Genomic DNA, 112,442 nt, shown 5'->3' with positions numbered 1-112,442 from the left:
CTGGAGGAAATGATTCTGAAATCGTTCCCTGGGATCTCAGAGAAAGCAACTCATAACAAGAGAAGACTTCAATTCCTTCTCCTTCCTTCTGGAGGAAATGATTCTGAAATCGTTCCCTGGGATCTCAGAGAAAGCAACTCATAACAAGAGAAGACTTCAATTCCTTCTCCTTCCTGAAGACAAGGGGGTCATCCCCCTGTGGAGTAACAACAAAGATTTAAGATTTAAGATGGGAAGCAGCATTCCCCCCTACAATCAAGGAAGGGCTAAGATCTTTCATCTGTAATGTAGTAAGTCAGAAGATAACTGACATTTAATTGCAGTCGACTCTACTGAGTCTGTTGGTGTTGCAGTAGAGGGAAGCCTACCCATCAAATTGTTATCCCTTTCATGTAGCTTTGGCTTCTTACATGACCTTCCGGAAGATGAGCAGACATGAGGCAATCATGGTAACATTTCATGATACCATGGTAACAATCAGGTAACATTTCCTGAACACTTTCCTTGGGAGGATTGTTCTTCTGGTGTCTTGTTGTCCTTCACAGCCTTCTTGAGAGCCACACAGGCTCTTTGTAGATGCAGATTCTGAAAAACTCAAATAAATTACTTAAGTTATCCTTTATAAGCAAGTTGGAACAAAGGGTAAAGACCAAGACTTTTGAATCCAGACTCTGTGGTCTCTATGCTAAAATTCTTAGGTTGCTAAAATTCTCCCTCATGGTCCCAGCAAAATTAGGTAGTGGGTTCTTTGCTTTTGGTGACTGTTATAGTCATCTATGCTGTGTAACAAGCCACCCCAAAATTTAGTGGCTTAAAATAATAGTATCTTTTATAGTATTTCATTTTTTTAATGGTATAGCGATTTAAGAAGGGCTCAGCTGGGTAGCTCTGGCTCAGAATTTCTCATCTGATTGTAGTCAGACAGTGGCTGGAGCTGGAATCGTAGATGGCTAGAAATCTGAGAGCTGGCCAGTCATCTCTCTTTTTATGTAGTATCCCAGGCCTCTCCCTGTGGACTCTCCCTATAGGTTTAGTTTGTGCTTCCTCACAGCATGGCAGCCCCAGGATAAGACTTCTTAATGTGGGGACGCCTGGGTGGCTCAGTTGGTTGGACGACTGCCTTTGCTCAGGTCATGGTCCCGGAGTCCCGGGATCAAGTCCCACATCGGGCTCCCAGCTCCATGGGGAGTCTGCTTCGCTCTCTGACTCGCTCATGCTCTCTCTCACTGTCTCTCTCTCAAATAAATAAATAAAATCTTTAAAAAAAAAAAAGACTTCTTAATGTGGTATCGTAGGGCTTCAGTATAAGTGTTTCAGCAAATTAGGTAGAAGTTGTATTTTGTATTTTGTATTTTGAGAGTTAAGAGGTATGCAGCTTCTGGCTTCTCTGATTGGAGCCCTCCTTCTAGGACCCCAGTTTTTAGACCTAATGTGTTCCTGGAAAATATACTGTATGGTAGAGTTCTTCCTTGGACTACTAGGGCATTGTTGAAAAACTGCAAATGCATGCACTTATGTAACAAAAAGTGACACTTAAGTCTGCATTTGGCAAAAGAAAGACAAAATGAGAAAAGGCCAAAATTCGATGGCCACCTCCTAGAGAAACCACAGTCTGTAACTCAAATAAAACAATAGTTGGTGAAGGAGATGTGCCATGTGTGTATTGTTATTACATTCTTTTTTTTTTTTTTAAGATTTTATTTATTTATTTGACAGACAGAGATCACAAGTAGGCAGAGGCAGGCAGAGAGAGGGGAAGCAGAGTCCCCGCTGAGCAGAGAGCCCGATGTGGGGCTTGATCCCAGGACCCTGAGACCATGACCTGAGCCGAAGGCAGAGGCTTAACCCACTGAGCCACCCAGGTGCCCTTTGTTATTACATTCTTAGATAGATTTGTATATTGAGATCAATCCAGCCAGAAGCCAGATCCTGTGCATAAGCTTCTGGAAAGTAAAGTATGTGGTATAATCAAGGAACAGAAGTTGGTCTTAACAAGTCTATATTAATTAGGGTAAATGATAAATGACTCTCACAAAAAGATTTGAAAATACTATGGTGCAAATGAGAAAGAATGTTATATTTCCTTTAAGTTGTATTTATTTATTTATTTTTATTTATTTATTTTTTTATAGTTTTTTATTTTTTATAAACATATATTTTTATCCCCAGGGGTACAGGTCTGTGAATCACCAGGTTTACACACTTCACAGCACTCACCAAAGCACATACCCTCCCCAATGTCCATAATCCCACCCTCTTCTCCCAAACCCCCTCCCCCCAGCAACCCTCAGTTTGTTTTGTGAGATTAAGAGTCACTTATGGTTTGTCTCCCTCCCAATCCCATCTTGTTTCATTGATTCTTCTCCTACCCACTTAAGCTCCCATGTTGCATCACCACTTCCTCATATCAGGGAGATCATATGATAGTTGTCTTTCTCTGCTTGACTTATTTCGCTAAGCATGATATGCTCTAGTTCCATCCATGTTGTCGCAAATGGCAAGATTTCATTTCTTTTGATGGCTGCACAGTATTCCATTGTGTATATATACCACATCTTCTTGATCCATTCATCTGTTGATGGACATCTAGGTTCTTTCCATAGTTTGGCTATTGTGGACATTGCTGCTATAAACATTCGGGTCACGTGCCCCTTTGGATCACTACGTTTGTATGTTTAGGGTAAATACCCAATAGTGCAATTGCTGGGTCATAGGGCAGTTCTATTTTCAATGTACATTGGTCCAGAATTAATTGGCAATTTAGAGTATGTGGGTTGTTAAGCTTCATGATGTAACTTAGGGACTCAGGATGCCTTCGGTCTTGTTAAGTCACCCTCTCATGTGCTGGTATGTTCAAAATTGGTTCATTAGTTGTTTTTTTTTTTTTAAGATTTTATTTATTTGTTTATTTGTCAGAGAAAGAGAGAGAGAGAGAGAACATAAGTAGGCAGAGAGGCAGGCAGAGGCAGAAAGAGAAGCAGGCTCCCCACTGACAAAGGAGCCTGATGTGGGACTCAATCCCAGGACCCTGGGATCATGACCTGAGCTGAAGGCAGTGGCTTAACCAACTGAGCCACCCCGGCGTCCTTCCTGGTTCATTAGTTTTATGCTCTGCATTTGAGCCTGGGTGCCGGAAGGGGAAATAACTTCGATAGAAAAGAATTTCAGTTCTTTTTTGGTGGATCTGACTCAGAATGTGCACACATCACTTTTGTTTGCACCCACTGGTTAGGATTGAGTCATATGCCTCTGCCTAGATATAAGGAAGACTGGACGAGGTGATGTCGGCTTGGCAGCTGCACGTTCAGTTAAAATGTGAGATTTCTGTCTCTAAGAGGAAGAAGGGAGAATAGTATTAGGGGACCATGAACAATCTCTGCCATAAAATTATCCTGGAGTTACAGAGTCTCATGGAAGTGCTAGGTCGGGAGGTAATTATGCTGAAGACATGATGTTCTCCTCATTCTCACTTTTGTCATCTGAACCACTGCAAACATATGTAGTTAGAATATTGTTGGAGAATACACAGGGTTCTGGCTGAGGGTCCAAAAGGAGTGGAGCCAGATAGCTCATCAGCTCCAGATTACAAGGCAAGTTTTTTCTTGTGGTATTTCTATGGGACCACTTTGCCATTGATAGTGTTGCATGAGAAATCAAGAAACACATACCTGTTGAGCACTTAACATACGCCAAGTATTGTTTTGGGAGCTCTGTTAGATAAAAGGAGTGTGAGGTAATCCTTGCCTCCACAGAGCATAACATCTACTTGGGTAGGGTCAATCTTGTAAAGTTGAAGAGAATGAGATCATAAATAATGATTTAACATCTTTGATGACTCATTGTGTGCTCTGTAACCCAAAAGGACCCTATGGCCTGTTGAAGATCCATTCTAAGGGCTCAGCTGGGTGGGCTGCCTTATGCAGGCGGAAGATAAGCAAAGACAGAACAACAACATTACTGAATGAGAAGGAGCTAGAGAGAGAAGGTACCCCAAGAGTGGTGGATGGGGGATTGACAGTGCCGTTCGATCCAAATCATCTACCTGATTATCCCGACTCCTGGTCTAGTGAGTTCTACAGAGAGTAGCACAATGGAGTCCACGGATGAAAGGCATTCTCTGGGTTGAAGTTCTCTTAGGAAATTTCCTGGGGAAGTATATGTCACCTATCTTGGAGAATGGATAAAATGGAGAAAAGAAAGGGGATCTTTGAGGATAAAGAGACAAAAATGGGAAAGGGAGAGGCGTATTCTAGAACCCATCAGTTTTGCCAGTTGCCTGGACTGAAAGGTTACACAGAAACAGACTGGGAGGAACAAGGGCTGGCATCAGTTTATGAAGGACTATAAAGGCCTCGTCAAGAAATCTTTTTAATGTGCTGTCTATTGTGGAAAGCAACAGGGTGGGCTTGGCAGCAGATGTTTTTAAATAACATGCTACACCTAGACAGTGAAGGCACATGACTTAGCTACATTAGTATTTAAATGTTAGCTGGGAGTTGCTAATCACAGTGGTTTCTTGTGGAACCTGGGGCACACACAAAAGTTCCATTTTGGAGATCTATATTTAACTAGCTAAGCATCTTTTACTGACTTTGGTCTTTGAGTGTTTGATCAGTTTCTGTTTATTGTGTTTAATGAGCCTGGTCTCACACAGCCTCCTTCGGGGCTTCCAAATATGAGTGTCTTCAGCAGGGGTTCACTGAGGCCTCCCCAGGCCTATCTCTCCCACAGAGGAGTGTGGGGGCTGCGGTAGCATTACTGGTTGTTGGCACAAAGCCATGAAAAGATAGACCCGGGGCCTATACATGTGTGCTTTCATGGCCAAAGTCAAGTACTCCTGTAACATCTGGGGACATCACCTTAAAGATCTGAACAAAGTGATAAAAAAAAAAAAAAACTTGCTTGAAGTCATTCTACTCTACCAATATTACAGAAAGGCAGAAAATAAGGAGAAATTAAGTAGAGGAGCAAGTGTAACCTGGTGCCTGCATTTCTTGCACCTTTCCACAGGCCAATGAAAAGCATTTGGCTAGACATTTGTTTGATAAAAACATGTAATGTGTGTATATTGGCACATTCCCAATGCCAAGCACAATGTCTGGGTAAGGGGATCCGCAGGTCTTTCATCTGGCACATAGGAGATTCTTAATAGATTGTGTTGGATGATTGAATTAGTGATCATGTAAAATAGTTGCGGGACAAAAATCAACAAGAAAAATCATTAATTATGTGCCTGCTTGTGGAATAGCTTTTTTGTTTGTTTTATTTTAAAAAGGTTAAAGGGGGGAGAAAGAAGTAAGGCATAAAGAAAAAAATGAAAAATCACTTCTAATTTCACTTTTCCAAGATAATCACTATTAACATTTAGGTGTATTTCTTCCATTCTTTTTTCTTTGTATGTCTTGGTCATATATACATTTTAGCTAATTTAAGCCTAGTGCATAACCTGCAAAACAGAGACATAGATTACAGAATACTGCAGGGACTTATTAAGCTTTTTTATAAGACATAAAAAAGATATGCAAATTGATAACTATATCTTATATGAGTCACCATAGCTTTTTTGTGAAATGAAGTTTATTTATCAAAAAATCACTTAAACATTAATATTAAAACAATGATTGATATTTTTACAACCTTTTTACATTTTATTGTGTTAGGTCTGAGATATCTGATGTGTGCCGTTGTTCCTTGAGCAACATGGGTTTGAACGACATGGGTCTACGTATATGCAGATCCTTTTTGATAAACACGGTATGGGATTATAAATGTATTTTCTCTTCCTTATAATTTTCTTCTTAACATTTTCTTTTCTCTAGCTTTATTTTAAGAATGCAGGTATACACTAAATATAACGTACAATATATGCGTTCAAATCAACTATGTTATTGGTCTGAGATAATGGTAAGTGGACGTTAAGTTTGGGGGAAAGTCAAAAGTTATACATGAATTTTTGACAGTGCAGGGGTTTGGCACCCCAACCCCTGTGTTGTTCAAGGCTCAACTGTGTTTGATTTTACATTTAATTCAGACCCGCCGTATCCACATTTCAAGTGCTCCAAAGCCAGGCGTTCGTCCCACATGTCTGGAGCCTACTGTATCGAAACACATACCTCATGTTGTGCATATGCTCCTTTTTCCTGTAGATTTTTAGCAGCATTCAATTAAGGTCTACTTGATATTAAACTAGAAGAGAGCAAGATTAAAAAAAAAAAGCAGATAAAAATTCGAAAGATTTTGAAACCACTCAGTAGTGTGTGTGCGTTAGTCAAACTTGACCTTCTCTGCTGAGGCTTTAACAAAAGCAAGAGGGAAGTAAGAGGCGTGTATCCTGATTGCCCCCGTACTGGTTATTTTGCTAGGACATGATTGCAGCCTCTAAGAATTGGCTTCTCAGAGGAGCCTTCAGTCCAGAGATCTAGGGTGAAGATAGCACTCAGGCCAGCAAAATATTTTAATACATTGGCATTATGTAAATTGGATGCTATCCTTGTTTTCCATGAGCCCTGGAAGGCTGTCCACATACTTGAAGTTCAATGTTTGAGCCTCCTCTGCTCTATCAGTACGCCAGGAAAATAATGGGCTTTTCTTAAATACGATATAAGGCAGCTTCTGTGAAATGCATTTATTGTGCAGTCGGGATGTTTTCCCCTCCCTTTTCTTCTGCTTTCCTATCTAGCTGCACAGGAGGTACGATCAGGCGCCTGGGAGGGGCTCCAGGGGGGCTGCTATGTGTTCTCCCAAACCTTCACCACAAACCCAGGCTGCCTAAGCTGAAGCAGCCACACAGAGAGCTAAGGAAACTTTAAAAACTTAATTAAGGGAAAAAAAGCAAACAAAATAATACTATAGTGGATTTACTTCGTGCTGTAGCCTCGCCAGGGAAACCGCAGAGCCTGCGTTTATATGTTTCTTCTGTAAGACGTATCTAATTAAAACAGGAGACCAGACAACAAGCTTTCTTCTAAATTCATTTAAATACATGTTTATGTTTGTGTTTAAATTCCCTGTGGGGTAATGTAATGCTGATCCAAAGGCATAAAAGCAATTTGGTTAGGCAAGTGTAGGCCTTCATGAATACTTTTAGCCTTAAGTACTTAAGATTTAATCCCTCCCTTACCTCATACAAAAGCTGTCTACTGAGGCTGGGCAAGCCCCATGACCTGAAGAGAAAACTTCCCTGTTGGGCTGATTCATCTCCGTAGTATCTTTTCTCTATTGCCTTGGCCTTATTAACTCAAAGATTTTTCTACCTGAGCCTTATTTTTTTGTTCTTTTTTTTTTTTTTTTTTTGCTCTTGATTATTTGTTATTCTTTCAGATAATGTTTTTCTTTAAAAAAATTATTATTTCTCTTTTCTTTTTCTTCTTTCTTTCTTTTCTTTTCTTTTTTTAAAGATTTTTTTTATTTCTGAGAGCAAGCAAGCACAAGCAGGGGGAGCAGTGCGCAGAGGGAGAGGGAGAAGCAGGCTCCCTGCTGAGCAGGGAACCCTGGGATTATGCCCGGAGCCGAAGGCAGAGACTTACCCAACTGAGCCAACCAAGCGCCCCTTCTTTTTCTTCTCATACCACTTTTTTTTTTTTTTTTTTTTTTTTGAGAGCGATGAAAATATTTTACACTGGACTTCAATTTGGAAAAATTTTAGATAATGGCAAGTTATCAAAAATATCCACATTATACATATCTGAATAAGAAGATGCAATTTGGGTAGGTGAGATGTCATTCTCTGTTAGCTGAAGATATGGATTATGTTTTAGGACCTCACTTCTTCATGTGTGGTCCGTGGTCCGGCAACATCAGCATCACCTGGGCGCTTGTTAGAGATGCAGAATTTCAGGCCCCCCCCCCCCCCCCAGTCAGCTGGATCGAAATCTGCATCTCATTAAGATACCCAGATGATTCGTGGGCACGTTACAGTTTGAGAAGCAACAACGCAGAGTAAATGCTCTTTCCAGACAAATCATTCTTTCCTCAGGCTCATCTTCTGGCAACATTATATAGGTTCTTCAGTAAGAAGACAATGGAAAACATGGTGTGTGCTGGTATTAGGCTTCTCAAGTGGCCTTTTATGGACCGATTAGGAGCCTTTTCAATAGAGTAAAAGTGAAACATTACTGGATAATTTTTTAAGCCTTCCTTTAATTATGTCTGAACTGAATTTATAATGGTGCTGGACTCTAATTAGGTATTTTTTAAAAAAATTTTATTTATTTATTTGACAGAGATCACACGTAGGCAGAGAGGCTGGCAGGGTCGGGGAGGGCGTGGAAGCAGGGTCCCTGATGAGCAGACAGCCCGATGTGGGGCTCCATCCCAGGACCCTGAGATCATGACCTGAGCCGAAGACAGGGGCTTTAACCCACTGAGCCACCCAGGCACCCCTCTAGTTAGGTATCTTATAAAGTGATTTGTTTTAATTTGTGAACGTGTTTAAATTGGGTACCTGTGAACAAATAAATTTCTTTCTTTCTTTTTATTTAAAAAAAATTTTAAGTAATCTCTATAACCCATGTGTAGAAGCTCAAACTTACAACCCCGAGATCAAGAGTGTCATGCTCTACTAACTGAGCCAGGCAAGTGTCCCCCCAAACTTTTCTTTAATATCATGCACGTATACACAGCATAATAGACTCTCTCTGTTTCTTCTGCCATGGTACTCAAGAGAGGCTGAAATTCCAACATATTTTCATAAAGGAAGATTGGGCTTATATTCTTTTTCTTTTAAAAAAATTTTGTTCTTGGGGCACCTGGGTGGCTCAGTGGCTTAAAGCCTCCACCTTCGGCTCAGGTCATGATCCCAGGGTCCTGGGATCGAGCTCCTCATTGGGCTCTCTGCTCGGTGGGGAGCCTGCTCCCCCCCCCCCCACCTCTGCCTGCCTCTCTGCCTACTTGTGATCTCTCTCTCTCTGTCAAATAACTAAATAAAACCTTTTAAAAAAAATAAAAAATATTTGTTCATTTGATCCTATTTGAACTTAGAAATGTATATTTCATTACCAGTTGCATATGTTGTGACATACTTGAGAAAGGCTATAATTCCATCATATCTCCATTTAAAATAATCTCAGGCTTCCTACTGGGAAGGGAGCCCGATGTGGGGCTTGATCACAGGACCCTGGGATCATGACTTGAGCTGAGGGCAGATGTTTAACCACTGAGCCATCCAGGCGCCCCAAGAACAGTTGTTCTTCAAGAGATAATCTCTTGGAAATCTGCACCACGTTTACTGATTCAAGATACATACTGCAAGATCCGACAGACTCTCAGCATCAATGATAGGAACAGAACGTTTTAGTCTTGGACTTGTGTCCAATTCACTCGAATTGCTACTACTCATGCCACCTGAGAATGACAAATTAAGTGAAAATTAGTGGTTAGTCTCTGTCTACCATTCTATAGTCATGATGATGAAGAAGGATCATTTATCTGGGGAACGAAGCCCGGAGGCTGGGATAATTCCAGGGACCACATTATTCTGAACCAGTAATGTCTTAGACATTGTTTTCAAGGTTCCATTAAGAGTGTTAAAGCAAAGTAACATTTGTTCTTTCTTTATAAAATAAGACTTTGGCAGTGAATGTTCACAGGATATTTTAAAAAATATGACAGCAAATATCACAGATGTCTTAGAATTAGGCTCAATTTTAGAACGAATCATAAATTTTTAAATTACTTTATCTAATTGGATCTCAAAAGGCCTTTTGGATAGTATGATTTCAGTTAATTTAAGTTTCATACATCTGAGATTGATGTTATGTCTAAAGTGAGGTAAGTTTAGGGGCACCTGGGTGACTCAGTCGGTTAAGGGTTCGCCTACAGCTCAGGTCATGATCTTGGGGTCCGAGGAGACTGCTTCTCTCTCTCCCTCTGCCCCTCCCGCCTGGGCTTGTGTGCATTCTCTCTCTCTGTCTCTCTCTCTCACTCACTCTCTCCCAAATGAATAAATAAAATCATGAATAAAAAATAAAGCGAGATAAGATTAAAGAGACCCACTTCTTAAAATAAGAAGCGCACTTTCTACTGGCTATCAGTTTATATCATCATCATCGCTAACACTAATCAGCACCTTTTTTTTTCCTAAAGATTTTACTCATCTCTGACAGAGAGAAGGAGAGAGCACAAGCAGGGGAAGTGGCAGGCACTTCAGACGAGGGGCTCAATCCCAGGACTCTGGGATCATGACCTGAGCCCAGGCAGCTTAACCAAGGAGCCTGGGTCCCACCCAGGCGTCCCTAATCTCCAGTTTTCTTTTTCTTTTCTTTTTTTCTTTCTTTCCTTTTTAAAAGATTTTATTTATTTATTTGACAGAGAGAGAGACGCAAAGAGAGAGGGAACACAGGCAAGGGGAGTGGGAGAGGGAGAAGCAGGCTTCCCGAGGGCAGGGAGCCGGGTGTGGAGTTGGATTCCAGGATCCTGGGATCATGACCTGAGCTGAAGGCAGACGCTTAAGGACTGAGCCACCCAGGTGCCCCTAATCAGCACTCTCTATATGCGCTGTAGACTAGCTAGTCTAAATCCTTTTTGCATATTAAATTGTTAAAACACAGAAGAGGCTTTTGAGGTACAAAATATCATTCTCATTTTAAGAGATGGAAACATACCCAGAGAGCTTCAACATTAGTCCAAGATCACGTAATTTAAAAATGGCAGAGCTGGAGTCTAACTGAATATAAATATGATTTAGTCACTTTAAATTTGTGAGTATAAACAACACATATTGTGAACTTACTTCAATTTGGGGGTTGGGGAAGAGGAATGACTTCTCTTGTCAGATAATTTTTTTTTTTGTATTTGTTTATACATATGCTTACCTTTGCTTTCTGCAGCTTAAAACCATAATGGCACTATGAAGTTGAAATCTTTGTCTGAGTTTATCATTTAGAATTTTCTTCTTCATTTAAAAAAAAAAAGATTTTATTTATTTATTTAATTGACAGACAAAGATCACAAGTAGGCAAAGAGGCAGGCAGGGAGAGAGGGGGAAGCAGGCTTCCTACTGAGCAGAGAGCCCGATGTGGAGCTCGATCCCAGGACCCTGGGACCATGACCTGAGCCTAAGGCAGAGGCTTTAACCCACTGAGCCACCCAGATGCCCCTTCTTCTTCAGTTTTAAAGAAAATTATATAATATACAATTTTATATTATAATGTATATATAATAAAATTATATTGTATATTATAAAAATTCTTTTATACACATATAATATAATGAGAAAGTAGATTAATAACTGCTCAGCTGAAAGTCTTGCCTTTGGTTTCAATGTGATGTTTTAATCCAGTTTTATATTCTGTGGGCATAGACTTTACCCTCAAGACAATGGGAAAGCTTTGAAGACTGAAGACATTAGCTGACTGTGTGATCATTTAAATGAGGGAAAGAGTTTCGGCAGGTAGATCAATGACACCGGAAAAAAGAAGTTTCAACAAGAATTCCTCAATAACAAGATAGAGGAAGAGCGTGAAAAGTGTTATAGGTGTCTCTCCAGTCTTGAGTCTAGGTATACTGAAGAATGGTAGAGAAAGAGGTCTTTGGAGGAAAATGGTGAGTTTAAATGGGACCTAGACTCTAAAGAGATGATGCGCTGTCCAATTTGAACTTATCCTATGTTTAGATAGAAGGGAAGGCTGAAATTGTAGAGAGGTCAGTGGTGTGTGTGATTTGATAAGGTGTCTTGGCACTTTTCTAGGCAAGGGTACATTGAGAACCTCCAAAGTGGTTAGAATGGGCTTGGCCAGGTGGGGGCAGCAGAGCATCACCAATCGCTGGGGACCGCTGGACAAGACGGGGGCACTGACTGAAAGCTGATATTTGGACTGAGCCTTTTATATGAACATTTAGGGATGGGAAGAAGAACTGCAGCTCGCTAAGGACACAGAGGAAATGGGGCCCTAGAGCTGGGGTCACTTGCACAGTACAGACGTATGGAAGCCAAAAGATTTGATTTCTAGAAAGATTTCCAAAGGTCAGGAGATAGTAGGTATATAAACCGAAACCAAATGTCAAGTGACTTTGAAGTAAGTGATTTTAGAAGAGTAGTGGGGCCAGTAATATATTAAAAGGGATTAAGTGGGGGAATAATAATGGAGATAGAGAAATATGTAATTTTTTTTCAAGTTTGCCAGTGAAGGAAGCAGAGTGATAGGATGGTAGTTTGAGGGGGAGGCAGACTAGATGGAGGCTTTTTTTTTTTTTTTTTTAAAGTATTCTCTTAAGTGTTTCTGAGCTGCATAGAATAATCTCATAAAGAGAATAATTGAAGATACCAGTGAGAGAAAGAATGAGTGGATAATTATGAAGCCACTTCGCAGAAGGATTGGGATATAATCAAGAATGGAAGTTTTGGGTTAGAGGAGAGTGGGAAGGAAGATCAGGATAATGGAGATTTTGTGGATCTTTATCGAGACGGCCCACTTTTTATAGGTAAGCTGTGTTCTGAGTGCTGATCAGTTACTTGGACAGCTTGCACCATGTTTGGAGAGAAACACTCCGGCATATGGGGGATGTGGCATGTGGGAAGCGGGGTCAGTTCTGGACTGAGCTCTTCACCTCCTGCTCTGTCATTGTGGATACAACCCAGAGTTCTCTTCATCTCTTTTCACTTTTACATTCTCTTCCTCAGAGACAATTTTTGCCTTTATGGCTTAAAATATTGTTAGCTATGTAAAATCTCCATTCCCATGATCGTAGAAACTCTTTGGTATTGAAGTACTGGATATTTAGTAGCCAGTTTTTAACACGGTATCTTGATACCTTGGGTACTTTTCCCAGAACCCACGTGTCTCCAAGTTGGAAATTTAGACCATAGGTTCCCAATCCTGCCTGCACATTAGAATCACTGTTGGAGCTTCTAAGCAGTGTCAGTGCTTCACCCCACTCTCAGGGATTCTGATTCAAGTGGTTTGGGGTGGGGCTTGATTATCAGTATTTTTTTTTTTTTTACTAGTTTTCCAGGTGATTGTAGTATACAGCCAAAGTTGAGAAGCACTGATACAGGCCAATAGCAAATTCCACTGGTACAAAAAGCAACTTTTCAATGCATGATGTAGGGTTGGGCTGACCCTTCAAATTCAATGTGACCAAAATATAATGCATTTCCAAAAGCAGCACCCCCCAACCGACTTTTGTCTTTGTCAGTTGTACCACCCAATGAAGAACAGGGATACTCACTCTTTCATTCAGCCAGTTTTCCAATACCCCCCCCACACCCCGCCAATCTGGTTTGTCCCTAAATCCGGCGGCCTTCAAAGTCCCACGACTGTACTCCTACTAGAGCTCTGCTTACCTCAGCCATCACCTCCTGGCTATCTCTTTGTAGTCATGGGTTCATTACAAGGCCCTTCTTTCATTTGAATGAAAGTAGGTATTAATTTTTTCTTTTAACAGCCTATTTTGCTCATGGCTGCCAGATTATTCTTTTTCAAGCACTGTTCTCACCATGTCCTTCTGGTTCAAAGTTTCTAGTAACTCCTTATTCTTACCCTCTAAATAGTGAACTGTGGGGGCATCTGGCTGGCTTAGGCAGTAGAGCATGTGGCTCTTGATCTCGGATTTGGGGTTCAAGCCCCACGTTGGACATAGAGCTTACTTTAAAAAAATGGTAAACGGTGTTGTATGCTTTTTAGGACTCTCCATATTCTAAATCCATTCAAATTGCAAAGTCATTTCTCTGGTCTCAGTTTCACCAACTGTAATCAGATGTTTAAAAATATGTATGTGTAAAATATATGTGTTATATCTACATACCTATCTATATCTATATCAAAACATATGTATATTCTTTTTAGCTCCAAACATTGTATTTTTTGACAATTTCCCACTACTATCTGGACTATTCACAGTAACTAGCCTATTCACAATTCTGACTAGCTTGACTTCTTCACTGTTTTAATGTTTTAATGACACAAGTGCGATGTTGCTTCTTTTCTTTTTTTTTTAAAGATTTTATTTATTTATTTGACAGAGAGAAATCACAAGTAGTCGGAGAGGCAGGCAGAGATAGAGAGAGAAGCGGGCTCCCTGCTGAGCAGAGAGCCCGATGTGGGACTCGATCCCAAGACCCTGAGATCATGACCTGAGCCGAAGGCAGCGGCTTAACCCACTGAGCCACCCAGGCGCCCTGCGATGTTGCTTCTTATGTTGTTTTTCTCTTTTGAAGACCTCTCAGTCTTTCCTTCACCTGCCCATACTGTGTCTGTCATTCAAGGCCTAGCAAAAATGCCAGTCATCTCCTAGAAGAGCAACTGAGTATACATCACACAACTTAAAATGAAGTGCATGTTTCGTGTAGTTCCCAGTCCTTCACTGCCTCCTCTTAATATTTTCTAAATACTCTGTTATTGTTATATCCCTTTCTCTTGCTGTAACGTTTACATAAGAGAATATTTGAAAACTTCCAAATGGTTGTACTTTTCTAATGTAAACTTTTGTTATGATTTTCTAATTGCCTGTGTGGTGGTCAGAGCATTTGGTCTGTGTATTTCCTGCTTTTTAAAAAAATTCAGTGGGGGCGCCTGGGTGCCTCTGCCTTTGGCTCAGGTCATGATCCCAGGGTCCAGGGATTGAGCCCCGCATCGGGCTCTCTGCTCAGCAGGGAACTTGCTTCCTCCTCTCTCTCTGCCTGCTTCTCTGCCTACTTGTGATCTCTGTCTGTCAAATAAATAAATAAAATCTTTAAAAAAAATTTATTGAAGCTTTTCTTTATGATACGATCTACTTTGTTTTTGAAAAGATTTTATTTATTTGAGAGAGACAGAGTGCAAGCAGGGGGAGGAGGAGAGGGGAGGGAGAAGGACAAACAGACTGCACTGAGCAAGGAGCCTGATGCAGAACTTGATCCCAGGAGCCTGAGATCATGACCTGAGCTGAAACCAAGAGTCGGACACTTAACCAACTGAGCCATTCAGGTGCCCCATGAGCTAGTTTTTGATCAGTTTTTGTAAAGATTTCATGCAAGCTTGAAAATAATATGAACTTTTTTTCAACAGCTTTAAAAAATAATAACATAAAATAAAACATATTTTATAAATAAAAGAGATAGAACCTATTCAGAACTGGAAAGTACATCAACAATCCTCCCAGAAACAACAGTATTGTTAATATTTTAAGTATTTATTTCTAGATTTCCTCTTTACCTTAAAAAAAATTACTATTTATCTGTCTATCTATCTATCTATCTATCTATCATCTTCTGCTTTTGGTGCTGGTGCTTAACAATAATTCAGATGCACTTTCTCACACTAAATATCATCATAGGCATCATTTTTAAAAGCATATTAGATATCCCATTGCATATATATCTCATAATTTACTTAATCAGGTCCCTGATGTCAGGCATTTCAATTTGATTCTGATTTTTACAACAATAAATAATGTTTTGTACTTCAAATGTTAAGGAAATGGGCAGGAAAAATAGTATAGTCACTCCTTTCTGCTAATTCTTAAAAATGCAATTAAAGGTATATTTTCAAAAGCTGCAACTGGATTGGAAAAATAAAGGAAGTTCATCATGTTCTAGGAAGAATCCCTGAGAAAAGGAGAGTGGATGGAACCTCCTTTAATTTCCTTTAAAAAGGAAATTAAGCTCAAAAGGTGAGTAGAAGAGTAGTGCTAGCAGCAGATGAGAGTGTTTCAAAGAACAGGCCACGTTTGGGGAGATGGAACTAGGAGCAGGGAGGGCCCTTTCAGCTAAGAAGGTGACTGGTCCGGCACTTACAGCAGGAGCAGCCAGGTATGTCTGTACGCAGGTGACTGTGGTGAGTACAGGAGCCTGGCTCAGAGAGGAGAGTGCCCTTTGGTGGCTTGACAAGGGGAAAGGAATTTTTAGAAGTGGAAGACTTCCCACTGAGATACCCACACTGGTATGACAGCCTACTGGTTCAGCCTTTCTGTCCTGCTACTCTCACTGAAAATAGATGGGCAGACAATCCTTCAAGCTCACTTTGCCTTTCCCTTGAATAAAGCAGAGAGGATAGAAGCGCCAGTACAGCATCTGAACCCAACAGTATGTCCCCAGTGAGAATCACCCACATTTAAGGAGAACCAATATCAGGAAAGATAACGAACTTAAACAGAGGAATCCACACCTCGGGAAATAGTTCCAGACAAGCAGAACAGGGCTTTAGAGGAAGTAGACAAGGACTTTTGCATAAGAGTATCCAAGAAGAGAAGAAAGGAGAGTGCATTGTTAACTAAGAACAGTGAATGAGACAGTAACTAAGACAGTGAATGAAGGGCAGAGGAACACACTGGGAGAGTCAAGGAATTCTTCCAGAGCAGAGTACCAGGGGATACAATTATGTAAACTAGAGATATAAGTGACTGATGTAAAGTCTCAGCATCCATCCTGCATAAATTCCAGAAGGCAACAAGGGAGATAATAGAGGGAAGATAAATTTTAAAGAAATATAATAGACCAGCATGTTTCAGATTTGAAGGTCACATATCCTCAATCTGAAGTGGCTTAGAATTAAACACAACCAAAGCAAACCTAATAAACCCAAAGCACCAGAAGCCTAGTCCTAGGTTCGAAAATAAACTGAGGAAGAAGAAATGGGGTACAGAAGTTGTGCTAAGGCAAGAAATTCATAAAAATTAATGTTAAACTTAAATATGTATTGATTAAAAGAGTACTTTTAAGCAACCCACAATTCCAGCTGATAACCACAGGGGACTTGGCTGAAGGTAGGCAGGCAGGGAAACAGAATCATGCCAACTTTTTTAATTTTAGGGGAGGAGGTGGCTACTGCTTAACTTTAAATATTGTTTGAACAATGTAAGAGTATAGACATACCTTTAAAATGCAAGAGTTATAACCAGAAATACAGAAATAGAATATGAATCTTTCCAATTAGTAGTTCAATAAAGCGAAATACAGTAGAAATAATCTGGACTTTGTGGTAAGCAGAAAATAAAATATGACAGCAGGGACTATTTCAAAAAGGCACAATCCCAATATGAATAAGCTAAACTCATTTACAGAGAGAGTTAATAAAAGTAAATCTAGCTATAAATAATGAACAGGGGATGAAAGAGAATGATAGATGATGGCTGACAATAAAAAGGTACCAGAAACAAACACTAATAAAAGGAGAGTAATTGTAACTATGTATTAATATTAGACAAAATAGAATTTAAGACAAACTATTTTAAGGGTCCAGAGTAACTCTTTGCTAAAAGGTATAAGATATAACAATCATAAATCTTTTTTTAAAAGATTGTTATTTGTTTATTTGTCAGAGAGAGAGAGAGCACAAGCAGTAAGGAGCAGTAGGTAGAGAGAGAGGCAAGCAGAGGGAGAAGCAGGCTCCCCGCTGAGCAAGGAGCCCGATGTAGGACTCAATCCTAGGACCCTGGGATCATGACCCGAGCTGAAGGCAGACGCTTAACCGATTGAGCCACCCAGGTGTCCCAACAATCACAAATCTTAATAGTCTAATATAACTGACTTTCAAACTGACTTTTCTGTTTAATTTAACTTCCAAAACATAGAAAGCAAAACCAGATATAACCAAATAGAGAAATGAACAAACCTACAATCGTACTGGGCAACTCCAATGCTCTACTTTCTGAAACTGAAAATCAAGTAGACAAAAACTTAAAAAACAGAAAATTTGAATAATTTAGCTTGATCTAAGATATGTTTCACATATACATTTTGTACCTGCACAGTAGAAAGAATGTGGTCTTTTAAAATTTATTTTTCCTTTTTTGTTGTTTTTAATTTGAATTCCAGTAAAGTTTCCATATATTAATAATATATAATATTAATATATAATATAATATTAATAATATATAATAATAATATACTAATATTCCATGTAATATTAGTTTTAGGTGTGCAATATAGCGATTCGACACTTCCATACAACAGCCAGTGCTCATCACGTATCTCACCCATCCCCCACTCCCTCCCCTCTGTAACCACCAGTTTGTTCTCTATAGTTCAGAGTCTGTGTCTCTCTCTCTTTCCCTCCTTTGCTCATTTGTTTTGTTTCTTAAATTCCACATATGAGTGAAAGTATATGGTATTTATGTTTCTCTGAGTTATTTCACTTAGCATTGTACTCTCTAGATTCATTCATGTTGTTGGAATGGCAAGATTACATACTTTTTTTTTTTTTAAAGATTATATTGATTTATTTGAGAGGGAGAGAGAGGAAGAACACACAGTGGGGGTGGGAGCAGAGGAAGAGGAAGAAGCAGACTCCCTGCTGAGCAGGGAGCCCAATGTGGGCCTCTATCCCAGGACCCTGAGATCATGACCTGAGCCCAAGTCTGAGGCTTAACCAACTGAGCCACACAGGCATCCCAAGATTTCATTCTTTTTTAATGGGTGTGTAATGTTCTATTGTATATATGTTCTATATCTTCTTTATCCATTCACTTACTGATGGACACTTGGGCTGCTTCCATAATTTGGCTATCATTGATAGTGCTGCTATAAACATAGGAGGGCACATATCCCTTTGAATTAGTGTTTTTGTATTCTTTTGGCAAATACCCAGTAGGAGAACTACTGTATCATAAGGTAGATCTGTTTTTAACTTTGTGAAGAAACTCCATACTGCCCCAGTGGCTGCACCAGTTTGCATTCCCACCAACAGTGCAAGGTGGTTCCTTTTTCTCCACATCTTCTTCAACACTTACTGGTTATTGTGAAACACCATATTCTTTTAAGCATACTTAGAGCCTCAAAAAACTGTAAACAGGCTCAAAGGAAATTTGAAGAATTCCTTTTCCCAACAAGTTGATAAATTACAAGTTTTCTGTTGATTATAATGCAGTAAAATTAAAGAACAGTTATGAAAGAGAAGTAAACATCATTTTTTACACCAACTAAATAACTTTTGGGAAAGGAGGATATAGGTGTAAGTGATGAGCTATTTTGAACAAAATTCACATTGTGTGGCCAAAGCAGTGTTCAGCAATCATTCTTAAGGTTTGCTTTTTTTTTTTTTTAAGATTTTATTTATTTATTTGTCAGAGAGAGAGAGAGAGGGCGCAAGCAGGCAGAGTGGCAGGCAGAGGCAGAGGGAGAAGCAGGCTCCCTGCCAAGCAAGGAGCCCAATGTGGGACTCAGTCCCAGGACGCTGGGATCATGACCCAACCTGAAGGCAGCCATTTAACTGAGTGAGCCACCCAGGCGTCCCTTAAGGTTTGCTTTCTGTATTAGTGTTAACTTCTAAAAAATTTAATGTGGGTTTTTTTTCCCCTATGTAAGATATTTTCATTGCTCAAAAGTTGAAACTATATAAAAATGTAAACCTAGGAGCATTTCACTTTCATTCCTAGCCTCTCTGCCTTGCCTCTCACTGAAACTCATCCCCATAGGTAGCTTTAAAAAATAATTTTTGGTTTATTTTTTTGTATGAGGGATATATCATATATTTTCTTTCTCAATTCCCATTTATGCAAAAGCTTGCCTACTATATTAGACATTTTCCTATTAACTAATATGATGGATTTTGTGTTGAGAAATCCATTGATCTCTGGGGTGCCTGAGTGACTCAGTCAGTTAAGCATCCAACTCTTGATTTCAGCTTAGGGTCATGAGATTGAGCCCCATGTTAGGCTCCATGCCCAGCATGGAGCCTCCTTAGGATTCTCTCTCTCCCTCTCCCTCTGCTCCTCCCCACTTCTCTAAAAAGTTAAAACAAACAAACAAACAAACAAACAAAAGAAATCTATTGATTTTATTATTATTTTAAAATCAGAAATGGGTGTTGAATTTGTTTTCAGCTTCTGGGGCCATGGTCATTTTTTTCCTCTTAGGAAATACTAGTATCATTAGTATTTTAAATTATTACGTATGACAGTGTACCTCAAGTTGATTAATTTTCCATCCTCATTTATCAGCAATTGTAAATATTTAAAACATTCCTTAGAGTTAGATATTTCTGTACAGGTATAAACACATTTAGTGCCTCCTTGATATTTCTTATGTAACATACTTCAGAAACTTTGGAATATACTAAATGAAGACTAATATATTTTCTAAACTGACTTTCAAAGAATAGCCTCTCCATAAATGTATTTGCTTCTTCCATTCTTTGAGCTGTTATGTTTAAGCTTGAAATTTTGGCTTTCAAGAAAATGTGCTTCCTTACCATTGCATTTCCGTAGTTAAGAGATACTCAGAGGCCAAGTCCAAGGGCTTAAAGCAGTCCTTCCTCTTACATTTTCACCTTCACGTAGTGATGTTCCTATTTAGGACTCCAGGGCAAGCGGAAAATGACAGACCATTTGCGGCGGTGCTGTTTGGGGGACTATAGGTAGTGACCGTAGTTAAATCCAACTTATTCATCTCTCCAGGCTTCTAAGCATGTGAAGGTTGTTTGAGTCAGAGATGTATCTTGTTCCAGGCATTTAATTTTTCATTATTCTCAAAGACTGAACATGTAGAATTTAGTAGAAGTAAGTTAAAAAATGAGCCACTTCTGCAACAAATCCAAGTCTGCAGGTGTGTTTCCATACCTAATGACATAAAACAGTTTCCAGATCTTTCACTATTCTCCCATTCACCAACCCTCTCTTATTCTGCTGTAACCTTATTCCCTAGTAAGAATTTTTTTCAACATACTCATGTAAACACTAGAGAATAATACAAAGTAACAGTGCAGTATGTGCCACACAGGTGTTTTCTCTCTTCTTTCAGTTTACTTTTTCTTTTTTTAAATTAAATTTAAAAAATTTTTTCATTGCATTTTTTAACAACATTTTGTTTTTAAATATTTTTATTTATTTATTTGAGAGAGAGACAGTGAGAGAGAGCATGAGCAAGAAGAAGGTCAGAGGGAGAAGCAGACTCCCCATGGAGCTGGGAGCCCGATGTGGGACTCGATCCCTCGACTCCGGGATCATGACCTGAGCCGAAGGCAGCGTCCAACCAACTGAGCCACTCAGGCGTCCCTTCATTACATTTTTTATTGATCACAAAAAAAACCTGAATAGCTTTTTCTGATGCATAGAAGTACACAATTAAAAGCTAAAAGAAACAAACCCAGGGACACAAGTAATATAAAGCTATAGCCTAATATAACGAAATAGGAAATGTACAGGGCACCTGGCTGGCCCAGTCAGAAGAGCATGTGACTCTTGATCTTGAGGTTGTAGGTTCAAACCCCACACTTGGTGTAGAAGTTACTTAAAAGTAGAATCTCGCCCCCTCCTCAAGTTTATTTTTTCTTATTCACTGTTTTTTCTCTGTCTCCTTTGACCTCAAAGTTCTCTATCTGCTTGTTTGCTTGTCCAGAAACTTCTCTAGCAGCTTCTTCTATGTTTGTGCGGAAGTTGGTCTGCACAAGTACCACACTGCAGAGAGCAGCTGCTGCGCTGACTACTTTATGGGTATGGGTATATCGTGCTGGTTTTGTTTTGTATGCCCTGAAAAGCTTACATGATGTGTTCAACAGAGTTTGGAGGAGTTTCCCCTTTCTCTTAAAAGTCCTTTCAGAGCAGGGGTGCTTGGGTGGTGCAGCCAGTTAAGTTAGTGGCTGGTTTTTTTTTTGTTTGTTTGTTTTTTGTTTTTAAAGATTTTATTTATTTGTTAAAGAGAGAGAGAAAAAGATAGAAGGAGCAGGGTAGGGAAGAGGCAGGGAGGGAAGCAGGCTCCCCGCTGAGCAGGGAGCCGGGTAGGTGTGGGTGAGGAGGGTGGGGGGGGGGTGCTATCAATCCCAGCACCCTGGGATTATGACCTGAGCAGTGACTTAACTGACTGAGCCCTCCAGGTGCTCTGGAACTGACTTTGATCTCAGCTCAGGTCTTGATCTCATGAGTCTGAACCCTGCACTGGGCTCTAGCTGGGCGTGGAGTCTATTTAAAAAAAAAAAAAAAGATCTTTCAAAGCAGTGATTTCAGAATGGATATGTGTCTGCTTCTACGTTTACAAAACATTTTGGAGGAAATCTGGGAGAAACCATGATTAGATTAGTAGAAGTGGGAGATACTGAAAATTACCTAACCCAGCATTTGGCGTGTAAGACAATCCAGCATAGAGTGCTTGAGTGACTTGCTTAATAACACACAGGAAAAAGAAACACATGGAAGAAGGATAAAGGAAAGGCCTACATGAGGTGTACTGATCCAGATTAGTGGCCAGGAGTAAAACTCAGATCTTATTTTCAATTCATGGCTATTTTGACCACAGAGGAAAACTGGTCAGCCTAAACTGGAAGCTCAAGGAATAAGAGAAAATTTTATCTTCAAAACATACCTCACTGTCCAGCTCATTGTAATAAATAAATAAAGGCCATCTGTCATTATAGATGTTATTACTTGATTCCTCTTCCCAAGGCCTAACCGCTACATCTTGGCTTCTCTCTCACCCATCATTTGCCATTTCTGAGTATTGATTGCCCAATGTTCTGTGGCCCTTTTCTGCTCCCTTTAGACTGAATTAAGTCTTTTATTGTTATTTTTTATTAATTCATTGGCAGAATGTTTTCCCCACATTTTTATAAGAGCTTTGGCTCTGAAAGAAGTATTTAGTATACGTGTAATTTAGCCCCAAAGGAAACCAGAAAAAAAGTAAACTGGAACAAGAAATTAATTTTCAATTTATAAGGATATTAACAGATGAAGGGTGGTTAAAAAAAATTTCCTGAGGTAAAATAACCACACTGCCATCAGTTCTTGCCATTAATGTGGTTTGTCATAATACCAAATTAAATCCATTTTTAAAAAACTGTTCTGTGCTCTTTTAAACAAATATTTTTCCATATTTTAAACTGAAGGAAAAAGTCCATTCAAGGTAATCAATACTAGAGTACTTACTATTTGTCAGGCACTGTGGTGGGCCCTGAAAAGGACACCAAAATGAGTAAGTCCCTGCCTTTGCTAGCAGGGTGTGGGCCTTCCTTTTCTTTCAAAAAGTCTTTGCACAGAAAAAGGTCTTTGAAGGAATTATATAAATTCCTATTCTCTTGCTCCTTCATCACCAGCAGGTCATATGAGTCATTTGACACCCTCAAAATAACGAGATGTCTGTCCTCATGGAATCTATATTCTAGGGTGTGTGTGTGTGGAGGGGGTGCAGACAATCAGCAAGTAAGCAAAATTTGTGTTTTGGAGGAAAATAAAGCGGGGGGGAGCATAAGGAGTTCTTGGCATGGTTATGTAATTTCAAAGAGTGTCTTTGAAGGGAGGGTCTCAGAAGGGGAAGTGAAGTAAGGGTGAAATGAAGGTGTTAGACAAGACGAGATATATGTGGTGGAGAATTTGAAGCATAGGGAACAGCCAGTGCCAAGGCCTTCAGTTGGGAGTGTGCCTGGCCTGTTCAAAGATGACCAGTATGTCTGGAACTGGCCAACTAGGGAGAAAGCAGTAGGAGAAAATTTAGAGAGCTAAGAAGTCAAGAGTGGGTTTTCCTTAAGGATTTTGTTGAGCAGAGGAGTAACATGATCTAATTCACAGTTTAGGTGCATCATGACCAAAGCTGATCCTGGCCAGAAGCGGGTACCCAAGAAGCTACCACAATATCAGGAGGTGTTGTCTGGAGAGAGAGAGAGAGATGGTTGTGGTTGAGGGCATGGGAGAAATGGTCAAGTTCTGCATATATTTTGTTGGTGGAACCATCAGGATTTGCTGAAGGACCAGATGTGTGATGGGAGGGAGGAAAGCAGTCGCCCCCAGCTTTCTGTAGAGTAGCAGCACTCTCAGTATCACCTTTGAAAAAGGTGCAGATTTTATGTTTTCAGCTAGGCAATTTAATCAGCCTCTCCAGGATAGCGGCCCTGGAAACAATACATTTAAAATGTTTCTAGGGGCTCAGGGTTGGCTCAGCAGGATTTCCACTCAGGTCATGCTTTCAGGGTGTAAGATCAAGCCCCGGGTTGGGCTCTGCACTCAGAGGGAGTCGGCTTGAGATTCTTTCTCCCAGTCCCTGTGCCTTCCCTCCCACCCCCCTCTCAAATAAATAAATAAATAAAATGTTGGGGCGCCTGGGTGGCTCAGTTCTTAAACACCTGCCTTCCTCTCAGGTCATGATCCCAGGACACTGGGATTGAGCCTGGCATTGAGCTCCCTGCTTAGCGGGAAGCCTGATTCTTCCTGTCCTGCTCCTCCCGCTTGTGTTCCCCTCTCGCTATGTTTCTCTTTGTTAAATAAATAAATCTTAAAAAAAAAAAAAAAAGAAATGTTTGTCTATGATTCTTCTGCAACCAATCTGACTTGAGCTGATGAAACCTGCTGGCTCACGGCTCACTTGAGTTAAATGAAAGAGGCTGCACCTTCTGGGTACCATTTAGGAGCACAGCACGGTGCACAGTACGTGGGTTGATGGGCTCCTGAATGGAGAGATTAATCCTAATCCCACTCTGATTCCTCTCGGACAACACAGGAATTTGTAAGATAACTGAAGTGGGTCTAGCTAAACATGGAAGAGGATTTGATGAAGGCTTTCTCAGGCCTTTATCAGCAGAGAAGGGTGAGATGAATGGAAGACAGGATGCGGCGTGACTGAGGGGGGTGACAAAAGGCCCACGTCAATCCTCTGGCCGGCTGCCTCTCTCCTTGGGACAAGTTGAGCTTTAGCAATCTGGCCCGACCGCAGGTCCGTCTCCACCGAGGCCACGCCCCCTCCAGGCAAGAACCCGCCCACTTCCACGTCAGCCGCAGCGGCTCGGTTTCCGGAAGGTCCTGATTTTAGAGCGGACCAAACCGGATGAAGGTCGCGCGCCCTCTTCCGCTAATACCCGGCTTAAAAGTGCGGTAGGCGCGCTTCGTCCCTTTGCGCAGGCGCGGTGTGCGGTCCACGCGCGGGGCTATGCCGGCAGGGCACGTCTCGCGGGTCCGGGCCTTGTACCGGCGCATCTTGCTGTTGCACCGGGCTCTGCCCCCAGACCTCAAAGCCCTTGGCGACCAATATGTGAAGGACGAATTTAGGAGACATAAGACCGTTGGTTCTGACGATGCCCAGCGTTTCTTGCAGGAATGGGAGGCAAGTGAATGCCAACTTTTCTTCGTCCCAGACCCTAAAAGGTGCCCCTGTTTGTCCCCGTGAGAGACAGCCCGTCGCTGCTGGTTTCCCCGGGCGCCGCGCAGGATGCAGCGGCGGCAGCCTGTTCCGTTTGAATTAAACAGCGCAAAGCTGTTCCAACAGTACTTCCCAAAGTTACATCCGGAGCCCGTCTTTCTCCCCGGGTTCCTGGCTGCTGCTGATCCCGTTACCTCGGCGTCCCCAATACAGTTCCTCCTTGTAAGCTCCTGCGCGTGCCAAGCACCGGAGGGGTGAGAATGGCAGCTTACGAAACCGAGTAAATCACGTCAAGTAGCTTTTTGCCCCTCCAGTGCCTTGCATATAGCAAGCTCCTGTTAATAAGTGAATGGTTTTCTCATTATCTAGTTTTCAGATTTACAGGATTGTTTCCGTAATTACTGTTTTTTAAAAAATTTCCATGCTCTTTCTTGGGTCTTAATGTTCTCAGTTGACTGAGACGGGTATCGGATACGACCATAAGCGGTAGAGGAGAAAAATGCTCAGTTAAGTCAGGCGAAAGTTGATTTCTCCGGTGTCTCACATTGCGTTACTTTGTTTCATTGCCCTGTCTCTTTGCCCTAAATCTTAGACACCTGCATTAGCGATTAACTCTTTGACTACCCCCCACCCCCTTTTTGAGTGAGGGAAAAAGAGTATTTCGTGGGGTTGTGGGCCTAGCAGCATTGCTCTTAGATATGATTTGCAAATACCAAGAAATGAATGGAATTGGAAATTAGAGCGACATCTCAGGTATTTGAAAGCAGGAAGCAGTGTCGGTAAAACAGCAGGTAAGCGATTATTGGAAAGCCTCCCAAATTGGTGGCTAGACTGTCTTTTTTTTTTTTTTTTTCTTTTTTTAATTATAAAGTTTTTGGTTAGGGTGAATACAGACCGTTTTCACTGTATCTTAGATTCCCGATTGTAGCTTGCAAGAGGGTTATTTAGGACAATCTTGAAATTTAGAACTTTAAAATCATGTGTGTGAGCGGTAATTAGCCTGTATGGAGCCCGGGGAAGTTGAATCTTAAATGCAAATTGCTTTTTTTTAGTATGGTTACTTGGTTTTAGAGCGAGAAGAACTGGATTCAAGTGCAGATTCTGGAATTTGTTAAATATCATTATCACTTAATTTTTCCTAGTCTTCTTATTTGTGAAATAATAAGTATTTATGCACCTCTAAATTAGTGTCTGTAAATTCATTTAAAAGCGCTTTGTAAATTGCTAATTGCAGTGAGTCTGTAAGAAATTAAGAGTGTTTAAGTGACATCTTTTAAGCCAAGTCAGTTTGTGGCAGGACAGGAAGGAGAGGCTAGCTTTGTCTGAGAAGAAATAAGGGCACTTTGAGAGTTCCAAAGTATAAGAACTTGGAAGCTTTTTAGCAAAAGAGTAGAAACTCAGAATAAATTGATAATAAGCTGGAGGAGAGAGTATGGGTGAATGTGTTGATTGACTGAGGAGGTTTGGTATCAGGAATTCAGCTTTATTTTTTAAATTTAATAATTTTATACTTCCAGAAGAATTACAGAGACAGTACTGAGTTTTCCTCCATACATCCTACATCCACCTTCTCTGTATATAAACATGTATGGGGCGCCTGGGTGGCTCAGTGGGTTAAGCTGCTGCCTTCGGCTCAGGTCATGATCTCAGGGTCCTGGGATCGAGTCCCGCATCGGGCTCTCTGCTCAGCAGGGAGCCTGCTTCCTCCTCTCTCTCTCTCTCTGCCTGCCTCTCTGCCTACTTGTGATCTCTCTCTGTCAAATAAATAAATAAAATCTTTTAAAAAAAAATAAACATGTATGTAACCATGGTGCAGTTATCAAAAATAAGAAATTGACATAAAGAGATTAACATTGCTGCAGTGATGGTAACTACAGGCTTTATTCACATTTTGCCAGTATATCCAATAATGTTCTTACTCTGTTGCAGGATCCAATCCAGGATCCCACACTGCATTTAGTTACCCTGTCTCCTTAGTTTTCTCTAGTCTGACAGTTCTTCAGTCTTTTCTTATCTTTCAGGTGCTTGACACTTTTTGACTCTCTCTCAATTTGAATTTGTTTGTTGTTGTTGTTGTTCTCATGATTACATTGATGTTGTGCATTAGTGAGAGGGATAACAAGCGTGAGGAGTTTTTCTCAACATACCATATCAGAGGGCACATGTTATCAATACAACTTACTACTTGTGATGTCAACTGTGATCATTTGGTTAAGTTTCTCCACTGTAAAGTGACTGTTTTCCTTTTTGAAATTATATATGCATTTTGGGGAGAAACTCTGAAACTGTACAAATATTCTGTTTCTCTGATTTTGCCAACTAGGTTAGCATCATTGATGGATCTTGCCATTGTGTTCTCTTGGTGATTTTCTATTTCTCTCATTCCTTTTGAATTTATTTATTGGAAAGTTTCAGTGGGTAAAGCCATGTCCCTTCTTCCCCATTATTGATCTAACATTTCCACTTATTTTTTGGAATGAAGAAAAGTGTGTTCTGTGGGAGTAGGGCTCTGTAGTTAATGAGTTAACAGCTGGGTAAAGTTCAGTTTAAACCTAGTAATCTAACTGTTTGGATAGAGTATTAATTCTCACAGTTGTAAGGCAGCTCAGTCTAAGCCTGGGAGTTGGAAGGGGTGATGTGGGCTCTGCCAAGAGAGCCAGTTTCTCTTTTTTTTCAAGGATGAAGGATAAAGAAGATTCTAATGACTTGGAGGGGAGAAAATATTGGCTAGGGCAGTGATACTGGAAAGTGATATCCTCCAGTCTTATGGGCTTTTCCCTCCTATGAGTTCTTCAAAACATCTAATTTATGATTATGTTATACCTGTTGTGACTAGTTATGGCCTGGATTTCTGTTGTTTTGGTTAATGATGATTACATATTTGGCACACATGAGTATTACTAGCTTGATGCCTATGTTTCTGTCAAGCTAATTGAGAGTAACACAGTTGTGGAGTTCCTGTGCTTTGTGGACTTTGGGTTTTGATACTCTCTCACTTCTAAAATTACTTACGAACTTGAATGGGTTCTGAATTTGTTGTACTTTAAGGGGCAAACTTAGGTATGGGTCCCACTGGAGAAAAGAGAAAGCTCAGGCATCTTAGAGGCCCCAGCATTAGGAGGAAGTTTCTCTGTTCCTTTCATTTGTAATCATGGAAAACCATGTCAAATGATAGAGGGAATTCAGCTGGGGAAGTTTCTGTTCCAGGACCACTTAGGGGAAGGTAGGAGAAAGTATTTCATTTTATCCTAAGGATAAAAATGTATATGCTTATTTACAGAGTAAATTGTGAATTTATATAGTATTTTACCACAAGAGAAGAAAAAGGGGAGGTTCAGAAGAGCTGTTGGAAATGTTTGAAGGAGAATGTTTGATATCTGGTTGGTAAAATATTTATTGTAATCTTAAGTCTTTTAGGAGGCAACTGTTAGAAGTGGAATTGGGTCTGGGTGGATCAGGGGTCTTATTTATTATTGCATTTTTGAAGTTCTGGCTGCTCAGTTTGGAAGAGAAGCTGATTTAGGTAATACTTTCCATTTTTTTCTCTGGTGTCTGTCCAGTTGTGGAGAGAACTTCTTACCACTTATTTTCTGGGAAATTAGAATAAGTGCTGAAGATTAACTGGCAAATAAAACATGTTTGTGATAGAATGTGAGATGAAGGGTAAAAAAGAGTGAGCTCTCGGGAGCCACTCAGAAGAGACTCCATACGTTTAATTTTTCCTTTTCTGCCCTATTTGTTTATGTCTTCTGCTTTCTTTCTTGGTTTCTTTTGCTTTGCTTAAGGAACTGTTTTGCTCTGTGTCTATAGTTTATAGATGTTTACAGTAGAACTTGTTTCTGGAAAAAGCCAAATACAACAATTGTATTTTACTTTGACATGTCCTAGATTTACTTGTGTGTATTATACAATTATAATACAGTATGAATGTGTGTCTGTTAAATGTGATGGGAGCAGGTAGAGAATGGACGAAGTTGAGGGCCACATACAATGTCTGAGCTGAGCCTTGAGTAAGTCAAAATTACCATGTCATGAAAAAGACTTCCTAGGCAGAGGGAGTAACATATGCCAAGGTACTGAAGTAAGAAACAGTGTGACTTTTTCCAGGATCTTCAGTAATGAGCTTAAAATTTAGTCTCTAAAGTGAGCAATTAGGAAGAAATAAAGCTAGAGAGGTGGCCGGAGACAGGATATTCTTCTAAGGACTTTAGATTTTTATTTGGAATTACTGAAAGATTTTAAGCAGTGGTGAAATGATTCAAATTATATTCTAGAAAGACCACTTTAGCAGCAATATAAAGGAATCATTGAAGAATGAGTCAAATTGAAGGTAGGGAGAATTGTTAGGAGAGTTGTAGTAGAGATGGTATCTATCTGTCTTTATATATGTTGAGAATGTAGGGTATGGATGTGTGTGTTATCTTTTATAAGGCAAAAATGGGACTTAACTTGAGGACCCACATAGGATTAGTGAAAGGGAAGGAAATAGAATGGAAAATTCTCAGGCTTAAGATCATGATACCAGTAACCAGACTATGTATTTAGAAGGAGCTGGGTAAAGAATGAGTATGGTATAGTACATTTTGTGGTAAGCATTCTGGTGGGACAGTCAATTGGAGATGTTCTGAGGTATATATTAGTCTCATACTCAGGAGAGAGATTGTAGCTGGAGGTAGAGAACTGAAATTCCTTATCTGTAGTTAGTTGCTGGTTCAAAGTTGTGGCTGAAAGTGCCCAGATTGGGTAAACTGTTGGGGAACGTATTCAAAGGTAGACCACTAACATTCAGGAGTTAAGAGAATGAAGGCAGTAGTATGGTGCTTGCACTGTTCTGTTCTTTTCTTCTGTATCTGGTGATTTCTGGCTACTTCTGCAAAGGAACATACTTGTGTCCTTCTTGTGTTTAGTTATTTATATTTGTATGGTGGTCTAGATATCATATGTAACATTTGATGTTTGTTTTGTTGTATTTATTGGAGAAGAGGAAGTGCTTCATATTTCCTGTAACCATCCATTTGTAACTCACATGGAATATCTTTGTCTTACTTAGGACTTTGAAGTAGATCATCAGATAAAACATGTATGATTAAGTTGCCTGTTGCCTATATTTAAAGTTTCCTTAACTTAGGATAATTAGGCTTGGATGGGTATTCTGCAGTTCTTAAAATTGTATGCCTTTCTTGCTTAATTTGGGGACCTCATTTTGTTGCTTTTGAACATTCTGATTTGTAGTTTGTATTTTAGCTTGCAGAAGAAAAGGAATGAATTACCTCTCTGTTCAGTAGACAGATCATATATGTCCGGGATGCATCTGCCAAGTATGAGTGAACCTCTCAGTTGTACGTTTATTCTGCATGTTACTCAGTGTAGTGTTTTTGTGATAGTTTGTTGGATGTGATGGTTTACTGAATAGTGATGTATGTTTTCAACATTAAACTTTACCTCTTAAAAATTTTTCAGTCATATTCTGGTCCTTATCTAGTGGTTGAAAAAGGGATAAAGGAGAGGATATGAAACTCAATCATTGGAACATAAAACATTTTTTTCCCATTTCTTAGCATTTGGCTTTTCAGTGATACTTTTCAGTGATACTGTTTTTATTTAGGAATATTTAAATTTTATTGGTGTCATGAGATGTGTTCTAATAGAACTTTTGTTATAAAGGTATTTTAAAAATTCTAATTTGATCATTATTGTCTATATCGATTGTTGTTACCAAAACATAGAGGTCTATTTTATTTAAATGATTTAAAATTTATTTGAACTTACAGATTTAAAATACCGGTGATAATATAATAATAATATACTAGTGATTATGCTTCTAAAATAGATCTCTACACCCACTTTAGGGCTTGAACTCAAAACCCTGAGATCAAGAGTTGCATGCTCTACTGATTGACCAGCGAGGAGCCCTAAAAAAATAAAATAAAATAGATCTGTACATGTGTACACATAACACATAGTCTTAAAGATTTGAAATAAGTTTTTGCATAGAATTTAAGAAGATAAAGGATTGTGGGGTGCCTGGGTGGCTCAGTGGGTTAAAGCCTCTGCCTTCGGCTCAGGTCATGATCCCGGGGTCCTGGGATCGGGCCCCGCATCAGGCTCTCTGCTCCGCCGGGAGCCTGCTTCCTCCTCTCTTTCTCTGCTTGCCTCTTTGCCTACCTGTGATATCTGTCAAATAAATAAATAAAATCTTAAAAAAAAAAAAAGATAAAAGATTGTATATACATAGTTTTACTGGTTTTACTTGTTTTTTAAAATATATTTTACAGTTGCTTAATAAGAACAAATGTCTGAGATTTTACATAAAGAGTATTCGAATTTAAAGGGAGCTTCAGATTGCTGTAGTAAACTCTTATTTTTTTCAGTTAATGTACTTAAATTTAAAAAAAATCAAAGTAATGTTATGTGATTAAAAAATTAGTGTTGGAGGGTTTATAATAAAGAGCAGTATTTTCTATTCTTATCTCTTTTTAAGGTGACATTTTTCTTTTTATTTTGATGTCTTTTATGTTTCAAATATCTTAGGAATTTTGGTTTTCTGTCCTTATTTACAAGAAAGCAATAAGAAAGAGAACTCTGCCTACATATAGGCCTTGTTGATTGGAAAGTTACTTTTAGGCTTACAGAGTTTTCATTATCTGCCTTAGATTTGCTTCTCACTCCTGATTTTCTTACCTACGTGGTATCTGTGTTCAGTTGGTTATGGCAGTTTGGCTTTTTCTTAAGCTCTGTTCTTTCTTTTCTATTCTAAGCTGTAGATCCTAAATCTGCACTGTTTCATGAGTTCAGTCCTCTACCTGCTTCCTGTCTTGAGAAATTCACTGAAATCTGTTGGTGGCTAATGCCTCCATTTTTGTTCTCGGTCATTATGGATTACTCCTTTTGAAAATCCTTTACTATCAGTTCAAAGGAGTTTGGGGAGGAGAGGAAATAAGAAATATGCTGCTATGATTTCTCCAGTATGTCCTCTTAAACTGAAACCCCAGTTCTACCATTTTAAAGAGAAAGTAACTGAGGCTTATAGAAGTAAAATGACTTGTTTGGTATCACACAGCTAGACAGGACCAAAGTCTTGTGTTCTTACTTTATGAAATTAATGTTTCCAAAAAACTATTAAGCTTTTGCAGTATAAAATGCTATCAATATTTTTCTTTTGAATTTTGCTTGTTTGCTTGCTATAATTTGTGTATTTGCTTCTCCATTTTTTGTATTTTTCCTAAGGGAAAGAGAAGCTGCTTTTCTTTTTTTAAAAAAATATTTTATTTTTTTATTTGGCAGAGAGAGACAGAGAGGGAACACAGGCAGGGGGAGTGGGAGAGGGAGAAGTAGGACTCCCTGATGAGCAGGGGTCTTATCCCAGGACCCTGGGATAATGATCTGAGCCCAAAGCAGCTGCTTAACAACTGAGCCACCCAGGCGCCCTTGGAAAGAGAAGCTTCTTAATCATGTTTTTATCCTGTATACCTCTAGTGTAACAAAATGTTTAATTATTGTTTAAAAAGTGATTTAAGTTTATTAGCCCAGGGTGTGGTTTTCAAAATAGAAGTTGCTGTGATATAACTGTTAAACTGTAGTTAGTTAGGCACATGTATTTTCTATGAAATTTTTGGAAGCCTTATTTAGGCCTCAGTGGTCTCAGTTGGAAAAATAATGTTTTATCCTTGAAGATAAGGATGTACTGATAAGTTCTTTTACCTCTAAGATACGGTTATATTAGATGAGTTAAAACTATATCAAATGGCTTAACCTACTTTACACTTTTCATTGGTAACACAGATTTTTTTCTCTTTCATCTTTTCTGTTAGTTTTAGGGTAATATCTTTTTATAGTAATAGAATGGTTAAAAAAATTTGTTTTTTATAATAGTTATAATTAACATAAAGTTAAAAACCCCTGAATTTTAAAAAGTTAAAAAAGCAAATGAAATGTCTTTTGAATTAATGTGATACATGCTTAATTAATATAAAATGCTGGTTAGCTTGGATTGGGAAAACACAGCTTTTAAAAAGAGTGGGCAGGGCGCCTGGGTGGCTCAGTGGGTTAAGCCGCTGCCTTCGGCTCAGGTCATGATCTCAGGGTCCTGGGATCGAGTCCCGCATCGGGCTCTCTGCTCAGCAGGGAGCCTGCTTCCTCCTCTCTCTGCCTGCCTCTCTGCCTACTTGTGATCTCTCTGTGTCAAATAAATAAATAAAATCTTAAAAAAAAAAGTAAATAAAAAGAGTGGGCAAAAGGGACCCCAGTAAAAGATCAGTCTATGATTTATTTACAAGGATATTAATTGTGCTGTATATATATGGTAATAATGACAAATCAAAAACAGTATAGATATCCAATGATGGAGAAGAATGAAATGATAGCATAGCCATATGATGGGTGGGTTACTATGCAGCTAGAAATAGTGTTTCAAAAGAATTAATGACTGGGAAAACTGTTCATGTTATAATTAAATGTAAACGGTGTTTATCTTTGGGTCGTATGGTAAAGGATGATTGTAATTTTCTTCCTTGAACCACCTATTTTCCAGATTCTCTGCGAAGATGAGTGCTACTTTAGTAATTACAAGAAAAGCCAATAAATGTTATTTTTAAAAATGCAGCTGGATATACTCAATATTTTTGTTACCAGTCTCATGTCATAAAGCACTTGAGGTAAACACATTAAGAGTCAAATACCAGCACCTTATAAATACATTTCCTAATTTTGCCATTTAAATTTTGTAAGTTAGGGGCGCCTGGGTGGCTCAGTTGGTTAAGCCTCTGCCTTTGGCTCAGGTCATGATTCCAGGGTCTGGGATCTAACTGGAATCGGGGTCCCTGCTCAGTGGGATGCCTGCTTCTCTGTCTCTCTCTGACCCTTACCCCCCAACCTTGTGCATGTGTGTGCTCTCTCTCTGTCTCAACTAAATAAATAAAATATTTAGAAAAAATAAATTTTGTAGGTTAACTTAAACTACTTCATGATTAATAAATAATGTCAGCTATATATTTTATGATTCTTGCTGAGTTTTGTAAATGAAATGAAAAAAAAAAATCTGAACATGTATTCAACAATGTAAATGGCCACTTAAATGAGACAAAAGAAATGAAAGGTATCCAGATTGGAAAGAAAGAAATAAAACTCATTTTATTCACAATGGGATTATGTAGAAAATCTGATAGAATCTACAAAAAAAATCTAAAATTAGTCAGTTTAGCAAGTTTGTATGATAAATGATCATTATACAAAAGTTAACTATTTTTATGTACTAGCAATGCAGACTTGGAACTTAAAACTTAAAAATACTACTTACCATCAAAAAATATTAAATACTTAGGGATGATGTAAACAAAGGATGTACAAACCTATACATTGAAAACTATAAAGCACTGCTGGAAAAAAGATATGTAGACTCAAAATAAAACTTACCTAGTTATTCTTTTTTTAATTTTTTAATTTTTAAATTAAAAAAAAATTTATTTTTTAAATTTCTTTTCAGTGTTCCAGAATTCATAGTTTATGCACCACACCCAGTGCTCCATGCAATACATGCCCTTCACAATACCCACCACCAGGCTCACCCAACCTCCCACCCCGCTCCCCTCAAAAACTCTGTTAGTTCCTCAGAGTTATTCTCTTTTACCTAACCACTGGAAGATACATTTTAGAATCTTTAGTGCTCTAAACTGATATCAGAAAAGAATCATCAGGGCCATTTTCTGGTATAGTATTAAGTTTATCTATTTATTTTTAAAAGATTCTGAGAGAGAGTGCATGTATGCACACAAGCGGGGGGCGGTGGGTGGAGGGGAGACAGGAGAAGCAGGCTCCCCACTGAGCAGGGAGCCTGGTGTGGGCTGGATCCCAGGGTCCTGGGATCATGTCCTGAGCTGAAGGCAGCTGCTTAACTGACTGAGCTACCAAGGTGCCCCATGTTAAGCTTTTTTAAAAACAACTTGAAGAATCTTCTCTTGCTTAATTTCCTAGATATCAAACTTAAGTATTCATTGATTCTCCAATAACTTAATTTGATCAAAATTAAATTGCTACTTAATAACTTAAAAAAATCTGTAGTAGTTTAATTGTTCACATTTTCTTTTTCTAAGTATTATTAGAAGATTTGTCAGGCTGACAGGTGGGACTGGAAGGGAGATTGGTTAACTATTGGTTAGTCTTCTGGTAGGTTAGTCAGAGAAGATGGAAGACCTGTAAATAGGCTGAATTGGTGGCTTGGAAGCTAGTAGGTTAAGAAAGCAATTCCAGGTGGGTATATGTCACTTAACATTGTGGTTATAATTCCTGGTAATTGACCTTGTAGGTCTGGAATTAGACTTTATATACCAGTGTACCCAGAGATGATCAGATGTTGGCATCAGACTCACACTAACTAAATTTATAAATTTTGAAGTATAAACCAGAATGATGATTGAAGTATAAACTAGAATATTCATTTTTGTTGGTTGGTTATGGGTACTGGTGAAGTGGAGGGTGGGGGTAGGGCTCTTCTTTGAGTCATAATATTTATATCTACATCCAGGGAACTCTTTTTCGGATGTGTCTCGGAATACAGAATTTTTTAGATTTTTAGAAAGGTAATAAGGACTATGACTGAATTTTAAGAAATAACTGGGGTGGCACCCTGTAATCAAATACATTAATACTCCACACTAAAATATTTGACTTTTAATATTAAGTGAAGTAAATAAAGGGTTTCTGTCCATTGAGATCAGGATTTGCTGCCAGGTAAGTTCTGAAAAAGCTTTTGTTTGTCGAAACTTTTTGACTTCAGAACAGTAAGTAAGGGATTGTGGACCTCTATTAAGCTTTCTCAGAAACTGAATTAGTGTTTAGAAGGTTGCCGAGTAAACATGGAATTAAAATAATGGGAAGTGGGTAGGCATGAGAGATTTTTCATCAGGCCTCACTATATCTATAGCAGAGAACATCATGGATTCTGCTGCTTTCCTGCTCTTTTTTTCCTGGACAGTGTGAACACATACTAGCAAGTTTGCCCCCTTGTAATAGTTTATTATTTTATTATTTTCATTGTAAGCACTTTCTTTCTGTCAAAGCATTATTATTATTGCCATTAATGTGTTAATAGATTAAGCTAGCAAATTTCTCATCTGGGCCCTAGAGAATTCAGATACTTCCCATGGTATGTGGATTTAATTAGCTTAATTCCAAAGGGAGGATCATATTTATCTTATTTACAAAGTTTTGCTCTTCTCAACTCCTAAATCACTAGAACTTGGAAGCATTTCCAAAATAAACTGCATTTTGACTTTTGTGCTCTCAAACATTAAAATATTTATGCTTTATTTGAATAGATTTTAAAAACATACACCCACATGGTTTTTTTTCCTTTGGAAAGTTATCATTATTATAAACAAATAAAAATTGTAAAATGTTGTTTATTGTATGTTTAAATTGGAGAGGTTTCTGGTCTTTGATGCAGTGACTCTTTGCTGAAGGTGAAGAGGTCTACAGTTTGTTTGAAAATTGTTCCATTGAATAAAAAATGCATACACTTCTCCTAGAACGCTTACCCCTTCCAAACTAAGAACGGCCAGAGGTGGCATGGCAGACACACATGTACACATATACAAAATCAGCTACGATGACACCGGCGTGTAGTATCAGCGGGTGTAGCTTCACAGCAGACATTCTAAACAGTGACTCTTCAGAGACGCATCTTGTTCTAGCACCTCCCACTTCCCAGCATGGGCCTCAATGGTTTGTGCATGTTACTTTTACATTTTATAAGCAATGGATATGTGCACTTGATAACTCAGAATTTCTGGCCAATAACCTTAGTTAACAACCTTAGTTAATAACCTTTTTTAGCTTGTAAAAAAGGCCATGAACATCTTTGGATGCTTTTACAAGGCCAGGAGCAAGATGCACACAGTGAGAAAAACTTCTTATTTTATTTTATTTTTTATTTTTTTAAAGATTCCATTTATTTATTTGACAGAGATTACAAGCAGGCAGAGAGGCAGGCAGAGAGAGGAGGAAGCAGGCTCCCTGCTGAGCAGAGAGCCCGATGCTATGTGGGGCTCTATCCCAGGACCCTGGGATCGCCACCCGAGCCAAAGGCAGAGGCTTTAACCCACTGAGCCACCGAGGTGCCCCAAAACTTCTTAGTTTAAAATATTTGGAAATATGCATAACTTTGATAAAGTGTCTGAGTGTGCTGACTCCCTTGGCTCCTTCATTCATGTAAATCACTTAATATTTCTAAGATTTTTTTTAGAAACTGCAGCATGATCATATTCTAACTTTGTAATTAAATCCGATGAGGGGCTGCTCTTTTGCTGTCAGATTATTCCACATCTATTTGGTCTTCAGTGGATATGCCAGGGTTTTTGGATTCGATCATAAGCTAGAACTCTGAACAGAACAGGAAAAAAATTAGCCAGTAATGACCATTTGGGGGCATTAGGATCTTTCCTTCTTCTCTTAGTTGGCCCCAAATGCTCCATTTTTGGACCATCATGTTTGGATTTCCCAGATACTGTCTTCTATAGCTCAGAGCACTTGGAGCACTGCAAAGGAAAGACAAAGCAAAAACTGCAGTGCTGTTTGGGATCTCTGGATTTTTCTTTTTTTGTACTTCTGGCTTACTTGACTGAACAAGGCAGAACAGACTCTTTGTTCTTTAGTTTCATGGGTCACTGTTAGCCATATTGAGTATTGTTTGCTAATTTGTACATATAATTTTAAAGAAGAATTGGTAGTTTAATGATTATTATTAGGTCAGTTTTAAAAGTATATATTTATATACTATATTTAAGATAGGAGTATTTAAGATAGACATCTCTATGCCATTTTTGGCTATTTAATTTGTTAGTTTCACCTAGATTTGACAAGCTTTTGGGACAGAGTTTGTAATAATAGAAGTTTCTGAAGCTTGATACTTTTTGTAACTACTTTTATGCTATATTTCTGAGAAGTTGTTTATAAATTAATTGCTTTTGAAATTTAACTATATTTTAAGTATCTTGGCAAACTTACTATTACAGGGAATTCTTTTGAGAATCCTTTTGTGAAGTGAATAATCAGCCCGTAATTTGTTTCTTTGTGTAAACCTGCATTTGCATACATCAAATTTGTTTTAAATAGGGTGTGTCTACAGATGTCGATGGCGTGTGTCTAAAAAGAATAAAATTTAATTTCTGTTTGATGTGAAGAACAAATTCAGATTTGGCACTTTTGATGAGTGAGACATAACAGATCATTTTAGTTCTATTCTTTTCAACTAAATGCTATCAAAATGTGCTCTACACCCTAAATTAAGGAGGTGGCAAGTGTTCATATATTAAGATTGAACTACAGTATATTTTAAACTATATTTTCTTAAATAGTAACAGAGTTAGTATGAAGTTATACAAAGTTTAAAAAGTTATTTAGTAGTTTTATCTTTCTTAAAAGCAAACTGGATCCCCAATCCTAATGATTTGTTTTTCTTTTTGTTTTATCTTTTTAATTACAGAAGTGTATGTTGCTTTTAATACAACATGTTTGTTAGCTTTCTACTTTAGTTTGATTCCCAGCAGCTTACTGCCTTGCTTAATACTTGGAAGATACTGATAATTCATCCTCCTTTTATGGATACTGAAATGCTTTTAACCAGAATTAATCATAAACAGCTATTTAGTCCATAATATAGCATAAATATGGTACACTTATAATGAAAAAATAAAATGTAATAGCTATTGTGTAATATTCTAACTGTTCTGTGGTTAAATAGACCTTTTCTGCAGGACAATCTAGGAGTCTAACTACTATTTGTTACGTTATTTCTCTGGGAAAGGATATACAAATCAAAGCTGATGGCATTGGGAACTTGGCCCCATCTTTCAGATCCTCTGCACAGCCTAGTGGATAGTCTATCAAAGGAGAATCTTCTCAAAATTGACATGGGTACTGTTGGATCCCATGGAAAGTCAAGCCTTTCTTTGATAACTGTGGAGGGAGTCAGTGGCTTAGGGAACCATTGGAAATGTCCTGGGATTTAGGAGAAACACCTCTTTCAACATAAATAGAGCTAGCCATTTGTTTTTCCATGGTCTTTACCAATTGAGGGTGATGATGGGTAATCCAGAGGACATTAATAAGGTCGAAAACTGGAAAGAAAGCAAAGTATCAGGAGAGAGTTTTCATCACATCCAAGGTAGGACCTGAAGAAATTGTTCCAAATGTAGGCCTTGAATTTTGTAAAGATGTTGGTCACACTGTGCCAGGGAGAACTAAACAGAAGCAGCCCACCTGATTTGATTTCATTCAGTGCCTCATTCAGTGTTCATTCATTCATTCATTCATTCAGTGCATACTGTTTTTCAGGGGATTCAGAGATTAATACATGGTCAGTATCTTTAAGGAGTTTATTAAGTTTGCTACAAGTCTGTATAAGATAGTATGAAATCAGTTTACCTTAAAGAATAGTGGTAGAGGGGTGCCAGGGTGGCTCAGCCAGCTAAGCATCTGTCTTTGGCTTGGGTCATGATCCCAGGGTCCTGGGATTGAACCCCGCTTGGGTTCTCTGCTCAGCCGGGAAGTCTGCTTTTCCCTTTCCTTCCTCCCCTGCTCGTGTTCTCTCTCTCAAATAAATAAATAAAATCTTAAAAAAAAAAAAGAAGTAAAGTGGTTGAAAATGTTGGTCTTTTGTCAATGGGTACTATGAGTTAATTGGGAAGAAAACTTTTTAGCCAATTGAATTCATGATTAGTCAGTTTTCTACTCAGTGTATCAATCTTGTCACTTGTTCCTTGATATGGATCCATTCTGTTGGATTTGAAGATCTTTTTATCTTTGAGCTTGTTTTAAAAATATGGCTTACCCCTATGGGAGATTGCATTGTAAACTTTCGTTAGTAACACTTAAATGATTATCTGACATTGGCTAGCATCCAGTCACTTACCTTGTGACCTTGGGTAATTTGATGAACCACTCCAAGCCTGTTTCTTCATCAGTAAAATGGGAATACCAGCAGTAGTTACCTCTTAAGGTTAAGGAGTCAGTAAGATGATAGATTCATAACAGTTGCCTTGTATGGTAGTACTCTAGAAATGCTAGCTATTTTACCTCTAGTGTAGGGTACAATGGAGATTAAAAGCAAAGAGGCAAGATTTTCAGGGAAGACCTTTGAAGGTGCTGAAAACAAATTTTGTGATTTCATTATTTTTAATTCTTCCTTTTCTCTTATCTTATATAGCCAATTAGTTGCTAAATCCTATTGATTCTGTTTCCTTTTACCATGCCAGAACCCTGACTTACTGTCTCCACTCTCATTACCTCTAGATGTTTGTAGTAATTTCATGAATAATCTTGCTGTTAGTCTCTTAATTGTCAGCTTATAAAACACAACTTTGACCATATTATTGCCTCTGTCAAAATCATCACTGTTTTCCCATTGACCTCTCCTTAACCTAGAGTTTACAACTGCAAAATCTGGCTTGAATATATTTTATTTTATCGTTCATCTCCGTATTCTCTGCTGTGTATCCTACCTTCCGCTTCTACTTGCGTGCTGTTCTCTGGATGTGGTCGTAAGTTGTTTGGCTTTCACTGTTCATTTGGCCTAAATATTTTCCTATATCTATATGACCAAATCGTAAAGTGACTTTCACAACAGCCCTAGTACTTTCCTATCCATTCTTTCTTAATTAATTCTTCCAGTAAAAAGCAAAATTCTATTTTCCAATTTCCTGAACAGTATTTTTTTGGTATTTTTGTTTTGGTACTTAATGCTTTCAACATTGTATTATAGTTATTTGTGTACATCCTTTTGGTACTGTTGGTGGTAAGTTTCTTGAGGATAAAAATTATGTTTTACCTATCTTTGTGTACTTTAAAGCTCTTAGGATGGTATTTTGCTTATAATAAATGCTCAGTAAATCTCCCCGCCCAAAGAAAAAATGTATGATTATATTTCAGATGAAGACCAAATATACTGATGTCCATAGTTAGATTAAAAAGTTAACCAATCATTTGAATGTGTGAATTGTAGTCTTTGTAAAGATTAATAGTTTAAGCAAAGGCTTTTATTCTTATATGAGAATTCTTGCATTGTATTTTATAAATACATAAGAAATTTTATTATTTATTATATTATATATTAATATATTATTATATATTTATTATTATTATTAAAGATTTTATTTATTCATTTGAGAGAAAGAGAGAGAGTACAAGGAGAGGCAGAGGCAGAGGAAGGGGAAGAAGCAGACTCCCCGCTGAGCTGGGAGCCTGACATGGGGTTGATCCCAGGACCTGCAGGCAGAGGCTTAACCATGTAAGCCACCTAGGCACCCCTACATAAGAATTCAGTGCTGTATTTCATAGGGTACTATGAATTCATGTTTTTACCTAGCTATTGATAAGTCAGCAGGCATCTGAATGTATGAAAAGCAGGCTCAGTTTTTATTTTTTATTTATTTTTTGCTATGTAATTGTTAATAAGCTTTTGGTCTTTATAAAATTTATATTCAACACCTGTGGTTCCTAATTACTCAGGACAAGTTAGTGTAGCTTTATATTCCTGTCTCCTTTTCCCCTGAAAATAGTCTTGTAAGTACCTAAAGTGGGAAAGAGATGAGGAGTGAATATTTAAGGAATTTAAGATCATGAACTGGGAGAGACCTAGGATAGCCATAACTGCTAAGAGTCTTGGAAGCAAAACAGAGGTTGACTGTCTGTCTCGCAGTTTCCTTAAGCTGCAAGGAACACTGTCTTTTCTTAGGAAGAAGACAGGCGCGAAGAGTTCCTATGCATGATCATTTTCACTAAATTCTTCTAAGAATATGGATATAGCTTATAACTGTATTCTAATATTGGGAAACAAATACTTAATGAGATGCTGGCATTTTTTTGTGCAAGTGTAATTTCAAAATTTTCCACACGATGGCAGAAGATCCTTTTATCTGGAAAGGCTAGTCACTGAAATTCAGAAAAGTTGGTTTCAATTTTATCTAAAATAGTATTTATCTTTCATATTGCAACTAGTAATTTTCATGTTTGTATTGTCTGATATAGATATGTTATTGCTATTTTAAGTATTTTAAATATTTTCACTAATTTTAAAGTGGGTTTCCTCCCCATTTTCTTGTATACAGTTTAAATCCATTTTTGAAGATTTCGTGGGTTTTCCTAGAATAGTTTTTAAAATAATTGTTTTGGTGTCTTTTTTTTTTTATTAGTGTAGGGGAAATTTAATATGGTTATTTACTATCTATGAAAGTATGAAGCTCTATAGGTAGATTCGTATTTGACTTTATTTTAGAAATTGAGGAATTGATGTAACATGCATTTTTTTATGTTAACTTGCTTAGAATTTTGAATGGCTGTTTCATGTTTCTTGCTCTCTTTACTGTTTTCCCTATCATTGTCAGGTCTTCTCTGAAATCACCCTTGTCTTAATTTAAGAAATTCATTCATTCTATAATTATTTATTAAATGCTTGCTGTGTTTCATATACCACTATAGACAGACGATAATTCATAGTGGTAAAAAATTTCACCGGATATAATCTGTTTTCTGGAGTTCAGTCTTACAAGCAGACAGCTACCCAGATACATTGTTGTGTTTGAGTTAATGTTTGTGATTCTCACTGAAATAGTATACTTCTGCTAAAATCTTAAACACCCTGCAAGTTTTATGTAGGTACAGCCGATTAACTGTAAAATTATGAATTACTCAAATGAAGACTTGAAAAAGATTAAAATAAAGATTTGAAAATTTCATAAAAACTTAAATAGGCCAATTGTTTTGCTTGTTTTGAAAACTAGATGATTATCTGGTTTAAAAAAAGGGGGAATAACATGACATTTTTTACTTGTAGCTAGTAACATTCTGGCCTTTTTCAGTGTGCAAGTGTTTTATCTTAAATATTATCTGTATCATTTGTCAAAACTGAAATGCTTGAGAGTAAAAGCACTAAAATTGTAAACAGACATAAAATGTATATTTATTAACTTATATATTTGGCTTATATTGGTAGACCTGTAAAATAGCTCTTTATGGGGGTTCCTGGGTGGCTCAGTCGATTAGGTATCTGCCTTCGGCTCAGGTCCTGATCTCAGGGTCCTGGGATTGAGTCCCATATCAGGCTTCCTGCTTGCGGGGAGCCTGCTTCTCCCTTTGCCTGCCCCTTGTCCTGTTTGTGTGCTACTCTCGCTCTTTCTCTGACAAAAATAATGGCTCTTTATGAAAACTGTCCAAAAATAAATTGTCAAAATATAAAAATTATATATATATTTGTTTACTTTAAGGCAGACCCCTCACCCCATAGTGATTATATGAACAATACAAAAAGAACATTTAACTCTTGGGATACATTAATATTAGACCTTTCTTTTTAGCTGTTTCTCTCTGTAATTCTGGGTCCCCTTTTTGTGAAGAATATAGTTTTGGCCATATGGTTTTGTTATTGAAAGTTTTCCCTTAAAATTGCTTGCTGTAAGCTTTTTCAAAGTTCTGTTTTTATGATTAACAGAGTTGAATTATTGATTTCTTTAATTGAGAAAACTTTTCTGTAGGTGTTGAGATATCAAAGGAGTTAAAGGTAAATTCTGCTTAATGGACGATAGTTTTCAGATCAATGTTTTGTGACATTTAAATGTATCAGTATTTAAGCCCAAATATTTTAATAGGTACTATTTTTTAGTCTCCATTTAGAATAGTTTTCTTAAGTATTTTAAAAAATATTTTATTTATTTATTTCACGGAGAGAGAGAGAGAGATCACAAGTAGGGAGAGAGGCAGGCAGAGAGAGAGGGGAAAGCAGGATCCCTGCTGAGCAGAGAGCCCGATGCAGGGCTTGATCCCAGGACCCTGAGATCATGACCTGAGCCAAAGGCAGAGGCTTCATCCACTGAGCCACCCAGATGCCCCAATTTTCTTAAATATTTTTATAAGACAGAACTTGACAGACAACACAGAGAAGTTGTCTTTATGATTATTTTGAATGTTTTGCCAAATTCAGATGCTCTAAAATCATAGGACTTTTCAATTTTTATCATTTTAGTATGAATATAAATACTTCCAATTATAAATAGCCTTTTTAAAAGATTGCTGTCAGAAATTGTGATAGATATGTAATGATGAACTTGAGAATTAATTTTGTATACTATTTGTGCCCTTAAAATTTGATTTCTTGTTTTAGTAGCAGTAAATTTCAGTCTTCCTGCTTACAAGCTTTGTTTTTTTAAAAAATGCCATTTGTCGCAAGTTAAAAGCGTAAGCTTTTTGCCTCTTCGTCTCATATGTTAAGAATTCCTACTGATTTGAACAAAATGTAACCCAAATTTAAAGACTCGTTTACAAAAAAGCTCAATATTATTGTAGAATACTTAGATTGATTTACAAATTAGTTTTTTTTTTTTTTTAAAGCTCCAGTATTTTTTAAATCTGTAGATGAGAGGCAGCACAAAGAGAAAATTCATGCAGCCATGCTGAAGTGTTACATTCAGTATCAGCTTTTTAAAAAGATTTTGTGGATTACTTTTACTGTGTAAATTATGGCTTTTTTACAAGTGTCAATTTTGACAACAAATTAATGTTTTGATTAGAATATCACAGTTTGGGCACAGTTATAAATTATGTATGCATCACAACTAATTCCAAGTACATTCCTTCTCTGAGGGTCTCTAATAATAACTGTTTCTTTGGCACTCCACCAAAATATGTTCATATTATCACTGTAAAAATGATGTTGAACTACTCCCTCCCCCCCAGCAGAATTTGCAGTAGCATTCAAATGTCAGATATTTCACCTTTAAGGAGTGAATTTCTGTCTACTCTAGACTGGAAAGTTAAGAATCTTCAGCCACTGTGTGTGGGTGCCCTTGCTTACCAGTCAGGTGTTGCTTGCTGTCTTCAAAAAGAACATGTTAGTTACACTGCATCAGGAAAGGGTCAGGAAAGAGACGTGGGTTATTAATTGTCATCTTCTAGATTTAACAATGCATTAAATTGCTTGTCTTTGTTGCATCTCTTACACTACTAGACCAGACTGGCGGAAGTTGGAGGTACAAATGAAGGCTATCTTAATGCAACTGCTAATACTTTGGTAAAGAGTGAAAAAATTTCAGGACAATTTTAAACTGGATAAATGTGAAAACCATGGTAAAAAACCAGGATGATCCTTTACCATCCAGAATGTGTGGTTGTTATATTTTATCCACTTAAAGTTTATCAGGCAATAGTTTTGGTAGCTAAGTAGTGTACTATAGTTTTGGGAATAAAATACTGAATTTAGTCAAGATTTCTTAGTTCTTGACTGCACTGATTTGCTCTATCACCTTTGTCATATTTCATAGTTTATTTGTTCTTTAATTTCTCCATCTTCCAAATAAAAAGAATATTTGCCTCATCCATTTTGCTAGAAAGTATTACATGAACAAATTAGACCTGGCAAGACATTTGGATCTTAAGAAGCAAGTATAAACCTAAAAGAATTATTGGCCGCATAATGTGAAAAGTTAGGGCTGCCAATAATAAGAAATACCAATGAAAACATTCCACTAAGCTTATGGGCTTAAATCCAGACCTTGCTGGAGGGGGCATAGCTATAACATACTGGATGACAGAGAAATTGCTGTGGTGCCACGCTGGCAGAATGTGCTAGAAATCTGCCTTTTGGAGTTTGCCAGAAATTAGAATCCAAGCTATGTACAGGGCAGTGTCTCACTAAAGAGGGGCGCCGTTGGCCACGGTTGGTTGGCCACGGGGCACTGCTTGAGTTGAGTGTCATAGAGGAGCTCTGAGGGAGCAAGTCTGAAGAGGGAAAGTCATTTACTCCTACGGAGGCTCTCCTATGCCCTCTACTGACAAAGATTAATACTGTGCTAGCTGGAAAAGAAAAATATTTAAAGGGCCCAGGTCTGTTTTACAGAGCAGTCTTTGGGTGAATTTGGAGCTATAAATTAATAATTTGGCACAAAACCAAACAGCTTCCTCATTTTGCTCTGCTCTGGTAAATTACAGTTGCCATTCGTCGTGGAATTTGTAATTGCTTCTTCCAAGGTTTTTTTCTTTTCTTTCTTTCTTTCTTTCTTTTTTTTTTTTAATATTTTGGTCCTAGTTGTAGCTTATGAATGTACTCAGTTCTGCATCAGTACTATCTTTCTTTAAAATTTAAAGTTGTCCATACTATATTTTTAACACAAAACAAATTTAATTATATGTAATTTAAAAAACAGATATTTTGATTTAATTACCATTTAATAGGTATCGCTGTAAGTTATGCTGTCTTGCATATTCTAATGTGCCTGACACTGGTGCCTAGAAGAACATCAGTTGAGCTGAAACAGTTTGTGGACACTAACTGGGTTGGTTGTATGCCTGTGTGTAGTACTAAAGTTATGCTTGCACTTTCTTCCCTTAGTACAACACAAGACAATGTCTTTACACAATGCAGGTTTTTTTTTTTTTTAAGATTTTATTTATTTGACAGAGATCACAAGTAGGCAGAGAGGCAGGCAGAGAGAGAGAGAGAGAGGGAAGCAGGCTTCCTGCTGGGCAGAGAGCCTGATGTGGGGCTCGATTCCTGGACCCTGAGATCATGACTTGAGCCGAAAGCAGAGAGGCTTAACCCACTGAGCCATCCACGTGCCCCTACACAATGCAGTTGTTAAAGTAAAATGTTTCCTATCAAAACAGGAAGGTTATGTTTATTGGGGAAAATATTTTATTCAGCTCAAGTCCATTTTCAAAGGAATTGCCAAACTATATTCCAGAGTGACTGCATCATTTTACATACCTGTATGTAATATATAACTAACCAGTTTCTCTACATCCTTGCCAGCACTTACTGTCACTATTTTGGTAGCCATTTTGGTAGTTGTGTAGTGATATCTCATTATGTTTTAATTTGCACTTTCCCAATGACTGATGATGGTGAACATCTTTGCATATGCTTCTCATCTCAGGTATGTTGTCTTTGAAATGTCAGTTCACGCCTTTTGTCCAATTTCTAATTTTTTTTTTCTATTGAATTTTGAGAATTTTTTATCTGTATTCTAGATTTTAGGCTATTGTCAGATGTGGTTTGCACAAATTTCTTCTAGACTGATTTTTTTTTCATTCTCTTAAAATAGTCTTTTTCAGAACAAAAGTTTTAGATCTTGATGAAGTCCAATTTATCATTTTTTCTTTTTATGGATCATATTTTTGGTGTTAAGACAAAGAACTCCCATGTTCTGAAGATTTGCTCCTATGTTTTTTCCTCCCTTGAAGTTTTATATTTTTAACATTTAAGCCAGTGAACTTAACACATGTAAGCCAGTTGAATTAACACATGCATACAAGTGTAAGGTTTAGTTCAAGGTTCTTTTTTTTTTTTTTAGGCAATGGATGTTCAATTGCTTCGGTACCATTTGTTGAAAAGACTGTTTCTCTACCATTGAATTGTTTTTGCACCTTAAGTCAATTAGGGGTGTTTGTGTGAGTGTGTTTCTTGGTTCTCCATTCTGTTCCATTGATGTGTGGCTATTCCTCTACCACACTATCTTGTTTGCTGTAACTATATAGTAAGTCCTAACATTGAGAAGAGTGATTTCTTACACTTTATTCTTTTCCAAAATTATTTTGAATATTCTAAGATCTTTCCCCCTCCATATACGTTTGAGGATAAGCTTATCTATTCCTACAAAAGCATTTCTGGGATTTTGATAAAAATTGTGTTAAACTTGGGGGAGAATTGTTATCTTGACTGTGCTGAACTGTTTCAGTCTTTAAATGAAATAAAATTAAGAATACAAGTTCTCAGCGGTGCCTCAGTAGCTCAGTGGGTTAAAGCCTCTGCCTTCAGCTCAGGTCATGGTCTCGTCGGGGTCCTGGGATTGAGCCTCGCATCACACTCTTTGGCAAGGAGACTGTTTCCCCCACTCTCTCTACCTGCCTCTCTGCCTACTTATGATCTCTCTCTCTCTGTGTCAAATAAATAAATAAAAAAAAAGAATACAGCTTCTTAGTAATCATTATTTCAAGAGTTCAGGAGTCACATTGTTTAGTGGCTATGCTCTTAGACAACATGGCTCTTGACTCCTATACATGCCAATCCCCTTTTTCTGGAACATCTTCCTCCTACTTAGTTTGACCAACTTCGTATACCTTGAGAGTCGGTCTAGATGGCACCTTGTTCCAGGCCTCTTCTCTGCCTCATGTCTTATTTCTCAGCCCAAGGGCTCCCATTGAACTCTAAATTCATTTCTATTTGTGGCAGTTATTCTCTCACTGCTTTTTATGATTACATTGTGTATTAATTACCTTTTTACTTCTCTGTTTGATCACTAAATTATAAGCTGCTTTGAATCAGAAATTATATGATTATCCTCGTATCTCTAGCACCTGACATTTAATGTGTACTCAATAAATAATTGGTGATATATTAACAGTAGTATCACATCTAGTTAACCTACTCACCAGTTTTTACAATTGTGGTCTCCATGCTTTGGGGGCATAGATTTATATATACTTACTATTTTATAACTTGTGAGCATGTCTTATCATTAGCCAGTATCTGAAGCACAATATACACTTCAGGCCGAATGTTCATCATTAACAGCAGTGAATATAAATTTGTATTGCAGGTAGTCTTGATGGTTTTGAAAATTTTGGGCTGAGTTTTTTAAACCTGAATATGTTGCCATTTTTCAAAAAGTAAAGCATATTTATCACAACCAATGGAGTTCATTCTGTATTCATATTTGTTTAGTTTTAACCTAATGACCTTTTTCTGTTCTAGGAACTTGTCTAGGAGACCACATTACATGTAGCTGTCCTGTTTCTGTAGACTCTTCTGGACTGGGAGAGTTTCTCAGACTTTCCCAGTTCTTGATGACCTTAACAGTTTTGAGGAGTGCAAGTTGGGTATTATGTAGAATGTGCTTCAAGTGGGACTGTTGACATTTTCCTCATTAGTAAACTAGGTTCTGAGTTTTGGGAAGGGAGACCATAGAAGTAAATTCTGTTCTCATCACATATCCAGGGGACATTTTTGCCATTGTTTTTACTTCATGAATCTGGTTGATGTACTAGCAGTACAGGTACTATTAGTGTGATGTACTAGTGCTAGTAGTTGGAAAAGCGACTGTTGTATTTGCTCTATCTTCTTTGCTGGCGCTTGTGTTATTTATTTATTTATTTTAAAAGATTTTATTTATTTATTTGACAGAGAGAGACACAGAGAGGGAACATAAGCAGGGGGAGAGAGGGAGGGAGAAGCAGGCCTCGATCCCAGGACCCCAAGACGATGACCTGAGCCGAACGACTGAGCCTCCCAGGTGCCCTGGCACTTGTGTTATTAATGCTGTGTTCAACCAAAAGATTCTTCATAGGCATCTTTTAAAGCCACCTCACCATTTTATGAATTAGTTAAATTAGGTAATATAAATTGAAAATCTCTTTAACTGGTTTATCAAACTAGCACACCCAAATACCATACACCAGAAGCAGACGGAGAGGTAAGAGGGAGAGGTCTCTGTCATCTTCGGTGTCACCGAGGACCTGGAGAACTAACCTCATGTACTGTGTGAATCCTACATGATTGTGAGTTAGGAGGGTGCCAGTGACAACCTGTAACTTAAATACCAATAAAACAAAATTTCCCTTATTTTTTAAATAAGAAACTTATGTGGAGATTCTGATTCTTTTCTTCCCTTGCTCTGGTGGGTTGCCTTGCTGGAATCCTGTATCTCTCAGGAGCTCACATCTCACCCTGGAGACAATGGGCTAGTGAACTCAAAGAATTTGGAAGATCATTTGTCTCCCTAAATTGATTCTTCTCTATATTCTCCAGACTTCTTCAAGTTATTATTCCTTTGTGCATGATACCCTTGTTAGGACAATTTCCTTCTGTTTCCAGATAACAAGACTGAATGTTTTGGTTTCTACATTCCAGTTAGTTAGAAGGGGGACCCTTAAAGAAATCACAGCCATTGTTAGGTTCCTTGGTTTCCTTTTCAGGGTGGGTTAATGAGGAGATTATTTCTAGGAGACTGACATACATTTCTTTAGGAATATAGAATTTGAATGCTGTCATTGTTTTTCCTTTTTTCTTTTTAAAATTTGCATTTCTTTTAAACTTATAACCACTTTCCTAGTTTCTTTATAAAGAATTCTTTGAAGTGGGAAGATACATGTGCTATAATGCTAGAAAAAGTAATTGGAAAATAATATAGAACAAAATCATTTTAAGGAAACCCAGTGTACAGAATATGAACTTAAGCTGTGGTTAATTAGGACTGATGATTTTATTTCCAAAGGGATTTTTTTAAACGTTAAGAGTTTTAAGAATAAACCCTTTCAATCTGTAGTTCATTTAATAATTCGACTTATAAAATTAGGTGCATGTGACTTTTTCAAAATTGTCCATTATAAACTAAGGTATATATCTTTAGGCATTTTCAACAGATTCCTATTGTTAAGAGATTTCAGTTAATAGATTCTGAATAAAGCAATATTTGGACAATCTGTGCTGCCATAGATTACAAATGTAATAGTTAATGAGCCATAGTTTTGGTGGGGGGCGATTTGGGTGGGCATCTGTAATCTTTTTAAGGAAAACATTTACCTTATGCATTTAGTCTATAATCTATTTTACCTCATATAATACTATATATTCTATATATATTAATATAATTTTGTTACTTTTACTTATTTTAGCACTTATGGGCTATATAATAATCAGAAAATTGAATGTACATTAACTAAATAATACCAACTATTAAAACTCCAAATAGGAGTGGTAAATTGGAAAACTCAGTAACTGGCATTATGATGCTGCTGTAAGAAAAAGAAACTCATGATACTTTTAAATAAGGTGTGTGGCAACATGCTCAAGGAAATTAATATTTTATGTCTATTCGACATTTTTTGAGATGCTTCCAATTTTTTTTCTGTATATTTTTTAGGGCATTTTGTAAAAGTATTGTTGATTTTTTTTTTTTTTTTAAATATGAATTCAGGATGAATGCAGGCTTAGGGCTTTGGTCATTCCAGGTGAACTGTTAACAATTGCACATTTTTCATTTGTTACTTTGCCTTCTCATTGTTTCAAGAGATTCTCTTTTTATTATTCACAGTTATTCTTTGTCATATAGTTGTCATCTGAAGCATTACCATTTAGAAGAATAATTGCATGGATTTGAATACATATGAATATATTTGTATCGATTGTGTTGTTGTTCATTTTTAGCTTGAAACTAGTTCATAGTTGTTATTTTCAGTTATTGCTCCCAGGTGTTAATGCTAAAACTGTCTGACTCAAGTGAAACTGACCTTTTTAAGGAAGATGTATTCTAGCAAAGTTAAATTTGAGTACATGAAATTCTATTTACCTAATAATATGTATTATGAAATTTAAGATGGGGGGGCTAACATGTACTGCTCTAAATAACTTAGAGAAAAATATACCTATATACACATACGAAAACAGCCTATTTTTATGTTTTCTTTTCAATATTTGTTGATGATTCAACAACATAAAGAAAATATATTTGCTGAGAGCAAATATACAGAACATAGTATAAAAAAGTCACTCATTTTCTTTAGACAAATTCTTCATTTTACAGCAAAATAGCATGCATATTTCTAGGTTCCTTAGATTCTAGGTCTGTAATATTCATATAATTAATGGCAACTTCTGTAACAATCCCAAAGTCTCAGTGATTTATAGTAAAAATTTGTGTCTTCCTCTTAAAAAGTGTGTGTGTATGTTCCTGTTCAGGCAGCCCTCCTGGAGGGCTTTCCTCAAAGCAGTGACACAGAATCTAAACTCCTTCAACATTTTAGACATGTGGCCATTGTATATGACCTTTAAATTCCCAGAAATATGTGGGTGCTTTCCAAAACCTTTATTTTGCAAAGCATCTAATTCATTAGCCTTTTATTCCAAGTTTTTTGGTTAGTCTGGTTTTTTTTGCCTCAACTGTTAATCTCTTGCCCCAGGCATCAGTAACTGGTATGTTTGCCGGATAGATTTTTGACAGATGTCCCTGTTGATCCCCCCAGCACTGGGAGAGTTCCGAGAGGGCAGATAAAAGCAAGCCCTTTGAGCTGCTCCTCTAAGGAGTCACCAAACAGTTCTCAACAAAAAAATCCTAATTGTTTGAGAATAAGGTCTGTTCTGTTCCCTCTGATACTGTATACCTGTACTGGGAAAGGAACCTGTTGTCCTTCACCACTGTCCAGCTGGGGAGCATGGGACAGGACCAAAGTGAGTTCAAATATCACAGAGCTCCCTGAGCTCCCTGACCAAGATTTGACAATTTTTTCGTGGCTAAACGTTTCCTTGGTTGCTACAAGCTTTCCATTAGTTTCCAGAGTTCTGAAAAAGTTGGTTTTGACAGTTTTTGTCAGTGTACTTGTTGCTTTTATGGAGGGATAAACTATTGGAGTTTCCTACTCTGTTATTTTTGGTGACATCTGTTTGTATGATTTTTAATGTTTGAGAATGATTCTGTTCTGAGGATATTGGGAAAGACAAGGACATGTTACCTACTGGATGCTGATGAGAAAGTATCCAAATGGAGAACTGTAGGCAATTGTCAATACAAGATTGTAATGAAAGGCAGAGATGTCAAGGTTTGAGATTAGGCTTAGGACTTGGTAATGTTGAAACTTGGGAATTGAGAAGTAGATTTGTGAAAATAGCAAAGGGCTGCTAAGGCTTTTAGTTTGGATAACAATATATAGTCATTGTGTAAAAGGAAACCTGTGAAACTGGTGTAGTAGATTTTTTTTTTTTGAATGCGAGAATGTAGGGGATTTGGTATAGACTAACACATGTGTCAGTTTCTTTGTCACCCCTTTTTTATTTCTGAAATTTCTGTATTTATTGAAATGTGATTGAATACATTATCCTATTAGTTTCAGGTGTACATCATAGTGATGCAGTATTTTTAAACATTTTTATAAAAATATTATATTTTTATATTTTTATTATATTTTTATTATATTATATTTTTATTTTTATTATATTTTATTTTTATGAAATCCCCACAATAGGTCTAGTTACCATCTGTCACCATACAAAATTATATTATTATTGACTATATTTCCTATGCTTTACATCTCCATGATTTATTTATTTTGTAACTGGAGGTTTATACTTCTCTCTTATTTTTTTAAGATTTTATTTATTTATTTGAGAGAGAGAGAGAGAATGAGAGAGTTTGAGAAGGGGGAAGGTCAGAGGGAGAAGCAGACTCCCTGCCAAGCAGGGAGCCCAATGCAGGACTGGATCCCAGAATTCCAGGATCATGACCTGAACCAAAAGCAGTTGCTTTAACCAACTGAGCCACCCAGGCACCCAAAAGTTTGTACTTCTTAATCCTCTTTACTGACTTAGTCCTACCTATCCCCTACCCACTCTGGTAACCAGCTGTTTGTTTCTTGTATCTGTGAATCTGTTTCTATTGTTTGTTCTGTTTTTTAGATACCTCATATAAGTGAAATCATATGGTATGTCTGGCTTATTTCATCTAGTACAGTACCTTCTAGAGCCATCTGTGTTGTCACAAATGGCAATATTTCATTCTTTTTTAATGGCTGAGTAATAGTTCATCACACACACACAGACACACACACCCATCTTCTTTACACATATATTTATCATTGTACACTTAAGTTGCTTCCATATCTTGGCTACTGTAAATAATGCTGCAGTGAATCTAGGGTCTTTGTCATCTCTTAAAAAAAATAACTAGCATGTTGTCTGTGAGACTGTACTTAATAATTAGCTGCTATTGGGATTGGAAGTAAGAATGATTACAATAGCAGTGTTTCTTAGTTTTAAATCAGAGAATCACTAATTTGTACTAAATAAGAAAGACCTAAATGCTCAGAGTCTTCTTTATTTTTATTACTCTTTTCCCCTCACTTTGCCAATTCTTTCTTCCTTCCAAAACTCAGGTAGCTTATTTCAAGTTACCATTAATACCAGAACTTTTAAATCTCTGCTGAATCAACTTGAACAACCATTTTAACAAATACTTTCTGCTATCCTGTCCTTCAAGTAATCAGACTGATCTTATCCTGTTCTCCATTTCTTCTCCTTCCCATATTTACTTCTTCATATTTAACAGTTTGTTGCAAGCCTGCAGGCATTTAAGAAAAAGCAATGAGATGAAATTTATAAAAAATTCCAATATACTTTGCCAATTTCCAGGGTGGAATACCAGAGGCTCTAATTATTTGGAACTGAAAAAAAAAATCTCATTAAATTTAAAAAGTGTAGTTCATAAATATAATATAGACTGAATCATAGCCCTTTGGGAATTTCAAAATAATTTTTCTCTAGTGACTTGTAAGTTATTTGTCTTTTAAAAATCAATCCATAATTAGACTGGAAAGGGAAGGATCTATCGTGAAAGTTTTAATTGCTCCCTGAGTGTATTTTACCAAAGTAATAGCATTTTTTTTTTAATTGGAAAAGGACGACTGTATAGTATTAGATTGTGTTATTGAAATCAGAAATACCAAAAGCATTTTCCCTACCATAGTGGTCTAGTTAATGTTAACAATTTGTATATGTACTAATGAAGTGTAGAGATTTTAAGGAAATTCTGTTTAGGGCTGAATATTCAATTACGTGAAAATGTATTTTTTTTTTTTTTTAAGATTTTATTTATTTATTTGACAGAGAGAAATCACAAGTAGATGGAGAGGCAGGCAGAGAGAGAGAGAGAGAGAGAGAGAGGGAAGCAGGCTCCCTGCCGAGCAGAGAGCCCGATGCGGGACTCGATCCTAGGACCCTAAGATCATGATCTGAGCTGAAGGCAGCGGCTTAACCCACTGAGCCATCCAGGCGCCCCAAAAATGTATTTTTTAAAAATATTACTGTTCTATCATTGTATGAGGATTAGTATAAAAAGTTACCTCTTTACACTGGAGATTATGTATATGGTTTGGAAGCTGGTATCATTTCAAGGTCAGGGCCTAACTCAGTGAAATGGGGAAACTTATTAAGAGAGATGGGAGCATAAATTCTGTGGAGTGCGGCATTTCCATTTCTCTGTATTTTTTTACTGTCTGAATATGACCTTCCCAAAGTGGGAAGTGAAAAAGATGAGAAGTAGAGCATGCTGGCTCAGTTCCCCTTGACTCAGTAGGTGGCATGGGGGACAGGTCCAACATACTCAGTCACTGTCTCATTTTTCTTGGAACCTGTAGTGATTAAGATTCTTAGTAGCTGCAGTGGTTCTGAGCTCAGCTTGTTAAAACTATAGTATAGCAGGTCATACTGTTTTTGGAAAAATAGTCTAAGGTCTAGTTCAGCTGAGCAGAGTATACATCAAATGTAACCGTATGTGACTTGTATTATCCTCACTATTGTATCTCTTTGTTATTATGGTAGTTGAGAACTGTTTGTTGTGGGAATTAATAATATTTACATTTTGAGATTTTGTGGTTAAATTGTGTTTAAGAGCCTTTTAAAAATAGGGTCCTATTTCTGTTTGAGAAGTAACTTTTTAAAAGAAGAATAGATAAGACTGTATGTGAAATTGTAAATTTATTTTGTAAAAGAAAATTATTTTTCTTAAATTGATTCTACTACAGTATGGTATAACATTGAGAAATAAGCCAGAGTTTACAGTTGGTCTTAGTACTATATGGTATAATATTTATGAGAAATAAGACAGAGCTTTTAGTTGGATGTACTATGTAGCCAGGTGTATTATAAATGATTAGAAATTATGTCTTCATAATTTTCACCTTGAGTCATTTTATAGATCGGCCATCATAGAAATTTGTCCAGTTTTTCTTTATTTTGATTAAAGCCTAGAATTTTTAAGGTGAAATTATTTGCTATATGTAACACAATATGGACCTCTTGTTTCTAGTAAATCTAGGCTAACATGTTTTGGTTGAAAAAATTTTCCAGAAACATTACTTTGCTAAATATATATATAAAACTTTTTTGCATAATATTTTTCTTAATAATCATTTATAAGTCTGTTATATTCATCCTGAGATCATACTGAATACATTAAATTTCCACTTTGGGGTGAATGTGTGACTCAGTGGGTTAAGGCTCTGACTCTTGATTTTGGCTCAGGTCATGATCCTAGGGTCCTGGGATTGAGGCCTAGTTCGGCTCTGTGCTCAGCAGGAAGTCTGCTTGAGGATTCTCTCTCTCACTCTGCCCCTTCCCTGCTCGGGCATGTTCTCTCTCTCCCTAAAATAAATAAATATTTTTTAAAAAAATTCTATTTTAATATAATGAATAAAAGTTTTATTAAGGAAAGTAACCTTCCTCCAAATCCATACCACTGAGTATATTAATATATTTGTGTTTGCTTGAAAGTGTTTGCAATTTAAGATATACCAAAGTAGGATAAAATTACAAAAAATCTTGCTAAGACTCCGACCTGTATAGCCACTTTAATTTTAATACTAATTTTTAGATACTAAAACTAGCTACATATTATGATTCCTGCAATTAAAATTTACTTTGGTACATACTAAGCTCCATTTAACTATATTGTTTTCTTCTCCAGCAGTTGATTTCAGTTTTGTTCCAGGGTCCATATTAGCTTTTCATTGTTAGAATGACAGTGACAATTGGTTTTTCCAAATATTTATTGCTGTGAAGAATTAATAATCCTTAGAAGCTTCATTTTGGTTTATTAGCATTTATGGGTATGTGCTATAGAACACATTCTATGATGTTATTTGATGAAGAATTAAGAGAGGATGAGTCAAAGTGATAAAAAGTGATATTGTAAGTACCTCTTTTTTTTTTTAGTGTTATATAGTAGTTGTTTTTATTGTCATTTATAGTTAAGAAAGATTTTTTAAAAAAATTATTTATTTATTTGACAGAGAGAGGGATCACAAGTAGGCAGAGAGGCAGAGGGAGGGGGAAGCAGACTCCCCACTGAGCACAGAGCCTGATGTGGGATCGATCCCAGGACCCTGAGATCATGACCTGAGTGGAAGGCAGTGGCTTAAACCACTAAGCCACCCAGGCGTCCCATGAAAGATATTTTTATTTGATGAAAAGCTCTTCAGGGCATTCCTTTCATACTGTTTCTTTTTGTGCAGCACTTAAAACATTGCAAATTTATTATTAAACATTATCAGTTTCTGGATATTAGAGGTGGAATTAAGAGCAGGGTTGGTGATAATTGGCCCCCTTTCCCAGGTATTTATGTTAAGTAGCACCAATTTTTTGCATGGGCTGTGAATGTATATCTTTGTTTATATGGATATTGTTAGGATGCAACCTTTGTGAAGGAAGAAGGAGTCAGGAAAAGAGACTGTTGAACTATTATAGTAGTGGTTCTCAAACTTCAGGGTATAGAAGAATCATTTGGTCGGCTTCTTAAACCACAGATTATTGGATCCCACTTGAAGTTTCTGATTCTGTAGATCTGAGGTAAGACTAGAAATTTGTATATTTGTAATGCTGACTCTTTTTGTCTTAGAGATTTAAGACTGATAAAGCTGACAGGAAAATCTGTAGACAGACTTCACTTTAGGAAATGAATGTGGATTAGAAATCTAAGAGGCATTAGGGTATACGGTCACCTGCCAGGAGGACATAATTATCAAACATTCTTTTTATTTTTTCAAAGCTGTAAGTTTACATAGCTTTAAATGTTAGTAGCACCAAGACATTTATAATAAACATTACTGTCCTATCCCCTTCTTTTCCATTCCTGCATTTTTTTGCTTCCTAAAGACTGTCACTTTTAATTAAGTCAGGTGATACGTTCACCTGATCTTTCTCTCACAAGTGTGCACACACAGAATGCCTTTATAGTGTATGCACATTGCCTGTACAAAGCAAAGTAAATTTGTAAGCATCTAGTTGAAATACAGAGAAGGGAAAGCATAAACATTTCTAATGTGCAAATACGTAGAATTGGACAAATTATATTAATTTACTGTCTAGCATTTTTTTAAATGTGAATCTTAAAATATGAAGAGCTCTGATTGCTGTAGTTTTAATGTTGGTCTACCAAATCTTCCCTACAAGGTTTTAGATTGATAAGTAAGAAAAAGGAGGGCATTTCAAATGGAAAGAATAGCTAGTGTAGACGTTTAGAAGCAGGAAAAAGCAGACGTAGAGATGGATCTAATGAGAAAGGTGATTTGATATTTATTTTTGTAATTCATTGATCTTTCCTTACCTATTTGAATAAAATATCTTCCCTGCTAAATAGCAGCTTCTAGTGGCCGTGATAGATACATAAGTCAAATAGTAAAACTGTGGTACATGTCAGCATAGAGTCAGATACACACACACACACACACACACACACACACACACACAGTAATATATATTATTGTGGGAGTAGGGAATACTTGTTTAAGTTGAAAATAATTTTGGGGTTGGTTCATAGATAAAATTTAAATTTGATCCAGTGGGAAATAGGACAGATACCATTGTGGTTTCTAACATAAGAGAATGACAATATTTAATGTCATTGTTTCTGAATGAATAGTGGCAAGGTAGTAATTATCCCCAAACTAAACTTATGGTTTGTTGATTCATGGTTCTTTTATATATCTATGACAGTTGTACTGCTGGTCCTCTTGATGAATTGTTTGAACAACCAGGAGTGAAGTTGTGGAGTAAAACCTATCTACCAATTTGGGGATGGAGGAGGACAGACTAACATAATTTCTCTTAGTTTGTTGTACACTGAAGCCATATACTATTATATAAATAATTGAATAGTGAACTTAAAACTGTAAGAAAGATGGCAAAATAAATATATTAGGGAACATAGTTAAAAAGCTGTTACCGTGGCTATGAGGAAACTCTACTGGGAAACAGTAGCTTGGAGTTTTTAGATCAGTAATGGAGTAACTCACTTTTAAAAAGATTAAACTGTAGCTGGTTGAAAAGGAGAGAGGTGGTATCCCAATGAGAATCATCCTCTGAAAATAATGGTTTCTGTTAAGCAGTCTTTAAATTTTAATCATCATTTGACAAAGTTTACACATAAAATAGCTACATTTTATCATTTACATAAAAATGAAAATCTAAAGGAAACTGATGTGATTGTTTACTACTGAGACTATTCTTTTAGGATATAGGTTTTACATACAGAGGAAGTGAGGAAAGTATGGATGTCCTTACATAGAGGAAGCGATGTCCTTAGAACTGCTTTTAAGTTTAGTTTTAGAAGACCGGGTTATACTTGTATTTATATATTGGCAAAATACATTTCTTGACTTCAAATTAGGTTATCTGAAAGAAATTTTCCTGTTTTTGTTTTGTTGCTTGTTTTTCTTCATTTTGGTTACTGTTTGTATTTATTTGGATGGTTTTTAAAGTATTTTATTGATTTGAAGATTAACATTTGACTCTTAAGTATAGGATTAAAGAGACTTTTCCTTTTAAATATTTTTTGATGAAAAATTAAGATTTTAGGGCAGATTCTGTGAAACAGTATGAAGGAGACATGAAAACCACCCCCAGACAATCACATTTTTATTAATCCTCACTGAATATCTTCATTTTATTGGGATAAATTAGGGTCTGAATTCTGATATTTAGATTTACAAGCTCATCCATTCAAATTTGTCACGTTCTGTATGTTTTATGACATGTAAGGGGTAATCTACAGATGGCTAAATTGGCTATTTCCCTCATAAGACAAAATTTGTCAGGTGAATTGAGAACATGGGTTTTGGTAGGTCAGCACATTTTATTCCTTTTCCCTGCCTGTTTTCTTTAATAACTATATATTGAAGTTGGTGATGCTAAACTCTGAGGGCATGAGTGCCTAGCCCTGCTCCTTTGCCGGCAGGTTTTTGACTTCAAAGTCTAACCTTATAAAGAACATAATAACATAAATAATTGCTGTAAGATATATGCTAGAAGAAATATGTACAGAGTGCCAGGGGAGCACTGCAGGCAAATGGGTTAGGGATACAGATGTAATGGAGAAGAAAGTGACACACGAGCCGAGTCTTGAAGTCCTATGCTGTGGAATGAATAAGGATATTCAAAATAGAGGGAATATATGCCTGTTGTTGATGTGTGAATGAGACTGGGATCTGTTTGGGAACTATAAGTGGTTTGTAATGAGTCTGGTGACATAAGCAGGTAATGGAGCATCTTGTAGAACAGTAGAAATAATGGTAACCATCCTTGCAGTTTGAAGGAATTGCATGTCTGAAAGTTATTAAGCATACTAAGAGTGACATAAAAGGGCTTTTATAGTGGTATAACTTTCTCCACCATACGGTCATGCTTAGGGGATCAAAATACTCATTTGACTGATCCAGGCAGTTGGACACTTGAAAATGCTTGAATAAGTTTTAAAAAATTCAGTGTCCTTTTCGCGCCAAGGCACTTAAAGAGGAGTGTTGAGGATGGATTTACACTTTGGCTTTGTGTTTTCCTCATGCTTTTGACTTTAAAAAAAAAAAAAATTGTGTTGTTTATAAACTAATTTCTGTTCTCTCTTCTTGTTATTTCTCTTTTTTAATTTATCAGTAAATATCCTAAGTTCATTCTTCATATGCCTAATCATATAGTCTCTTTTATTTGTGTTTATTTTTTCATTTTTTGGTTTGTTATAGGTAAATGTTTTCTGGGTAACTCATATAGTATATCACTGTGACAGTGATAATGCTACACTCTCTTATTTGGTTCATTAGAATAATGTTTAAACACAGAAAATAACTTTTTAAGACCTAGTATATTCTAATTTTCTGTTATATTTGTCTTCTGCAAATAAAGTAGTATTTAACCTGTTTTGGATCATGGCATATGACCCCAAATTTAAATGTAAAATTGCTGTCAATTTCATGTGTGATTTAAAAAATATCTTAGTTTGATCAGGAGTAACTCACCTGATCTTTTAATAGATTGCTTTGGAAAATATCTGAGGATTGTGTAAATTATTTTGGATTTTTTGGGATGCAAGCCAAAATATAAATTAGTAATTAGAAAGTAATCATTTTCTAAAAAGATTACATCAAGGTATAATTTGAATGTATCCTGTTCTAAGTTAGTTTATGTAATTATTCATTTCATCTGTTTTTAAAAATGGATTATCCTGCCCTGTAGATGACTGGTAAAAATATTTTAAAAATTTTAGAAAAATGTATAGACTTTATACAGCTTATTTAACAAATGTAAATCTGTAGAATAAGAAAGTAAAATAATTACAAAAATGTATATTTATTTTTTATAAAAAATAAAAAGGCATGAAGTTGACCTCTGTACATTATCTTTCTAAAATCCTGCTTTTTTTTTTCTATTTTCTTGTTAATTATGAAACTGAAAGTAGTCTTGATGCCTAAAAATTTTAATGGTAAAGTATTTGGTAAAGAAAAGAGTTTTTTTTTTTTTTTTTAAATATTTGTAATTTTTTTAATTTTATTTTTTTTTAGTGTTCTAAAATTCATTGTTTATGCACCATACCCAGTGCTCCATGCAATATGTACCCTCCACAATACCCACCACCAGGGTCACCCTATTCCCCACTCCCCCTCCAAAACCCTCAGTCTCTCATGGTTTGTCTCCCTCTCCAATTTCCCCCAACTCACTTCTCCTCTCCGTCTCCCAGTGTGAAAAGAGGGTTTATTAAAATGCTTTTTGAGTCTTGTCATAATGATACCAGAGTATCATCCACATAAGCTGTTTCTGTTTCCTATGAATTATTAAATCAGTTATGTATTATATTCAGTTATATATTATATTCTCACTTATTCTTGCCATCTTTAGATATTATAGTTAATTTTATCTCCTTGCTGATTTCTTGAACTCCCCCTCCTCCAGTGGCATTCGGTTTTGAAGAGGGAGTAAGTAAGGAGGGGGTTGGCTAGTGATTTGCATATATTAAAGTGTACATTGGATGAATTTTGACCTGTGAATCTATCACCACTATCAAGATGACAAAATACCTATCACTCCAAAAAGTTTTCTTGTGCCTCCTTCTAGTCTGTTCCTTTTATTGCTTTCCCCCTTCCTCCTTGGGCCCGTGTCAACAGTGATTGTGTCACTATGGATCAGTTTATATTTTCTAGAATTTTATATAAATGGTATTATACAGTAAGAACTTGTTTTTGCCTGGCTTCTTTTACTCAGCATAATTATTTTTGGGATTCTTCAATGTTGTAGCTGTGTAATGGGTGGGTAGTATTACATTGTATGGCCATACCAGAATTTTTATATCTATTTATCTCTTGTTGAACAATCTGAGTTTCCAGTTTGGGTTATTACAAAGCTGTTTTGAACATATAGGTACAAGTCTTTGTGTGGACATATACTTTGATTTCTCTTGGGCAAATATCTATGATTGAAATAGGCATTTCTTTAAATTTTAAGAAACTACCCAACTCTTTTCTAAAGTGGTTGTATCATCTTCCATTGCCAACAGTTGAGAGTTCTGGCTGCTCTGCATCATTGTCAACACTTCATGTGGTTAGTACTAGTATGTATGGTTAGCCATTCTAGTGGGTGTGTAGTCTAGCTCACTGTGATTTTAATTTGGATTTCCTTATTAATGATGTTTAGCATTTTTCCATGTTCTTATTGCAGTCCCTATTCTCTGTTCAGATATTTTGCCCCCTCCCTTTTATTGTTGGTCTATTATCAAGTTAAAAGAAATCTTTTTATATCCTATTCAGGTTGTTTGTCAGATCTATGTTTTGCAAATATATTTGCTCAGCTTGTGGCTTATCTTTTCATTTTTCTAACAATTAAGTCTACTTTATTAACTTTTTCTTAAGCAGATTGCTTTTATTGTTGTATATAATAAATTTTTACATATCCCAAGGTCACAAAAATATTTCCTTATGATTTTTTTTTTTAGTTTTATAAATTTTTGTATGTGGTGTGAGGTATGGGTTGAGTTTCACTTTTTTGCATTTTGCAATTACTACAGCTTGTTTTGTTGAAAAGATAATATGTTTTCCAATCGGTTGCCTTTGCACCTTTGTAAATAATCATTTGGCTGTGGGGGCTATTTCTAGATTCTTTATTCTGTTATTTTGTGTCTTTTTGCTAAGTAATACCACATTTATCCTGCAGTGTAGCTTTATAGCTTTAGTCTGGAAATCAGGTAGTGTAAATCTTCCAATTTTGTTCTTGTTTCTCAAAACCATTTTGACTATTCTAATTCTTTTGATTTTCCATATATGTTTTAGAATCAGCGTGTCAATTTCTACAAAAACTCTGTTGGAATTTTGATTGGGATTACATTGAGTCTATAAATCAGTTCGGGGAGAATTGACATGGTTTATTTCTCTAAATTATCTTTGATTTTTATGTGTGGGGTGATGCTGTTAATTTAGGTACTAACTCATCTTACTGAGCACCCTTACTAATTCCAATGTTTTTCGTCAATCTTTTAAAGTTTTCTTGATTGGTAACTGTATTATATGCCAATTGTTTTGCCTGTTTTTCTGTAGTTTTGTCTTATTTGTTTCATATCTTACTGAGTTGATGATTGATTTCTTCATATTTTGGCACGTTTTCTCCCAAACAGAAATTTTAGAGATATTAATCTTGTTTTTATAGATTGTATTTTTGTTAAATCCTAATAGCAGTCAGATAATTGATAACTAGAGTAGGGACTTAAAGAAAAATGCAAAGTCAAAAAGAAGAGTAACTCTTCTAGAAGACAAGTTGGAATCTTCATATTAAAGATGAGGTTTTATAGTTCTACTAATGTTTTCTCAAGTATGTGCTTTGAGATCTGTTTAATTTCTTCATTAAAGAGGTTCTGTAGATTTTTTTTTTTTTGGAACATTTGTTAAACAGTTTTACAGTTTTTCTTTTTTTTTTTTTTTTTTTCACTTTGGTGCTTCTCAAACCCTAAAATGCTAACAAATAGAGTTAATTTCTAAGAGGGAATATAGGATGCAGCATTTTCCAAATCTAAGCAGAGAATTTTCTTTTCTAAGGAAGAGCATATAGTCAGTGCAAAATACTTTGTGAAAGACTGTGCTCTAAAAGTGCAGTTGATGGTTCAGAACCAATGATGGTAAAACTGCTAGCACTTAAGCACAAATTGAGGCCACAGCACAGGTAGAATTGTATTCATCACTGCTTTGCACTTGCAGTTTTCTTTTTTACTGAAGTATAATTAATATACAGTGTTATACTGGTGTTCTACTGGTTTCTAGTGTACAACATGGATTTTACAATTCTGTACATTACTTAGTGCTTACCACAATATGTGTAGTTACCATGCAACATTACTACAGTATTATTGACTATATTCCCTATGCTGTACCTTTAATCTCCATGACCCATTTTATAACTGGAAATTTGTACCTCTTAATCCCACTCATTATCAGTTCCACTCATCCTCTACCCATCTCCCTTCTGGCAGACACAAGTTTGTTCTTTGTATTTGAGTGGTTTTTTCTTTTCCTTGTTAATTTTGTTTTTTAGATTCCAAATATAAATTAAATCATATGGTATTTATCTTTCTCTGACTTATTTCACTTAGCATAATACCCCTTCTGCCCATTCATGTTGTTGCAAATGGCAAGATCTCATTCATTTTCATGGCCCAGTAATATTCCATTGTGTGCGCATGTGTATATACATATATACATACATACATATCTATATACACCATATCTTCTTTATCCTTTCATTTATTAATGAGCACTTGGGTTGTTTCCATATCTTGGCTATTGTAAATAATGCTGCAGTAAACATAGGAGTGTGTATGTTTTTGAATTAGTGTTTTTATTTTCTTTGGGTAAATACCTAGTAGTGGAGTTAACTGAATCACATGGTATTTCTATTTTTTCTTTTCTTTTTGTTTTTTTTTTTTAAGATTTTTATTTATTTATTTGACAGGTAGATCACAAGTAGGGAGAGAGGCAGGCAGAGAGAGAGGAGGAAGCAGGCTCCCCACTGAGCAGAGAGCCCAATGCGGGGCTCGATCCCAGGACCCTGGGATCATGACCTGAGCCGAAGGCAGAGACTTTAACCCACTGACCCACCCAGATGCCCCTCTATTTTTAATTTTTTGAGGAACCTCCATACTGTGTTCCACAGTGGCTGTACCAATTTACATTCCCACCAACTGTGCACACAGATTCCTCCTTCTCTACATCTTCATCTACACTTTTTTCTTTTTTATGCTAACCATTCTGACTGATGTGAGGTAATATTTCACTGTAGTTTTGATTTGCATTTCCCTAATGATTAGTGATGTTGAACATTTTTTCATGTGCCTGTTGGCTGTCATTGTTGTCTTTGGAAAAATGTTTACTCAGGTTCTCTGCCCATTTTAAAAATTGGATTGCTTGATTTTTTTTTTGGTATAGAGTTGTAGGAGTTTTTTGTATACTTTGGATATTCACTGGATTGCCTTTTTGTTTTGTTGATGGTTTCCTTTGCTGTGCAAAAGCTTTTTATTTTATTTTTGTGTAGTTTCAATAGTTATTTTTTATATTTTGACAGATTTTATTTACTTGAGAGAGAGCACAAGCAGGGGGAAGGGCAGAGGGAGAGGGAACTGCAGACTCTTCCACTGAGTGTGGAGCCCAATGGAGAGCTTGATCCCAGGACCCTGAAATCATGACCTGAGCTGAGTCAGACACTTAACCTATTGATTGAAAAACCTATGATTTTTTAAAAATGTATTTTTTATTTTGGTTTGCTAAGATTTAGTTGAGGATTTTTGCATCTATGCACACCAGGGATATTGGTCTGCAGTTTTCTTTTTTTTTGTAGTGTGTTTGTCTGGTTTTGATGTTAGGGTAATGTTGGTCTTGTGGAAGTTTTCCTTTCTCACTTTTTAGAAGAATTTGGTTTGGTAGAATTCATATGTGAAATCATCTGGTCCTAGACATTTGCTCAGACTTTTTTGATTGCTGATTCAGTTTTTTTGCTAGTAGGTTTATTCAGATTTTCTTGCCTCCAGCCCACTCAGTTTTCGAAAATTGTATATTTCTAGGAATTTATCCATTTCCTCTAGATTGTGCAATTTGTTGGCATATACTTTTTCATAATCACTTATATCTTTGCATTTCTGTAGTGTCAGTTATTTCTCTTCATTTCGGGTTTTATCTTCTTGGTTTCATTAATCTTTTAAAAATTTTATGTGTGTGTATCTATATATCCATCTATACACATAATTTCCTTTTATTGGGGTAGGCTTTTTCTTTTTCTGTAAAGTTAGTTCATTTGAGATTTTTTGTTTTGTTTTGTTGAAGTAGTTCTGTATTGCTATAAACTTTCTTAGAACTGCTTCTGCTCTGTCCCAATGATTTTGGATTGTGTGTTTCCCTTTTTATTTGTGTCTATGTGTTTTTTGATGTCCTCTTTGATTTATTGGTTAACTCACTCATTGCTTAGAAGCATGTTGTTTAGCCTCCATGCATTTGTGTTCTTTCCATATTTTTAAAATTTCTGATTTCATATCGTTGTGTTTGGAAGAGATGTGTGACATTTTAATCTTCTTAACTCCACTTTCTCTTCCACATTTTAAGTATATGACCTCATATCTTACATCTTTTTGTGTCTCTTGAGTAATTTATTGAGACTTATTTTGTGGCCTAACATGTGATCTGTCCTGGAGAATGGTCCATGTGGACTTGAAAATAATGTGTATTTTTGGATGGAATATTCTGTATATATGTTTGGTCTATTGTGTTTTTCAGATCTACTGTTTCCTTGTTTTTGAGTCCAGGTGATCTTTCCATTGATATAAATAGATGTTAAAATTCCCTATTACTTTATTGCTGTTAAATTTCTCCCTTTATGTCCATTAGTGTTTGCTTTATCTATCTAGATGCTCCAATGTTGGGCGCTTAGATATTTATACTTGTTATATCCTTTTGTTGGATCGATCCCTCTATTTAGTGTATTTCTTTGTCTTGCTACAGTCTTTGTTTTAAAATCTATTGTGTCTGATATAATTATTACTGCCCCAGTTTTGTTTTTTTAAATTTCCATTTGCATGGTTTATGTTTTTCCATTTTTTTTTTCACTTTTAGCCTGTATGAGTCTTTAGGTCTGAAAGAAGTCTCTGGTAGGCAGTATATAGGTGGGTCTTGTTGTTTTTAAAATCTATTCAGTTACATATATTTTATAGTTGGAGCATTTAGTCCATTTACATTTAATTTTTGATAGCTATGCATTTATTGCCATTTTGTTAATTATTTTCTGGTTGTTCTTGTAGTTTCTTTTTTCTTGCTCTCTTGCCTTATGTTTGATGGTTTTGTGTGTATCTATAGGTTTTTTACATTATGGTAATGCACATGTGTATATTTGTATTAAGTTGATGGTCACTTGAGTTTGAACATATTCTAAATTGAACACATTCTAAAACTGCTACATTTTTACCTCCCCCTCCACATTTTATGTATATGACTGCATATTTCACATGTTTTTATTTAGTGTCTCTGGACTAATTTTATAGACATAATTCACTTTACTACCTTTGTATTTTAACCTCCGTACTGGCTTTATAAGTGATATATCTACTACCTTTACTATATGTTTGCTTTTATAATACACTTCAAGTCCCTTTAACATTTCTTGTAAGGCTGGTTTAGTGGTGATGAGCTCCTTTAACTTTTTTCTGTCTGGGAAGTCTTCTGGTCTGCAAAGTTTCTGCTGAAAAATCAAGCGATAGTCTTACAGGGTTTCTCTTATATGTAGCTTTTGCTGCTTTTAAAAATCTCTCTTTATCATTACTTTTTGCCATTTTAATTATTATGTGTTTTGGTGTGGAACTTCTGGGGTCAATCTTGTTTTAGGGGCTTTCTATACTTCCTAGATGTGGAAGTCCAATTCGTCCCCCCACCCCCATTAGGAAATTTTCAGCTATTTCTTCAAACATGTTTTCTGTCCCCTTCTCTCTAACTTCTTTTTTTTTAGGGATTATTATAATATAAATGTTATTACACTTACTAGTGTCACTGAGTTCGCTTAATGTATTCTCAATTTTTATTACTATATTTTTTTCTTTCTGCTGTTCAACTCAGTTGCTTTCCATTATCCTGTCTTCCACATTGCTGATCCATTCTTCTGCATCCTCTATTCTGTGGATTCCCTTTAGTGCATTTTTTCACTGCTTGAATTCTTGAGCTCTATGGATTCTTTCTTATATTATCCATCTCTTTAAGTTCTCACTGAGTTCTTCCACTCTTTTATCAAGTGCAGTGAATATTTATGATCATTACTTTGAATTATCAGGCATTTTGCTTATCTCCATTTCATTTAATTCATTTTCTGTCCTTTTGTCCTGTTCTTTCATTTAGGATACATTCTCCTTTCTCCTCATTTTGTCTAACTCTTGTGTTTGTTACTATGTATTAGAGAAGCTGGCTCCATTCTCCTGGTCTTGAAAGTAGTGGCCTTGTGTACAGCAGGTCCTGTGGTGCCCTGTCGCTCAATCCCATTTAGTCATAAGAACCAGGCACTCCAGGGGTGTCTTCTGTGTGGACTGCATGCACCCTACTCTTGCGGCTGAGCCATGCTTGTTTTCAGCCCAGTTAGCTGCAATGACATCTGCCTGCTGTGAGTGCACCTGTCAGGGTTTTGTCCCTGTGCTATTGGGCTTTACTGAGGCCACCACAAGCTTTAGGTGGGTGGGGCCAGCAGCCAGACTAGGTGTCTGCAGTTAACCTCCCTGCCACAGTTGCGGGTGCACTGAATGGAAGGGCTTGCTCCCTGTGCAACCAGCTAAGAGACTCAGCTATAGAAGAACTGAAGGCATGCTGGTGACTGGGGTTATCCTCCCCTCTCCTCAGGACAGTCATCACTTTGGAATGGTGGTCTCTGTGGAGGCTGCTTGCAGGGTGTGGTAGAGCTGGAGGTGCTTTGGAGGGAAGTCAGCCAAGGCAGGCAGGTTAGATGGGTAGGTTCTTAGGAGAATGCAGGGGCCAGGCACGTTGTACTAGCAAGATAGATACTGTTAGTTCTGGCTTTCCAGGTTGTGGAAAGGAAACAACAAAATGCCAGCATTTTGTTCCTGGAGAAGTTTCCTGAAGATCCCTGCCCTGCCCACATAGGTTCTGAGATTAGTAAATAAATCTCCTTCATGTATATCCATGCACTTTCAAACTGCTGCTTCTGGGCTGTGTCTCTGGCCCAGTTCATTATGCTGGCTCTTAAAGAGCAGGGACTAGGTTTCCTGTCAACCTTGGCCCTCCCTGGTATTAAGCCCAGTGAGGTTTAAAGTACCTGGAGTTAAGTCCTGCTTATTTAAAAAGCTCGTAAAGTTAAGCCCCACTTGTTTTCAAAGCCAGATGTTTGTTATGGGGACTCATCCTCCTAATGTGGGTCTCTATTGCCTGGTATGGTGTCTGATTTTCTGGCTTCTCTGTGCTTGGGGTGTCCCTCCAGTTTGTGTTTAGTCTTTTTGGAGTTTCTGCCTCTTCTGCCTTTTCAGTGTGGCCTCCTCTCTGTGAATAATGTGGAAGGTCTTTTCTGCTAGTCTTCAGGTCATTTTCAGAGCCAGTTGCATATATGTAGTGGTTATCTTGTTATGTCTGTGTCTGTGGGATGAAGGGAACTCACAATCCTCTTCTGGATCTTTCCTGAACTTCCCTGCCTCTCTCTCTCTCTCTCTCTCTCTTTTTTTTTTTTTTTTTTTTCCGAAAGTCAATTTTATTTAAGAATATCCTTAATGAAACAGCAAATGTTATTAATTTTATTCAGTCTTTACCTTTGAGTATGTTCTTTAAATATTCTCTGTGAAGAAATAAGAAGTATTTATGAAACAGTGTGGCCTCATACCAAAGAATGATGATTGTCTTGAATAAAAGCTCTTATAAAGATATTCGGGTTGAAAGTTAAGGTACTCACTTTTTAAAGTTTACAGTTTTTACTGAAAAGAATGTCAACAAGTAGTCATTTCTCAGATGTGGGTATTTGCAGATATTTTCTCAAAAATGAATGGAGTGAGCCTGTCACTTCATGGAAAATTGACATTGATGGCCAAAGATAAAATTTGAGCTTCTGCGCAAAAATTTGGATTTTGGAAAACTGTCCTTCCTCTACCCCCAATTGGTAGACAGTTCCCAAGACAAAGACTCTTCTCATTTTGTCAGTGGAGTTATTAGTAAATATAATTTTAAAATATTGTATAGTAAAACATCAACATTTGGGAGATCAGTATAACTCATTGAAAGTAGTGATTTTACAAATGACTAGTGCATGTTATTACAAAGCCATGTAGAAATAAAAATTTCATTCAGAGAGTAAAGGGGAGCAACTAAGAAAGGTTTATGGATATGGTACATTGCAACTCTCCAGAAACTCCTACTTGTTTAGTTTTGGTGTAGTATCAAAGAATAATAAACACAATTATCAGAAAAAGTACTAAAAATGCTTCCTTTTTACAACTGTTAATCAGTTTGAGGTTAGATTTTCCTTATGTACGTCAAAATTACATATTTCAATAGAAAAGAGAATCCAGATGTCTTTGTAGTGAACCAGTCATTAGATTTGCAGACCTATAAACCAGTACCATCCTTCTAAGATGTTTTTATCTTTAAGTTATTTTTCATAAAAATGTGCTGTTATTTTATGAGTTTATTGGTAATTTTTTAATGAATTTTAAAATGTTTTAATTCTTAATATGGTGAATACTGATATAATTCACATAAAAACCTCTTTGTACTTAAGAATAGGAAATTCTGAGACTAAAATATTTGACAACCATGAGCAAAGATAACCTTTGACAGTGTCATCAGTAAGAAATAAGATTTTGTATTTTCACTTTAAGAAAATATCCATACTCCCCTCAAATGTCTGAAATTATGAATCTTAAAAAAAAACTAGATATAGATAAAGCAGGCATATTTGGCGATTATGCATTAACTTTGTGCATATAATACCTTGGGAGAATGGTTTCGGGTAGATGTGTGGACAACACTCATTTAGTTCAGCATTAAGAAGGTAATAATTATGGAGTACTTTCTTTGCTCTAGGTACCATGTTAGATGAATAATTCAGTAGTGAAAAAGAGAGATGTGTCCCTATGTTCATGGACTTTTCATTCTAGTGGGGAAAATAAAAATACCAGATTAGGATACTGAGAACAGGAGTAACAGTTACATAGGAAGAAATCCGGAAGGCCTAAAGAAGAGACATTTAATTTGTGACTTGATGGTAAGAGGCCAGGCATGAAAAGAGCATTCCAGGCAAGAGTACTCACAAACACACATAACCACAAAGAGAATTCTACGGTATTTTACAGACTGAATGCAAAGATCTTTTTAAAAATATTAACTTTATAATTTAATTCTCACAATAATCCTATACTATACATGTAGGGTAGTTCTAATTAATAAAGATGTCCAGTTAGAGAGTTTGACAATAGTTTTTATCATGTTAAAATATCCTGTGTTAATTGTTCATAGTATTATACATTTAATTCTATATCTAGAACATAATGAAGTATTGTAAACTTATAGAAGCAAATTATATTACAAAAGAATAAAGTTGCTAAATCATAAAATGTACATATAATACATTTGCCTTCATAGTTTTATTTTATTTATTTTTAAAGATTTTATTTATTTATTTGACAGAGATCACAAGTAGGCAGAGGCAGGCAGAGAGGGAGAGAGGAGGAAGCAGGCTCCCCTATGAGCAGAGAGTCTGATGCAGCGCTCTATCCCCTTCCTCTGAGGCTTTAACCCACTGAGCCACCCAGGCGCTCCTTAACTTCATAGTTTTAAAAATGACCAGGAAAAAAATTTTTTTTTAATTTTGTTTTTGGGTGATGAAGAGTTGCCTTTAAGTAAGATATCTTCTGTTATAATATTTACCTTAAGTACAATGGATGAATTTCCTAAACAGAAATGTACTTACATGTACTGACTTTCTGCTATTACAAAATACTTGATTTGTATGGGACTAATGTCAAGGACAAATAGCGTTCAGAGTAAACAAGTATAAAGAGTGTTTGTGAACCAGATCTCCTCTGCATTTCCTTACTACATCACTACCAGGAACCTTCCAAGTTCATGCTTTTAGTCTTTTTTTTTTTTTTTTTTGCTCTGCTTTGAGTAGCAGCTAACACCTTTTTTGCTTATCCCTGGAGTCACAGGTGAATCCTGAGTCTGCCTCCCTTCCCTGGGGAACTTGATTCCAGAGAGGCCCAGCTCATGGCCACCTGAGAAATAGAAAGAAAAACTACTTTCTATTCTTGTTGTTTGAGTTCTGTGAATCGGTGTGATGTTTTAAAACTATTCGGGTGCTGAAAAATAGTGTAAGTGGTATTTGATGTTTTGTGCTATAACAATAGATCTGCGATCACTGACATGAAAATTATAAAATCTGTCAGCAACAAAACAAAACAGATTATTAACATAGATTCCTTTTTTTTTTTTTTTATAATATAACATATTCTGTATTAACGACTTGGGCAGCTGTGCTTCAAATCCCTAAGGTGTCTTTGAATTTAGTTATTGTAATTCAGGTAACTTTCAGGTTTTTTATGGAGGGGGGTGTTTTTGTTGTTTTTGTTCCTCCAGAAGGCATGGCATTTTTAATCAGTTCTCCAGGGAAAGCTTGACTGAATGTTCCAAACTTTGTTGGTTCAATGTTGCTAAATAAAATCTTCCAGTAATTAATTTTGGGGAGAAAGGTAACTTTCCTTCTGGATCTACTAGTTGTCTTTCTCTTTGGGAGTTTACATTGAAGGAGTACAAATAATTAAATTTAGCAAGAATCTGAAAGATTACTCTTATTTTAGCTTTCCAGGAGATTGTGGGCATGGCAGCACCATATATGCCTAGAAGGGGTATTGATATGATTAATAATAATACATATAATACATAGTTCAAAAGAAAGATTAGGCTTCCTAAACCATTTGTTTTCACTTTTCAAAGGGGCCTATGATAAATGCTTTTCTAAATATGAATATCCTTTTGTGAAGCGATTTTATTTAGGGTTTGACAATTTGCATTATCGTATCATGATTTTTGGGCTGTTCAGTTGTAATTTTGTTTTAAAGAACAAAAGGCAAGTAACAGATATGTGATTAAACAAAATGAGAATTTGAGTTTTCTTTTGTTCGTCTTTCTGACAAATTGATTTGGGGCAAATCATGAAAACCAGAGCTGTAACTTCCTCCATTCCAAAATTTGTCAAAAAGAGCTTTTTGCTTTGTTTTCCTTCCATTTAATTACTTAAATAATATTCAATATTATAAAAGATCAAAACATTATAGAAGTGAAATATTCAGAACAAAATATGAAAGACCACCCCCCAAACTTTTGTGGGCATCCTTTCAGCTTCTTCATTTACATGTATAAATACGTAAGTATTCTATTACCTATATAAATGTGTATGAATTTTAAAAACATATAAGATGACTTTTTTTTTCAAAAAATTTTTTAAAATGACTTTTTTAAAAAACAATCTGCAAACTGCTTTTTTCACTTAGGGGCCTCTTTTTGACTGTTGCATAGTTTATGTGTACTATATTTAATTTGACCAAACCTTATATCTGTTTCTATATACATGTAAGACTTTTTTTTAAAGATACGAATGGGTCTAGTACCTTTTCTGTCCTGATAGTCCTATTATTCACAATTATAGTCTGAACTGCCTGAAGTCCATAGATTTATTTACTTGATTCCTGGCTTTTTGTGACTCTATCACTGTCCCATGTTCAAATGTTTTTCTCTTATCAACAGTGTTCATTATTGGCATCTTAAAAAATTGTGGCCCACATTTGTTTCAATTTTTTGTATGCCAGGTTTATAAGGAGTCTTACCCTACTTTGATGCTGGCTTGTGGGGCAGATGGTGCAAATCCAGTGATTCATATTGTAAATCCAAGTGGTAATTTAATGGTATATAAAGTGAATTTAATCAGGGTTCACAAGCATATGCTACAGTATCAAGTTGAAATCCTATTTATTCTTTTGGTAAGGAAACTGCTGTGAAACCTATTTAAAAAGTTTGTTATGTCTTACTTAGATTTTAAAAAATATGTATGGCTTAAAAATTATGGCAATGGTAAGGTATTTAAGAAATAGTTCCAAAAACAGAAAGAAGAAAAACTGCTAGTAACAGTAGGGTTTTTTTCATTAAAGAACCTAAGTGTGTTCTCTAATGAACATTTACTACAGAGGAAGGAGAAACTTTAAGAAGTGGCTAATTGGCAGGAGAGTGAGGATCAAACAATAGTAATTAGCAGGAAATAAAAGGGACAAAACTTTGTTACCCAGGTAATCGTTAGGACCTAATTAGAAATAAAGATCTCCATGTGGGGTAGGGGGCGGTGCCTGGCTGGCTTAGTATGTGGAGCATATACTCGATCTTTGGGATGTGAGTTCGAGCCCCATGTTGGGTATAGAGATTACTCAATAATGTGTGTGTGTGTTGGGTGGGGGGTGTATGTATAGTTTAACAGAAGTTTATTTCTCATTCCCATAAATTCTCATTCCCATAGGACTGTGGGACTTTCCAGCTGTGCTCTCCATGTAGGGCCTCAGCATTCCAAACTACTTTGAGTTTCTGGCCCCTTTTTCTGTGTGGGCTTCCATGACTGAGGCAGGAAAAGTACTAGAGTCTTGCAACCACAAATAAAGCCTTAATCCAGAAAATTAAGTTTTTAAAAAAAATTTTTGAGGATAGCCTCAGAGCAAACTAGTTTTCTTCTTTGAACCCTGATGACTCTGTAAGTAAAAAAAAGTTATTTTAGAAGTTGACATGGCAAAGAACAGTTAATACTTAATCTGAAAAAGTTTTTTTTGACTTACAAAAAATAAATTTAGCAGTAAAAACTTACTATCCTTCATTCGTTCAAACAAAAAGAATTGAGAGCTATGGTTTTTGGTTAGAGAACTTAATATTTGAGAGCAGACTAGTCTCGAGTCACAGGCCTGTGCTTAGATTAGGCCATGGGAGCTTTCCAGTGCTTTGGGAAGCTTTGTAGGTATATTTAAAGGACTGATTGAAATAATAGTTTTAGTTGAATGGTATTTATACATGGCTAATTATGTTTAAATTGCTGTGTTACATGTGTGCATGTGTGTGTACATTTTTCAGTGAATAGAAAAAATTTCAAACATACACAAACATAGAGAGAATATAACAAGCCACCAAGTCCCTCTCACTTGGCTTTAGTATTTTTCTACTATGGCTAGTCTTGTTTCATTTGTACCTTCATCTACTTTGTTCCCTCACCCTTAGATTATTTTAAAGCAAATCACAAGCATAATTTTATTCACATACTTTAATATTTATCTATAAAAGGAACTCTAAAATTGTGATCATAATACCATTACCATATCTCCAAAATTAGTGGTAAATTCTTAGTATAATCAAACATCCAGTTTTTTAAATTAGCATTTTTGTTTGAATAAAAATAAAAATAAATTGATATATCATAATTGATGTCTGTTAAATCTCCCTTTTCTTGAAATTAAAAAACTATTTTAGCTTTTTAATTTGAATTAACTTTAGATTTACAGTGGCAAAAATAGTCTAGCTCCCCTCCTTGTTAACATCTGGCAGAATTATAGTACAATGATCAGAACTAAGAAATTAACATCAGTACAATATTATTAACTACTTAGTATATTCAGTCTCACCAGTTCTTATGCTAATATTCTTTTTCTGTTCCAGGGTATAATCCAATGTTCTACACTGCATGTGGTTGTCATGTTGCCATTGTTTCCTCTGATCTGTGACAGTTCTTTAGTCTTTGCTTTCATGACATTAAAACATTTGAAAACTACTGGTAGTTATTTGATGAAGAGTCCCTTAGTTGCAGTTTGATGTTTTCTTATGATTGCATTGAGGTTGTACATTAGAGAAATATTATGGAGATGACATACCCTTCTCAGTGCAGCATTATCAGGGGTTCCATGCTGTCAATATCACTTATTACTGGTGATGTTAACCTCGATCATGTTAAGGTGGTGTCTTAGTGGTTTCTCACTGTAAGGTTATTTTTCCTTTATTTGTTCTTAGATTGAGGTTGTTTTTGTAGTTTTCTTTGTAGCCTGGATTTTGCTGATTACATTCCCATAGTGATGTTTAACATGTGATTATGTAAACTGGGTTAGATGTATAGGGTTCTTAGGTACAGGTTGATTTTTGGTATAGGTGATAAGTATCGGGGGGTACTCCTGTCTGGTTGTTTCTCTTGTTAGGTTATCCTTTTAGTTTTATTAATTTCCAAAGCAGGCCAAAAAATTTAAAAAAAAATCTACAGTTCACTTTGGGGGGGGTATTTATTTATTTATTTACAACATACAATATATTATTTGTTTCAGGGATACAAGTCTGTGATCCATGAGTCTTACACAATTCACAGCACTCACCATAGCACATAACCTCCCCAGCGTCCATTACCAGGCCACCTATCCCTCCCATCCACCTCCCCGCTAGCAACCCTTAGTTTGTTTCCTGAGATTAAGAGTCTCTTATGGTTTGTCTCCCTCTTTAGTTTCTTGTTTCATTTTTACCTCCCTTCCCCTATGATCCTGTTTTGTTTCTCAAATTCCTCGTATCAGTGAGGTCATATGATAATTGTCTTTCTCTGATTGACTTATTTCAGTTAGCATAATACCCTCTAGTTCCATCCACCATTTGTTGTAGCAAATGGCAAAATTTCGGGTTTTTGATGACTGCATAGTATGCCATTATATAAGTGTGTATGTGTGTATCATATATAATATATATATGATGTCACATATATGTCACATATATATATATATGACATTTTCTTTATCCATTCATCTGTTGATGGACATCTAGGCTCTTTCCATTGTTTGGCTATTGTGAACATTGCTGCTATAAACATTGGGGAGCATATGCCCCTTCAGATCACTACATTTATATCTTTAGGGTAAATACCCCATAGTGCAGTTGCTGGATTGTAGGGTAGCTCTATTTTCAGCTCTTTGAGGAATGTCCGTTCTGTTTTCCAGAGTGGCTGCACCAGCTTGCATTCCCACCAACAGTGTAGGAGGGTTCCCCTTTCTCCATATCCTTGCCAGCATCTGTCATTTCCTGACTTGTAAATTTTAGCCATTCTGACTGGTATGAGGTGGTATCTCACCATGGTTTTGATTTGTATTTCCCTGATGCGAAGTGATGTTGAGCACTTTTTCATGTGTCTGTTGGCCATTTGGACGTCTTCTGCCCATTTCTTTATTGGATTATTTGTTCTTTGGGTGTTAACTTTGATAAGTTCTTTATAGATTTTGGATACTAGCCCTTTATCTGATATGTCAGTTGCATATATCTTCTCCCATTCTGTTGTCTTTGGTTTTGTTGACTGTTTCCTTTGCTGCGCAAAAGCTTTTGATCTTGATGAAGTCCCAGTAGTTCATTTTGTCCTTGCTTCCCTTGGCTTTGATAATGTTTCTAGGAAGAACTTGCTGCAGTTGAGGTTGAAGAGGTTGCTGCCTATGTTCTCCTCAAGGATTTTGATGGATTCCTGTCTCACACTGAGGTGTTCATTTTGAGTTTATTTTTGTGTGTGGTGTAAGAAAGTGGTCTAGCTTCATTCTTCTGCATGTGGCTGTCCAATTTTCCCAATACCATTTGTTGAAGAGACATTTTTTCTGTTGGATAGTCTTTCGTGCTTTGTTGAAGATTAGTTGACCATACAGTTGAGGCCCATTTCTGGGTTCTCTATTCTGTTCCATTGATCTATGTGTCTGTTTTTGTGTCAGTACCATACTGTTTTGATGATGACAGCTTTGTAATAGAGCTTGAAGTCTGGAATTATGATGCCACCAGCTTTGGTTTTCTTTTTCAACATTCCTCTGGCTGTTTGGGGTCTTTTCTGGTCCCATGCAAATTTTAGGATTATTTGTTCCATTTCTTTGAAAAAGTTGATGGTATTTTGATAGGGATTGCATTAAATGTATAGATTGCTCTAGGTGGCATAGACATTTTTGCAGTATTTGTTCTTCTAATCCATGCACATGGAATGTTTTTCCATTTCTTTTTGTTTTCCTCAGTTTCTTTCATGAGTACTTTATAGTTTTCTGAGTACAGATTCTTTGCCTCTTTGGTTAGATTTATTCCTAGATATCTTATGGTTTTGGGTGAAGTTTTAAATGGGATTGATTCCTAATTTCTATTTCTTCTGTCTCATTGTTGGTGTATAGAAATGTAACTGATTTCTGTGTACTGATTTTCTATCTCTATACTTTACTGAATTCGTGTATGAGTTCTAGCAGTTTTGGGGTGGAGTCTTTTGGTTTTTCCACAAGTATCATATCATCTGCAAAGAGTGAGTGTATTAGCTGTTGTGAGTAAACTGTTATGAACAGAGGTGTGAAAGCATCTGAGTTCCTGCTTTTATTTATTTTGGATATATACCTATGAGTGGAATTGCTGGGTCCTATGGTAATTCTTTCACCTTGTGAGGAACTGCCAAATTGTTTTCCACAGTGGCTATACCATTTTATATTCTTATCAGCATTCGCTAAGGGTTCCATTTTCTTCAGATTCTTGCCAACACAACAGGGCTTTGATTTGCATTTCCCTAATGATGTTGAATAACTTCTAATGTGTTTGTTGACCATATGTATATCATCATTAGAGAAATGTCTACTTAAGTCTTTGTCCATTTTTAAATAGGGCTGTTGTCTTTTTGTTGAAATGTAGGAGTTCTTTTTATGTAAGTCTGAGTTTTTTCATCAAATAAATAGATTGTGAATATTTTTTCACTTTCTTAATAATGTTTTCTGCTACATAGAAGCTTTTGATGAAGCCCTGTTTATTCTTGTATTGCTCATGTTTTGGGGTCATATTTCAGAATGTGTTGCCAAATTCAAGGTCATAAAGATTTATCTGTTTTCTTCTAGGAGTTTTATGATTTTATCTCTTATATTTAGGTCTGAAATTTCATGGATTTTTGTGTTAAGTTTCGTTTATTATGGGAGGTAGGGATCCAGTTTTCCCAGTAGTATCTATTGAAGAGACTATTCTTTCCCCCACTGAGTGAACTTGACCCCCTAGTGAAAAACAATTGGTGATATGTGGAGGGTTTATTTCTGGACTCTTAGTTTTATTCTGTTGGTCTGTATGTTTATATTTTGATTATTTAATGTAGCTTTGCCAGTTTTTAAGTTGTATGCTGTGAGTGCTCCAACTTTGTTCTGCTTTTTCAAGGATGTTTTGGCTATTTGGAGCCTCTTACCTTTCTATGTGAATTTGAGAATGAATTTTCCCATTTCTACAAATGAATAATTTTTTAAAACCCACTTTTTGGATTCTGTTTTGGACATTTGTCCATGCTAATAGGGATTTACTTAATTTACCTGTTAATGGATTATAAAGTAGTATCTGAAATTCTAGTCCAAGATGGCAATATAGAAGACCTTACCTCCAACATTGTCATACCAAATCCATAACTTGTTAGAGCAATTCCTCCTGAAAAAAAGCTGACAGGTGACTGAACAGCTTCTTCACAACAGAACATAGATATACCATGTTTCTGTTTCTTTTGTTGTTCTCTACGTGGTAACATATGGAACCTGAACCACTGCAGACTATAGTGGGGAAGGATATAGTGGGGAGGGACTATAGTACTGAGGGATGCTAAGCAGATATGTTTGCTCTAGACCAAAGGAAAAAACCTGTGGTTTAAAACGGCAACTAGAATGTCAAGGAACCAGCTCTAGAGCCCTGCCAAACAGCAGGAGAGCTGTTGGTAAGTACCAGGCTTTGTGTTCCTCCTCCTCTTGGAAGTACAGCTGGGAGAAGAGGCTGGGTGCCTTGACAGGCCTGCTGCCTCAGGGAGCCCCAGGCCATCTAGTGCATACCAACACCAGATGCCTTGAGGCACAGTAAAAAAGGCTGCCATTTAAAAAGAGCAACTACAAGAAAAAGAACTGGAGACATCACAATTCCAGACTTCAAATTTTATTACAAAGTGGGAATAATTAAAATTGTATAGTATTGGCATAAAAATAGACCTATAGATCAATGGGACAAAACAGAAAACCCAGAAATAAAAATGATTATATAGTCAATTAATCTGTAACAAAAGAGGAAAGAATATACAGTGGGAAAAAGACAGTCTCTTCAACAAATGCTGCTGGGAAAACTGGACAGCCATATGCAAAATAATAAAAATTAGACCACTTTTTTTTTTTTTTTTTTTTTTTTTTTGCTATATGTAAAAATAAACTCTAAGGGCCTAAATGTAAGACTTGAAACCATAAGTATCCTAGAGGAGAGGACAGGCAGTAGTTTCTCTGACATTGGCCATACCAACATCTTCTTAGGTCTGTCTCCTGAGGTAAAGGAAATAAAAGCAAAAATAAACTATTGGGACTATAGCTAAATAAGAAGCTTCTGCACAGTGAAGGATACAACCAACCACATGAAAAGACAACGTACTGAATGAGAGAAGATATTTGCAAATGACCTATCAGATAAAGGGCTAGTATCTAAAATATATAAAGGACTTAACAAACTCAACACCCCAAAAAACAAATAATCCGGTTAAAAAATGGGCAGAAGACATGAACAGACATTTTTCCAAAGAAGACATGCAGGTGGCTGACAAACACATGAAAAGATACCCGGTATCACTCACCATTAGGGAAATGCAAATCAAAACTACAATGAGATATCACTTCATACCTATCAGAATGACTAAAACCAAACCGCAAGAAACAAGTGTTGTCAAGGATGTGGAGAAAAAGGAACTTTCATGCACTGTTGGTAGGAATGCAAGCTGGTGCAGCTACTGTGGAAAACAGTATGGAGTATCCTCAAAAAGTTCAAAATAGATTCTATAATCCAGTAATGCTGTAATAAACTATGGAAGGAGGCCAAGTGTCCACTGATGTACAAATGGATAAAGTATGGTATGTATATACAGTGGACTATAGCTGAGCCATAAAAAATGGAATCTTGCTATTTACAACAACATGTGTAGAGCTAGAGAAAATAATACTATGTGAAATAAGTCAGAGAAAGACAAATACCATATGATTTTACTAATGGGGGGTGAGGGAGAAGAGAGACACCAAGAAACAGACTAAGAGAACAAACTGATGGTTACCAGAGAGGAGATGGGTGGGAGAATGGGTGAAATAGGTGATGAGGATTAAGGAGTGCACCTGTCTTCATCTAAACAAAACAAAAACCAAAGAACAACTACAGTATAAAGGATCTGAACAAGAAGGGAAAATCTGCCAAACAAGAAGGGAGCTGTTGAAATTCTTTCTGGGTAGGAGGGGCTGATAAGAGCCTTGCTTTACTTTTCCCCTTCACCTTGATAGCATGGACAGGAGAAGGATATGGGTGCGCTAGCTGACCTATCACCCCAGTGAGCCCCGGGACCCTAGGCCACACCAGCCCCAGCCATCCCACCAAGGCAGCCTCAGAGCAACATAAACCAGGACTCTCATGGTCAGCACTTACTGCAGTTCCAGCCATCATCAAAGGTGACACAGGTACCAACCACCTTGGAACACTCTAGACCCACACCACTCTGGCTCCAGATGGCTTTGCTAGGGCCCTCTTACCTCAGAGTGCTCTGGAACCTCCTATCTTAAGTGTACTGAGCACCCTGGGACTTTCAGCACCTGCCCTACCAGGGCACCTTCTGCATTGAATGCCTGAGGACCCCCCACTTTTCTTTCACTTTGGCTGTCCTGCCAGGGTGCCTTCTGCACAGAGAGATTGGGGATGACCATATAAAAGACCATTCCTTAAAGGTTAGGAGAATTCTAATTCATAGAAAGAAACACCAGATGTCAAAGTGAGACAGAAGGGAATATACTCCAAATGAAATGGAGATAAGCAATATGTATGATAGAATTTAAAGTGGTGATCAGGAAGGTGCTCACTGGACTGGAGAGAACTCAGAAAATATAAAACAGAACCAGTCAGAGTTGAAGAATACAATAACAAACAAGAAATACACTAGAGGGAATCAACAGTAGATTAGTGGATGCAGGGGAACTGATCAGTGATCTAGAAGACAAGGTCATAGAAAGCATCCAAGCTGAACAGCAAAAGGAGTTTAAAAAATGAGAGGCTAAAAGATATCTTGAACAAAATCAAATGCACGTTCACATTATAGAGGTCCCAGAAGGTGAAGAGAGAGCGGAAGGAAATAGACATCTTGGTCAAGGAATCACACAGAGTTCCAAACAAGATGAACCCAAGGAGGTCCACATTACTTGACACATAGAAATTGAAATCTCAAACATTAGAGATAAATAGAAAATTTTAAAGCAGCAACAGAGGGAAACAGCAGCAACTTTGAATGTATCTTATTACTCCCTTTTGGCCTGTAAAAAGCTGAAAGAATATTCTTGGTTGTAGGCTTTTTTTTTTCCCTATTTGGCAAAGAGTGATAGTTTTCCAAAGAAAAGTTAAACTAAACCAAGCTTACAAGAAATTAGTTAAAGGGACTTCTTTAAGTGGAAAAGAAAAGGCCCTAACTGGAAGTAGGGAAATATGAATAAAAAGATGTATAATATGCCAACATTTATATGAACTGTGGAAGTGGGAGTTAAAAAGTTCCTTTAGAATGTTTTCAAACCTAAGTGGCCACCATTTTAATGTAACTTATAATGTTACATATAAACCTCATGTTAGTCACAAACTGAAAACTTAGAGTAGGTACACCAAAAAATAAAGAGAAGCCAAGCATAACAGCACAGTCACTAATCACAAGGGAAAAGAGTAAGAAAGGAAGAAATGAGCAGAGAACTACAAAAGCAACTGGAAAGCAGTTTAACAAAATGACAAAAACATACCTGGCAATCATTACTTCAAATGTAAATGGTTTATATGCTCCAATCAAAAGACATTAGATTACTGAATGTGTAAAAAAAAAAACAAAGACCATCTATATGCTGTCTACAAGAGACTCATTTTAGAGCTGAAGACACATATAGACTGAAACTGAAAGAATGGAAAAAGATACTCCATTTTAAAAGGGAGGGGAAAAAAACGGGGAAGCAATACTCACATCAGACAAAATAGACTTTAAAACAAAGACAGTAACGAGACAAAGAAGGGCACCACATAATGATAGAGGGATCATCCAACAAGAGGAGACAGCAGTTATAAATAGCTATACACCCAACAGATAGAAAGGGAGAAATTGGGAGTAATATAGTAATAGTAAGGGACTTTAACATCCCACTTACATCAATGGGTAGATTATTCAGGCAGAAAATTAATAAGGCAACAGCAGCTTTACATTTTTTTAAGACCAGATGGACTTACATATATAACATTCCATCCAAAACAACAGAATATACATTCTCTTCAAGGGCACTTGGCAATTCTCCAGGATAGATCACATGTTAGGCCACAAAACAAGTGTCAGTAAATTTAAGAAGATTGAAATCCTATTATCCATCTTTTGCGACCACAAGGGAATGAAACCAGAAATCAGTCACAAGGAAAAGATGGAGAAAACCCAAACACATGGAGGCTAATGAACAAGCAATGAGTCAACAAAGAAATCAAGTGGAAATGAACAAAACAAAACATGGAGACAAATGAAAATGAAAACACAACAGCCCCAAATCTTTGTGATGCAGTGAAAGCCATTTCAGGAGAAACTTACAGTGGTACAGGCCTACTTCAAGAAATAAGATAAATCTATTTTCAACATTTTATAGATGTTGAAAATAGAACTGCCCTATGACCCAGCAATTGCACTACTGGGTATTTACCCTAAAGATACAAACGTAGTGATCCAAAGGGGCACGTGCACCCGAATGTTTATAGCAGCAATGTCCACAATAGCCAAACTATGGAAAGAACCTAGATGTCCATCAACAGATGAATGGATCAAGAAGATGTGGTATATATACAATGGAATAATATGCAGCCATCAAAAGAAATGAAATCTTGCCATTTGCGACAACATGGATGGAACTAGAGCATATCATGCTTAGCGAAATAAGTCAAGCGGAGAAAGACAACTATCATATGATCTCCCTGATATGAGGAAGTGGTGATGCAACATGGGGGCTTAAGTGGGTAGGAGAAGAATAAATGAAACAAGATGGGATTGGGAGGGAGACAAACCATAAGTGACTCTTAATCTCACAAAACAAACTGAGGGTTGCTGGGGGGATGGGGGTTGATAGAAGGGGGGTGGGGTTATGGACATTGGGGAGGGTATGTGCTTTGGTGAGTGCTGTGAAGTGTGTAAACCTGGTGATTCACAGACCTGTACCCCTGGGGATAAAAATATATGTTTATAAAAAATAAAAAATTAAAAAAAAAAGAATAAAAGAAAAAGGAAAAAAAAAGAAATAAGATAAATCTCCAACAACCTAAGCTTACACCTGCAGGAGCTAGCTAGAAAAAGAACACGCAAAGCCCAAATCTAGTAGAAGGAAGGAAATAATAAAGATCAGAACAGAAATAAATGAAATGGAGATGAAAACAATAATGGAAAAGATCAGTGAAACCAAAAGCTGGCTCTTTGAAGAGATGAAGTATCTGAATAAACCTTAGTGTATTTGTCCTTCCTCCTACTGAAAAGTACCATGAGATCACTTCCATTTTTGCTTTGACAAGTAATACCAAGCTTCTTGTGCTACTCATTCACATGTTTGAAAGTCTCTTTACGGCCATAGTTCTCAACCTGGGTCAGTTTTGCCTGCCAGGAAATATTTGGCAATGTTTGCAGACATTTTTGATTGTCAAGATTGTCGAGCATACCTCAGGGAGGTATACCACCACAAAGTATTATCCACATTATCCAATTTGTTAATATTGCGAAGGCTGAGAAACCCTGCTGTGGGGTATACTTTGAGGTGGGATTGCTAAAGCTTGGGGTATGTGCAACTCTTTTCTAGTTATTTTATGAAACAGATTTCTGTAAAACAAATATTTTCAATACAGGTTAAAGGTTTGGAATGTCTTGAATTAAAGTTTCTTTGGTGATAATGGCAACCCAGCAGTTATAAGCAATTTAATTAAACCAGATGGAGTTAGTGGCATTACATAGAGTTAACTGATATATTTACTTACATAGAGGGCGCATATATCTTTTAACTTCATGAACTAAAACACATGGTTGCCTCCTGTCTGATGAAAGATTGGCTATACAGGAGAGTCTGCTTCAAAAAAGTATCCCCTGTGTAAGACAATAGTAGTTGGAATATTAGGCTGAAGATGATGATTGAATAAGAGAAAAATGATAGCATGAAAAATGTAGAATTTTTTCCTGACAGAAATTATTATTAAATATAGAAGGGTTAAAGGTTTGAAAACGTTCTCTCTAGTGTGATTTAAATTAATGCTTTAATTGTAACAAGGGAATTAATCATGAATTTTGCAACCCACTTTTAAGTTTTTAAGAGCCCTCCATCCCCATAAAAACCCAAGGAAAGCTATCGGCAATGCTTATGTGCATACAATTTAGCACATGACTGTTGGGTGGTTTATGCATGTTCTTTGAGTCTGTTCATGGGTTACACCCAGCACACAGATTTCTAGGTTAAAAACTTTTCTAAAAAGGTATATTTGAAATTGTCAGTGAGTAGTAAAGACACAACTATATTGTTTGTATCTTCAGTGATAGAGAGAAATAGGTGACTTGGAATTAGAATTTTTCAAGTCCTCTAACATTAAATGGATGAGTACTTAATTATATAATTATATATATATAAGCCTTTTTGTTTTTTGTCTTATTAGGTGTATGCAGCAGTGCTATGGCAACAGACTAATGAAAACAGACAAAATTCAACAGAAAAAGTATGTTTTGGAGCTGCCCTCCCAGAAGAAAAACTTAATGACTTTCGTGATGAACAAATCGGACAGTTGCAGGAGCTGATGCAAGAAGCAACTAAACCCAATAGACAATTCAGTATGACTGAATCCAGGAAACCAAAATGTTAGACTATACAATAAAGCTTAACAAGTATTTTAAGTTGCACTACTGGTTAATTACCCCAAAGATACAGATGTAGTGAAAAGAAGGTCCATCTGTACCCCAATGTTCATAGCAGCAGTGGCCACAGTCATCAAACTGTGGAAAGAACCAAGATGTCCTTCAACGGACGAATAGATAAAGAAGATATGGTCCATTTATTATGCCTCCATCAGAAAGGATGAATACCCAACTTTTATATCAACATGGACGGGACTGGAAGACATTATGCTGAGTGAAATAAGTCAAGGAGAGAGAGTCAGTCATATGGTTTCACTTACTTGTGGAGCATAAGGAATAGTATGGAGAGTATTGGGAGATGGAGAGAAGTGAGTTGGGGAAATCAGAGGGGGAGACAAACCATGAGAGACTGTGGACTCTGAGAAACAAACTGAGGGTTTTGGAAAGGAAGGGAATGGGGGGTTGGTTGAGTCTGGTGGGGGTATTAAGGAGGGCACGTAGTGCATGGAACACTGGGTGTGGTGCATAAACAATGAATCTTGGAACACTGAAAAAAAATTAAAGAAAAAATAAGTATTTTAAGTTCAGAAGCCCTTATTTTAACTCCCCTGTTTTTTTTTTTTTTTTTTTTTTTACTTTATTTCTTAAGCTTTTAGGCTTTAAGAATGCCTGGTATTAATGAAATATTTTATTTTGGGGATGTTATTAATGCTGTCTGTAATATGTAGATCAATATGAGTAGTAGACAAGACTTCATATTATTGAAGTAACACTACTTGCTGGATAGGATTTGATTTTTGGACTAAATAAGAAAGTGACTCTTTCTTGGAAAAGTTGTGGAATTTTGCCAGAAGTTTTTTTATATATAAATTTAATGCTGTTCTTGTTCAAGCATTATTAGCCTCATGGTTTTAGCTTCAACAGGTAAGTATATTGTGATAATAACAGATGTGGAGTTCCAACAAGGTTGTTATTTACATGCATTGTCAACCTGAAAGTTTCATCATTTTTACTTTAATAATGAATGATTATTTTTGTAAACAGCCCTTCTCCAGATACAATGAAAGATTAAAAAGAAGCTTTAAGATTTGATATCATACATTGTATAACCCATCATATAAATGATAGTGTAATGTATTTACAGTGTTTATCAATAACAGATGACCCATTAAATTATATAAAGATATAAAACACTTTCATAAAATTTTTTGTTTATAAACAAAGTTAAGTGGTAATCCCATGTACATCCTAAAATGTTTAATTTTTAAAAATTACTAAAATGACTTGTAACTTTTTAATTATGTATGTCTACTTTGAGATTCTGAAGTGATCATTTTTCAGATGCTATTGCATTTATTCAGATCTTTAAAAATTGATCCATATTTACTCTCTTGCCATATTGGGCTGCTTCTCTGTGAACAGCTGCCAGACTCCTCACTCCTTTTAGCAGTCCTCATTGAGTCTAGAGCCCTCAATGTAAATTGATATAACCACTGTGGAAAAGAGCATGGAGGTTCCTCAGAAAATCAAAAATAGAAATACCATATGATCTAGTAATTGCACTACTGGGTATTTACCCAAGAATTCGAAAACACTAATTCAAAAAGATGTATGCACCCCTATGTGTACTGCAGCATTATTTACAATAGTCAAGATATGGGTCCTAAGTGTCCATTGATAGGTGAATGAATAAAGAAGACACAGTGTGTGTATGTGTATATATAAAATGAAATATTACTCGGCCATAAAAAATGAATGAAATCTTGTAATTTGCAACAAAATGGAAGGACCTAGAGGGTATTATTCTAAGTAAAGTAAGTCAGACAGAGAAGGACCAATGGCATATGATCACTTATATGTAGAACTAAAACACAAAACAAATGAACAAACAATCAAAAATCGAAACAGTCTCATAAATACTGAGAACTGTTAGTTGCCAGTGGGGAGCGGGTGGGGAATGCAAAATAAATGAAGGGGATTGAGAGGCATAAACTTTTGATTATAAAATAAGTCATACTGAAAAATATGAAAAAATTTTTCATATTTTCACTGAAAAATACAGTATAGAGAATATGACAGTATTCTAAAATAGTCTATAATATTGTAATTACTGTGTGTAGTGACAGAGGGTAACTACACTTACTGTTGTGAACACTGTGTAATGTATAATTGTTGAATTACTATGTTGTTCACTTGAAACCAGTATAATAGTATACATCGACTATATACTTCAATTAAAAATAGAAAAAGTAAAGCGTAGGTTATATAAGAAGAGAATAAAGGTATTTTAATTTAAGTATAAATATGATTTCTAATGTTTAACTCATTTTTATATAACAACCACTTTAGTGGTTTACATGTTATATAGAATTTTTGAATGTAAAACCAACCACTAAAATGATTGTTTTGTAGAAATGAGTGTGTAACTTTCAAGCTAGTAATTGAGGAAAAATGAGGTAGAAAACAATTTTATAAAATAAGGAAAGTAAAAAGAAAAACAGAATGATGAACAGAAAAAATTTGAGATTATAGAATAAATAAAATTTGTTAGTAACACATCAAATATGTGGACTAAGTTATCCAGCTGGAGGCAGAATAAACTGATTGACAAATATAAATAAAACCATTTATATACACACCTACAGCATAAAATAAAGTTTGAAAATAAAATTTTGGTGAAAGTTATACCAATGAAAAGTAGTCTGATATATTTATATCTGAAAACAACTGTGAAGCCAGAAACACCATTAAAGAAAGCAAACTTATTATAATGAAAGGTTTAATTCACCGAAAGGGTAATTTTTAAATCGGTTTACCTAGAAATAAATGATTAAGCAGCTCCATATTTTAGGGAGTTAACACAGTTGTAAGTCACCAATGAATCAATCAATAAATACTAATGGATCCTAAAATATAAGTGGAAATGAACACTGGTGAAATACTCTGAAATTTATGGGCTGTAGCTTAAAACAGTAGCTGGAGGAAATTCATAGCTTTGTATCTAACAAAAAGAAAGACTGAATATTAATGAGAAGTATCTATCTTAATAAATTAGAAAAACAGCACAAAATAATCCCAAAGGAAATAAAGATTAGAGCAGAAAGTAATAAAAACATGAAGTTTATTCTTAGAAAAAGACTTCTTTTCAGTGAGAAATCTCTGGTAAAAGTTGGATAAGAAAAAAAAGTATCAGGAGGGAAAAGAGGACATAACCATTTCTTTTCTGATATTTAGTAGATATACTATGAACAACTCAAAGCCAGAAAATTTGCAGCATAGAAGAGCTAATTTTTAGAAATTATATAGCTTAGCAAAGTAGATCACCCCCCCCCCAAAAAAGGTTCTATAGCTCTTCCATTAATTTTATCAATATTAATAGAAAGAAAATTTGAGGCTTAAACAACTTCTTTGCTGAGTTCAGCTAAATATTCAAGAACTTTAACAAGTTTTTCTATAGAATAGAAAAAGAAGTATACTTCTTCCTAACTCATTTTGTGAGACGGTCAAATATCTGATACCAAATAATGGTATTGGTAAGGAAAACTACAGGCCAATTTCACTTATGATATAGATGCATAATTCTAAATATTAGTAAAACAAATACAGTAAAAGAAGACTCATCATGACTTGGTCATGTTTATGTTAGAAATCTAAGGTTGTTTTCACATTAGAAAATCAATTACTATGATCCACCACATAATCAAATTAAAGATTTAATTGTGATCTCATTAGAGCTATAAAAAGCATTTGCTAAGCATTCAACATCTATTCATGATAAAAATGCTCCTAGCAAACTAGATATAAAGGGCACTTCATCCGTCTAATTAAAGGGTTTCTATCAAACATCTGCAACAAACATAATGAATCCTTGAAAGCTTTCTCTTTGAGATTGGGGAAAAGACAAGAATGTCATCACTGCCTTTCAAATCAAAACTGTAAGTCTGAAATAATTTTAATGTATATGTTGAACATCCCCAAGAATCTACAAATTATTAGAATTAGAAATTTAACAAGATTGTTAGATGCAAAAATTGCTGTATAAAAATCAATTGCATTTCTTTAAGTTTTTTTTTTAAAGATTTTATTTATTTGTCAGCGAGCGAGAGAGAGAGTTTGCACAAGCAAGTAGAGCAGCAGGCAGAGAGAGAAGCAGGCTACCTACTGAACAAGGTGCCCAATGCAGCACTGGATCACAGGACCCTGGGATCATGACCTGAACCAAAGGTAGCAGCTTAACCGACTGAGCCACCCAGGCATCCCCAAATATCAATTGCATTTTTATATAAACAGCACCAATGTGAAAATTTATAAAATATTAAAATAATAAACAGAAAGCAATTTCACAAAAGGTATTCAACTGGAGAAAATTTTGAAATTCTACTTAAAGACCCTAAAGAAAACTGAAAATGTGCTATTCTTTTGTTCACTTTGTTACATTTGTATAGTTCTGACTGCCAAGTGCTCAGGTAACATGGGACAAAGCAAAATTCTTTAAAGCATTAAAGGTCCTTATACCTAAGGCTAAACCTTGACTATATTATTGAATTCATTCATATCCTGAGGGCTAGCAAATCAGCACCTGCACATTTGTCATGCTTCATTTTTTTGGATTTAGTTTCTCATTGCAGATTTGTCAATGTCCAGTGAATTTTGTTAACTTGTATCAAGTTTATGAATAAAGAAACATTAAAGTGTTACTCCATGCTCAAGGAGTGGGAGATTTAGAATTGTAAATATAATTATTCCCGAACGCTTTATAGTTTCTAAGTAATCTTCATCAAAATTCCAAATGGTTTTTTAATTAAAAAGCACACTTAAAGATTTATATCAAAGTGGAAAGGACCAAAACCAGCCAATTGACTAAGAAGAAGAATGTAATAGAACTTTCTCTGCCTGCCGGTATTGAAACACATTATAACTAGTTATGAAGAGAGTGCAACATTTTATTATATGGAGGCATAGCTGATGGCAATGGTGGTACCATCCTATAGGGCAGAAGGGACTGCTTTTCAACAAATGGTTCTGGGAAATTTAGGTATTCTTATGGAAAATAAGTTCTTGGGTACCTAGAGTTGTAGATTTCTTAAAGATCAAAAGGTAGAAGGCAAAATTATGACACTTTAAGAATACAGTGTAAAGAGTATCTTCAAAATACTGAGATAGGAATGGATTTTTTAAAAATAGGCTTCACATCCATCATGGAGCCCTATGCAGGGCTTGAACTCACATCCCTGAGATCAAGACCTGAGCCAAGATCAAGAGTCCGATGCTTAATCCACTGAGCCACCTTAATCCAGGTCCCCCAGGAGGGTTTTTTGTGCAAAAGTGAGAGAGCACAAGCAGGGGTGGGAGTGGAGGGGCAAAGGGAGAAGGAGAGAGAGAATCTCAAGCAGGCTTCACATCCATTGTGGAGCCCAATGCAGACTTGATCCCACCATTCTGAGATCATGACCTGAGCTGAAATCAAGAGTCAGATGCTTAACCAACTGAGCCACCCATGTGCCCTGGGGGAGGATTTTTTAAAGACACAATCGGCTCTAGCTGTAAAGGAAAAAAGTGAACATATCTCAACAATTAGCAAGTTATTTTTTCCATCAAGAGCAATAAGCAGTCCAAATGCTTGCCTCGGATTATGAAGAGGTAGTTGTATCACATCAATAACGCTCAAAGAAATAATACAACATCTAAAGAACTATATATCAATAAGAACAATGTAAGATTCAAAACAAAAGGGAGGAAAACCTTGAACAAGAGATTCATAAGTTCAGATGGTCAGTAAACAAAACAAAAGCCTTTGTTTCATTTGTAACAGAGAAATGCAAGTATAAATCACAATGAGATTGTATTACACAACTTTCAAATTGCCTAAAGTAAGGAAACTGACAATAACATCTCATTGAGAATGATAGAAAGTAATGGAAACTCTCCTGTCTTGTTAATGAGAGTGTTAATTAGCATAACTTCTTTTAGAAAACAATTTGACATTCTCAAACAAATTTGAAGATGTTAAACTGTCTAAACACTACTGCATTATGATGTGGTGGTTAAGTACAGACTCTGTTGCCAACTCCATGGATTTGAATCCCATCTTTTTACTTCTATGACCTTGAGTATGTGACTTCATATATAAGAGGAAGATTTTTTTTCTCTTACTCCCAATTACTGTCCTAGGAACTACGTTTTGCCCTCATGGGATTTTTTTGGTGACGATTAAATGAGTTCATCTATGTAAAATGCTCCTAACAGTATCCAGAACATCATAAATACTACAAAGAGTTTTCTATCATTGTTATTGCTATCATTATTATTAATATTACTTTACAACCCACAAAATCACTCTGACATGTACACGAGATAATCTTGTGCATTTGTAGAAGATTAGGATACTATACAAGAATGCTCAGAGAAGAATGATTTTAGCAGCCCCAAGCCAGAACCGATCCTAATGTCCCTCAAACAGACTGGATAAAAAGTTATGGTACATAGAGAGCAATGAAGCAGAATGCACTACAGCCTCTCCTAACTACAAGACTGATGGAAAGAAAGAAGTCCTATCTAAGCACACACAGTATGAATCCATTGGTACAAAGTTCAAAACCAGGCAAAGTGAAGGAATAGTGTAAGGGATGCAGATATTAGTCGTAAAACTATAAAGAAAAGCAAGAAAATAACAGTCACAAAAATTAGGAGGATGGTTACCTCTAAAGGAGCAAACAAAGCTAGGGCTGAGAATGATACATGGGGCTTTTCAGGGTTCCTGGATGATGGTGTTTTATATTTTAAAGGTTTCCGTGAATGTTTACCATTATTCCTCTCTTCTCCCAACATACGGCAGACTGGACCTTGTTTAAAAAAAGGAGCATTGCAGTATTGAGTATGATATTGGATTAAAATCAAACAAATCAGATACCCATACTCAATATTCAATAAAGTAGGAAAATAATCATTTTATTTTATTAAGAATCAACTACAGATATTCTTTAATTTAATATAATTAGTTCCCCCTTTTTTAGTGTAATCCAACTGTCTACAGTTTTGATTTATTCATAGCATTTCATGAATGTGTTCAGTATGTACTGCAGGAATGCACTGGCTTGAGAAGGAAAATAAAGATAAGGGTTAGTTTTCTGTTTACTCTTGTTTTTTGTTTTTTGTTTTTTGTTTTTGTTTTTATAAAGCTCTTTGCTTTCTAGCCCTTGGCCCTATTTTATGTTGATGTGTTTCAAGTGAACTTGGTTTTGCAGTGAATGGCAGGTGAGGTTTGTATGAGACTGACAGACAAAAGACTCTAAGACCTTTATAATGTCAATTAGATTCATATAAAGCTGTTTAATCGGAAGAGGCAGAGAAGTTTATCTGGTCTAACCACATTTTTCACCTTTTCATTTTTAGAATTTATTTGGTCAAGAAATGCATCTTCACTTTCAAAGATTAGTGAATTTGAAACACAAATTTGCTTGTTTCAACTAGTTTTGTGGTCTGAATATCTCTAACTGTGATAGAAACGTAGAAATGCTGGGCTCAAGCAGCAATTATTATGGGCTTCAATAAATGGGTGATTTCTAGACAAGCTCTAAGACTCTGTGCTATTTTAGCAAAGAAATAATGGAGTTCAATGCTAAATACCTGACATAGTACACCCTTTTCAGGGTTTCAAAACATCTCAGTGCAGAAGCTGAATGTTAAATAATTGTTGCTAAGCAACTTTAAAATAATAACTGTCTGCAGAGGAACGGCCTATCTGGTGAATGCCGCCACTCACATGAGATCGCTGGAAAGGGAATCAAGCACCAGGATAAGAAGAGGAAAATTGTAAATTTAAAATGTGTATCACAACGAACTTGTAAGACAAGCTCACTCAAAAGCAATGTGATTTTTATTTTTATTTTCGTAAAGATTTTGTTTATTTATTTGGCAGAGAGAGAGAGCGAAAACAAGCTGGGGGAGTGGGAGGAAGAGCAAGGGAGAGGGAGAAGCAGGCTCCCAACCTAGGAGCCCAGTGTGAGGCTCCTCCCCAGGACCCTGCCATTGTGACCTGAGCTGTAGGCAGATGCTCAACCAACTGAGCCACCCCGACACCCCAGCAACGTGATTTTTCAATGATTAATAAAAGAAAACATTATGGTTAAAACATTTGAATGAACTAGATTTGAATTAGTTGATCTTTTACACCAACTATTCTAATGTTAAGGAGATGTGAATTGGATCTCAAAGCTTTATGAAATGTTCTGCCTTCTAGAGACAGGCATCTCACATTGTTTAACTGGTGTCCCCATCTGTCTTCCTAGAGAATCCAAATTCCATAAGGGCAGGAATTTTGTCTTGTTTGTTGCAGTTTTGTCAGTATGCACAGCTGTGCCAACCACACCGCAAGCACTCAATAAATATTTGTTCAATAAAATAATGATATCAAAAATAGCGCATCGGTCAAGATCGTTCTGGAAACAGAAAACCATTAATTTGAATATAGAAGGTTTACTATAAAAAAGTATTAACTATAATAGAGAAGCAACTAAGAAGACCTAGGAAGAACTCTAAAGGATGCACTATCCAAGGAAAGACTGAGTTGGAACGGGGTTCCCTCCCCAAGGCTGGGATTCAGAGCTTACTGGAAAAGATGCGGTTGCAGCCCGTGGGCCAGCAGAGATGACAGTTGTATTTTCCAGGTTAGAGGTGGTCTGTCTTTCTGGGCAAACAGGAAGCTGGCAGGTGGGTTTGCAGAGGGAGCTGGGGGTAGTTGGATCCTGCTCATCGCAGGGCAGTGTGCAGCCCGGGGTATGCGGTGTACATTTCTGGAGGACCCGGTGTAAGAACTTTGGGAGTGTGGGCAGGCTGAGGCGGGCAGCAGGCACAGAGAGAATCAGGTGCTGGGAGGCCTGGGAGGGCCATGTGAAGTGTTCGCCAGGCCAGGCTACAAGCTTGACAAGAGACTAAATCTTGGGTGTGCAGCCGGGACAGAGCACCCCTGGATATCCCAGACCTGTGCCACTGACCCCCAGAGGCTGCAGGATCCAGAAGCAAAGATGGCAGCACACTGTCATCAGGGAGAAAAATCCATCGACAAAGCTCAGTACTGTGCTCACTGCAAAGGAGGACTGAAGTCCGCATTAGCATAGAACTGGTGACACAGGACGACTTCGGAAAGGAGAGGCAATAAACTGACATCCGGCACATCCAGCTAACAGAGATGCTCATTTCATGCCAGCCAGGCTTCAGATGGAGCCTCTCACGTAAACATCAGCTCTCTCATTGTTGGGTTGCTGTTATTTTCTGTTTTATAGATGAATAATCTGGAATTTAGAGGAGTGAAATAACCCACTAGAGATGAGAGAGCTGGTAAGTACAAGAGCTGGGATCAACGTTTAGGAGTTTGCTAGCATCTGTGCCCTTCACCCCTGCACTGTCACACTTCCTCCTGAAGGAAAACGGGATTGAATTGGTAAAGGTGATAGATGGGCCCGCTGTTGGGTCAACACTTATGGGTCATGTCCTCATCAAGGGACACATCAGACACTTGCTTTCCGGTGGCCTTACCCTCCCAGAGAGTCTCAGGTTCTCAGCGTGCTATTAGGCACCCCTGCATCAATTCCTCCTAGATGAGTGCCCTGCGCTGGGCACCTGGTGGTCAGGCCAACACACAGGACAGTCCTCGCTGGAGTCCCCTATGCAGGGAGACAGTCGTGGCAGGAAACAGTACATGACACCTCTCTCAAAAGTAGGAGACTGTGTAGTAAATTTCCCAAAGTTCTGACGTCACACAAATGGCCTCTAAAACACAACAGAGCCCTTAGGATCTTTCACATTCAGGAATGGAGAGAAATACACCTGTTCACTCTGAGAACCACACGAAACACCCTCCCATTTTTGTTCTTAGGATTTTAGCCTTAGATCTCTTCACTCCATTCTCTCCCTGCGTAGTCTGTCAACTCCGTTGGCTCTCGGTACCATGTATTTTGGTAATCCCCAAATCTCTGTCTCCAGATCACATCTCCTCCTCTTGGTCTCCAGATCTCTGAATCCAACCACCCCCAGATGTCCTAAAAGCCAAAGCCCGCAGTTCAAAACCAAATTCATTAAACGCCTTAAACTTGATTACCCCTCAGTGTTTGGGCTTCTTTTCTGTGAATTGGATTGCTTACCTAGCTGTCATCACCAGAGACTGTCAACCTGGATAGTTTCCTCTTCCTCACTTCCAAAAGAATTCATTTCCTTCCCTCCTTTCCTACTTGATCCAATCCAGCCCCAAGTCCTGATGGTCCTAACTACTGAGTAGCTTCAACTTCATTTTGTTTGTTGGTTTGTTTGTTTTGTTTTGTTTTGTTTTTAAAATCAGCACTTATTTCATTTCTTCAGCTCAAGGCATTCTCTCATCTGGATTTCCCTTCTTAAATGCCTCCAGGACTGCCCCCCTGGAATGTATTCTCCAGAATGCAGCTTGGGTACTTTTTCTCATTTGAAATCTCATTGTTACTTTCTTGATTAAAAAACCCTGCAGAGCCATTTTATTGAGACTAAGTCCAAACTTCTTAACGGTTGTTCTAAGACCTTTATGATCCAGCCTGTGTGGATTTTTTTGGTATCACTTGAGGGTTAGGCACAGAAACCACACCACAGTCACTGCCACTGGGAGAACCAAATACAAAGAACTATTAACTCGTTACTGAGGAACTGACAAATCCGAAAGAGAACGCTGAGAGGGCGCAGAAGCAGGGATTGCAAGAAAGGGCTCTTACTCTGCAGGAGGGCTGGAGGAATGAGGGAAGAAGGGGAAGTGACTCAACTTGAAAAGCTTAGAGGTGCTGCCCTGAGCTGCTCAAGCTCCCCAACACCCCATGCAGACAGGGCAGTGGGCAGCGGGTGCTGGTGGCTCTGAGACGAAGCCTGAGGAGGTTAGTTTGCAGCTGGGGGAGAAGGGGCTGCTGCATCCTGAGGGGAGAAGTGAGGCCAGGGTGACACTCACAGAATGAGAGCAAGTAAGGAGCAACAATACGTTTCCGGACGGAGCCACCCCTCCCTGCTCTGATCTGCTTTATCTGGCATCCCCTATTAGCAGAACTTAACAAAAAGCCTTTTGGCGGAGCAGACATGTGATTTGTAGAGTCCCGGCCCCAAAATCACAAACCAGGTAGAGAGGGCTGGGTTCGAAGCTAACCAAGAATGACTTAATAACAGGCTGGATCTGTCCCTTGGGCTGGTCAGCATGCACACACGTCCTTTCTGTGCCTACGGGTCTTCCAAACGACGACAGAAACAGGTCCGTGTTTTCTTCTAGCAAGGTAACCATCCTTTGCACAAACACGTTCTCATCCTTTTTTCAAAATGAGGAACCCAGAGACTCAATAAACACGTCTACCTTCATTAGTAACCTTACCATTTATCTATAATACCTGTTCCTGAAATTCGGTCACAGTTCCATTTGAGTATTTAATTGCCTAAAGGCTAAATTGTAACCTGCTAAAACAACTTGCATAAAATAATAAAGGATAGGATGTAAGAGAAAAATAAATTTGTACTTACGGATACACAAACATATACCCATTCATCTAATCAGCAAAGAAGAAAAAACTGATAGCCGTTAGTCATTGTTTCTACAACTAGTCACAGGGCCACTGTTTATATTTATACCTTCTTCTTCCTCTGCCCATCCCATGTTTCCTTTGCTCACAGCCATAACTACAGCAGGTCAAGGTATTTTAATTGGTGAAGGTTCTAAATCTTCATTCGTAACAGGTCTGATTCTTTAGCAGACCTGCCATTTTGGGGGCAGAGAAATCCCTAGATTCCACAGGTCGTCCTCCCTGTTCCAAACCAGCTTCCTTCTACTAACCAGGGATAATCCTCTCAAGCAGCAGATCAAGTCCCCCTTCGCTTACTGAATCAGTAGCCTGAGGGACTGTCGATGGTCAGGAGGTAGTCTCTGTTTCTCATTCAATAGAACCGTCCTTGAGACTCTTGATGGAAGCATTTCTGCCTTCCGAACCAGCCAACCTCAGAGGTGTAGGGAGAGAAAGCAGGAATTCTGCATGTGGAGTATGAATGATGCAGGAACCATATGCAATTCCGTATGTTGATTCCTGGACCATATATTCTAACTGTGGGAGAGGCTGTTTTACTGACTGGTCGCTGATTGAAAATATGAACCGGACCCTATAAAACAGAATCCTGTCCTTTCAGGATATCATTTCCCAACTGGCACCCTAACGGCCTTCAGTAAGCTGCTTCCCCACTCTCCCGGGCAAACTGCTGCTAGGTGACGGCTATTGGAAAACTAGCGAGCCCCCTTGGCATGAGCCCAACATATGCCTTCTTTGCTCTGGAATGAGTTCCCTGATTAGACGTGATATTTGCATAATGCTATGATGATGAATGAAGCATTTCAGAGGTTCACAAACTGTGGTGCTGGCAGGGCATTTTAAATAGGGGTGGTCCATTCATAGCCAGAATCAGATCTATTTGATGAGGATAAATTCCTGCCTCTTCCATGTAACCCGTGGACTTCATCCCTGAGGAATACTGGTATACAAGGGCTCAGTCTCGGATGCTGGCAGGTGAGGACCTCAACAGCAGTGGGAGTCAGGTCAGATTTGGTGAGAAGACTGACTTCTACACACTGGTGTAGAGAGCCCACTGAGAGCCTCCATTCCTGCCACCTCGGCCACTTTGTACAGGGGCCCATTGAGTAAGCACTGCAATGACTGGGGAGAGATTGGCATCTACACAACTCATCACCACACCTGATTACTGAGAACCTTCTCTGCAATAGATGCTTTTTGATGACCAATAACATGGCATACAAATAGTTTCACACCCTGTGCCCTTCCTGAAAGTTTCATCCTCATACTTCTTCCCCAGACCTCACTGGAGGATATTTTCCAATATTGTTCTTTCCAAGTCCTTGATCATCGAGATCAACTGTGAACAACTGTCCATAAATCCATGTAGATACACAGGTCTTTTGGTGCAAAGTGAACAATCAAATAAACCACCACTGTTTCCTTTATGGCCACCCTTCACCGCCAGCCCTGAGAAGGATTGTAACACTGCCACCATCTACCTCTGGTTGCTGCTAGAATATCGTGCAGAGACACCTGTAAACCAGGCCTGAGTTTTTCTCACTTCAATCAACCATCATAGGAATTCCCATGCAGACTTAAGTATGGACTGGAGGAAAGGGGTGACGCAACCCAAGCGGGCGCCAAAGAAGTCTAAACCATCTACTCATAGAAGCTGCTGACAGGTTGCTATCGGATACACTCAGCACCCAGGTTTCACTGGTAGCTCAGATCGCATGGTCCCCTGATACCTCATGGTTAGGCATTCAATCTTTATCATTACCTCGTAGCAAGCCAAAACCCATTTCTCAAAAGGAGACCTTTTTGCGGAAGAGGGCATGAGTCTGCTTCAAACCCCCCCTGGTTCAATGCTGTTTCTTCTTTCATGGCTTCCCAGAGCCTGCCACCTCACCCCAGCTTGTCACAGACATTTTGTGTCTCATCGGATCTGCAGAGTCAGAAGGCCCAAGAGCAGGTGCATTGCAGTGCTGACTTGCTGAAGAAACGTCTGTCGCTTTGGACCTCACTCAGAAGTGGCAATTGTATGGGTTACCTGGTAAGGGTGGAAACCTCATCTCAGCCTTTCCCCCTTCCCAGCTTGGACTTTCTGGTGAAGACTGTGAACGTCGTGTAGTCTCATTAGTGTGGTAGGCTGGCTTTCTCAATGCTACGACTTTATACGTAATGCTCCATCGCTCTGGCAAGCCTTCCTACACCTTTCCTGGCCCTTCCTTGCCATTTTGGCCTCAGCTTGGGGTAGGGGGGCAATGCTGAGAGACTGCAGGGCAGTCTTCCTGTCCCCTCAAGCCCAGGTTAGGTGTCTCTATTTTGTGTTCTCACCGTCCACTTGGCTTATCACATTGTGTTGGAACTGCTTGTTAAATCATCTATATCAGTTTTCTGAACCCAATTTTAATATCATCACCTCAAAAGAACCATTCTAGATATCTTTATCTAATTCCTATACCCCCCCCATAAAATTTTAACACCACATACATAGTCATATCTGTTCATCTGCTGCATGTATAGCTGTGCCTTATACACTTTAAAACAGTTTTTCACCCTCACAAGAGCCAATTTTCACCTCACTTCTAGGCGATATTACCTCTCCCCACCCCCATACTCCTTCAAGAGAATGCCTGGTCTATGGCATCAGCTCCCACCAAGGCAAAAGCCGTGTCTTGTTCTTTTCTGAATTACCAGAGCCTGGCATGGTACTTGGTATGTAGTGAAGACTCAGTATTTTGTAACCAAGACTGATACAACCTACAAAGGACATCAAAGATCTGAGATCAAAGCAGAGTGATATTGCTACTGTCTTTTACCTTTGATTTACTCTTACAGAATTTGCTGGGCTATGATTTTTTCTCCTTTATTATAATTTTTTAACATTTTTCTTCTCAAATTGTAATTTTCTTGAAGGCCAGGACCATTCCTTATCCATTCATTGACTCTTTCTAGAAAGATGGTGCGTGGTGTTTTGCACAAGAAGATAGTCAATGACTAGTTATTCAAGTGTTGGAAATAAACTAAGAAACTTAAGTCCTGTCTGAAAGCAACAGTTGCTCTCAGTTAAGCCCTCAGGAATGGATCAAGAAAGAGGGTGGGGGGTGATTTCCCTAAATGGATTCCAGGACCATGAGAGAATTTTCTATAAGCTGCTGCCTATTCCATTTCTTCTTCCTCTGTACTCCCTTCGCTTTTCTTTTCTGTGTTTTTCTATATGTCAGTCTCCCAGATCGACTGGAAATTCCCCTCACCAAGGACTATTTTTCTTCCTCCATCTTGTGTTGCCTGCCCCTCGCATGCTATCAGACATGAAAGGAAACAGCAGAAGCATATCCATGTGTGTGAGTTCTCCCTTTGCCTCTGACTGGCTGTCATCTTTGGCTAATTATTTGACTTCCTAGGTCTCCATTTTATTGTACGATAAATGAGAGTAGTAACATTAACTACCTCAAAGGAGTGAACATCTCCTTTCTAAGGTGGACGTAGACTCATACCCCCTCTGGGTCTCTGGCCCATGCCAGACGAGGGTAATAGAGGTGCCTTTGTTAATACAGAGAGAAGGACAACTATTCTATTAGCCAAATAATGCAGTAGATTATATGAAAAGGGGGTCATTCTTAGAATGCAAAGAGTTTATCTTGGAGTATTTTATCCTGAAACTGACTCATAAGGGCTGATCCCTGTACTTTCAGCATCTCTGGATTCTGTGCCAGCCCTTTTCCTTATGTTCAGATTTTTCCCTCCTTCTGCCTTGTTATTCTTCTCCCTTTGAGCAAGCAGGTCCACTCACTCACTCACTCACAGTTTTCCCGGCTACTCTGGGCCAGAACTGGTCCACATCCACACCTGCAAAGGAGGCAGGGACACATAGCCTTGTAGCCCCCAGGAGCAGAGGGGTTCTATTAGTGAGAAAAATGGGAGGCAATTATGTATCTCTGCTGTGTATGGGAATGATTTCAGCTGGATACATGTGAGCACTCAGGTGTACTTAGTGATTAGTTATTATTGGGTACTTAGTGTTTATTCAATGAATGTACAGATGGAAAAATTACCATATCCACAAGAGGAAGAATGACACCTACCCCATATTTATTCTCCTCATTTCGTAGCACACAGCCTGTGCCTGTGTATCTATAGTCACTCAACGCGAGCCCTAAGTTCTGAGACCTACAGGAGGCAACAGCATTAAACCTTTTGTTCTTTTCTCCATTTGAGGACACCGAAGCAACGGCAGCCCTCAAAATTTAGGACGCTGTTTAAGCCTCCTTCCTGTATGTTCTCAAGGACCATCTTCTTTCTGCCTTGCTCATGTAACCATCTCTCTTTCCGCAAGTAAGGCCACCCACTGGCAGTTCCCTCACCATTCCTACTTCCTCTCTGCTTTGTTCACCGGGTTCCATCCCCACTTAGAAAGTTGTATCCCTCCCTATCCACCCCACCCCAAATGATGCCTCTTCATTTTTAGAGACTTTCAGCTTCAGGGTCCCTACCTTCCCTGGACCAACCATTCCTCCGTCTCTTGCTATCCACCTTCCGCCCTGATCTCTAACTTCCTCCCTGGATTCCTCTAACACTGCTGAAATGCATCATAACAGGTTTGATTTTTCTTCCTGTATGTTAGCTTCCTGTGAGCAAGAATTATGTCTTTCTCATTTTCCCCCCCTTTGCAGCTTTTACAATGTCCCAATACCCATTAGATGTCCCATAAACATATTTTGATTAATTGTGCCATTGACCATGGTGAAGCCTGGGCCTTGCTGCTGTGATGGATGAAGGTTGATGAGGGTCAGAGGGAGATATCGTCACCTTGGCAAGGTGGATGAGATCTCCTGTTGCACTGGGTCTCCTGCCTCTTCTGTGAGCAAAGCAGGCTCTTGCTGAAGTTTTTTGTCCCAAAGCTTCCTTTCCCTTGGCTCTTTCATATTCCTAAGGCCAGACAGGCCTAATTATCCCAAACTTTCGTAGTAACAGGGACCCAAGCAGAGCTAACCATAGGTCCAGTTTCTTTTCCTCTCTGAGTGATGGTATCTCACTGACTGAAAGACTTGGGTCGGTGGTCAGGGTATTCTAAACACATCATAGGCAGCTTTGTGGGGCTTCTGAATTTTAGGCAAAAGGCTACAAAAACAAATCTTGCCCCTCAGAGCCCATAGGTAGGATAGGTCTATCTCTGATCAGGGTTTTATACAGAAGCCAACTGATATAAAATGCTCAGAACAATCCCTTCAATGCAAAAGACAAGAAACCCCTAACTCCATGGATCAAGATTCTTGAGAGCAGAAAAAGAATCCATTCTACATGGTGAAAAGGTGCTTATTGATATGGTTCGGTTAGGCCATATAACCGACCCATTCAGGAGCAACATCTGAAAATGCATCCCACCATCTCTTACTTTGGAAAAATCCCTGGGGCCATAACTAGCACCCTCTTGCAGTCTGGGCTATAGAAAGACGGGGACATTGCCTCAGAAAAGCCAAATACTTCTGCCGCTGTGCCTCCTAGAAGATTCAATGGCCTTGCATGTGTCCACATCACCTGGTACTCACATCTGCCTACAGCAAGCACATTGGTGGTTCCACTTGGTGCAACCTCAGTGCAAGATCACCAGGTGGGTTTCCACTCTGGATGAACATTCAGACCTTCAGGCGCAACAGGCTTACCCAGGACAATGTCCACTTACTCTAAGAAAGGAGCCAGAGGAGAGGGCATCCAGGGCAAGAGCATCAGAGAGAGCTTGGCTGCAGCTCTTGATGTTGCCAGTCTCATGCACTGCTTATGTTCTGGCCACAGGAAAGGAAAAGATGCTGCATAAACATGGATCACGTCAGCACAGGGAAGCCGCCGAGTTCAGAATTCCTGAACTTAGACACTTTGCTCATCACCTAGCACCCCAGAGGTCATGTGCCAAGCTCCCACCCTTTCTTAGAGCCACAGTCCATCCATAAATGACAAGTTATACAGCGAACAATCTCGGATAACGACCTACAACATACTTAGGAGTACTTTTGGTGCTCTCAACGGACCACAACAGGTATGTCAAGAAGTTTGACCGTAGACCTAGCTGTGCCCAAACATGTCTGAGGCTGGAGGAAGATTTATAGTCCAGCTGTTAATTCTGTCTTTTCACCAGGTCATGTGTGGAATCCTGATGAAAGGGACTGTGGGAAATAGCTCTCCTATCATCTGTGGCCTAGGGAGCCAAAAGAGAAGAAAGTTGGGGCAGACATATTGACCAAAGCACAGTAGGGCCTGCTGCCTAACTGGCTAAGCCATCTGCCCTAAGCTCTGACTTTGGACAAATCACTGGAGCACCTGGGCAGCTCCCCTGGTTAACTATCTGCTTCTGGATTTTGGCTCAGGTCGTGATCTCAGGAGCTGTCCTGGGATCCAGGTCTGCGTCAGGCTCCCCACTGAGCAGGGAGTCTGCTCTTCTGCCTCTTTCTCTGCCCTTCCCCCTGCTCTAGTGCACGTGCTCTTTTTCTCTCTTAAATGAATCTAAAAAAAAAAAAAAAATCACATATTCACTTGGGTTTTCATCTTCTCTACTGCCACAGGAGACTTTCGGACCATATTGCTTTAGCAATTAGTCTTGCTGTAGCATTATACAATCCCATAATTTGGGGCAAGTCTATTCTGGATTCACTGAGCTTTAGCATCACAGAGGACACATAAATAGGCCCTGCGTTAATGCCTTCAAATGAAAAATCCATCCCACGTCAGAACCTTTGCTCTTATGCATCATCATGCTATTTTTAGATTTTTAAAGTATTTTTCCTGCCCTTATGCTAATGGGACTTGTTTAAAAGTCAATTGACTTTAATTCACATTCATAATATTCAATTTTATAAGGTTAGCATCTGTAAGGATGTTTTTAATTATTTTGGACACATTCGATTTCTGGGAAAAACCATTTTTGTAAAGAAAGTAGCACTGCGTGCTATTGTGTATGGATTTTACACACATAAAATATTGTGTCGGGTGGTATTCATCAGCCTGTGAAGTGAAAATAAAACCACCTCAGTGGGACCTAACATCCGAGTACAGAGAAGTTTCAGTTTATTACCTTCTAAGTCAAAACCCCTAAAGGAACTATTACCTGGGGACCTCTCTATCTGACTTGGCTTTCCTCTCAGATTTGTTTAAATCCTTGCCAGAGGAATGGTAAAGCTCTATGCACTTCATTACCTCTTTTGAATGATCTGAACTTCAGAAAGACACTGAAAGGGCATAATGATTTACAGAAGCAGAATTGAGAGAAGATCTATGATTAAATTAATTTAGAAACGAAAAATCCTCTGACAGATGATATTCACCTCACTGCAGTCGTCACCAAAACACCCCCCAAGTTGGTGAAGTGTATTTTTACAACCTTAATGAATTGAGGTCTTATTGGGTCAAGTCATTAAGTCCCGATTAGAGGGATAACTACGAAGAGATTAAAAAATATCAACCGAATTTGGCCATTTCTTTAGCATGATTCTCAGGGGCAGTTGGTCTCCTGCCTCTAAGGACGGGATTGACTTTGGGAAAGAGGCAGATGCAGCAAATCCTGGGGGTGCCTGGTCTGATGGTACGCTCAGACTCTATAAAGAGACAATGGTAAACTGACAAGTTTCCGTGTGGCTGAGACCCAGTTCTGTCGAGGAGTCAGACACACGGTTGACAAAGCATGCTGAGAGTTTTTGTTCCAGTTCTTGCTTTCACAGTTCATATGCCACCCTAATTCCCAGCCCTCTCAGTTTTGATACCAATACAGGTTATAGGTCTTGGATTATTTACTTCTCAGTATAATCCCGCCAGCTCTTTTGGCTTTTCTCTCTTAGTTTTATAACAATGTGATGATAGAAGAGGTCAGCACATGCTTTTACCTGAAAAAGTCTGAGAGCCGATATTGGCAGGGAGATGGGAGGGCGGAAGGGCCACGTGAAACCTTAGCAACCTCTGCGGAAAACAATTACAAAAATTGTCCCTTCATGTGTCAACCTCTGTGACATAAAAACAAATCACCAAACCTTCCAGAGGTCCACAGGTCTATTCCTGTGACACTCAGAGAGAGCCCAGAGGTTGGATGCGATGGCCTCATCAAGCCCGGGGCCGAGCAAATATTTCTTATTTGATGATTTTTGGCTTGAAAAATGTTGTCACAAAAATTCGAATACAGAAAAGATGGCAAGCGTGTCGTCAGGTAGTGTCTTGCTTCTAATGAATGAAGAGAAGGACTGAAAAAGAATGCTTGAGGATTGAATCCCATAAAAAGAGTGCGGCGAGTTGCAGCAAATAAAAGCAGCAAAACAAAGCTGGGGAAAGACTTCCAAGCACAGCAGTATAAAAGACGAGGTTGTGCCCCAGAAGATGATGGTGCTGAGGAAGGATTCACAAGAATAGCCTTCCTTCATTAAGTAATATATGTTTAAGGACTGTCCTGAAGTTTACCTTGGTGATAGGAGAAAGACAAGGGTAAAAATTAGTAGAGAGACTTATTTTTCTATTATATCAGAAAGAAAAATGGACAGACTCTTTCATTTGTGCACTACGGAACTACAGTGAAAATAGGGATAGTAACTCCATTTGGGAAGAAACACTAGACAGGTCCTATCAAAAGATGAAACACTTGCTCTCTGGGGTGATATTTGAGCAGGGAGAAAGATATCTTAGAGGTAGGGTTGCCAGATTTAGTAACAAAAAACATAGAGTGCAATAACAAACACGGGACAGTTAAATTTCATTTTCATGGAAAAAAGAAAGTTCTGTGAGTGTCGTATTTTTAATTAACCCCAAAGAACATACTAAATGAATCCAATGAATACATATAATTTGAATTTTACTGGGTATGCTGTATTTTACACCAGAGGAAGCCAGGATAGCTCCTAGGAGAGTGAGGAGGCAGAACTGGATGGTTATAGGAAGACCTGGACACTGGTACTATTTTTGACAAGGAGGGGAGCAGCAGCTAGAGGGAGGTAAGAGGAGGAGCCAGAATTGGGTGCCTTTGGAAAACACTGGGTTTCCTGCAATCGTGAGGTGTCCTGTCCTCCTTTATGGTAGCTGTCCCACCTGGCGGGAGGCATGAAGGACAAAGCTTCAGGAGAAAGGACATCTAGATGAAGCATCTCAAACTAAACTAGTAATTGGGACCGGCCAGTCAAAAAATACATTATCAAACTAAATTATTACTCTCATCCACTTTTCTGGAAACATGAAGCGCAACAGAGCTCAGATGATGATAAATGGCAGATGCTGGGGAGACAGAAGGATCTGGTGAGGGCAATGGTGATCTCCAGCTAATAAGTCTTATCTGAAGGCGACCATATCAAAATACGTAGAATGTGCCACCCAAAGAGTAAGCCTAATGCAGACCCACTGACTTTTACTTAACAATAGTCAATATTGGCTTCTTAGTTGTAACAAATGTACCACACTGATGCAAAATATTAATAATAGGGGGAAAACCAGGTGTGTGAGGAGAGGGTATATATGGGACTCTGTACTTTTTTTGTGAAATTACTCTGTTAACTGAAAAACTGTTCTAAAATGTGGAGTATATTAATTTCAAAAATTGATTACTATGCTGGAGATCCCCTGGAGCTTCTTGGAAACGCAGAATCACAGCCTATGGAAGCACGCTGAATCGGAATCTGCATTTTTAGAAGCTCTTTCTGGGGTCTCCATGTCTGTTCAGTTGAAGAAGCACTAACTAGCACGCCATCAGAAACTCGGGTTGCCATGTCTGATGGACTTGGTTTTCACTTCCATCTATCCTATCTTTTTTTCTAATGAGGCCCCTGTGGGCAAGTTACTGAACATCTTCAAAACTCTTGTTTTTGTTTTTGTTTTTTTAAATTTCCAACACAGGGCAGTGAGAATACCTAGCTCAAAGAGTTATTAAGAGGAAGAAATGAGATCATGCTTATAAAGCTCCTGGCATGGTGCTTGGCAAATAAAAATTAGTCAGTAAAGGTTAAGGATTGCTTATTCCTAACAAGGGTTGGAATGGTAGCCAACACCCAGGAAGAATTCGAACTTCTTAGAGTTTTGTCTTCTAAACTTCCAAGATGCCTTTTTTTCTATGGAAGGAAGGAGGGAAGGGAGAGGAATAAAGAAGGAAGAAATGTCTCATTCCTTAAAGGACTATGCATGCTAAAGTCACTCCTCAGATAGCAGGATTGTTCCGTTCTATTTGTGGAAATAATTGGCACTGTTCTCTTGGAACTCTGCATGAAACCCAAATGAATCAATCTGCTAGACTGACACGACATAAATGAACTCATTTAGTTCTCTTTTAGTCCAAGTGACTCGTTAGCTACTCATCCTGACTCTCCTGCTCCATGGAAGGAAACACAAGAGTCCCCTTCAGTCCTATTAGCAGCTGAAGTCCCACTGTGTCTCAGCACTGGATCCGGTAACCTGGCACTGGTGTCTCTTTGAGATCCTATTTTTTCTGGAAGATAGGTAAGGCTAAAATGGTTTCCTTAAGGTAGACAGTTCAGGAAGACTTATTCTTCCTAAACAATAGTCTTCCTAAATAAAGGTTTTTGTGTTAATCAATCCTTTCATTTCCTGTGTTTCTGATGCTTTGATGTAAGACACTCTATATCTGGTGGTATCCATCTCCTGATCTGTGGGCTTCACCAGATCTGCATAATAATGCCTACATTTATTTTTTAAAAAGATTTTATTTATTTATTTGACAGAAATCACAAGTAGGCAGAGAGGCAGGCAGAGAGAGAGAGGAGGAAGCAGGCTCCGTGCTGAGCAGAGGGCCTGATGCAGGCCCGATCCCAGAACTCTGGGATCATGACCTGAGTTGAAGGCAGAGGCTTTAACCCACTGAGCCACCCAGGCACCCCAATGCCTACATTTTAAAATAGCGTCTTGAAATGTGTTTTACAGAGGACTCTATTTGACAACAGAGCAGTCAGTTTTGAGCATACAAATGGACACCTTAGGGTAAGTGCCCATAGTATCAAAAGTCAAAGGATATACAGTTTGTTGTCATGGATAGATTCCTGCGGATCTGAGTACAGAGAAATATTCAACTCTCCATGCCAGTTAAAATAGGATGATGTGATCCTTTCCTAAAGCTGTTTGTTCCGTTTCAAAAGTTTGTTCTTCCTATTTCTATCGAATTCCTACTTGTGCCTCAGATCCAGACTCCAAACCACCTTCCCACTGTAGTTACGATGGCCATAGTTTGCTCTCTGTTTGGTCCTCTCTATTGCATTCCATGTATCTCCCTGGTTCGTGCTAGTTGTTGGTGGGTCGGCCTCCTCTGGCCCTGGTCCCCTGGAATTAGGAGTTCCTGGAAAGTGGGGGTCATGCCATTCATCTCCGTATTCCTGGCACTCAGCAGAGAGAGACGGGGAGTCAACACCTAAGTCATGGTTTTTGACTGTAGCAGTGAGCAGGAGAGCTAGTCTCAGGGTACTGGTGTGCTAGGGCTGCTGTCAGGACAGCAGATGTATTCTCTGTTCTGGAGGCTAAAAGTCTGACATCAAGGTGTCACTAGGACCCCACTTGCTCCAAAACCTCTAGGGAAAAAGCCATTCTTGCCTCTTGCAGCTTCTGGTAGCCCAAGCATTCCTTGCCTGTGACAGCAGAACTCCATCCCTGTGTCAGTGTCCACATGGCCAACGTCCTTCTGTGTCTGTGTCCAAATTTCTCTCTTGTTGGAAGGACACCAGTCATGCTGGATTAGGCAGTCACCCTACTTCAGTATGACCTCATCTGAAGTAATTACATCTGCAGCAAGCCCATTCCTAAATAAGGTCACATTCTGAGGACCAGGGGTAAGGACTTCAGCGTATCTTTTATGGGGGACACAATTCAACCCCTAACAAATAGTAAGGATCTTAGAGGAAGTCCCACAGAAGGCGTGGTCTGTCCTTCCATGCCATCTTTTCATAGGAGAATTCGGGCTGAGAATTAAGATCACATATGACTTTAATAAGTAGCTAGAAACTGAACGTTAGAGAAACAAAGTGAAAAGACTATAGCTGGAAATTCATTCTCTTAAATGATATAAAAATACCTCTGACCTAGAACTCTCTAACATTCACTAAATGAATGAAAATTAATGAACAGACATCTTTATAATTGTCAGTGGAATGAAATACCATTTACTCTTTACACAGGTCTGATCCGGATATTAGAATAATAAATAGTCACTGTTATTTCATGTTAACTAAAATTTACTGGATGAATTACTAAAATGTTGGCAGCTTGCATTCTAATCACTTCAGTAAATCACAAGAGAAAAGTGGGATAATTAATTCTTGAGGACACTTTGGGGATATAATGAAAAGGGTGGTAAGACTTTGAAAGTGTCAGATGTCAGCAGAGTTGATATCAGCACTGATGGCAGGTGGCATCCCCTGGGCGGACATCGCTACCTTTGACATTTAGCCATTGGCAGCCTTGCCCTGGGTAGGAGCAATGTGGGTGAGTGGGGGTATCATGTAGACCCTGCCACAGGGGTCCCAGCAGTGGTAGAAAACAACACCATGCTAAGCTTGGACAGCTGAGGAAGAAAATGGCAGGTTCCGATAGGTGGCAAAGAGGACTTGACATGACACACAGCAGAAGCTCCCTCCAGGTCCCAGGATCCTTGGGGGAAGATTAGAGCAGCCATTCCATAGTTCTGGCAGAACACCGTGAGGCAAGCTGGACAGCTGTGGAGTGGTGACAGTCATGGCGACATTCTTTACCTGAAGACTTGCCTGACTTTACGTGCCCGATTCTACAAAGGGATAAAGATCAACCAGAAGGTCTGAGGGAGGAAGAAAGCAAACCTTGTGAGGGCAAGAGACAGAGGTGATATGAGGGAGGAAGACGGACTGAGAAACGGAAGAAGCCCCCAGCGAGATCACGATGTCCTCCTGATTCATTGGGGATGATCTGAACAACAGGGTAGTGAGCCCCAGAGATAGTCTGGAGAAAGGATGAGGCTCAGAAGATGTCTGGAGACTTCCTAAGAAGCATGTCAAAGAGGGAAAGATGGGGGAATAAACTTTTTTTCCCCAGAAGATGGGAAGGGAGTGGGGAATATTTAGGTGGATTTGAGAGGGTAGAATGGTGGGAAGGGGGTAAGAGTATGGAGGCAGCTGGTGTGTGGTGATGAGACGCCTAGGGAAGGTTGCAAGGATGGGTCAGGAGGGCCACTGACATGCTGTCCTAAATGTCCTAGTATGCCAGAGGCGAGGCTGTTGTGTACAGTTGTTCAGGTGGGGCACTTCTAAGGGAAGCTGGGTGGGGGGTGTGTGGGGTTTAGACTCCACCGAGCTGTGGGTCTCACCTCAAGATGGCACCCCCTTTGGATGAAGCAGGAAAGCTTTGTAAAATTCACAAGGCACCATGTAGACTGGTGTCCTGACAAATACCACCTTCTTTGGTCATTTCTGACTCCTGGGCCTCTAATGTATTATCTTCCGTTTACCTCCTATTTGGAAATAATCATTCATTCTGTCAAGTCTGGGGCCTGCGTTAGTTTTCCCCATCAGCTCTGACAGAAGTCATCAACACCAACCTGAGAAAGCTTTATGCTGCTCCTCCACTTGCGCTCTCTCCGTCTGTTACCGCTCAATACTTTCCTTGCCTTCATATCCAGTCCTTGCTTTCTGCACGGACCAGAACCTTCGCGGCAACATGTCTGTTCGGGGCTCAGTCATTCGTCCTTCTCAACAAGCTCTTGGTAACACTCACTCCCAGGTCGCGCACAAGCTTCTCTGAGAGGGAATGGCATGAAGCCTTTCTCTTGGCCTTTCTTAGGCTAAAGCTTTCTCTTTTGAGTCTTGAAACATTTGAATATTTGTAAAACTATCAACGGTCTCTCCATGAAAGTGCATACAATTACATCAGTGTTTTCAGTAGTTCCCAGATTCCTTCCTTGCCCAGCTCCACAGACAATTTGAAGGAGTTGTAGACTCTTGTATGTTGTATATTGTGATTATTTCCTCTTTTGTAGAATTCAGGGTCAAGTGCAAAACAAAAACTTGACATAACTGAATGTCTATGGTACCCAGAAGCATCTGCTTTGCCATGACTGTTCTGAGACTCCTGTACTATATTTTTTTGCTCAAGTCTATTTCCTGGTCTCCAGCTTCATTCCCTGCATTCAGGCCTTAATAATTTCTAACCTGATTCATTACAGGTTAGAATTGCTTGCTTATTGTCCTGATTCATACCCTCCTTCATTCCATGTTCCACTCTGGCTTCCAGAGTGACCATTGTAAAATAAACTCAGGGGCCATTCCCTTGCATAAAACCATTTAAGGACATCCCAGCAGCTTATAGCTGGTATGTGATCAGACCCCGTGACCACTAATCCTTTATAGATCACAGTGTAAAGCTTCGTGAATAAAATCTAGTTTTGCTCCAACTGAGACAACGTGATCAGAGAGAATGGGAACGGAGAGCGTCATGCGATCCCACATAGACCAGAGTGAATCTTGCTCTGACACTAACAACAACCCAGGATGCAAGAACAGTCCTTGTTTCCCAGAGCTGCGGTACCCTCGTCTCAGAAGCCTGGAAGAAATCTCCAGAGTGAGGACGGAAGACAATTCTATCCCAAGACCACACAGTGCTGATGGATGGCCAGAGTTAGGCTCTGGTTGTTCTACTATGGTTTTCTGTCCAAATCTCTACAAATTAGGGTTCTCAATTCTCACTATCTTCTGTAATTTTAAGATGTATGAAAAAGGGAAAAATGAGTTTTCTGGAATGTGAAATGAGGCTTATAATTCTTTCCTCCTAACTTTGCTAAAACACATAGAATAGATTAACATCCTGGACCTAGACCTGAGGATTATTTGGGGGGCGACTGGAGGAAGCATGGTGAGGGGCGGCGCAGGAAGATGGGAAAGGAAAGAGCCACGAACAGGCATGTTGCTATGGTGTTCTTGCTGTGAGCAATGGGGCTCCATCTGCCGGGGCTTCTGGAAGAAGGTATAAAAACAAACAAGCAAACAAACAAAAAAATAACAAAAACAAAACCCTGAGAATTGTCTCTCTGGGGACTGAAGAAGCAGTACTATCTTCGATACCCTTCCCTTCCTTCATTGTTTGAGGGGCATCCTGGCTCCCTTAGGCACTTTTGCCTTCTCCCTTGCACAACCTGAAGAATATATATATATATATATATATATATATATATATATATATATAT

At 37.8% G+C, this 112,442-nt stretch overlaps 1 protein-coding gene across 1 annotated transcript; it reads left to right on the top strand.

Moving 5' to 3' along the window:
- Positions 1–24,683: 24,683 nt before the first annotated feature.
- SDHAF3 (succinate dehydrogenase complex assembly factor 3) lies at positions 24,684–86,923 on the top strand. Its single transcript, XM_059395730.1, has 2 exons — positions 24,684–24,934; positions 85,523–86,923. Exons 1-2 carry the CDS (start codon positions 24,761–24,763, stop codon positions 85,724–85,726), a joined length of 378 nt encoding a protein of 125 aa, XP_059251713.1. The 5' UTR covers positions 24,684–24,760; the 3' UTR covers positions 85,727–86,923.
- The last annotated feature ends 25,519 nt before the right edge of the window (positions 86,924–112,442 follow it).

Source organism: Mustela nigripes, chromosome 4, assembly GCF_022355385.1.
Source record: "Mustela nigripes isolate SB6536 chromosome 4, MUSNIG.SB6536, whole genome shotgun sequence".
Taxonomy (NCBI): Eukaryota; Metazoa; Chordata; class Mammalia; order Carnivora; family Mustelidae; genus Mustela; species Mustela nigripes.
This window is presented reverse-complemented; position numbering and strand designations above follow the sequence as displayed.

Bases quoted from the DNA above. Each gene is read 5' to 3' on its own strand.
- SDHAF3 (XM_059395730.1), top strand. From the start codon at position 24,761: ATGCCGGCAGGGCACGTCTCGCGGGTCCGGGCCTTGTACCGGCGCATC. The intron at 24,935-85,522 runs GCAAGTGAATGC...TTGTCTTATTAG, and splicing joins GTTTCTTGCAGGAATGGGAG to GTGTATGCAGCAGTGCTATG.